The 116,579-nt window shown below is 40.2% G+C and overlaps 9 protein-coding genes across 12 annotated transcripts; 5 read left to right on the top strand and 4 right to left on the bottom strand.

Annotated features, from left to right (window-relative positions):
* Nucleotides 1–1,252: 1,252 nt before the first annotated feature.
* Nucleotides 1,253–8,270, bottom strand: malt2 (MALT paracaspase 2). Of its 3 annotated transcripts, none has more exons than XM_044043153.1 (17): nucleotides 8,188–8,270; nucleotides 7,725–8,038; nucleotides 6,741–6,907; nucleotides 6,460–6,587; nucleotides 6,149–6,305; nucleotides 5,870–6,057; nucleotides 5,360–5,456; nucleotides 5,130–5,180; nucleotides 4,705–4,806; nucleotides 4,361–4,564; nucleotides 3,932–4,109; nucleotides 3,750–3,824; nucleotides 3,480–3,607; nucleotides 2,619–2,768; nucleotides 2,341–2,498; nucleotides 2,020–2,157; nucleotides 1,253–1,838 (listed from the first exon to the last, which is right to left on the bottom strand). In XM_044043153.1, exons 2-17 carry the CDS (start codon nucleotides 7,859–7,861, stop codon nucleotides 1,440–1,442), a joined length of 2,457 nt encoding a protein of 818 aa, XP_043899088.1. In that variant the 5' UTR covers nucleotides 7,862–8,038; nucleotides 8,188–8,270; the 3' UTR covers nucleotides 1,253–1,439. The 3 variants fall into 3 exon arrangements, with proteins under 3 accessions (XP_043899088.1, XP_043899090.1, XP_043899089.1); XM_044043155.1 differs by having other exon boundaries at nucleotides 6,460–6,584; XM_044043154.1 differs by having other exon boundaries at nucleotides 7,725–8,034; nucleotides 8,188–8,265.
* Nucleotides 8,271–9,570: 1,300 nt separating this feature from the next.
* Nucleotides 9,571–12,310, bottom strand: mrpl54 (mitochondrial ribosomal protein L54). Its single transcript, XM_044043358.1, has 3 exons — nucleotides 12,122–12,310; nucleotides 10,838–10,994; nucleotides 9,571–9,848 (listed from the first exon to the last, which is right to left on the bottom strand). Exons 1-3 carry the CDS (start codon nucleotides 12,246–12,248, stop codon nucleotides 9,716–9,718), a joined length of 417 nt encoding a protein of 138 aa, XP_043899293.1. The 5' UTR covers nucleotides 12,249–12,310; the 3' UTR covers nucleotides 9,571–9,715.
* Nucleotides 12,311–12,476: 166 nt separating this feature from the next.
* On the top strand, nucleotides 12,477–14,635 carry fam32a (family with sequence similarity 32 member A). Its single transcript, XM_044044177.1, has 4 exons — nucleotides 12,477–12,608; nucleotides 13,115–13,262; nucleotides 13,650–13,703; nucleotides 13,798–14,635. The coding sequence occupies exons 1-4, from the start codon at nucleotides 12,535–12,537 to the stop codon at nucleotides 13,864–13,866; spliced, it is 345 nt and encodes a 114-aa protein (XP_043900112.1). The 5' UTR covers nucleotides 12,477–12,534; the 3' UTR covers nucleotides 13,867–14,635.
* LOC122780836 (fumarate hydratase, mitochondrial-like) lies at nucleotides 14,560–16,151 on the bottom strand. The gene has a single exon (XM_044044176.1). It carries the CDS (start codon nucleotides 16,149–16,151, stop codon nucleotides 14,652–14,654), a length of 1,500 nt encoding a protein of 499 aa, XP_043900111.1. The 3' UTR covers nucleotides 14,560–14,651.
* Nucleotides 16,152–16,586: 435 nt separating this feature from the next.
* LOC122780835 (fumarate hydratase, mitochondrial) lies at nucleotides 16,587–20,301 on the bottom strand. The gene has a single exon (XM_044044175.1). It carries the CDS (start codon nucleotides 20,234–20,236, stop codon nucleotides 18,737–18,739), a length of 1,500 nt encoding a protein of 499 aa, XP_043900110.1. The 5' UTR covers nucleotides 20,237–20,301; the 3' UTR covers nucleotides 16,587–18,736.
* Nucleotides 20,302–21,624: 1,323 nt separating this feature from the next.
* hdgfl2 (HDGF like 2) lies at nucleotides 21,625–28,685 on the top strand. The gene is made up of 16 exons (XM_044044174.1): nucleotides 21,625–21,871; nucleotides 23,034–23,110; nucleotides 23,524–23,665; nucleotides 23,770–23,952; nucleotides 24,345–24,467; nucleotides 24,542–24,610; nucleotides 24,719–24,899; nucleotides 25,028–25,112; nucleotides 25,235–25,526; nucleotides 25,632–25,765; nucleotides 25,853–25,920; nucleotides 26,030–26,100; nucleotides 26,185–26,286; nucleotides 26,482–26,635; nucleotides 26,737–26,887; nucleotides 27,579–28,685. The coding sequence occupies exons 1-16, from the start codon at nucleotides 21,800–21,802 to the stop codon at nucleotides 27,688–27,690; spliced, it is 2,016 nt and encodes a 671-aa protein (XP_043900109.1). The 5' UTR covers nucleotides 21,625–21,799; the 3' UTR covers nucleotides 27,691–28,685.
* A 659-nt stretch (nucleotides 28,686–29,344) lies between these two features.
* Nucleotides 29,345–52,951, top strand: ap3d1 (adaptor related protein complex 3 subunit delta 1). The gene is made up of 33 exons (XM_044044178.1): nucleotides 29,345–29,655; nucleotides 33,158–33,253; nucleotides 33,828–33,908; nucleotides 34,180–34,260; nucleotides 34,370–34,477; nucleotides 34,994–35,123; nucleotides 35,806–35,945; nucleotides 36,238–36,311; nucleotides 36,423–36,472; nucleotides 36,734–36,783; nucleotides 37,175–37,223; nucleotides 38,770–38,915; nucleotides 39,352–39,500; nucleotides 39,609–39,839; nucleotides 40,142–40,373; nucleotides 40,461–40,606; nucleotides 40,737–40,878; nucleotides 41,188–41,259; nucleotides 41,441–41,516; nucleotides 41,790–41,989; nucleotides 42,273–42,346; nucleotides 44,648–44,819; nucleotides 44,912–45,055; nucleotides 45,442–45,495; nucleotides 46,760–46,867; nucleotides 47,131–47,286; nucleotides 47,643–47,690; nucleotides 48,503–48,692; nucleotides 48,804–48,892; nucleotides 49,223–49,308; nucleotides 49,481–49,602; nucleotides 49,793–49,872; nucleotides 50,183–52,951. Exons 1-33 carry the CDS (start codon nucleotides 29,560–29,562, stop codon nucleotides 50,276–50,278), a joined length of 3,768 nt encoding a protein of 1,255 aa, XP_043900113.1. The 5' UTR covers nucleotides 29,345–29,559; the 3' UTR covers nucleotides 50,279–52,951.
* Nucleotides 52,952–54,936: 1,985 nt separating this feature from the next.
* LOC122780537 (ubiquitin-conjugating enzyme E2 R2-like) lies at nucleotides 54,937–68,393 on the top strand. The gene is made up of 5 exons (XM_044043556.1): nucleotides 54,937–55,413; nucleotides 63,653–63,739; nucleotides 64,019–64,116; nucleotides 65,006–65,140; nucleotides 65,256–68,393. The coding sequence occupies exons 1-5, from the start codon at nucleotides 55,231–55,233 to the stop codon at nucleotides 65,476–65,478; spliced, it is 726 nt and encodes a 241-aa protein (XP_043899491.1). The 5' UTR covers nucleotides 54,937–55,230; the 3' UTR covers nucleotides 65,479–68,393.
* Nucleotides 68,394–68,451: 58 nt separating this feature from the next.
* On the top strand, nucleotides 68,452–81,939 carry LOC122780536 (C2 calcium-dependent domain-containing protein 4C). 2 transcript variants are annotated; one of them, XM_044043554.1, is made up of 5 exons: nucleotides 68,452–68,532; nucleotides 68,783–68,813; nucleotides 69,765–72,494; nucleotides 76,280–76,316; nucleotides 77,039–81,939. In XM_044043554.1, the coding sequence occupies exon 5, from the start codon at nucleotides 77,073–77,075 to the stop codon at nucleotides 78,330–78,332; it is 1,260 nt and encodes a 419-aa protein (XP_043899489.1). In that variant the 5' UTR covers nucleotides 68,452–68,532; nucleotides 68,783–68,813; nucleotides 69,765–72,494; nucleotides 76,280–76,316; nucleotides 77,039–77,072; the 3' UTR covers nucleotides 78,333–81,939. The 2 variants fall into 2 exon arrangements, with proteins under 2 accessions (XP_043899489.1, XP_043899490.1); XM_044043555.1 differs by lacking the exons at nucleotides 68,452–68,532; nucleotides 68,783–68,813; nucleotides 69,765–72,494; nucleotides 76,280–76,316 and adding an exon at nucleotides 75,582–76,228.
* The last annotated feature ends 34,640 nt before the right edge of the window (nucleotides 81,940–116,579 follow it).

Below are 116,579 nucleotides of genomic sequence, written 5' to 3'. Positions count from 1 at the left end.
TCGCCAGTCCATCGCAGGGCCACATATAGAGACAAACAACTGCTGAACCATTCACCCTCACTGCACTGTGAATTTGTTTTGAGATATTATTTTAAGAAGACAGTATTTGTCATGACTTAGATCACATTATATTATATTTGTGTAGAAATTCTGGTAATTCCATATATGATAAATATATATTTATATATTTTTATAACAACCATCATTGGACTCATAACCAATAATAATGACACCCACTCAGTTACCTGGTGTATGGACAACAATATTCAACACAACACATCCAAATCAAAATCAATTTCCAAACAAACCACCACTATGCATTTCTGGAGATATCAATAACATGGCAGTTTCACATAAATAAACTCAACTGGTTCATGAACACAGATCTCATCTTCAAAAGAGCCAGTCAAAGAATGTTTTTTCTCAGCCAACTCAAGCAACGCAATATAAAATCGCATCTTCGACTTCATTTGTACCAAGCCATCAATGAAAGCATTTTCATGTCCTCCATAACCGCCTGGTACAACAAATACAAAAAAGACTTCAACGCATCATCAACAGATCCTCAAAATTCAATGGCACCCATCTTCCATCACTCTACATCAAACAAACAGTAAAAAGGACAAAGAAAATACTCTCCGATTCCACCCAACCTGCTCATCACATCTTTGAAATGCTGCCTTCAAGGGGAAGGTACAAAACTCACTCCACCAGAACATCCCGCTTCAAGAACAGAACAGCTTCTTTTTCCCCACTGCAATTAGGAGAATAAACTCCCTGTCCCCTTCAGTTTAGTTATCCTGCTCTTCAGCACATTTACAGGGTGCCTAACTAAGTTTACACTGTTGTTTTTTGTATGGTGTGTAACAAATTCCACAAGTTTCGGCTGTGTGGTCATTAAAATATCTGAACCTGAAACAATAAATATATTGTTAAGTGTGAAATTATCTGAGATTTAACACAAAGGGGAATAACTAATTTCTAGTCAGCTGTACACTGAGAGGTGTAATGCTGTCCTTCACAAATTGAAGCTCTCACTCACAGTTCGGAGATGTCCATCACAGCCTGAAGTGATGGACATCATACTGATAACCACGTCTGCATGCCTAAAGAGAGTTGTATGCAAGGTAATCTGCCATGCATATGATGTTGAGTCAATTGAAGCCTAAGTGCTAGGTGCTGCACTTACAGTGTCAGTGTCTAGATATCTTAAGACATTGTATTTTGAGGGTCAAAATAACATATCAAACAATCAAGAAACCAAAGATTATGTTTAATCTTTCCACTTTTTTTCCATACAAACAGGGTACATACTAAACTTGAATGATGATGAATGATGAATGTCTTACAATGTGTCTATTGTAAAATGTTTGTTTTCTACACCAAATGCTAGTTGATGTATCATAACGTTCAAAGAAGTTTATAATGCCTATGTACATTTATTGTAAATCTACCTGACTGTGGGAAAAGCTTTGGCTGACAACAGGAGGATTAAGCGTATCACCCAGCTCGTGGCAGTCAGTCTCCTCTGGCATATTGGGACTCGAGGATGAAGCTGCAGAGTCATTGGTGGAAGACCCTCTGGCACTTTGTGCATGATATGGCCATGTGTTTGAGTCAACAGAGGTGAAGTCCTTGGTGATGGAGGAGCACTCAGGAACATCGAAGGAGTCAAGGCTGAAAGATGAGGATGAAGAGCAGGCCCGAGGTGGTCGTGGTTTATGGAGGTTGAGTTTGGAGACCAGTGGTTTGCCAACTGTTACTGACTTTCTTTCCAGTATTTCTTCATCCATGTTGGAATAGGTATAATGAAGACAGACGGTGAATGTGAGCTCACTCTGTAAAGATAAAAGACAATTAAGCATCAACATATTGTATAACACTGAAATATAGTTAAACCATTTTGAATGCACTATTAAAGGTAGATTAAGTCATATTTCTGACTCAGCTAGTATTTGCAAATTCCTACATAGGTGATTTTGGACAGAAATAGTAGAAGTAAAGTAGCCAGTGTCTGACCCTAAGTCTCTGCAGGCCACGGATACGAGAGTAAAGACTGGGAACCTCTGGCAAAGGGAGGTTTTCCTTGATCAGTAATAAGCTGCCAGCTTCAAGTAGAGTTTCCTGGTTACTCTTCTTCAGATCAATTTCCACATCCTGCCAAAAAAAACAGGACAAAGTCAGCACAGTGCATACTTTCTACAATACCATCATTACATTATTTCCTGCTTAAATTAGAGTGCATTGTGAAACATTAGAAAAATATTCCCACACACATTGTTATGAGTAACAATATGTATCCTTAAAATCTCAAGTCTGCATAAGTAACAACAAACAAACCCCAGGGAAGTCAGAGAGCTGAGCACAGCACGAAACAATGTCTGCGGGCTTCTCGAGTATCCGAGTGTAAATGACCATGACGTTTGAGAACTCTGCAGCATACCCAAGCTGAACAGTCACCCCACAATCAAACGGCAGGTAGCGGCTCGTAGGTAGGACTATGAAGACAGACAGTCACACAGTAGGTTAGCTATACTTCAAAGAATAATTTGATTTAAAGTAGCCTACAATACATTTTAACACTTAGGTTAATCTGATAAACAAAAACAAAGGAGTACCATGAGCAACAGCCCACTGCAGGTTACGAGCAGAAAAGGATGCAGAACATTCAGAGGTCTGTATCTGGTCAGTGAGGCAGCGTCGTTCGGACAGATTACTGCGTAGCTCCAGAGCTTGCCTCCCTCGTGTGATTACACAACGGCCCATGTCTGGTCAGAAAAAGCAACTTTTAATACACAAAGTTAGTAATTAATGCACCACATGGAAGTCATAAATAACAACACCACAGTAGATGGTTGTAGATTCAGGTTTGATTTGGTCAGAAATTCTGGGCGATTGTTCCAATTCAACTCAACTCAACTAAATTAAGACTCTGTCACAGACTCAGAGTCCAATAAGATAAAAAGAGAAAAATCAAACCAATACATAGAAATACAATATAATACAAAAAAGATACCAAAGGCACAAATAAATCCATAATAATACACTACATAAAAAGGTATATAAATATAAATAACTACACTCTTAAAACTAGGGATGTGTGTCAATGTATTGAAACTCAGAACCAACAGTGCAAAATCTGACCAAATTGATTAAAGACAGGATTCCTTTAAACAGCTTGAAACGTATTAATAACTCGCAATAACACAAACAAAGCCCTGCAATGGACTGGTGACCTGTCCGCCTTATGTCAGCTGGGATTGGCACCAGCAGCCCTGCGACCCTCATGTGGAGGATAAAGCAGTAGACAATGAATGAATGAAACATACAATTTCCTGGCACCACACCATCTAGACCTCTTCACTAAGATCCTTAGAGCATCACAAAACATTTCCTGTAGTCTCTGCATGCTAGATTGATTTTGTAACTTGGTACAAATCTATATTAGGACAGAAATGTCATATGTTTGCTCTACATACCTTCAGCCACTCTGTCCAGCATGACTGTAACCTTCTCGTCCTCACAAACTCGCTGTTTGAGGAAGTTTATGAAGATCCCATTGGACACGTTTTGCCTCTTCACTTCATATGCCTCAGCATCTACACATCTAAACACCACCACATACACATTAGTGGTGTCTTAAGGGTGAAAGTAAGAGGAATATTACCTAATTCAAAGTTGTGATGCTAGTATCATGCCTAACTCCAACAGAGTTGAACAAATGACTGTGTCGGAGGTTTACAACTTACGTCGCATAACCAAATACTATATTTGCTGTGACCTTCAGAAGTCCAGGCTGAACAATGACATCATCATTTGGATTTCTATAAAAGAAAAAAGAAAAAATAACATACCATGAAACATTTGTTCGACTGAATGAAACTAAAAGAAACAAGGAGGTTAATTCATTCATTAAAAGAAACACTGATACCTTTTGCGACACATGTCCAGCAGAAACACGTTGAGACCAGTCTCTTTCTCCTGCATCCTTGTGAGTATATTCTGAACACACAGGCAGTGCTCTGATGTGTAGGAGGCCGGCGCATCGATGGGAACCATGAAACTGTTGCCGTAGTTCTCATAACCATGACCAGCAAAGTATAGCAATCCTGAATAAGGAAGGAAAATATTTTTAAAGTTTTCTTTAAAAGAATCCTTGTATTGTATTATAATAAAGCAATTTATTTAGCAATTTAATAACAAGAGAGAAAAAAAGCATGATTACATTCAAGTAAAGAAGTAAAGGACCTTCAGCCCTACTCTGCCTGGACTACTGTAAACAACAGCATTACTTTCATTTGTATCTGCGGAGTCACAAGCTGTGCAGCCTTTTAACGTGTAGAAAAACTTCAAAACAAACCATAGACTCCCTTGTCAAGCAGCAAGAGGAACTCTGTCACTGCACTGTGCATCTCCTGCCAGTTGAGGTCAAGCAAGGAAACCACCTTGAAGTCCATTTGTCTGAGGAGGTTGGTCAACTCATGGACATCAGCGATTGGAGCACACAGCTGAGTGTGGTAGAGGTAGTTCATGTTGCCAATCAGCAAAGCGACTTTGTCTGTTGCTGTGGGGACGAGACAGGACATCACTGAAAACCCTCTCACCAAATGTGTTACGTATTGCACACAATTAAATATTGCAAATACTAAACACTCTATTGTAACTAATGAGTGTTATTTAAGCATTTGTTTGGAGAAGGTTCACCATGGAAACGTTTGGCTGTTGGGGGCTGACTGACTCTCTGTTTTAGTGGATTCATTCCCGGTCCACAAGTTGACCTGTGGATTTCCTGCGAGCCCGGTGACACTTGAAACATGAAGAATAACTGCTATTACAACACAATCTTTGATCCTTTATTTGTATTGTCTTTCCTACAGCACTTCCACACAGTCTATGCTTAACAAACTTGAACACACACTCATACATGGAGCCCAGTATTAGATGAACTGCTTTAATGCACACAAAGTAAGGCTACCTAACACTATTTTATTTATGACCAGTGTGCTTTAAAACAGGAATCGTAAAGTGTTACAAAATGTTCCAACACATAGCACAGGAACTAAAACACAACTCTACTTCCTTTTTTCAACCCGTATATTTAAATTTTAATGTGAACTCCAACAACATACCTGGGCCACGATGGGCTTCTACCCAGGGTGCATCAGTGATAGAAGTGGGGCCTGCATTAAAATACAAAATGAGAAAATTTAGTTTAGTGCCGTAATGTTTCCAATGTCTGTGCTCATATTTGCATAATCATACAATCATCATAAGAATTTTAATATCGATATCTTTGATTTCTCCTCCATACATTTTCAATACAATAAATATAAATAAATATTATGTCCATGAGTCTCACCAACAGTGACTGTTGCTGTGTCACTCCACATCTCATGATAGAAATTGAACACCTTACACCTGTACTCTCCTCTGTGTGCTGTGGTCACACACGGGATCTGCAGGAAAGACAATGATACGCATCACCTGCAAACATTATGCCATTCGCACAGAGACCGAAAACACATGCACTCATTGTTAACATTTTAAACAAATATCTAGTCAAATTATTCACATACTGAACAAACTTAGCCAACAGGATGATGACATTCAAACAGTTTGCCCCACTTTCTATTGTGAAAGGCAAACTTGCGTCAACTCATTAAACTGGTGTTACTCAGTTAGTGATGTAAATGGCTCATTTTGTGGTAATGAAAATGATTGTACATTGAAAAAAAATGACTATGAGGTCTTCTCTATGACTATTACATATTCCACTAAATCTTACACTCTGGGCTTATAATACGAAAAGCATTTTCTAAAACAATTATTGTTATACGCCCTACGAGGCTGACTCTAAAAATATTCTTACTCTAAGTGAACTTGTCTTGTGTTCTGACAGGGGTTCTGCGTTACGGTACCACTCATACTGGGCAGGAGGATTGGACTTTGCTTTGCACTCCAGGAGAAGAGCGTCGCCCTCAGACAAAGTTTGGGGCTGAGGTTGGTGGATGATGCTCAGCCCACTCGCTGACCCAGGAAACAGAGTGCTGCTGCAGCCTGGAATGGTGAGATTTAACCAAGCATTATATGTCAGGAAACATGATAAAAGAAGTGAAACAGGGAGAAGAGAGGAAGAGAGGAGATATACCTGGACTAGAATCTGCAGAGTCAACCAAGCGAACATGGACCCACTGAGAGAAGATGCATTTTTCTCCATGGTTGACCCTACAGATATAGTGACCCTGGTGACCTGGGCCTAGAGGACAAAGAATCAACTCTGGTGTACACCCAGTCTCATCTGAAATCTAAAACAAGAAGATAAATCATGTATAATCATTTTATTTTATTTTTCCTTCCAAACTGACATCAGTAAAGTAAAGGTGGAAGATTTACACTACGAATAAAAGGCAAAAACACTCCACAAAGGTCAGAGTTTGACTAGAACTTTATTGGACTGACCTCCTCTTTGCCTCTGAACCACTGGTAGCTGAGGTCAGGGGGACCAGCGGCTCTGCAGCTCAATACCACCCTACTCCCTACTTTAGCCTGCTGAGACTGTGGCTGCACTGTGATCCGCATCATCTCTGCTATAAACACACAAGAACACACAGAGAGAAGGAGAGAGTCAAAATCATTCTGCATCATTTTTTGGAACCTCAAACCTGTGGAGTTTGTAAATCCCATACTTGATTCTACTGTGAGAAATAAATGCATATTCATCACATTTGCTTATTTTATACCTATGGTGGTGAGGTACTGCACAGCCTCCAGGTGGTCCAACTTCCTTAGACAGTGGCACAAGAAGTCCAGGGAGCAGGAGCGATCGGCCAGTCGAGCCAGGAGTGTGCGTCCAGGGCTGCCTGTGGCGCTCAGCACCTGGAGTGAGCAGCTGGTCAGCTCACTTTCACTGCAGAGGAAGGGAGTACAGTGACCACAGTCAGAAGAGGAAGTGACAGTCTGAGGTCCAAAATGACATACCTTTACACAAAGGTTTATTGTGGCTCATGGAGACAAGAGCCACAAGTCTTTTAAAGAGACGAGTAGATATGTTGTTGCTTTCATAAACCACTAAAACATTCATGTGGATCTTGTATCATATCATATCATATCATGAGGTGCCCTGTGATTCCCACCCCATGCTATGTAAATTACCCTGAGATCATGTATGTTGTGTTTTTGCACAGCTAATAAGATTTGATTTGTCTTTCTCTGCTGTGGTTTCTAGACTCGGTCTTGGTCACATCTTGATCTCTTGTACACTCTGATCTGAGTCATGATGGCTTGGTCTTGGATAGTGTGTGGACTTCAATACTACATCAGAGTTTTCAGGCCACCCTCTTGTGGATTTACTGTAAAATACTCAAAGATTGAGATTATGGACACAGATTGACAGACAGTGCACAATAAACACTACACTACACTACATTTTTGTTCTTGCACGACATACTTTTGTTCTAATTTATTGTTTTTTGTTCCATTTCTATTTGATTGTGTTGTATTTCTATTCTCTGTCATTTAACAGCTGCAACGTGTGCATTTCCCCAGTGTGAGATCAATAAAGTATAATCTAATCTAAACCTTTAACTTTTGCACCTGTTGTATTATTATTGAAGAGAATCCGTGTAATACAATAAGTAGTCAAATTAAATGTATTTAAAGAATAATTCACATAAATTGAGCTGTAACCCCCGATTGCTTTCAGCGTGGTGCCTTCAATGCCTCACCTGCAGCGGAGACTCGGTTGCTCGGACGCGGCGCTGGCCAGCTGCCTCCACCCGCAGGTGGCGTTATCCAACATCTTTGCCAGCCTGTTCAGGACGTCTTCACTTAGAGAGCCGACGCTTATTTTCCAACCCTCCATATGTACATACAGTTTGAGGCTCCCCGAGATTAAGTGGACATATAACGAGATTATTTCACTGACGCCAACAGTGAGTTTATTAGCGAATGAACGTCCCACTCGTGTTCCTGACACACGGTTGTATTCCCCTCAGAAAGCTGGGGGTTTCCCGTGGTGGTCAGATTGATGGAAATCTGCCTGAACACATAAACACAGCACATGACAATTCATCATATTCAGGAGACAAAAAAGCTTTAAAACGAAACTAACATAACCGAGGTGTGACGCGACACTTCCGTCGTGACTTTTCTCATTCTACAGCTTTATCTGAAAAAGTTTGGACTTACCGCTGACGGTTGTATGAGGAGACAACAACATGCTTCTGGTGCGTTCATCTCTCTCTCTTCCACTCTTACATGATTTAGTTCCCCAGATTTTTTCGGTTCCTCATTTTTAACACCCCTCATTTGCATGAAGCGTTGTCACAGCAACCACGAATATATCGTAGAAGGGATAAAACCTGTACCTGGACGTCAATCCAAAACTTGTGCATTAACCGTTAATTGCAGTTCACTGATAACAACTTATCAACAAGAACATTCGGCAACTTTTGTTTGACTTTTTATTTAACATTTTATAATAACTAAAATGCAGGGGGGGGGAAAAATGATTTGTGTAAATATCATTAGATCATTCCCAACATACTATGTGATAGGCCTGCATCAGTTACAGTTAACACTGCATTTCTGAATTCTCACAATATCCCTTTAATCACAGGAGCAACACAATTAACCTTTTGGTGCACGTTCAGTTTTTGTACAGTTTGTGACATTATGGAGGGTTTATTCACAGAAATTTAAACTACTGCCAATATGTATGTTAGTATAATTGCTTTCAAATAAAAACTGTAGCTTTATGGAGGATGGCATCTTAGGCTGCCATGTATTTACTAGTTTGAATGCAGAGGCTTTCTGCGGAAACTTTCCGGTACGAGAAGGCCACCATAGATCCTTGACGCACTTGAGAAAGATAGGGATGAGCAGAAGTCTTCTGTTTGTTACAATCTGCAGTATCACCATTACCAAGTCTTACACACTGGACCTTTGAGGCTAGGGTTATGTGACATATTCACCCTAACTGATTTCTGGTGGTGTCATATAAGCCGCATTCAAACCTGTTATTAACATACGTCCTGAGATCCTATCAGAAGTGGACAACACTAGCATGACAGTTCACAAATGGCATTAACATGTGTCCTGGATGCATCCACTTGTGATTGGATCTCTCATAGAGATATCATGTCTGTCCGCCAGGAAACAGCTTTAATGAGTCTGAAGGTACAGATGTGTCCACCCTCAAGAAAAAAGAAATGGTGTAGTTATAGCTATAAATAAATCAACATAGTGGTGCTGAGAGGTGTTAAAATAATATGAAACTGCAGTAGGTGGGAAGACATTAGCTCAAGCTTCACATGAATGTGTTTTTTGATGAGTGGACCTGGACCCTAGGATGAATTGGGGACTTTCTGACCTGTACATAGCACTGTCCACATGTGATCACATCACTCAGGATGGATGATAATACAGTGTCACAACACATTGAACTTAAAAGCCTAAATCAGCAACAGTTTCATGCTTTCAGCTTCCAAACACTGTTCCCAGAAGGCCAATGCAGGTAAAGGACTGTGTGCTGCATGTTTTCAGGCAACCTACTAGATGAATGGCACGTGGTAAAGGGTCTAATAATATTTAATTAAGGAACTAGACATGTGATGTGGACATGCCGATATCACATGCCACATAAATTCAGTTCATTAGAGTCCAAAGCACATGGCTGCCCAGGACAAGAGCTGCCCACTGGCAGTCCAGTGATGGTTCAAAACGTCTTCCCTTTTTGCAGTCTGTTGGAACGCCAAATGTTTTCCTTCCTCAGACGCTTCCAGTATTGCCAGGTGTCTTGCTCCAGCTCTGGCAGCTTCTTGGGCTCTCCCAGGTTCAGCTGGAACAACCTGATAAAAAAAAAAAAAATGTTTATATTGTATCCGACACAGTCAATGCTGACTTTGCTCTACACCTAGAATTCAGCAGGTTGCCTCAAAAAGTTCTCAAAAACATTGAAATCCACTCAAAAACAAAGAAAATCCACTGTTAGGTGCTGTCAAAAGCATGACAAATTAAAAGGTTAGCGAATGTCCATAACTGTAATGCCTTGTTGGTCATTTAGAAGACAGGAAATACATAACTGCTTGTTCTTGAAGGCAGTGGCACATTCCTGGAAAGGTGATAAAGTTGAGCTATTCCTCAACATCACACTTGAATACATATTTAACAAAACACATGAAAATATTCACTGGGAGTCTTTTCACTCCAACTACACCAACATCCTCCAACTTCTCCCTGTTATGTTCCACACTGGTATTTATTTTCTTCTAGGATTGAAAGAGGGTCTTGTGACATGATAAGTGAAGGTGACGTTGTGGCTGATAAGAACCATTCAGGAAGTGAATGCAGATAATTGTGTTAAATTGTTTCTGAAGGTCCATCTTTATTTAAAAAGCAGCCCTGAAATTTTCAAACAAACCAGTAGTGTTTTTACACTTGTCTATATTACCTGGATTGTATGCAGTTACAAACAAAAACAGAGTTGTGTGGATAAGCGTGTGTTCACTGCTTTATCTTTTAGTTTGTAGGAACAAAGGAGTTGCTGGTTGACTGAACCATCTATTCAACCTCCCTCCTTTCAATGTGTTTCTGTTAGGATTTTCTGTGTGTGATTCCCATACATGCTAGAGCTACAGTGTTTTTCCTCTGTGCAGGTAGGGAAAGCAACATAGTGAGAGGAAAGTGATGATATGAGAATATGTGTACATTTAAAAATAAATAGCATTGTTAGTATGAAATAGGCAAAACACACACAAAACATTCACTGAAGAGAGACACAACCGTAACTGTGTACTATGTACTAAATCATAATAAGGGCAGAAACATGTGCTCTTACCACTCTGGATATTCCTCAGGAGGCTTCAGTTTGGGGTCATCTCCTTGTTTAAAGATGTTGGCCCCTACTGCATGAGAAGTAAGTTTGACAGTGTCTTTACACACTTCTGGACCTTGCAGCTCCTCCTTGACCATACCTTTACCCTTTCCTTTGGCCACTGAAAGACAAGAGGAAAGATTCTATTGCCAGTAGAGCTGAAACAATTAATCGATTACTAAATTAATCGACAACTATTTTGATAATCGATTCATCGGTTCAAAGCTTTTTTCATGGTTCAAACAAGATTTCCGATTGTTTAAGCTCCTTAAATGTGAGTATTTTCTTAATTTCTTTGCTCTGGATAACAAATAAATCATTAAAAGTGAATCATTTTGGTTTGTGGACAAAACAAGACATTTGAAAACATCATCATTTCCAGGTTTGACTTAACATGATCAACATTTTTTAAGGTTTTCTGACATTTTATGAACCAAACGATTAATTGAGAAAATAATCGACAGATTAAGCAATTATGAAAATAATCTTTAGTTGCAGCTCCAATTGCCAGCATGTTATCATTGACACTACAATGTGTTCTGCAACTGGCACACAAAAATACATTATCATTTAGTGTGATTCACAGGTGATTTAGACAGGTATTTAATATTAAAGGAATAGTTTATAAATGGTGTATTATTGCAAAGGAGCTTTCATTTGCCATTTATTACAGATCCTTTTAAGCGTTTGTTGTTTTATTTTTAAGAGTACATATTAGCATGCACTAGTGAGGGCAGTGCGACACTGAAACTTCAATAAAAAGCTTTGTCCCCTATCCCACATAATCAGCCCCTGCCATAGTTACACATTTTCTCAGCACTCTCTCAATAACACAACACACATGTTCAGTCTTAGTGTGTGTGTGTGTGGATCAAATAATTTTCAATTTGCAACAATACTTTAAAATCCAAGGGTGATCAAAGCAAAGATGCTTCAGAACAAAATATATTTTATTCAAAAGTAAAGCAGTTTTTCCACCACTGATCACTGGGGTGTGTGTAATTAAAAAAAGGATCCTTTCCACCAACTAGCCTGCAGACCAGCACTTAGTGAGGAGAGGTCACTGTAACTGACGCTTCCGATTATCGTTTGGCTCAAGTGGTTCAGTGCATCACTAACGCTTAATTTGCCAATCATTATTGTACACAGTCGATACATTTGACACGTTTCACCCACCGTTACAATTTCAAACTGGCAGAGAAGAACACAGAGATTTTACAGATGAACACAGATGTATTCCTGACTCACCGACTTTCTTCGCATATCCACGTGTCTTTAGTCTATTTGACACGTTCACCCTGCAAAGCACCGTTGTAGGGTTGGTTGTGATGCATTTTGTCAGCGCTACTATTCTAAATAGACTGTAACTAGACATGTTTATGTTAGGTTACTCAAGACTCAACCATGCTATAGTTTGACATTCATAGCTTCTTACGACTTCCGTCTTCCGCTTAGTTGTGTGTGACTTTGTGAAAATAATATACTGCACCCCCTCTGGACGGGAAGATACACTGCAAAAATGGCTGACAAGGGGCTTTGCATTTCCTTTTAGGCCGGAAGGTGGCAGCACGCGTGTGACCGTTAGTGTTTGTGACGCCACAGTGGCAAAACAAAAGTAGAAGAAGAAGAACGGCTCTACCATAAAGAAAAACGTATCCAAAATGTCGGAGTACGCAACTGTCCAGAAAAGTTCCCTGAAATTAAAAGGCGTTGGAAGCGTTTCAGCTGGGAAAAAGTGAGTTTTGTTGTCTTTGGCAACGTATTTTTAAGTATGTTTTGAATACTCCGTCACAACTGACACAACCCTGCTGTGGTTATGCGAGGTTGATGCTGGTTTGCTTGCTATCACAAATAATTTAGTAATTTAGAGTCAGTTATTGTAATTAAAGCATGATTTGGTCGAATACATGTGTGAAAATGAACGCAGTAAAACAAAATATTACAGAGTACAGTCACTGTTTTAGATGTGGCCTCTGTGGTTACGTTTAGCTGGCATTAGCTAGATAGCATTAGCTAGATAGCATTAGCTACTTCAAAAATAAACCACACAAGGCCGAGGAATTGAACTATGTCTTAGATTTTGTCATACAGTCACCTTACAAAGCAACTGATTTTAATTTACAAACCCAAATAACACAAGTACATAAGATGTACATGAGATCAATAGGACAAAATCCCTAACGGCTCGAACACAGTGAGTGTGCATGACGTATCAGCTAACTATTACTACATGTCTTTTAGGAAGAAGAAGAAGGATAAAGAGAGTAAACATCGCTTGGAGCAGGTCAGCATGACCAATCAAAATGACGAGGAGGTGAAAACCAAGAAAGCCTATGTTGACAAAAGGACACCAGCACAAATGGCTTTTGACAAGATGCAAGAGAAGAGGGTAGGTTTTTTTCAGCTTTAACTGGGGGCTAATAACTGGTCGTAGGAATCAAATCAAGTATATTTTTCTCAACGTGGTGGTCATTTGTGACGTCAACCATCCAAAATCTAAGGCAAAGTCAACGTATGTTGTACATAAACATTCCTTATGTGTTCAGTATACATTGACATACAGGAAGTAGTTGGTATTTAAACTATTTACTATTATGATGTTAGTTTTATTTTGCAGTTTATCCAGGCCATATGTAACTATAGGACCACAATACACTTTTATAATTGAATATAGTTAGTTATTCAGTTCCATACTGATCAAGAGAGTGTAACTAAACTGACAGTGATGATGTTCAGCTTTCTACATGTGACGTTGTCTCTATCTCTTTCCCTACAGCAAATGGAGAGGATTTTAAACAAAGCTTCAAAGACGCACAAGCACAGAGTCGAGGTATGTTTCAAGTTGCACACAGAATGCTTTAATGTTTTACCAGAGAAATGTTGGCAAAACCTAATGTGTCTACTGTTGTTTCATTTGTCTACAGGATTTTAATCGCCATCTGGACACCCTGACGGAGCATTATGATATTCCCAAGGTCAGCTGGACCAAATAGAAGAGGACATGTTCACTTTTTTTTTTTCTTTTCTGTTTTTTTGGACAAAAATCTTGAAATGTATATCTGTTCTTTGCTAATCGTGTACAATTACAATTACAGTTTGGTTAGTGGCATTCATTTATTTATTTTTTGCCATTTCTGAAGAAGAATAAAGAAAATGAGGAAATATAGTTTGTATATGCTTTCTTTTATCTAATACACTGTGTAGTTTGTTCCTGGTGACATCATTTTATGACTTTGTGTATCTGTTGATGTTTTTTCTTAAAATGAAATACTAGGGTGTAAGTAATCTAAAGAAAACTGAAGATATGCTTTAGAATTCTTATATTGTCATCAGACCTGGAATACAGGACAAGGTACTGTAGTCCATTGAATTATGGGATTGGCACATGTGACACTTGACTTGGAAGTTCCAAAACTATAGCAACAAGTGATTCGACAAAGCACTGCATTGTTGATGAAACGGATTGACAAGCCCAAGTATCAAACACAATTATGTGAAGTTTAGTATAGCGTTTTATCTTTTGAAATACCTAATGCAAATCCAGTTAAAAAACACACATACTCTTAGCCCAGGTTTGTGCAGATGTGACAAAACTTTATATTTTTTCTTTCCCTATGTTTCTTTCTTTGGAGTAAACTTGGTAACACCTGTAACAGGCTGCATCAAACAACAACAAAAATATTATTACACCGTAAGAGAGGGTTTGCTCATATAATTGTACAGAACCTCTTGTTGAAATAAATGTCTCTGTTTTGTAGTGAACATTTTGTTGTGAGTGTTACTTTGGCCCCAGCATTTCACTTGGCTTCACCCACTGGTCGAACTGCTCCTCTGTCAGGTAGCCCAGCTCCACAGCTACAGCCTTCAGCGTAGACCCCCTCTTGTGAGCAGTCTTGGCGATGGTGGCAGCTTTGTCATAACCAATGTGTGGGTTAAGAGCTGTGACCAACATGAGAGACTCATTCATGTGCTTTTTGATCCTCTCTGTGTTGGCCAGGATGCCCAACACACAGTTGTTGGCAAAGGAGACGGAGGCATCACCCAGCAGCTGTGCAGAATTCAGCACATTCTTGATGATCATAGGTTTGAAGACATTGAGCTCAAAGTGTCCATTGCTGCCTCCGATGGTGACTGCGACATGGTTTCCCATCACCTGGGCTGCCACCATGGTCATGGCCTCACACTGGGTTGGGTTCACCTTACCTGGCATGATACTGCTTCCTGGCTCATTCTCTGGTAAGATGAGTTCCCCCAGGCCAGAGCGGGGCCCTGAACCCAGGAAACGAATGTCGTTGGCAATCTTCATCATGCTGACGGCCACTGTGTTCAGTGCTCCACTCAGCTCCACCAGAGCATCGTGGGCTGCCAGAGCTTCAAACTTGTTGGGGGCTGTCACAAAAGGCAGGCTTGTGAGTGAAGACACTTTGGAAGCTACTTTCTCAGCGAAGCCTATGCGGGTGTTGAGTCCAGTTCCTACTGCTGTGCCTCCTGCCGCCAGCTCGTACACTCTGGGCATGGCAGCATTCACTCTCTTAATGCTGTACTTCACCTGCTGGACATAACCGCCAAACTCTTGACTAAGTGAGAGTGGCACCGCATCCTGAGTGTGTGTGCGCCCGATCTTAATGATGTCTTTGAACTCTTCAGCTTTGGCGGCCAGAGCATCATGCAGCGTCTGCAGACCAGGCAGCAGCACCTGGTGGACTTCTATGGCTGCAGCTATGTGCATGGCAGTTGGGAAGGTGTCATTGGAGCTCTGACACTTGTTGACATGATCATTGGGATGGACAGGCTCTTTAGAGCCCAGTTTCCCCCCCAAGATCTCTATAGCCCTGTTGCTGATTACCTCATTGACGTTCATGTTGGTTTGAGTCCCAGATCCAGTCTGCCACACCACCAGAGGGAAATGATCATCCAGTTTACCAGCTGAAACCTCTTCTGCAGCCTGGATGATTGCGTCTGCTATGTTTGGGGGAAGGCCAAACTTTTTGTTCACCTCAGCTGCTGCTTTCTTCAAAATACCAAACGCCTTGATCACTTGGATTGGCATTCTCTCATTGGGTCCTCCTATCTTGAAGTTCTTGGTGGATCTGACAGTCTGGGCACCGTAGTACTTGTCAGCTGGGACCTTGAGCTCACCGAACGTGTCCTGCTCAATCCTGTACTCTGAATTGGCCATTCTGGAGGTGCAGAGAGGGGCTTTAGAGCTGACACTGAGGTTATGCATATTCAGGAGGTTGCAGTTAAACTGTTGAACACGTCTCAGAGATCGAAACATGGCTTCTTAAGACATGATAGCACTTTATCAACCAAAGACTTGCCTGAATTCTGCTCACAGAACATTGGGTTACAGAATGGCTTTGAATCCTTCACTTCAAAGTCCTGGAATGATGCATGTCTGATGCAGCCTCAAAGCAAGGAGAAGAAATAACAGATAATTTAATCCAGCAGAAGGCAGTAACACAACATTTCAGGTGCCGTAAAATACAAAATAATTTCCTTTCAACCTGACTGGGAGCAGTACTTGCATGACTAAGTTTGTGGCCTTACAGTAAAACAAAAGATGGAGAATGACTCTAAAATCTCAGAATATGCTATAGTCCAGAAGAATGCTCTGACATTAAATGGTGTTGGTAACGTTTTAGCTGGGAAAGGGGGAGTTTTGTGTTAATTCAGTAAAAGACAAGTTTAAATGTGCAGAAAAATACACAAATGATTAAAACTGCTTTATTTAGGCGAGGCTTATGTTATCCTGTTCGCTAAAATTGTACATCTTAAATGTATTTGAACAACAACAACTGCTGTGAAAACATTATTTTACACTGGAAAATATCTGCTCATTTGTGGCCGCAGTGCCAGTGCTAATTAACTGTTGTTACATATATTTTTTAGGAAGAAGGATAAAGGGAGCACACTATGCTTGAAGCAGGTTGTGACCAGTCAAAACGACGGGGAGACGAAAACTGAGAAGGCTGGCAAAAGAATACCGGCACAAATAGCCTTTGAAAAGATGCAAGCAAAGAGGGTGAGTTGTCAGCGGGGGAAAACCAGGTCAGTTTACTTGGTAAATGTTTGAATCGTTGAAATCTGCTGAAAAGTGGCAGACCTCAATCTTCCCAGCTTATTAGTCAAAAACAATCTGGTTGTTTGTGACAACAACATCAGTATGAAAGTCCACTTTTTAATGAATTAATAGGCTTACCACTGATTAACATGCAGACACAGGGGAGGTGATATTAGAACAAACTACACCGATTTAAAATAGTACACAACAGAAATAAAATAAAATACAGATACATTTTGGATAGAAAATGTCATAATCATATGGTAAACATACATTTCAGGCCTAACCACATAAACCTATACTATTGTAGTTTAACATTAACACTCGGGTTATCTTTATGAGGCAACAAGTTCATTTTTGTTCTTTGACTTTCCTACTGTACCAAAGTACAAGTTATACGGTAAACACCAGTGAGAAAAAGCCAACTATATTCACTTGTAAACATGTCTGCTGAACAGAACTGTGGGATAATGTTAAAAATCAACACATGTTGTACACAGTCTTCATGTTTGTTTTAAAGGTCCAGTATGTAAGGCTTAGTTTCATCTAATGGCGAGACTGTTGATAACAACATAGGGAGGAATTCTCTGCTCCTTCCTCCTGCTCTGGCCGGTTTTTCTGGGATCTGTGCAAATGTGGCGGCTCAAGATGGCAAGGCTGTTGCCTAAAGGACACATAAATAGCTTATTCTAATCCTACTATAATTAAAACAATGTTTTATTTTAAACACTTATTGAAGCATACTTATGGGTAGTATATTCAATTTCTTCCTAAATGTCACACACAGGATCATTGATTTATTTTTGATCTTCAAGACCAGACCCATATTTCTGAGTTTGGGTTGACTGTAGTCATTATTCAGTTGTATGTGAAGAGGGTTTTATTGTACTTTTAAGTCACAGCGATTGTGCACAATGTTGTAGACATTTATTTGTGTCTGTCTCTTTACTTACAGCAGGTGGATCATGAAAAAAGCTTCAAAGACACAAAGACCACATTAAGGTAAATATGGCATCAGACCTTGCAGAGAATCATTCAAACTAAACTGACTGTTTATTCAAACTCATAAAACAACACAATAATTTGAGTTAATATAGGAATTTGGGTGACTGACATACAGTCAATTTTTTCCCCCACGTTGCACACAGAACACTCAGAATAAACTAACATATCTCCTATTGTTTCATTTGTCTATAGGGTTTCAATTGTCGCCTGGACACCCTGACAGAGAGCACTATGATATTCCAAAGGTCAGCTGGACCAAATAGAAGAGGAGGAAATGTTCACCTTCTTTTACAACTTGTACTCAAAACTTGTACATAACATATTTTTTTCATTTATAAATGTGCCTTTTTTGTATACATTATTATAACAATACATATTTAAACCTTGACCAGCCTGCATGTGTTTATCTTATTATTTCTGGTTCTGTTTTAGCCTCTTTAAACTGGCTTTCAGTGTGTTTTCGGTTCTTCAAATTTAACTTGTGGTTTTATTTGTGAAACACTGTAATTTCATTTTGACAAGTGCTATATAAATACATATAGAGTATTATTATAAAGAAAACAGATTGTACATGCTTCTTTCTCTTTCATCCCTGATGATGGAATAAGAATGTTGGCTGATGCTTTACAAATTAGAAAACAAGTGTGTAAACTAATGTAAGAAAAATGTCAGAAAACCAGAGTTTTTTAAATTCTTGTGTATTTTCATTCGACTTGAACACAGGACAAACACACTGTAAACCAAGGGAGACAAGGTACAGTAGTCCAAGGTGAATTAGTTGGTGTTAAGAATGTTCATTTTGGCCCCAGCATTTCACTTGGCTTCACCCACTGGTCGAACTGCTCCTCTGTCAGGTAGCCCAGCTCCACAGCTATGGCCTTCAGTGTCGACCCCCTCTTGTGAGCAGTCTTGGCGATGGTGGCAGCTTTGTCATAACCAATGTGTGGGTTAAGAGCTGTGACCAACATGAGAGACTCATTCATGAGCTTGTTGATCCTCTCCGTGTTGGCCTGGATGCCCACCACACAGTTGTTGGTGAAGGAGACGGAGGCATCACCCAGCAGCTGTGCAGAGTTCAGCACATTCTTGATGATCATAGGTTTGAAGACATTGAGCTCAAAGTGTCCATTGCTGCCTCCGATGGTGACTGCGACATGGTTTCCCATCACCTGGGCTGCCACCATGGTCATGGCCTCACACTGGGTTGGGTTCACCTTACCTGGCATGATACTGCTTCCTGGCTCATTCTCCGGTAAGATGAGTTCCCCCAGGCCAGAGCGGGGCCCTGAACCCAGGAAACGAATGTCGTTGGCAATCTTCATCATGCTGACGGCCACTGTGTTCAGTGCTCCACTCAGCTCCACCAGAGCATCGTGGGCTGCCAGAGCTTCAAATTTGTTGGGGGCTGTCACAAAAGGCAGGCTTGTGAGTGAAGACACTTTGGAAGCTACTTTCTCAGCGAAGCCTATGCGGGTGTTGAGTCCAGTTCCTACTGCTGTGCCTCCTGCCGCCAGCTCGTACACTCTGGGCATGGCAGCATTCACTCTCTTAATGCTGTACTTCACCTGCTGGACATAACCACCAAACTCCTGGCCAAGCGAGAGTGGCACCGCATCCTGAGTGTGTGTGCGCCCGATCTTAATGATGTCTTTGAATTCTTCAGCTTTGGCAGCAAGAGCATCATGCAGCGTCTGCAGACCAGGCAGCAGCACCTGGTGGACTTCTGTGGCTGCAGCTATGTGCATGGCAGTTGGGAAGGTGTCATTGGAGCTCTGACTCTTGTTGACATGATCATTGGGATGGACAGGATCTTTAGAGCCCAGTTTCCCTCCCATGATCTCAATAGCCCTGTTGCTGATTACCTCATTGACGTTCATGTTGGTTTGAGTTCCAGATCCAGTCTGCCACACCACCAGAGGGAAATGATCATCCAGTTTACCAGCTGAAACCTCTTCTGCAGCCTGGATGATTGCGTCTGCTACGTTTGGGTTAAGGCCGTATTCTTTGTTTACCTCAGCTGCTGCTTTCTTCAAAATACCAAACGCCTTAATCACTTGGATTGGCATTCGCTCACTAGGTCCTCCTATCTTGAAGTTCATGGTGGATCTGACAGTCTGGGCACCGTAGTACTTGTCAGCTGGGACCTTGAGCTCCCCAAACGTGTCCTGCTCAATCCTGTACTCTGAACTGGCCATTCTGGAGGTGCAGAGAGGGGCTTTAGAGCTGACGCTGAGTCTTTGCAAAGTCAGGAGTTTGCAGTTAAACTGCTGAACGCGTCTCAGAGACCGAAACATGGCTCCGCGTTAGAGGTGAATACAGTGGGAGGTCAGCGCTGCCTTCCACATTGTCATCTGTCATTGGGTGAATCGGAAACCGATCGTGCATCAGCCAATAGGAGAGCAGAAAAGGCGGGACTTCCGCTCAAGTTGTCCTATCAGATAGAAACGATCAGGCTGCTTTATCCGGATCAGTAAAGTGTTCAATAACATTGCATGATACCATATCCGCCACGACAACGTTGCTTTGTAGAATAAAGGACCGTAACTTTAGATTATTTAGTCATTTTAAATGTATGTAATTACTGTATCTAACCTAAGTTAATATGCATAATTGTATTCAAACATTTCTTGAATATGGCAAATATGGCGTATATATTTCTGTTGATTTATTATTGGCAGTAAAATAAAGTATATTAGTTACGAAGTTATGAAATGTATCATTTTGTGAGACTTCCTGTGTGGAAATCATTTGCAGGGAAGAAATTTTAAGTCAATACTATTTTTAAATGTGTTTTTATGAACATTAATAGTCATAGAGAAACTTTACAACTTTACAAAGCATTTAAATAAAGTTATTAAAAAAAACATGAATACAACATGAGTGCCTTTACACTCATGAGGCTAAATAACAGAAACACTTTAAAGCATAATGCAAGTTATGTGTTTAGTTGACTTTTAAGTAAAGTCTCCTCTATCACCCAAACAACTGAAGGTTATTTTCATTGTAATATTGGACTATATTCGTTGTAGCTATGTGAACTCCCAGATTAATTTATATGTATATATTGACAGTAATATTAGTAATGATGATTAGTATTTTCTCTTGTTCATAACACTGTGGAAAGTTGCAGTATTGCAGCAACAAAGAGGAACACAAAACAAGAGGATGACTATCAACAAAGCAACAAAAAAGTAATATAAAAAATGTGTATATAAACATTAGGAGAACATAAATGATCACATTAACATAAAAAAGGCAGGATGAATAAAAACTGAGGACCATCATTACTTCATTTAACAGACAGACAGACAGACGACTTTATTGATCCCTTTGGGACGTTGAAATTAACAGCTCCAACATCAGCACACAGCACTGTTAAGATTAGAGTCACACTTTACAGGAGACTGGAAAGAGAAACACTGGAAAGAGAAACACCCCAGTTACCAAATAACTGGAGTACATTCCGAATGATCAATGACACGATTTCAAATAACTGCTTTCAGCCACAATAGTGAAAACAGTTGCGTGATTTGAGTCATGTTGAGACTGAAATCAGTTAATTATATCGAAATTTAATTTCAAATATGTTTATTTCTTCGTGGCTCTTTTTCGGAATAGGAGGACCTTTATTTTGAAGCACAAAGTAAGCCTTTACCGGAAGCACTTTGTGCGTTAGTATCTGTCTTCACGCCGCTGCATCTTCTCGCGGTAACGTTAGTTCACTCACTGTTAGCTTTGTAGCTAACCCCCATCGTTTCCAGGTTTCGTGTCGACCTGAAAACAGCCAACGCAGAGAGACACAGAAAGGCTGCTCAGCGGGACATTCTTACATCTGGGCTGCATAAAGGAGCAGGACAATGCCACACAACTTCCAGGCCGGAGACCTGGTCTTCGCTAAAATGAAGGGATACCCCCACTGGCCAGCCAGGGTAAGTGAACGAAGCTAGCAGAAGGCGGAGGGGGTGGGTTGCTGGAGAAGCTTCTCTGTGTATCTGTGCTTCTGTCTAACATGGACATCACATAGATACACAACTTAAATTCAGTGGGCTGACAAGCTGTCGTAAAGGGCCGAAGTTAGTGCACGAGTGGCGGCATCTGCAGGAGATGCTGTTTGCCTCATCTACAGCATATGGAGACAAACAGCTAACGATGTTTTTTTTCTTCTTCATGACGTTCCACATAACCGCGCATTTCTCTACGATACGAAGACGTTTCCGCCTTCAAATGTGCACATCCACTTAATAAATTTAAATCTAAATGAATTGAAATAACCACATTGAGTGCCAACACATTCACATTTTCATAACCATAACAGTTGTTCCTCCTACATTGTTTTAGGTCAAATTCCCTAAAAGACGAATAAATTGCAATAATAATAATGATAATACAAATATCGATAATATAACTTGATAAGTCATTGATAAAACCGTTAACTACATTTCGAAATACTATATGTGTTTATGGTAATGGCTATAAACAAAGTGCACATGCATAGAAGGATATAATAGCTTACCCTCATATATTTACATCTGTAAACACATTTGTGTATAGATGTAGTCTATTGACCTCTATACATTTGTACATACACATTTGTAGGCCAATACATATCCTAAATAAAGGAAAACAAGTACCAGATTAAATAATAATCAAAGTATTTATTTGCCAACATTTCATTAAAAGTCGTTATTATTATTATTATTATTGTTATTATTGTTGTTGTTATTAATAACAACAATAATAATAATAATTATAATAATAATACTAATGATGATGATGATTATGACGATAATAATAATAATACTGATTATCACTGTCGTTATAGGTTTACATTTACATGCTCTATTGTCTATTGTTTGCTTATTTTGCTTGAGTTTTCCCTCAATTTAATCACAAATGTCATTCATCCATAACCATTTTTAATCCTATCTTTGTGTTACTGTGTTTGTTAGTGCAGCAAAACACTAGAGCAAATTCCTTGTATGTTAAAACTGACTTGGCAATGAAACAGTGTATGGTATTATCATGTTAAATTTCACCGGTCCACACAGAAAATCTCCCTTCGTCATTTGGTCTTGTATTGCTTGTTTACAGATTGAGGATGTGGCTGATGGAGCAGTGAAACCTCCTCCCAATAAAATTCCGATATTTTTCTTTGGGACTCATGAGACGTGAGTAAAACACTTTATTGCTTTACTGTTTTTTGTTACATTTATCATTTCTGTCATACTCGGTTGAATTTGCTTTTTTTTATCATCAAACTGTGACTTCTTTGTTTTTGTTGCCTCACATCAGTACTTGTTAGGGTTTGTTTTTGCAGGTTTACCTATAAATATTGACTTGTGTCAGTTTGGGAGACCAATTGTTGAACGATGTTTTCATGTATTTGAAAAAGCGTAAGGCACCTATCAGTTTGACAAGGTGGCACCTGCTGTATATTTATCTACCACTAGGTGGCACAGTCCATTGTTCTAATGTCTCCAGTCAATGTGAAACTTCCTTACTGTCAACAACTTTTTATTTCAACAGGACATTGTTGTTTTGTAGAGTTGGTTAAGTTTTATTATCCCTCCCTTTTTAACAGAGCATTCCTGGCAGCAAAGGACCTTTTTTCCTATGAGAAGTACAAAGAGCGTTACGGAAAGCCCAACAAAAGGAAGGGATTCAATGAAGGTTTATGGGAGATCCAGAACAATCCACATGCCTCTTACAGTGCACCACCTGTAGTAAGTCAGATCTACTGTGGCACCCACAACTTGGCTTTACCCTATGCTCCAAAAAAATACTCAGGATGTTGTGTATTAATCTTTCTGTCATGGTTTGATTGTAGCCAGCCAGCTCATCTGACAGTGAGGGCAACAACGCTGGAAAAGGAAGTGACATGGATGAAGATGACGAAGAGGTTGCCGTTCCTCAGAAAGCAGATTCAGCAAGTGAGGTTGACTCAGATTCTGGGAGCGAAGACCATGGAAGGGGAGGAGGAGGCGTGAAGCGAAAGCCAGCAGCTCCCAAGGTAGTTGTTCACATATTGACCCTTCCTACCCTTTCTTAACACCCCACATAACCAGTGTTAATTATACGAGCCGCAAATAACTGAAGTAATTTTGACCTGTCACTTTGTTTGCCTTAAAACTATCATGTGTAACTTTTGAATATAATCATATGTTACAATATTTTATGTTCAAACCATTGTCAAGTGAGGTCACACAATGCTGATTAAGCCTATCGGCTCCACATAGCAGTGTATAGATATTGTGTTGCCTGGCAAAATTCTGTTATTGCACACAGGAAGTCATTTGATTTACACAGCAACAAATATCATGGCAGTGTATGCACTGCAGCTTTAAATAATTGAGTGTGTGTGAGTGAAAGGATATTTCTCTTTTGCTCGCGTTTTCTCTTCAGCGGCCTCCTCCTCCTAAAAAATCCAGAGGCTCATCCAGTGACCGAGATGAAGAGGAGAGTGGATCCCCCTCCGAGTCAGAACCCACACCCTCAGAGTCTGATACTGGAAAAAACAGTGACCAGGTAATAACACATACATAACATGGTATGATTCCAAAACTAAAGAACCTGTAAGTGTTAACACAATTTTCTGACAGGATTTTACGCCAGAGAAGAAAACCGGTGGACGAGGTGGAAAGAAAGCTGGAGGCAGGGGAAAGAAAAAGGTGAACCATTTGTCTCATTAATGAATACATTGTAAGTTGTTGCTTTGGAAGATTTTGATTGTTTTGGGCCATCTCCTTCTCATTTCCCTCCTCTCTGTCATGTTACAGAAGGCTACATCAGACTCGGATTCAGGTTCAGCATCAGGGTCAGAGAAGAAAGTAGTTGACAGTGATTCAGAGGATGAGAAACCTAGACCAGCTCTGTCTGGCTCAGAATCTCAGTCTGGCTCAAAGTCTGAATCAGAATCAGATCCACCGCCTCGGAAGGGCCCACAAGCACGCAAGAAAGGTACAGCAAACCAGTTAGAACTCTTGTGTATGTCCATAGGCATGTTGATCGTGTGTTATCAGAAGGTCTCATGACCTTTTTTCGATTTTATTAACATGCGCTCCATGATCGTCCCTTTTCTCCTTTAGAGAAGCCTGCACCAAAGCCTCGTGCACGGAAACCCAAACCGGCACCTGCAAAACGAGCACCGTCATCTTCCTCCGACAGTGACAGGTCTGTCTGCTCAAAGGCCTCTGTTAACCCACTCATGCACCACAGATTTATACACTATTATGAATTCTAGTTTGCACTTTACCAGTCTACAAGGCATCATAGGTTGCCCTGTTTTGTCACAGTGACAGTGAACCTGACCGCATCAGTGAATGGAAGAAACGCGATGAGGAACGAAGACGAGAGCTAGAGGAGCGCAGGAAAAAGGAGGAGGCAGAGGAGCTCCGTCGGCTACGTGAGAGGGAGAAGGAAGAGGACGACAAAAAGAAAAAAGACAAGAGTAAAAAAGCAAGTGACAGTGACAGCAGCAGTAGCTCAGACGAAGGTGTAGATGATCACCCACTGAAGAAGTCTAAGAAACCACCTCCACCTCCGATTCCTGCCCCTTCTGACTCTGATTCTTCACCGCCAGCTGAGGTAACAGTTGTTTCTGGAGGGAATATACCTGCTTACTGAGAGCATATTCGAGTAGTGCAATTGGTTTTTTTTAATCCTTTTTTTTATCCTTTTTCTCATGAAAAGGTGAAGAAACCATCAAAAAAGCCAGACAACCAGAAGAAAGCAAGGATAAAGAAGGAGAAGGAGAGAAAAGAAAGAAAGGAGAAAGAGCTAAAAGAGAAGAAAGCAAAACGATTAGAGGAAAAGTCCAGAGCCAGGTGAGTGCATAAAGTTGAACAGACTGAAATATAATTTCATTTACTAAATCTTAATATGCTAAGACCTGAGAATCGTCTTTCTTTTAGATCTAAGCCTGAAAAACCCAAACGTAAACCAGAGAGGCCGCCAGAAAAGAAAGTGGAAAAGAAAAAGGGTCAGTGTCTCATACACAGACACATACTGAAGCCCCAATAATATTGCTTTAGTGAAAAGGAAATTAATAATGAAATAAAGTGACCGTTGCTTTGTGTGTCCAAATGCAGAGCCATCACCAGAAGAGCGGCTACAGAAACTCCACACAGATATAAAGTTTGCGCTCAAAGTGGACAACCCAGTGAGCGACAAGTTGAATCGTTTTTTTTTCTGTTTTTAGTTTGAGCTTGAAAACTGAATGCTGGTGTATTTTTGTGATTTCTAGGACATAGATCGGTGTCTACAGGCCCTGGAAGAGCTTGAGGCTGTTCCAGTCACCAGCCAGATCCTCCATAAGAATGCTGAAGTTATTGCCACATTAAAGAAGGTGCATTAACTGCGGCATTGGTTTTAATTTTCTGGAAATTACTAGAAGAAACTAGTGGAGTGAATGTTTTTCTGTTGTACTCCACCAGTGTATATATATCGCTGTGTCTGATGCTGTAGTTTGCCACCTTACGTGTCATGTTAAAATCTTCTTACACATGTTAACGCTAATGGTTTTTTACTTCTGATAATTTAGATCCGGCGGTATAAAGCCAGCAATGCAGTCATGGAAAAAGCCAGTGATGTCTACAACAAGTTAAAACTTCGCTTTGTGGGAAAGGCAGAAGCAGCAGTTACACCTCCAAAAGACAAGGAACCGGAAGATAATGGGAAGGAGACACAAGATGCAGGTAAAACAAATGAATAAAAATCCTACCTTTTTAATTAAGTTTTATAAACTTATTTCGGTTTATCCTGCATTTTTATATGAATCTAAATTTGGCCCTTCTAGACTCTACTCCAATGAACGGGGAATCGGAGCAGAAAAAAGATGATATGGAGGTTGAGGAAAAACCTAAATCACCTGCCCAGGAGGAGGAGGATGAGGAGGAGGAGGAGGGAAAGAAGAATAATGACGATAATGATACTTCAAGTCCAAACAGGTGAACATCCAGTTGTCAAGTAAAATACAATGCTTTGCTTTAGTTACAGCTGTCAAGGCATACGCGCTGAAAGTGTATTAAAGGAATAGTTTAGATTTTTTGCACTTAATAACCAAGTGTTTGGATTTACCCAAGTGATGCAGCATTCCTTTTTTCATGCCAATTAAAAACACTGGTTTTCTCTATTGACTTTGGTGCGAGAGAGTGTGTGGTTTACTCATTTGAGTTTCCAGCGTGAAAGGACCATCTTTACGACACAATCAAGCAGCAAAACATCATGATATGGGTAAACCTATTCTTAGGATATTGTTGACTTAAACAGGCATCAATTCATTTTTTCTTTCTTTTTTTGACGAGTGGCTAAAATCATTTCCCCTGCGTCATTGCTGGCAGCCATGTTATTAACAACAGTGAGTGTCTGCTGGTCTCATGTACAAGCCAGGCACTACAGCTGCGCTCAAGCATGTCAGTACCTAGAATCACAAACCAAACCATAGAACCACAATTCAAAAACCTGAGATATCCATTTAATGTAGATGCTTGCACAGTAAAATACAGTTTGACAAAATCCCATATTTCTGTTTTAATGGAACCATTGAATATTTTTACCTGGTTAACCCTGGTTAACGTCCTGGTAATTATTGTGATTGAAGCACTGTTTGGTTTGTGACTGACTTTTGTTTATCTTTAGGCGGAGCCCAAGCAGTCCTGTTGAACAACAGACACACAGCTATGAAGAAGAAGAAGAAGAAGAAGAAAACTCCATCTCTGCAGAGGCGGAACCATCTACAGTTGAAAGCTGAAAGACTTTTAACCACCAGTGCAGTGAACCAAGCACAAAAAGACGGTGGCCTCTTTGTTTGACATCGTACAACACACACCCAGTATCCCCTACAGTACCTGTCACATCACTGTTGATGTTTTGGACATTTTGTACGATATGATATTCAGCCAGAAGGCCCTTTTGTTCACACCAGTTGTGTATTTATCCCAGCAAAAAGGAAAGCTTATTAGTGTGATAGTTTGTGGCACGGTGTGAATCAGTTTTGTTCTGGAAATTTCCTTATCCGTTTATAAGACACTTGGCCTGTCCTGGATCCTCAGCCTAAACCTCTGCTTCGTGGCTACTTTTGTTCGTTCTACCACATGAACTCTTACATTGGTTGTTCATACTGTATGTTGATTGAATGATGACAGTTTTAGCACCTGTAACAGGAATGTAGACAGGGCTAGTATGAGATCAAAATCAAAAGGATTCTTGTGGGGAGTTTGAATGGAATTGAGTGGAAAGATTTTGTGCAGCCTTTACATCTGTTGGCTTCATATTTTTTTTTATTTTTATAAAGCCTAAAGTGTCACAAACGCCTCTTGTCTGTGTGTATGGCATTGTGAGAGTGGTGATGTACTGTTTGTAAATCTTTTATGTTTAAGTATTTTATTATCTGTTATTATAATTATCCAGTCTGAAACTTTTTTTTGTTGTTCTTCCCCGACTGAAGTCCACCTACTTTTTATAGCCTGGCTTCCAGATATGTGCGTCCACACTTTTGTCTAAATCATTAATTGCTGTGGAATTACACACCTCCCACTCTTCTCGTAGTGTCTGCATTCAGTATGTTGCATAATAAATGGAATCAATTTACAGATCGAAAACTGCCCTTTTAAAAGCAATTGAAATCTCATCTAGCTGCAGCCTGCTTAACAATTCCTGTTACGTGCATACAACAGGTGTTTTTAGTGCTATATAAATTAAAGCATTTCTACTGCTTAGTTGAGATGAATAAAAATCTCAGCATGGCTTTGTTTCTATTTCATTCCTTGATGTGTAAAACCTGCTTTAATTTGCTTTCCTGGCAATAACCTTACTCTGCAGATGATTGTTTCTGTTTGTATACAAATAGCCTACCACTTTACTTGCTGGCTTTTGAATGACTGGGTACATTTCCATCTGATGCACTTGCCAAGACAGTTAACAATATATATATTTTAATATGCAGTTGAAAAGCCACTATAATCCCCTGTTGCTCTGGGGAAAGAGGAGGAATGAGTGGGGTAGTCATCTGGTTGTTACAGTCTCTCCACTAGATGTCACCAATTCTTACTCATTGGACCTGTAAGGGATTCTATCACTTATTTTTGATGTAGCACTTATTTGTGTTTAAAACCTGCTTCACTTTGCTTTTCCAACAACAGCTGAACTATTCAGATTATTATTTATATGTTTCTGGTTGTGTGGGAATAGTATGCTGCTCCACCTACCTAGATGATTTGTAATGACTTTGAAATTGTATCAAGTGCATGAGGTTTCCATTTATTTTTTTTTTTTAAATGTTCAGTTGCATACATCGGTTTAGTCATCTGAGTGAGGGGGGACTAGACCTTTAATTACCCTGATTCCCATATAAGATCTCGTATAATACTCAAGTCAGCTGACTTCAGACGCCATTTTGTCAGCCATTTCCTACAGTGATCCATTGCCAGACTCTCGGCACAGCACGGGACGCCCCATCTGGCCTCAACTTCATCTGCCTGGGCTTGGTAAACAACGACGGCTCCTGCACGCACGGTAGCCGGTTGGATGAGAGACAGTCTCGCGGGTCGTTCGGCACCCACTAGAACTCTGCAAGGCGCTTGGCCCCGCAGGACAGGAGCGGCATAAGTCACGGAGAGACATGGCTCTGAAGATTGTCAAAGGGAGCATCGATCGGATGTTCGATAAAAACCTCCAGGATTTAGTACGTGGCATTCGGAATCACAAGGAAGATGAGGTAAACCGATGACTGTCGCTGTCACTTGGAACATATTTAACGTCACATTCGGTAACGTTTGTATGTCAGAGCAAACGTCACCGTTATCATTTTTCATTCAGCTAACGCCGCTGCTTACGGCTGCTGCTCTGCTAACATTAGCGTCCGCTCTGTCATTTCGCCTGCTAGCTAGCAGCTACCCAAAATAGTCTTTTTAGCTGCTAGTTGAGCTCCGCAAATGACTAAATCACGAAATAACAGCTTATGACCATGGTTGTGACGTGTGTATGGTTGCCAACTTTATAGTAGAATTGCATGCCAGGTTTAAGAGGCAATGCTCTTGTAAGGTTTTTAATGACAACTAGTCTAGCTAGCTGAGAGCCAGTCAGAGGAAACAACTCGATAGTTTTATCACAGTCCTGCTTCACACCTGAGGGTTCTGCTGTCAACATCAATGCTGATAACCGTATCGATGTTTGATCTTGACATTTGTCTTTAATTTGAACTGAACGTGTCACCTGACCGCAGAATGGATGGGTAGATACACGATGTTATTTCGATGAGTAGCACTGGCAATAAGTTGCCAGTATGGGATGCATGATACTTTTTGCTTGGGCTGATACCGATATATACGTATTTCTTTTTGCCCAACTGCAGATGTCATTTAATCACTGCTTTTGGTGAAATAATCACAATCATTTTCATACTAATGTCGCGCTGGCATAGAAGTCAAGGAGGTAGTAGCTTTTTCAAACCTGCTATTTTAGGCATTAGTCATATCAGCGGATCTTGGCGTGTTTGCTGATTATACATTTTAAAGCCAATATCTGCTGATACTGATGTTGTGCCGATAATATCGTGCATCCCTATTGTGCTAAATTTTTGTTATCGAAATAATTGTGAATAGAGGAAATAGTTAATATTTTATGTCACTGACTTGACACCAGACCTGACACCAATATGTTTTCTTTTTATTTATGTTGAAGTGCTACAAGGGGGATCCTATATCTTTCCAGTCATTCTCGCACCTTAATGATTTATTCTGCTCTTATTTAAGATTCTTAATTTACAATGCTTTATTAAAGCATATTTTTTACAATTATGGCTGAATTGTGAAACACACATAAAGTAGTTGTGATTGTGATCTTATCTTATCATCCCTTACTTACTTTGGATGTTTGTGTTGAAATGCATCTTACCATGATATAGAGAATCATATAAAATGAACACAAAGATGAAGTCAGCCATGGTTCTGTTCAGACCTGGTGTTATTATACGTCTTCACTGCACAGCACAATATGTCCTTGATGCATTCCGTTGACTGCATATGATCACATCTGGGCTTCACCACCCTTTATTCAAATACACACTGATATCATGCATTTTCGAGAGAAGGAAATTGTTTTAAATGAGTCGGACTGTACAGATGTGTCCACTGATAAATCCAAGGCAGTAGTGTTTAATCAAACATTAATTAATGAATTAATTAAGTGTAGATATCATGGCAGTGCCTCCAAATAAATACTACTAGAGTACTGATTAGAGTGAAAAAACAAACCTATAACATGACTGGAGTAGGGTGGGATGTGCCATTACAGGGCACTGTTTGCATCTTTTTTTTTTTACCACCCTTTTTATAAGCAAAACCAGAAAAAAAACCTCTACACTGGCTTTGTCTTGTGTTCCTGTTCCTGAAAAAATGTGTTCTGTCTGGTAGTAACAAGCTGTTGCACAGAGCTGCAGAGCTGTGTGCACCTGGTTCAAGCTGTAGGTCAGGTGTGAAATGTAGGAGTAGCATGCCTAACCTGAGGGTAGCTTTTGGTTGAAGTTTTAATTCTGTGGCAGATTTGTCCTGCAGCTGCTTACCATGTTGGTAGGGAAGCAATTTACACACAGAGGATAATCTAGCAGACCCAACTAGTATTTCCCAAAATCATCGTAATGAGGACATTTGTGTTGGAGGAGATAATAGATTCCATACTATCATAGCTTGATCCCTTAATTCATTATATGGTATAAGTTGTTTGCCTGTGGTAACTCAAACTGGGCAGCCTAGATAAGGTGGCAGTTTCCCCTGTCAACACTGGCCAGTTTACTAAAATATTAATTTACTCTGTGTGTGTGTGTGTGTGTGTGTGTGTGTGTGTGTGTGTGTGTGTGTGTCTTCCAATGAATGGAAGTCCATGCAGAGTCCTTAAAAGGATAGCTGTGCAAACCTTTGTGTGTGTGTGTTTGTTGTACTGTATATTTCCACCTGAACATGTGTTGACATATTCCCAGTCTGCCCACCGTTTCTCATACACACTGTTTGATTTTCACGTGTGTGCGCTGCTGAGTCTTTGCACAATTCATTCATTCACTCGCTCTCCCACGTCTTTGAGACAGCAAGCATTTTGAAACAAGGTGTGAGGTGTGTGTGTGTGTGTGTCTTGTCTGTCGTTGCACAAGTTTTATTTCAAGTTTGCATCTGTTTGTAATTTCTGTTAGTTTAAAAAAGGTAAGTGTTAAAGCTAACTAGCCAGCTTGCCACACTGGTGAAAAGGTTGTCTGTACTGGAGCTGTGGCAACTATTTCAGATATTTCACTGGGTTCTGAATTGGTCATTGAAGAAGAGAGTGAGATGATCACGTGACCAGAGCTCTGCCCCCCCAATCACTGTGCTGTCTCATGACTCCACACACATGACCAGCACACACTCACAGCCATACATATGTGCATGTTTGTCAAACAAGGTGGTTCCTCTCAACAATGGTCAAGTGATTGCCTTGTCTAGAGGTTTCACTGAGCATCTCCTCTGCTGTTAAGATAACATGTACCTCCTACTTTCACTGTTGTTTATTATAGAGATTAAAGTCATGTTAAGCCAAAGTGTGTATATATAAAGAGAGATTCAACATTTTCTCCTCAGTCTAATTATATTTTTGTAAAATTGGATTGGAATAGGTTGTATATTTATTTTTTGCTTGTGAGCCAAAGTTGAAGAAATCATTTGGTTGTGGTTTTAAACTCCTTCTATGGGCAGAAAACAGAAGCATTTAATAAATCTGAGGAAGAAATGTCAAAGTCATTATGTGTGGTATCATTCAGAGTGCATTTGTAAAATGCATAAACATTAATGTATTTTGAACCTGTGACATTCTCCAGCTATCTATTAGGAAATTCATAATGTCAAACCGAGACAATGTTTAATGTTTTTCAATAATGGTTTTGAGATGAGGAAGTGTTTGTGGTCTACAAGCCAGAGCCACATGTCAAATATGACTTCATTCAGTGCTTTTAGCAGAACATGAATCATGAATTTAAGTCTTGGCATAATTTTAAATCCCATAACCAGAGGCTTGAGTTTCATGATAACTTGAAGTGCTGAAGACTATTTTCAGCTGATGTTAGAAGCATACTAAGAAATACTGCTGCATATATTTTTGCTTCATATAGCCAGAGACACAAATTAGGACAAATTAGGATTTCACTTCACCTAAACTGATTTTGGTGTCTGTTTGTCTTCTCATTTGTTTCCCTGCAGGCCAAATATATCTCCACATGCATCGATGAGATCAAACAGGAGCTCAAGCAGGACAACATCGCTGTCAAAGCCAATGCTGTGTGCAAGCTCACCTATGTAAGACCTCTCAACACCCTCTGTTGATTCACTGAGTCTTTCTGGCCGACATTTCTGCTTGATGTACAGACACTGGCGAATTTGCAGCCTGTCTGTTCATGGTTGTTCTCACTGCAAACCCATCCTTTCTTTTAATTAATAAACATTGCATATATCAGTGTAATACGTGGGAACCACATGAACCTTATTCAGTTCAAACTGCATTATGGTGAATCAAAGCCCATTGTCTGGGTATAAGCCGTCATTGAGGCCTAAAAAATTCACTGTTTAGAAACCACCTCACACATTTATAGAAATTACAGACCTTCTTGTGAATATTCTATTTTTGCAGCTGATGAGTAGTCACAACGGAGCCGCTTTTGCCAGCAGCATGCACTTAATAAGAACAGTGTTTAAATGAAAGTACCATTTCTATTTATAGCTTAGGCCTGCATTTAACATTGTTGCTCTGTTTGAGAGATTGCAGCTCAAATCGTTGGGTCTCTGTGCACCACAGGAACAGCTTACAGCCCATCTATTCTACTATTATTCACCCACATCCCTCTCCCTGTCTCCTCTGTTTTCTGTGTTACAGCTTCAGATGCTGGGCTATGATGTCAGCTGGGCCGCTTTCAACATCGTTGAAGTCATGAGCTCCTCCAAGTTTACGTACAAGGTACATCTGCAATATAATTAGGCAGACAATTGCTCAGAAGACACAATTAAGTGTAGATATGCAATAAGCATGTTGTCCAAGACTAAAGACATCCACAACATTGTAAATGCTTGACCTTAGCAATAGCCACAGAAAATACATTATTTGTTCTGTACAGGTAAATCTACATGGAACATGCAAGCTTACTTAAAATGCACACTATGTAGTTATACAATTTAAAATGCAACACAGCACTATATGTGATTCTCTGTGGTTGCTTTGTCTCCTGCAGAGGATCGGTTATCTGGCAGCTTCTCAGTGCTTTCATGAGAGCACTGATGTGATCATGCTGACAACCAATCAGATCCGAAAGGTCAGTTGCACTCTTGGTCTGTGTACGTGCATCTCTGGACTGTTAATAATCCCCCAAGCAACCCACCCTTTCTTTTGAACTTTCTGTTTTTATTGCTTCTCACGCACAGGACCTCAGCAGCCCCAACCAGTATGACACAGGTGTTGCCCTCACTGGCCTCTCCTGTTTTGTGACCCCCGACTTAGCTCGGGACCTGGCCAATGACATCATGACACTGGTGAGTCATGAGCTAGGTTCCCACTGAAATAAGGAAACGCACACTTCTGTGTGTTTCTATCTTCTGCCGTTCCGTCTTGGTGTAATATATGGTGGCGTTCCGATGCTGCTTCCATCTGCACAAAGAGGAGGAATGCTGTGTTTTCTTCATCAGTCAACACATTCCTCCTCTCGCCCACTGTGTCTGCCATTTCTGCTACTTTTCCAGTACTGCTAAATGTGGATGCGGGAGGGAGGGTTTGGCTCAAGTGATTTCTTGATGTCTGTCATTCATCTTCCCTTTTTATCAATACGTCAACCTCCCTCAAACCTAAAAAATGTAATTGTGTCTATTTCAAGACACAATTATCAATGTTTTCATTTAGGTGTTTTTATGTGCAAATCAAAATGTGTTTACAAACCGGCTGATGGAAACGCGTGTTTGTCAAGAAATTACTCTCAGAGCTTACTTTTGTTGGATTTCTTTCCAGCTACATATTGAACAAACTGTCTTTATGGTTTTTGCTGTTTTCTCTAGATGTCCCACACTAAACCCTACATCAGAAAGAAAGCAGTCTTGATCATGTACAAGGTGTTTCTCAAGTACCCAGAGTCCCTTCGCCCAGCTTTTCCCAGGCTTAAGGAGAAACTTGAGGATCCAGACCCAGGTAAATGGAAACACATCATATTCTCCATTAATAATCCCAACATTTTCCCCCACAGTTTACTGCTATGAAGAAAAACATTTAGTCAGTTGTTGGCAGTGGCGTCTGCTTTTGGTTTTATCATTTTTCTTTTCTTTTAGACTAGATTAAGCATAGACACTGCTGGTACTGTTGGCATTTGGCATTCTCTGTCACCTGAACCCTCTGAATTATTCAGCAACAAAGAATATGAGATTAAGGAAGGCATTTGTGATTCTGTCAGGGTTGTCTGGGAACACAACAGTTAACAGAACTATTTTTGTTTGCTACAAGTGTCTCTAGTGTCTAACATATCTACTGCTAATTTATTGAGTCATTTTTCTTTTTTTTTGTGTTTGATCTTTAAGAAAAAATAATCTCTTATTAGACCCACAGTGGGGAAATTTAGAGTGTCACAGCAGTAGACGGTAAAGGTAATAGTAAATATTGGCTAATAAGATTAGACGAATGTATTTAATGATATTTATGGTATTGGTGCAAGGGCAGTTTTATGAACGAATATGGAAATCTATAGTTTTTGCCACACTTGATCCAACCTAACACTATGCATTTTAACACTACAAAAAAAGTAACTATGTCTCCATAAATATTTATTTTCAGTTTAATTGGTTTCTGACTTTTGTGTCAATGTTTCCCTTCTCTCAAGGTGTCCAGTCAGCAGCAGTGAATGTCATCTGTGAGCTGGCACGCAGAAATCCCAAGAACTACCTGTCCCTCGCCCCTCTCTTCTTCAAGCTCATGACCTCTTCTACAAATAACTGGGTTCTCATCAAGATCATCAAGCTGGTTAGTCCACAGGACGTAGTGCCTTGGTGTTACTGACAATACTGCACCAAAGAAATAGGAATAAATCACATAAATAAAAGAGAAGGGGAATGTATTGTTTTTCTGGTCTCAGAGCAAATGACTGTTTTTACCATTTCCATGCATTTATTTGCATTTGTTGCCTTCTTTGAGTTTGATAAAGTGCAAAAATGGTATATAGTAATAGTAGTCCAAATTAGTTTGTTGATTATTTCTATTATTTAGTGTATATGTGCAATAACACACTGTTTTTTTTCTTCGTTTTTTTTAACAGTTTGGTGCGCTCACACCACTTGAGCCACGGTTAGGAAAGAAGCTGATAGAACCCCTGACAAACCTAATCCACAGGTGAGATTAAGTCCCTCAACTATACTATGTTTCCACAGATATCATAAAAATCTGATGTGATGAAAACAACAATAATAATAATCTGTACTCTCTTCATTTCTCAACTCACAGTACCTCTGCCATGTCTCTGCTGTATGAATGTGTCAACACTGTGATTGCAGGTCAGTACTGTCTATCAGCAGTGGTAAAGCACATAGACATTTAAATGCAAATTATTTATTTATTTACTTTGATGTACAAGAATAAGAAATAAATATATGATGACAACATCAGTCTTACTTAATGCCTTAAACAATTTAACTTGAGAATTCACGCTCGATAGATTTAGCAGGCTACTTCTAAGAAGAATTGTCCACCTTGAACGTTTGTTTTCCCTCGTACATGTTCCGAAGTAATTTGTTGTTTTTTCCCCCTCATTACAGTGTTGATTTCGTTGTCGTCTGGGATGCCTAACCACAGTGCTAGTATCCAGGTAAGCCTCTCAGGTCCACTCCCCTGTCTCCACTTTTTTTGTGGTTAAATGCTTATTTTAATCCTTTCCACTCCAGTTTAATCACTGCATGTTTTCATCCGTTTTTTTTTTCTTATTCTCATGTATGACTGTCCTAACATAGTATATAGTGAGTCTGTGTAGAAAGTAAATGTCAAACAGGCTAGCAGAGCTGTATGTATGTTTCCAATAAATGCTTAAAAACATATACTTGTACTATTGAATACTAAATCACATGCAATTCATTCAATACGAATTTTGCTTGTATGACATGACTGAAACTGGTGTGGAAAGGTTCACTGGTGTTAATGGCTCTGTTCCTCCCCCTCTCTTGTTTTTCTCCTGCTCCACCCCCTCCATTACTCTCCCTCAGCTCTGTGTGCAGAAACTACGAATCCTGATAGAAGACTCGGACCAGAACTGTGAGCCCTCTGTCAATGCCTGCAGTGTGTCATTTTCTCATTGTCTGTGTGTTTCTGACGATGGAACAGTCCACCCTTTTAGACGACAGTAACGTAGATGCCCTGACGTTGGATAACTCGAACATTAACCCTCAGTTAGATGGCCTGCTTGGGCTTCAGGTTAACTTAAGTTGTACTTATAGATAAGCCACTGGTGACAGGAAGTGAAGAGCTTGCGCCCAGTTTGTTGCCTCAATGCAATAGTGGTAATAGCTGCCACTATAGTATTATCAAACAACAAGTTTCTGGATACTTCCCCTTGCCCACTCCTAACTGGTGCTGGGATTCGAGTTATCTTTATCCCTTATAGACGTGTAGATTGTCTTATGTTTGAAATAGATTTTAGACCTCTGGTGTTAATAGAGCAGGCTGAGAACCAGTGTTTTTTTTTTTATGTCTTTATCCATTTTAACACTTTGCAAAACACTGGATTTGAACTGATAAAGTCAATAAGATGAATTAAAAACTTACTTATTTATAAATACTATATAAAATCTATTTGACATTAAGGTGGCTGAAATTCAGCTGATGCATTAGATGCATTATAGACTTAAATGATTAATTCAGTGTTTTGTTGCATTATGTTGCCGAAAACAACACATACTTAAATAATTATTTGCATTGATTGTGTGCACAGAAGTGCCCTTGTATTCAAAGTTTTTCAATCGACAACAAAAATCCTGGCAAGGAATGGAATGATGGTGGCAAGGTATTAAACAACGTTTCTCTTTCCCCCCCTTGCATTTCACCGAGCAATTGTGTTACTGATACAATGTTGCACACAGTGTAGTTGCTCGCATCAGTTTTTTCGTAGCCAAGGTAGATTCAGAGGCAATTCTAGTGCCACATCCCATGTAACATATTCAATATATTTACTGCAGTGACCAGCCTCACCACACCACAAGGTCAGTGCCAGACATACATTTATTGATCCAGCAATCTGAGAGGCATTTGTCTCTGCCAGACTAAACGATCAACAGATTGTTGTGATTCAGCAGCTTTCTGAATTTTTTAAAAATCTATTTGGTGAGGAGGAAATCTGCCAGGAATATGATAGAGGATAAAGCAAAGCAAAACAAAACTACTGTTTCCAGCATGTGTGTGTGTTGTCCCATGTGTATGTGTTTGTATGTCCTTTCCATTGCTTTGTGTTTTAAGATCCTGTCCATTTAATAATACATTTTTTTTATTTTACTAATGTAATTTGTTTAGATTATTTAAATAACACAACAGTGCAATATTTATGGTGTATTTACTTGTACTTTAGTGAGAGGCTAAAATGTCAACAAAGGTCTTTGACCTCTGGAAGATGAGATATTTAATTTGTTTTATAACTGCAGGGTAGATGGTTGAGGTCAGTATGTAATGTTTATAAATGGTAGGATCTTAAATAAAGGAATGTATTGACTCCGTTCTAATATTGTGTAGTGATAGAAGCTAGAAGTAGACATATTTGAACTTAGTCTCTAGAGAACTTGACTGTATGTGTGTGTGCATGCTTTTGCAGTGAAGTACTTGGGCCTGCTGGCCATGTCAAAGATCCTGAAGACCCATCCCAAGTCGGTGCAGTCTCATAAAGACCTCATCCTCCAGTGTCTGGACGACAAGGATGAATCCATTCGCCTCAGAGCTCTTGACCTGCTCTATGGGATGGTATGGAAACAGATTTTTTTTTTCATCACTAATTGTATGTTTAATTGTTGAGTAATATAAATTAATCAATTTCAAACTAGATTATTTTTGTTGGTTTAAGCAACCTAACAGTGCTTTGAGTAATTATCTTTATTCTAAGCAAGACTGGTAATGAGTTCTTTAACTGCTGCGTGATTTTCCAAGCTGCCTTAATGTGTAGAATGCAATGAACCAGGTTAATTAGGCAGTGACACAGATTCCAGCTCAAAGTAGTAAAAAACAAGTAGTTACTGTTCAACTATTCTACTTGTGGTGTTTCCTTAATTATCAATTGATGGTTGTTGTTGAGAATTGATTATTAGTATCTTTTTTGATTTTCAACTACAGGTGTCATTCTGTGTAAATATAATATCATAGTGAATATTGATTGGTCATTGTTGAACTGTTGTCTGTTCAGGTATCCAAAAAGAACTTGATGGAGATTGTGAAGAAGCTAATGCTTCATGTGGACAAAGCAGAGGGAACCACCTACAGAGACGAACTTCTCACCAAGATCATCGACATCTGCAGTCAAAGCAACTACCAATACATCACCAACTTTGAATGGTCAGTCTCTTACCAGCTTCGTCTTTTGTTGCTCCTCAACGTCTTGTCTGATGTCATTCTCCACTTTGGTACATTCAAGTGAACAGCACCTACTTATCTGCCTGACAGGTACATCAGTATCTTGGTGGAGCTGACCCGATTAGAGGGCACACGGCACGGTCATCTCATCGCCTCTCAGATGCTGGATGTTGCTATTCGGGTGAAAGCTATCCGAGCCTTTGCTGTTGCCCAGATGGCCACTCTGCTGGACAATGCCCACCTGCTGACTGGCAACATGCAGCGAAACGGCATCTGTGAAGTTTCGTATGCCGCAGCTTGGATCTGTGGGGAGTTCTCAGAGTATGTTTATTTCTCTTAGTGGGATTCATCCGTATTGACACTGGTTTACAAGCCACTCGACTGGCTTTTTTGATCAACTTCCCACACCAGTGTCTACTTCCATTGACAGCCAAAATGTACTCAAAAGTAAAGGGTTTTCTTTACTCTGATTGTAAAACCAACATGTGGTATCTTTTGATACTTGATAAAAGAAACAAACCAATTGAATTTTCAAAAGGGCTGGATTCATGGTATTTCATTGACTTTAGTCCAAATAAATAAATTGATGAAGTTGTGAGTAAAAGAACCTCTTCTCTTTTTAGACACCTAGAGAATCCAATGCAGACACTGGAGGCCATGCTACGGCCAAAGGTGGCCACACTACCAGGCCACATTCAGGCAGTGTATGTGCAGAATGCAGCCAAGCTCTTTGCCACTGTGCTGAAGAGCCAGGAGGGCAACACTGACAGCACGGCTGCACAGGAAACCAGCCAGCTGATGATTGAGAGGCTACCACTGTTTGTCCAGAGCGCCAACCTGGAGGTGCAAGAGAGGGTAAGCCACAGGTTTGAGAAGCATCTTGTGTTGTGATGCCCAAACCGTAATAGATATGTCAACTTAAATATGCTGTCATGTCCACAGGCATCATGCATTCTGCAGCTTGTCAAGTACATCCAGAAGTTGCAGCAGAAGGATGTGGAAGTAGCAGAGGAAGTGAGTGCGCTGTTTGCTGGAGAACTCAACCCTGTAGCCCCCAAGGCACAGAAGAAAGTGCCTGTTCCTGAAGGGTACGTTAGCGCTGTACGAGAGGATCATGTATTATGAAACTGCAATGTCACGAAGTCAAATATGACTGCATTTTAAATCTTGTTTACCTAATGTGAGGCTTTTGAAAGCATTGTGTAACTCTTTCTACAGTCTGGACCTGGACGCCTGGATCAACGAGCCTCCCTCTGAGAGCGAGTCTGAGGACGAGCAGCCCAAGGCTATTTTTACTAAGGAGGAGACCAAACACTCGCGTCCCCGTCACATAGAGGTGGACGAGAAGGAGCTGGCAAGGGTAAGCTGGTCGATGACTTCAATGAGGATGTTTGTTTTATTAATATTTCACAGTTTAATTACTGAAATTAAAATGAATTTACTGATTTTAAATATTCAAAAACTTTTTAAATTTAGTTGTTTCAACTGCTTGAATTATTCATTTGTAAATGTCAGTTTATCTGACCACACAAAATTATGGTAAATGCAGCTGTAATCTTTTAAATTTTAGCTTTAAAGCAAACAATACAAGCTTTATAAATCCTATTAAAGTAAATCAGATTTTCTTCACTGATTTAATTCTTGTTATACTTGTCCTTGCTACTCCTAGAGGAGAGAAGCCAGAAAGCAGGAGCAAGCCAACAACCCATTCTACATCAAGGCTTCCCCGTCCTCTCAGAAGGTTTGTTTACATCATCACAAGGCATTTTCATAGAGTCCACGTCATCATTTAATCCTGTTTCTGTTTCAAACCCTCTTCTGTAATTGTGATATATCGAAGAAAAAAGTGTTGTTAGACACTATAAAATGGATTGTAAACACTTTTAAATGGTGTGTTTTTAGCATTTGCTTTTTCTGTGCAGGTTTACCAGGACACTCCTGGAGTGGAGCACATCCCAGTTGTGCAGATTGACCTCAGTGTTCCTCTCAAGGTTCCAGGTGAGACTCAACATCAAGGTACTTATGTCACATTTATGGTTCTTTAGCTTATGTAGAATTGATTTGTTTGTCTGCAAGTGCTCTAGAATTTCTGCTGTAATAACATGCCGCTCCTGAATTCTTTGGGGCTTGTAATACTGTTTTCTTCCTTATGTGTTAATTCTGTGCAATTATACTTTTTTTAATTTGAATACTTAAAAAATAATAAATCACATATTTGTCATCAGTGTCTCTTTTTTGTAGTACACCTGTTCCTTTCTCGTGTCCCGCCAGGTCTGCCTATGTCCGACCAGTACGTCAAGCTGGAGGAGGAGCGCCGGCAGAAAGAGAGAGCAGAGAAGAAGAAGAAGGAAAAGAAGAAGAGGAAAGAAAAGCGCAGTGGACGAGGGAAGAAACATGACTCTGGCCCGGAGAGTGAGGAGGACATTACGCCTGCACACATGGTTGACATAGTTACTGAGGAGATGCCAGAGGTACACTGAACTGCAGCTGCATAACATAAGTTTATAGTTTATAAGGATTTTTATTAGAAAATGTCAAAATATATCAGTTTTCCTAAATTGATTTATAATCTTCTCTTAATGTTAATTTTCCTTTTACTCTTGGTAATCTCAGTTTGAGAAATTATGGAAAATTATCTTAGTCAGAGTTAAATATCATGTTTTTTTATTCATCACTTGGTTTCTCAGAGTATAAATCCGTTTCTCAGCCGTTTGCTTTGCATGTTGTGGTAATGGATAAACCTTCTTGCTTTAGAATGCCTTACCCAGTGACGATGACGACAAAGACCCCAACGACCCTCACAAAGCACTGGACATCGACTTGGACAAGTGAGTTATCACTATGTTCACGACACGAAGATCCTAAATCTACACATCTGTTGACCTTTGTTTACATTTGAAATTAGTGAATGCATTAACTCATCATTTACATGTCTATGCCAGTGAATCAGTCAGTCATCTAAACTTTGATTATCATTCCAAATCTTAGGAGCACTGACGCTTGTATGAATGTAGGTGTTTGAGCGTTTATGTGTTTGAGTATGTCTTGACTTTCCTGGTGAAAGCGTCACATCCACTGTGACTTGGTCCTTTCCCTCGTGCTGACTCCTCCTCATGGCATTCTGCTTTCTGCTTCCTCTTTTCTATGCCTACACACACACCCATTACTGCCTCTGTGTGGGCAGTCTGGGGGAAATGGCGGGGCGTAGGTGAGTAGTTCCCCAACCACAGGACCTGGACTCCAACATGTACCTGGCTTGCCTCTGTGTTTTTTTTCTCTCTCTCTTTCTTCAAATAGTTATCTTGCTAATATAGTTGTCATATATTCACTCTTTTGGAGTTTGCTGTACCTTCTTCCTCTTTTTGCACTTCTTCTACTTCTATTTCAAATACCTATTGTTAAATTCTAGCATTTGACATTGCATACTAACAGCATACTTTTATACAATAGTTTTACTTGTATAAACCTGACAATACCAGCAGTTGTTCCCTAGAAGCTTTTTAATCATTTATTTGCCTTCTAAAGGAGATCGTGTGATCTTAAAGTGAAAAGAAAATTTTGAATGACTGCTGCTGATCTTCTCAGGACATTATCTTTCACTATCTGCCCACATGGAATTGGCTCCTTTAAAGTATTTTATCATTTGTTTTTCTCGGTAAAGAAAATCAGTGTCAACATGCTTTTAGGAAGCCTTTCCTAATGGTTAAGCCTGATTTATACTTCATCGCACAACACTTCTTAATATGTGGCACACCAGAAATGTACATGTCGCGCTTCCATAGTGCTTTGTAGTGCACTGTGATTAGTACTCACATCTCCATTTATATTTAGTATATTAGTTTCATCTTCAACTATTGAACCAAAAAAATATAACTCTTTTGTTGCTCACATGATTGTTTCAACTGACCCACTGACCACATCATTTGCTCCCATTGCGTAAATTCACAGCTGGGTTTGGCTCCAGCGGCCCCTGTGACCCTCATTTCGAGGATAAAGCATTAGACAATGAATAAATGAACAGCCTTCGTCCGCAATTATAGCAACATCGTCAAATCCATCCATTATCAAAATGAAGAAAAAGTAGCACAGGCATGGAAACAAACTGGCTCCTGAAAGATGTAGACGTGTGTGGTTACATGGAGATGATTGAAACATTTCACGGAAGCATGAATTGAAAACATTGCACAATGCGTTTTTGTCAATGGAGTATAAATCAGGCTTTACGCTGTATGATTGTTTCCCTGATCTTCCTCCATTGAGTTTTTTTATATAAACCATACCTCCTAATTCTCACCAGCTGTTTAACCCTTAGGCTGCCCCTTGATAGAAATGTCACACACGTGCCCTGAAACCAATACTAAAATAGAAATAATTGAAAATAATTCTGATAGTATTCGGTTAAAAGTCAGTTTTAGACTTGGTGATGATGGATATTTGGAAACGACTGTTGGAGGCTGTCCCTCACTGAACAGTAAACTGTATGTACTGTACACTGTGTACTGTGCACCCTGAGTCTTTCATGGAAAATCAGCTTCAGTATTGATAACTCCAGGTGTTTTTGGTCTATTCCAAATATATGACTGTAAGCTTTTTATGTTGGGTACCTTTTTTAAATTGGTATTGTTTGTGCACAGACACACATACTAACACACTGAGAGAGTTTCTGTTTTGTTTACTGAAGGCTGTGTTTTCTGTGTGTGCAGTATATTACAGTATATTACAGCGTTAAACAGACAAAGCTAATGAGAGCACAGGGGTGTTTTACAGAGAATAGCCACTAGGGGGCTGTAGTGGATTTGGTCATTTCTTACAAGGGCCAGGCTTGGGTCAAAAAATGTTTAGTTTGCTTTCTAGCTGTGTGCGAATGTCTAATGCTTCCAGCTCCAACTCTCAAATGAATGGCTAAGCTCATCATTTTGTATAAAGCTGTTACTCAGAGCAGAATACATGCCTGTATTCAGTGGGTTGCTGCACCCTGCAAGTCCTTTTCACCTTTCCTAACAAGTTATTATTCAGGTTTAAGTATTTTCCAGATGATGCCACCAACTCCATAAAGCGCCTACTCTTTTCATCCAAGAGTACTCATCCTAGAAAGGTTCAAATGTACCTGTACTCTTCTGTTTGTCCAGGCCTCTCGCAGACAGCGAGAAACTGCCAGTCAGGTCACATCGTGCAGTAGAGGCAGCAAAGAGTCCTGGAGAAGATGGAGATGCAGAGACTGTGGCCACACAGCAGCCCAAGAAGAAGAGTGGCAAAGATAAGAGGGATGACAAGAAGAAGGATAAAGACAAGGAGAGGAAGGTGGGTTTGTCTTATTAAAACAACTTCATATTAAGGTTATTTCTCCACCATAGTGTGATACCGAGCTGAATTTATTCTCCTGATATTTTTAGAAGAGCAAAGATGAGAAGAAGAAGAAAAAACACAAACATGAGGAGAAGGAGGAAGATCTTCTCAGGGGTGAGGTTCATGAGCCTGTGGTCCAATCTGAAGGAATCAGTCAAGTGGCAGAGCTGCCCACATCCACCAGTGCTGAGGTATGCCCTTGTAAAAAAGTTGTTGCAACCCTGTGTTCTACCTGAATATTAGGAATTGAATATCCTAATATCCTAGTATCTCAGAAATGTTAAATCAAATGTTCTAGTGTTCTAAAATTCATACTTTTAGAATATCACAAAGTCCACGGTTTTTGGTGGAAGGTTACATTCAGACGTTGATCATTCTCATCTTACCAGTCTCTCGATCAGCTTCAATGATCAAGTATCAGTTGCCTCATAAGTGACTGCTGTGCTGGGTCTCTTGTAATCATGAAATAGAGCTGTGTAATCTTTGTATCCACTGTCGTTAGTTGTAGTAATAAGAACCTGTTTGGCCCTCACCCCTCTCACCTCTGCGCATTCCTCTCCTTCCCTTCCTCTTCTAGGTTTCGGATCTGGATTTCTGGCTCTCAAATGCTCCAGTGCCCTCTAACACCCAGGTGGAGTCCCCTCCCCTTCCCCTCCCCCTCATCTCCTCAGTTAACACACCCCTTATTCACTCCATGAATTATTGGTCTGTCATATGTTGCTTTTTTTCACGCAATCTCTCTCTCTATTGCCTCCCGATGTGGATCAGTGATTTATTTTTTTGTCTGGTCCTAATCTTCCTCACACTTGTTTTTTTTGACACTGCTTCCTCTCTCAAAGGTCACATAACACTTTCCTCTTCCATTCTCCAGCCTTCCTCTGTTTAACAGTGTGTGTGTCTGTGTGTTTGTGTTTGTGTGTTGGTCTCACAATGTCTGCGGTTCTCTTCCTCAGCCGTTGTTTTGCTCGCTGGATGTCGTTTCGGTCTTGAAGTCAAAGTGGTTGTTGTGTTGTTGATGGTGGTGATAAGTGAATGCAGGTTGCCTGAGCTTCACTGGAGCCTGACCTGGGGTCAGTTCCAATTGTTCCCGTCGCCACCATGTTACCCTGTGTGTGCCACTGCTTCGTCTGTAGCCGCACATTGGATTGTTCTTTGTTTTACTCACAGTTTGATTTGTCAAAACTGATGCGTATAAATAGAAACACTGGTCTAGGACATGACCCGATAAATTGGACATGAATTGACATTATGACATTATGTGAAATTACCCTTCAAATATAGTCTGTATGAAACACTGAATCTAGATTTTATTCCACACGCATGCAAACACACCCAGACAATACAGTATCTAGTCACGGAACTTTACCTTTTCCACTAATCAACAGTTTATTGTAGTAGTCTGCCATTAAATATAGTAGTGCACCCAGAAAGACTGTTAAGAATGCCACTAACTGGAAAAGAAATGGTCAGATCCATGATCTTAAACACATCACAACATGTCTTTGTGGAAGACTTGTTTCTACATGCTATAATAACATGAGTGTTTGACATAGACAGCTCACAGAAGCGCACTTGTAGGTCATCTCTAATGCACATCAGGCTCTTTTAATATGGCGGGTATCCGCTTGTATGTTGGTTAATGTAATCATACATGTAATAGTTAATAATAGTTAATTAATCAACTCATTTTGGTTTAATTTGTTTGCCTACATGCAACATTTCTGGTTAAACGATATCAATTTATGAACATGAATAGCTTTCATGGTTGAGAGAAGTCACTAACTTTACTCACCTCTATCAAAACAGAAGTGGCACATACTCCTGTTAGTATTGCATGCTATGGTTGCTCTTGCTTAGGCCTTGTTGTTTGCTTGTGTGTGTGTCTGTGTAAACAGGAAGCAGCAACAGTAGCAGCAGCAGAAGCCCCTGTGGCTGAGGTGGTCTCAGGAGCAGCACAGGACTCGGAGCCCGATGAGCCCAAAGACACTGAGATGGAGGAGACTGTGAGTCACCGCTGATGACATGACAAAGTAGAAACTTGGCTTTGGTGCTAGAGATCCCAGTTCATTGTGACCTGACAGGATGCAGCACACTGGCAGCCAGCTCTTGTTCTTTTCACAAGTCTGTGCAAATTATTTACAGAGGCCTGCCAGTTCTAGTGTGGTCTCTTGAGGAATAGTTGTACCAGTAACAAAGTCAATTTTCAATGTCCAAAATGTGTCATAAATCATCTCAATCTTTCTCCTTCTGTGCTTTCAATGTTAAGAAGTCCTCCAAGCATAAGAAGAAGAAGCAGAAAAAGGAGAAGGAAGAGAAGGAGAAGAAAAAGAAGAAGAGGCATCATCACCATCATCGCCACAGTGATGGAGGAGGAGAAGAGTCCGTGCAGAATGGCACTGTGGAGGAGGAGGAGCCTTTGCCGGTCAGTATTTTTCATCTGTGTTTAATTGGCCTCCTAAAACCAAGAAATTACAATGTTTTAAATTAATTTAGCAAGTAAAGTGCCATTCTGGGATCTCTCTCTACTCTTATCTTGATTTTAATTTTGCAGTTCAAAGAAAAATAAGGGCTTAACAAATTAAAGCTGCATGTAGCCTGTACAATTATTTCAGAATCTCTCTTGATGTCTTCTGGTGTACACACACATACACCTTAAAGACACACACACTCTGCCTTACTCATTATACATCAGCCATGTTGAAGCATGTTGCGTTGCTTAGTTGGCATACTGAGTGACAGAGAATTCCTGTTCTAACCTGAGCTCTTGTCTCCTTCCAGTCCATGTCCAATTACTGCCTGTTGGCTGAGAACTCCTACATCAAAATGGTGAGTGATGACTGGCCTCATTTTGCTCTAGGCATTAAAATGTTATTACTGTTATTATTAAAAATGGGATCAGAATGTTTAGTGTTTCCACCAGATACTCGTTCATTCTTCATCTGCCTGGTTTTGCTTGTATCTATCATTTACTTTACATTATTAAAGAATGATGAGGTTCACACTGGAAATGAGTTCACTTGCTAGATGTCAACAAACCCTTTCGTTTGGCTGAAGTAAAGGAGAAACCTTTGACCTGCTAGTTGTGATGTTTGTGTTCAGTGGACTTGCATATCCATATTTTTGCACTAAAAGTATAGTAAATGTATAAACAATAAATCAAAAATGTTGCAGTCAGTTAAAAATTATCTGAATCATCCATCAGCATCTGTCAATGCTGAGCAAATATTTGTGTATTAATTATGTATATGAATGTACAAGTTAGTCAGAAGAAGCTGTTAAAAACCGTGCAGATCTCTGATTTCTCTCCCTTTTTTTTCAAAGATGATGGAAGACGCTGATCAGGTATTGGTTTAAGTTCTGTCAGTGACAGAATATTATTAAAGCTCTTCCGTAGATGTGTTTCTCTGTATTCTTGTTGCTCTTTACAAACTTGCCTCTCAAGCGATCTCGTTATTAGTATTAAAAAAAAATACTGCCTCCTTGTTCTCAGACTTGTTTCTTGAGAACAGTGATGTGTGTCTTGGTGTTGGGTTGATAAGGTGTTGTGTTCTTCTCTAACAAAACAAGGAGGAAGAAATAGCCACCTGCAAATAAGTTATTAAATAAAGAACCTTTTCTGTTTTTCCCCACCCTTCAAGGTTTATGACATCCAGGGGAACCTGCAGGACGGCAGTCAGGTCGTGGTGTCTGTCATATTTGAAAACAAGTGTGATAGCTTCCTCAAATCAATGGAGTTCAATGTCCTGGACTCTCTCAACTCCAAGCTTCAGAGACCAGAGGGGTCAGGTCCACACGATGGCCTCACTGTTCCCTTCCAACTTCCACCTGGTCAGTGATTATCAGCAGACTGCATTTTTTTTTAAATACAGTGAGAGGATTTCCAAATCAGTTGTTTTAGTTTAGTTTGATTACCTAACTTTAGCTTTTATTATCTTCCAGGTGTCTCCAATGAGGCGCGATTTGTCTTCACCGTGCAGAGCATTGTGATGCCACAGAAACTGAAGGGCACATTAACCTTCATAGTAAAGGTTAGTATGGGAATTTTGGTATGTATTTTTCAACCACTCATAGCTTCCCTAATGTCTTTTTCAAACAATTTCCATTTCCACATAAGCTTTACTGTTTGCTGCCGTTTATGTCAAATATAAATCAGAAAGTTTGGACTTTGGACCTTGAATACAATTATTCCCATTTTGTAAGCTTAGCAGTATGGATGCAGCTCGAGATGTTTACTTTTGCCAGACTAGAAATCCTTTTCGGCTCCAGTGTCATTTTCACCCAGGTCTCTCTACGGAAGAGAATGCCAAAAGGGAAACATAATATTATAATAGTGAGTGTTTGTTGCTCTGTTCCTGCAGAACGAGGAATCTTCTACTCATGAGAAACTGGACTTTAAACTGCACTTTACCTGCACCTCCTACCTAATCACTACCCCTTGCTACAGGTTGGTGATTTTTCTTTTTTCAGCACTAGATCACTGATTGTTTGCTGATTATTTTTGTTTTCCTTAAAAAACATGATTTATCCTGTGGGGAACATGCCATATCACGGAATATAATGACAATCTGGTCAAGAAGAAATCAAATGCTGATTTGTACTTTTTCTCGTTTTGCTAGTGATGCGTATGCAAAGCTGTTGGAGTCCGGTGACCTGAAGGGAAGCTCTCTCAAACTGGAGGGGGTCAACATGCCCTTCCACCATCTTCTAGCCAGGATCTGCTTCCATCACCACTTCTCAGGTACATAATGCGCCAGGACACACACTGACTTAAATTGTGAAAAATCGATGCTTCATGCTTTTCTTTTCTGTAGGATCATGTTTGTGTTATTCTGGAAAGTCGCAGTGGAGAACAAAACAAAAACATGGTTGTGCATACAGTTGTTCTGAGCATTGCTAATAGTTGTTTTTCTGTTGTTTTCTTTGATCAGTTGTGGAGAGGATCGACTCCTGTTCCTCCATGTACAGCAGGTCTATCCAGGGTCATCATGTCTGTCTGCTGGTCAAAAGTGTAAGTGAGCCAGTGGAATATATCTCTACGAGACACCTAGAGAATCCTTACACCCTTAAAAATCAAAATGTCTTTTATAGTGGCTGCAAAAATGTGAAATACCTGTGCAGCGTTCCTCAACTTAAATGTGAATAATATTTTCATGGTTTACATGATGTGAGTTTTGTTACATCACAAAAGCAGTGAGAGTTTATGGGTGCTGATATTTATAATAAAATACTTTTTACTATAGTTGCAGTATTTGTTAGTATAAAATGTGAATTTTTCAACAGTGACCCTGACTTTGTCTTTCTGCCTCTCTCTCTCCCAGTCTGGTCAGACAGTTTCTATTGATGCTAAATGTGACGAGCCGACGATGCTTGGGAATGTGCTGGATGAGATCAAGCAGACCTTCTCTCAGTGCTGATTGTGTCCGACAGCCCCAGAAGCCCCTAACCCGGCCATATAAGCCCCACCTCCCCCCTTCGCTGAAACACAACATAATCATATTACAAACATACTGCTGCTGGCACTTCCATTGCTGTGTTATTAGTCCTGAAATTTCCAAGATTTATTTCCCTTGCCCTCTACTTCAGTGTCCCAAACGCTGTTGTTCCCGAGCACTCTGAGCTCTGTTGTTATTCTCCGACACTTGATGTTGTTTTGCAGAGTACATGTCCCCTTTTTTCTGCAGTGCACTTTGATTTTACTTCCTGGTTTTCAACTTCATATGGTTTCCCTTTTCCACCCAGACTCTGACCCTGTACCGTGCTCCTGGTCCTGGATGCCCTGCATTTTCTGCTCTATCCTGTGTACCTCTTTGCCCTCCACTCTAGTGGCAACTTGGTCTATGACAGTCGTGTTATGTAATGTTGACAACTGGACTTTTCTCTGTTGATGGTTGAATTGTGTTTTTACTGTTTTGAAGTTTTTGTCTTTTGTTTGTTGTTTTTGTCCTTTTTTTTGTTGAAAGCCTGTCTGCGCCTTTGCCTCACCCCCTTCTTCCTGCTCATTAAACAATTGTGACTGAATCTTTCTCAGACTGGTACTAGCTGGAGAAATTGGGATTCTGCTCTTTTCACCCACCTTTGCCAGCGAGCCTAGAGGAGACACTGGGTGACTGCAGTGAGGGTAGAGCAGCAATGAAACCAAAGCTACATGTAAGGCATAGGTCTTTGTCTAGTATCAGAGCTGTTGCCTTAATTTCCTTTTGGCAAGGCTCAGAACTGATCAGCGACTATGAGTGTAACAGATTCATTGGTACTACAGAAGATTTGTACAGCGGATCAGTGGTTTTGCTCTGTGCCTTAGTCATGCAGTCTGACCTACTCCAGCACTCTGTGAGTCTGATAAAGCCCCAGTTCCCTCACCAGTAAATTTGATCCCTGATCCAACTGTGCTAAGTTGCGCTTTATCCCCACCCTTCCCACCACCACATGAAGTTCCAACAAATCAATGATGAATTTGAAACTGGAAACAGATTAGTGTTGTAATGTGAAATATATGCTTTAGTACAGGACAGTTTGCTGTAAGGTCATTGCCTCCTCTTCATCTGAAATCTGGAGTTGTTAGTTAAATAGAAGATGTTATATTGTAATTGTAGAGAAGAACTATTGTATTATTATGAAGCCTCTATGGTGCTGACTGCCCTTTTTAGTGGCATCACATGGTCAGATTATTATTTGCCATGAAGAAAAGAGCTGCTTGCGTTGCATTTCTGTCCTCTCATTTCTCTGAAAAAGTCAAATAATGACTAACTAAATAATGGACTATTTACACTATGAACCTTTCTGCATTTTTAAAACCTGCTGCTCTGTATATCAGGTTGCTGCAGTTCTCTGTAAGCAGAGACTGTGAAGTGGTCAGTGGTTGTAGGTTCTTCTCAATTAGTCACTGTGGCTTCATTTGTCTGTCAACAGCAGTAGTTTTGTTTGTCTTCATTTGAAATCATGTGAAACGTTTGCAACTGTGCCACTGATGTTTGCTCACAGTTGCTACACACAGGTCGGTGTTATTCCCCAGTGATTCTTTTCCCTTCAACAACTGCCTTGACAATGTTTTGTGCATCGACTTGTTAAGATGGACATGTAAGGCCATTTCTTTAGAAAAGAAGTGGCTTCCTCTTAGAATTCACTCTCAGAGGCACTTGATTGTTTAGTTTGCATCATTTATGTCACTATCTAGTCCAGTTAACCTAGTAGTAGCAAGATCTAAACTGGCGTCTCTGTTTATATAAACTGTTAATACCCCTACACATCTGTCTGCTATTGTAGATAACAACACATGATAATGATGTCGGTGACCTGATGGTCAGATCAGCCATTCCACAAGATGCTCTGCCCAGTTGTAGAGTATGAATACAGAGGGAATCAGCTCTATCAGTAGTCGATGGGAAATGAGTATATGTATTTTCCTGTTCCTGAAAATGACCTTGGTGGAACTGAAGAAAGAAATGACACATCCCAAATCATACATTGTCCTATTTTGAGTATTTTCCTGTGCATAATATTTGATTAAAATTTGTATATTGCATGATTTGGAATGTACACTTTTTGTTTTCCTTTTTGTTCCATGGACATGCTTACACAAACAACAAAATGTGTCATTCCATCTTGTCCTTTTCTCTTCTTTTTTTTGTTTGTTTATGTTTTTTTTTAACTAAGTTTACTCGAGCTTTCTCTATTCCTGGTGGTGTTACATTATAATCTATTCTAAGATCAGACATTTTAAAAAAGTGATGTTCAATGTTTTAAATTATTAAACACAGTTGAGAAAGGGGGTTGCATTTGCCATCATAACACACAGGGCTGGGGCTCCGAATAATTTGAATATAAAAGGTCATGTGAAGCAGTGTACTGAGAGACAACCCATTCTGTCCTAATTCTCTTTTGGTTGAAGTGAGTTATTTTACCACGTTTGGCTTGTGAGAGTGAAATATACTCTTAAGACTTTTTTTTTAAGGTCCTCTTTTCATTTTCCCATTCTCAGTTCTCCAGCTGTATAATGTAGTATGTTTTAAGGGGGCAATATAATTTATCTACATTCCCTTTAAAGAAAGTCCACCCAAAATAAAAAACATAAATAAAAGCTGTAAGAAGCTGCTGTTGTCCTTCTTGTGTTAAAGTGAACACTTCTCATTGTATATGACTTAAAAAGCAACAACTGAACAGGACAATGCGTGTGTTGTGTATGTTATTTACATGTGACTTATACCAGTGTTTCCCAACCCTGGTCCTCAGGGAACACTGCCCTGCATGTTTTAGATGTTGCCTTGCTCCAACACACCTGATTCAGATGGTCAGCTCCTCAACAAGCTCTGAAGAAGCCTGGTAACGAGCAGTTCATCGGAATCAGGTGTGTTGGAGCAGGACAACATCTAAAACATGCAGGGCAGTGTTCCCTGAGGACCAGGATTGGGAAACACTGACCTATACAGCAAATTCAGTCGTATCGCTTAGGCCTTCATTTCCCAGAAAGCATTGCCTAACTCGGTAAAAGAGACCTCGTTTAGTGACGGAGAGTATCTGTGTTATATAGAGTTCAGCGGTCAAGAAACAGGGGTGTTTGTTTAGTTGTTTTATGTATAAGTACGTTGTTTTCAACAAAATGCCCCATTTTGATAAGGACGCACCCGAAAGAGAAGCCATACTAACTTCTCATAGCGTGATCACCGCTAAGCTAACTCTGTGATTAAGGTAAAGGTTCCTGTCTGAACTTTCAAAATAATTCCACTGGAAAGCATAAACTATATAAGCATATATATTCTTGCAAAGTCATGCTCCAGACACTAAGAGCCATGTCAACTAAGCTTAAAACTAACTAAGCTTTAAACTTAGTTTTTTTTTTAAATCTGTTTATCTTCAGGTAAATTTGTAAAAAATAGCTAATGATAAATACACTTATTAAAAGTGTGAAAGCTAAATGTATTTGAAATGGTGTGATTAGAACAACAAAAATAACTTGTTTTTTTACAGTACTATTATAAGGATGATTTAAAATCTAAGAAAACAACAGAAAAACAGTAAAAGCAGTAACTGGCTTTAATGAGTGGCAGCCATCTTGGATTCTTATGTTGGGGTAGGTGAGGGAAATGAGACACACACACTGTATATTAAAACTTTTTCTCCTCATGATTTCTGCTTTTAACTTCAGCAGGTGTTTCATGACCATGCCCACATGCCTAAATATATTGGCTGGCTGCCATTTGATTGAGTGATTAAATATTTGTGTAAACAGGTATTTGAACAGGTGTACCCTAATAAAGTGGCCTACAAGTGTACATTATTGAAGTGATTCATAAGATTACCAAGAAATTCACTCTGGATTGTAAGGGTCCAGCATGCAAGAAATGGTGACATCTAAATGATGAAACAGGAGATTCTAAAAAAAACTCCACTAATTTTCTGGCACTCTGTAAAGTAAGGCCATAACTAACCATCCATCTTCTACCCATTTAACCTCCACATGAGGGTCGCTGGTGCCAATCCCAGCTAGACAGGTCACCAGTCCATCACAGGATCACAGTGAAAAACAACCATTCATATTCACACTCACACACCAAATTAGCACGTTTTTGGACTGTTGGAGGAAACAGGAAAACCAGGAGGAAACCCACACACATACAGGGAGAACATGCAAACTCCATGTAGAAAGGCCCTTGTTCCAACCAGGCCCAGGCGGCCATTTCCTAAAATACAAATAAAAGATTCTGGGGTCACACTGCAGATTTTTCTTGTGGTGAGCCAGATTCACTTGGTCATCAATGAATGAAACACTTGTTATCTCTGTGTGTTCACCCCTGGAGCCTATTTGTTTGTTAAAAAATAAAAATAAAAGCTTGGAATAAAGACAGCTTGGAAGTCGGTGTGAATGCACATAAAAATAGCACACAGGTGACACAATAAAAATATCACAAATGTATACACTTATACAAACGAACGTATTAGTATATTAAATTCCCTCCACATCGGCTCTTTAATTAAATCCGCTGCAAAAGAACTACATTTTCATACAATTGACATATTGAAAGCTGCTACCGGAAACCGAGTCGATGTGTCAGTGTCGACTTCACGGCAGTGGACGGAGATGGTAGTGTTAACTGGAGCTACACTAGAGTGTTCACAACAACAGAGGCGAGCGCACCAGTCCTGACTAAATAAAGGTCCGTCGCAGTTGTTAGGTCGCGTTTCGGTGACACACAGTCGGAAACTAACGTTAGCGCGCTCTTGTGCTAGGGTTTTGCGATAGGGTTTCGTTGTTGCAGTTACGGCTTTTGTTTGTACCAAGCTATCTTTATCCCCCCCTTCGCAGGCACAGCGACGGCGGCTGTAGTGGTGGTGTAGCTGATAAAGATAGACATAAAACACATCGTTGTGGAATATGGCTCAGCATGGGCATCATGTAGCCAGTTCCCAAAAAGCACTAATGCTAGAGATGAAAAGTCTTCAAGACGAGCCGGTGGAAGGTTTCAAGATAACTTTGGTGGACGAGTCGGACATGTACAACTGGGAAGTGGCGATATTCGGACCCCCGAACACGCACTACGAGGGTGGTTATTTTAAGGTAAGTATAGCTAATGTTAGCTAGCAGTCGGTCTATTGTTCTTAAGCTGGTTGAATTAGCCTACATTCAAGTAATTTACTCATAAAGGACTTAGAAGTCGGTAACCTTGTAGCATTTTCCGTGAACGATAGGTAATAGCAAATAACATTAACGTGACAATTGTGTAGTTGTGTCCTTTTTACAGTGTCAAACAGCCTCCCCTTCTTTGTTCAACTTTAAATCGATTGAACTTAATCGTGAGTTTAAGATAGGACGATAAATGGTTTTATCGCGATAAAAATGGCAGTCTCAACCTTGGTGAATTTCCGTTGTCGGGATAATAATTTAAGGGGAAATTGTTCATATTCTATATTCAATATTATATATTCTACAGTGTCTTGTAAATGCTGTCTAACTGCTGCCATCTTTGCGGATATTTCACAAACTTGTGATGTTCAATTTCCTTGTTTTTTCACTTAAAAATGTAAACTGAAGCTTTTTTTAACATAACACTTTCAAATATTTTTTAATGTTATTCAAGTCAATTCATACCTTTCTCTCTGCTTCCTGAAATGTGGAAAAACATATGTACAATTACAGATATGTTTATTTGCTTAGAATGAGCATTAGTGCTTTCTGGCTAAATATGAATATGCATCTTTATCTATGTGCTTTTCCTCAATAAGCTTTTTAAAAATGCATATATGGAGAAACATATGGACATTCACCTGAATGTCTATGTATTTATGTTTTCTGAAAGCTCTCAAAGATTGACCAAATGAAGGTAGAATACTGGCATAAGTGTAAATGTATGTCGTTTTGGTGTCTAAAGCCTGCCCTACACTGGAGGATTTTCAAATCTGACTTGATTTTAAAAATGTGCGAGACCACAGACACAACAAACCGATTTTCAATGTTTTAATCCTGAGAGCGCACAGACTAGACGATCCAGTCAAGACACAGGACCACACACTTGGTGTTTCATCAAGCGATTTCAGAGAGGAGACTCCATGGATTTGGGATCTCACCAAAACCTGTGTGACTGTTTAATTTGACTTAAAAATATAAACAGACACGGAGGTGAACTGTCGACATTATTAGTTAATAGCTGTTGTGTGTGCAATGTTTTGTGCCGAGAAACTCAAAAAACTGTGGATGAAGTCATGGCCGAGAAGACGGAATCAACTTGGCTTGTACAAGTTATAGTTCTAAACAAATTACGCAACATCTGTTTCCCAGTCACCTTGGGGTGGGGTGGGGTTCGGCTCACGTCTCAATCTTTGTTCAGCCGTAAATATCAAACATGTTTAATGCTTACGATTTGATATCAGGAAGACTGATGCGTCCGATGAGGTTGAAATTGCATCTGTTCACCCCTCGCATTACACGATAATTTGGCCAATATCCTGTTTAAATCGGTCTAAAATCGTAAGGCACCCACAATTGTCAGAAGGGCCCGATCAGGAATGAACCCTAGCCGATTTATCCTCTCGTATGGGGCAAGCATAAGAGGTGTAAGTTCGTAGACACCAAAATCTTTTAGCCTATGGCTTATTTTCTACAAGTTGCGAGCAGTGTTTTATTGCAACAGTAAGTGTTTTACAGCTACTTGTGGTAATATGAAATCGAAGGTTGTTGGCACAACTGCCTCGAGCGTAATGTTACTCGAATTAGACAAGCTTATTATCTAACCAATTCAGCCATTTTCTTGAATGTTGATCAATGCAAATCAGCAGTAAGCAAAATCAAAGGAAACCATAGATACAGCAAAGGGACAGGTATACGATGAGTATCAAAAAGAGAACTGTTGACATAACAGTGATCTGTCTCATCTGTTGCCCTCATGGTTAGAACTACTCCCCTAGGAAGGTGTTCTAGACTTCCATGATCCACAAACAATGTCTACAAGTGCAATTACATTTTTACTGTCAAAACAACATTCCTTATTGTTGACACTAAAGTTTAATGTAACCTAACCTAAAAGTTTAGTTTGTATATTATTTATTCTGTAAAACTTCCTCCCTTGAAAGTAAAAATATGTTGTTGTCACAGATATCTGGTTTGCATTTTTGAATATTTGTGTAATTGTTAGTTTAGAAAGCCCCTACACTATTCATATATATTATTCTTCTTTGTGGACAAAATACTTTTTATAGTTACAGGCATTTTAGCTACTTATCTATTCAGGTCACTCATGTCTGTGACCCATGACCTGTTAACCACAAGATGTTTATGTTTTTAACAAAATGGCTGTAGGTGCAACGTAACGCTCTCGGAATTCCCTATTAGTGACACACCTACGCTGTAAATATGGAAAACACATACGTTTGTTGTTACCACAGTGAGCCCCCAGGTGATTGGTCTCCAACTTGAATGAGTTGCAACTTCAGATATTGCAAAACGTTGAGGTTTATAGTTCACCCAAACTTGGAGTGCTTTACTATTGTTCTGATTCATCATATAATCTGCTGTGGTTTATTAGATTTGTAGTAAAAAAAAAACAGTTAGTGGAAACTTAGTTCTGCTTCACACCTACCATATGTCAATATTTTACATCAAACAATTAATAATGAGCTGTAATTAAGGTGATGTAGAAGAAGAGGAAGACGCACTAATCCAGCAATCTAAATAGTGGAGCAGCCAACAAAAATTACAACATTTACAAAAATTACAGTTACACACTTTTTGTCATGGGCTGATAATGCGGAGCCCTGTGCCCCAGTGTTTGTTGCATCTGTTGTTTCAGTAATGGTGTTGTGTTCAGACTATCCAGTATCTCAGTTTAACTGTGCAGTGCTTTGTGCTTCCAGTGCTTGAGAAGCCTGCTCATTTTGCCGCTGGTCTTTTTTTGAGCCTGTGAAAACAGGCAGGCACAGAGCCATGGCCAGGCTACCGTTGACAGTGTTCTCTGTGGGTGCTGTGCACAGGATTCCTTTGTCGGGCCAGGAATGCACAACCTGGCTGTGAAATCCACCGCATGGTTGGGAGTCATTGTTTTGTGTTGGGTTTCCATCCAACCTGTTTGCCATGTGCCTTCTAACAAGTAAGACAAACATGCAGTTATGACCAGGTTACACAAACAACCAAACAGTTACAACAAGGTGCAGCTCACTGTTCATCAGACACAGGGCAGGTAATGATGTCACATAAAACCTGGCTGAGTCAGGTGTTAATATCGCATGGGTGTTGCTCTCAATCACACCATGATAAATACGCTATGACCGCAGACACATCGGGTACTGAAACATACTGAAATATCATTCATTTAACATTATATTACATAACATTGTTGCACTTCTGGTGAGATGCAAACCTCATTTTGTTACATGGAATTTGTAATTGAGTAATGACAATAAAGTTGAATCTCATCTCATCTCATTAGATAACTGTCCCAGATACACTGGTAAACATAGCCTAAAGTTTCTGATGCTGACATTCACTTGTTTGGTCCTGAGACATTTCCAAGAATGGGATCCACTGTGTGAAGGCTCTCTGCTTTGTCAAATGAGGTAATCCTCCAGTTTGTTTGCCTGAGCCATGGTCTGGGCCCCACCTACATGTTTCACTGACATGAGTGAACAGTGAACATGACATTAAGTATCCTTTTAATTTTTCTTTCATAGTTGTGCAAAACTAATAGTACAATCCTTTTTTAAAAAAAAACAAAAACTTTAAAATGCACATGTTGTATATTTAACACAGCAGCACATCTATGAGGTCATCTGCTTGTGCTTCACTGAGTTTCTTGTGGTGACGCACCACAGAAACTCCTCTGTGTTGTGACGTAGGTCTGAGGTGTATTGCTGTGAAAGTGCCTGGGGTCTAAGAAGCTGAAGTGTTGCTGTGCCACACCTGGATGTTTTACTTTAGATTGTAGTTGCTTCTACTCATTATTGGAATTGGTTCTCTTGCATATCAATGTCCAGGGTTTATTCTACCACTTCTTTGGAACAAACATGACAAAGGGAGGTGTTGCCCTTCAGTTCTGGCCTGGGTCTTGCTATCTTTTTTAGCCCTTGGCAGATCAGAGTTGTGTTGAGCAGCTGACTCTGGTTTGTACCTGCTTTCTTTCACCCTCACATGCAGGATACATAATTTCCACAGACTATGAAGTTAGCCTTGCAGTAATAGTGTAGGAGAGTATAGAGGTAAAAGGCCCAGGCTATAGAGGACTTGTCTGGGCTGGGTCTGGCTGAGCTGCTTGGAGTCAGGTTTCCCCCCTCTGGCTGTGACAGAGTAACAAGAGCAGGGTTGAGTGGAAAAAGAAAATGTGGAAATAGCCCGATCAAGAGCACTCGCAACCCTTCCTTACATGAAATGGAGGGGATCTTGTACTGAGCAGAGGTGAACAAGTCCTGGAGACCTAACCTTGGGTGTAGTAACATAGCTGCAAATGTTGGCTGATTGTCTTAATCATCCATGTATTACAGTTACACAGGAATCAGTTTGTAACTTAATACCGCTATGAAATTGATACATGAGAATGGAGAACAGAATGATTTTTCCCTGTCTTTTCAGGGTCTTTACACTGACCTGGTTTACTTTGCCTTGCTGTCGTTTTCCGCAGAGTAGACATGTTCGCTCTCATTCCCATTATCTTTCAAGGCAGCTTTGTAACGTCACAGAAAGTCGAAGAAAGATCCTGTATTCGCCGGATCACAGCATGGCAGATTGACTGCACTTCATTTATGAGTTCTTTCTCTGAATTTGTTCATTTTGTTCACAGTCTCATGATTATGAAGCATGACAGGAAAGAAAGTGGCAGCATTTCTCATCAAATGTTCTGATGATCATACTTTGTGACGATCTTGGTTGAGTCTGGTGAAGCATTTTTTCACCCACTATTTTTTGATCCTTGAGGGCTGTGAAAGCCTAGTGGGGAGAAAGTGAGCAATGGCCAATATACATTTGAATATATATATGGTAAATGGTCTGTGCTTTTCTAGTCTTGTCTTTCATACCCATTTGCACGCTGCTGGCACAGCACGTCGGGTTAAATGTCTTGTCCAAGGACACATTGGCATGTAGACTAGCCAAATTGAACCCATAACCTTCAAGTTGAAAGACGACTTGCTCTACCACAGACAGCCCAAACAGAAGCTTGTATAAAAAAGCAGATTTCTGGAAACTTGAAAGTGACTGAGCTGATTTTGGGCTCTTAAAACCATTCTCCAGTTTCGGCTTCCTCCTCCTCCTGCTCTCATTTCTTCACCCATGTCTGCTCACTTTTGATGAGACAAGCCACTCGCTGCTGCAAAGCAAATGAACTAACCAAGCAAGCAGTCGGTCTTTCTTTAGGCCAGCTCTGTTGCTCATCTCTAAAACCAACACATTCGCCCTCTCCATCCATCTGTCTATCCACCCTCCATTACTTCCCCACCATGGGGTTGTTGATTTTACGCTACTGTTTGTTATGATCTTTTCCTTTTTTGTTTTTATTTGATGTTGAATTTGATTACAGCATTGCATGCAAATCTATTTAGGCTTGCTGAGCTCAGGACCGATTTAACAGGACATTAAACTATCTACCTGTCTTTCATCTATAAAAACAATCAATGTCTAGATGAGCATTTTGGCTCCATTATAACATTAATCTGTGGCCGTGCTAACACACCTGAAATGCATATCACATGGTACACCGGTTAAGTGGATGCTGGTGAAAACAAGAAGCTGATTCTCTCCTTTGCAGTTGTTTGCTTACTTTCAGAAAATTACTAAAGACAAAAGTGTCAAGTAAGAAGGATTTCTTTTATGACACAAAAGACGAGGTGAAATTGAAACTGAAATTAAGTATCAACAGAGATTTTAGTTCACAGCTGATACATACGAACCAATCAGGAATAAAATGTGGCAAAGTCCAACATCGTTTTTCAGAGTTGTCATGTTCACCCTGGCTAGACTAAAACACTGCTTTTCAAATTCAAATGTTCATGGGTCTAAACACTTTGGTATTTTGGATAAAAGGCATGTTTGGAGTGATGTGACAAAAACGGAGTGATGTAGTTTGGACGTAGCCTCAGACCCACAGGATCACAATAAACAATTTCTTTTTATAGCAGGCATTAAATGCATTGATCTCCAAACATCAAAACAGCAGGCTACAGAATGAGATATGGGATCATGAAAATAGACGGTTCAAATATAATTAGAGGTTTGGAATGTTGGGATCATTTATATGTGCATCACCAAAGAGATGGGTGGCTCTAGTGGTTTGCTTTCCATTGTTGAATGGAGTATAGGTTTTCTTCCATTTATATTCATCTCTTTGTTTCTAAGATAGCTTACACACATTTGGATGAGAGTGGTGAGCTGATGTTTTGGGATTTTTTTCCCCTTTATTTTATAATGAAGACAACCACAAACCACTTTGTTTGTTGAAATATTGTAGTAAGAAATATTGTAAGTTTGTTCTTGTAAGTTCTTTCCTTGCACCACTTCCCTCCCATATTGAATCAAGTAGTTTCACAGGTTAATACTTAGGCACTGTAGCTCATTTAAAACATCCTCACTGGCACGTTACAGCTCCCAGCTCTTTTTATTGGGCTCAGCAGACATTTGACAGTCAGTTGGAGTTTTCCCATAATACAAGCTTCATTTTGTCTTTACCAAGTTGTCAGCTAGTAGACCAGTATGATGTAGAGAAGACAAACTCTCACTCTTGCAGCCTGCCCCTTCTCTCTGTCCTCCTCCTCCCTTTCTAGCTGTTGTACTGTTGCCAGCCTGTAATGTGTACAGTGTTGGCTTGAACCCTGCACTCCGAAGGGCCACCAGTTTTTGGCAAAGTCAGCCAGACCCTGGGATTTTGTTCTTTCCTACTGGCGACATTCTCTCAGGGCTGAGTCAGTGTTTCCTCCCCAGTCAGATTTTTACATGGTGAGAACATGTTTACTCTCTTGGTTGCAAATCAGGAATCCTCATCAAGGAATGCTTCCAGCACAACAAATGTTGATCTTGCTCTGGAGGTCAGAACATACTGACTCACTTTGAGGAGAATATCTCTATCAGCTCTAACAACCAAAATGGACAGCAGCACATTCAGTGATTAATAGGCATTAAATACTACAGAAAGGGTAAAAAGCTTATAGTATTATTTGTAGAGCAAACCCCCCCCCCAACACACACTACATGATGATTCACTGTGGCAAAGACCAGCTGACCATGCCAAATCAGCAAATGTTATCAAGAACAGGGGGGGGTCATGCTGTGAGTGACGTGCATCTGTGTAATCAGTGCATTTGGTGTCCTAACAGATAGTAGGCATGTGTGTGAGAGTGTTGGTGTGGTTTCAGGGTCATGGTGTATAATAGCAGACCATGGGAGTGAGTAGTGGATTGTTTTGGGTTGCAGTGACAGCTGGAGAGGACAAACCCCCATGATGTCCTTATCCCATCCCCTACACACACACACTCACACTCCACCTACCCTCACCCACTGACTGGTTTTTCTCTAAGCTCCACACACTTAGCAGCTGAATGCACCGCGAGCCTCCCTCCCTCTCTCCACACAATATTATGTTACACTATCATTAGCTCCTCCACGATCAGCTATACCTAAGTAGAGTTCACCATGACGATAAAGCTACTATTTTTAATTGTCTTTCGGGATCTATTGAATAAGGCTGCAATTGGCATAAATCTGATGATGTGATAAATATACTGATACAGGGGTGACTGCACTATGCATGGGATTGATAGACAGTGATAGATACTCCCCCTACAAAAAAGAAGAGATTTTTGCAATTGGCATACATCAATGGAAGGGTAATGAGGTGTTGTGGAAATGATGACAGATAAAAAACAATTGAGGATGGACTCTTGAGCATTTTTATATAATATCGCTTTTTTCTATTTTGTTTTATTCCTTTGGTTACTGAGTAGATGTGTATGTAATTGTCATTTTTTCTGTACATTGACATTTTGTTTGCTCCGACCTTAATGTATGATAAGGAAGATGTATGTTAATTTAAGTAAGATTTATATGAACTCTATTGAACAAATACAATTTGAAAATAAAATTCCAATGTTATTTAACAATATTGTTTTTTCTTTCCCTAGTGAGAGGAGTAAAGGGAGCCTCTACTGTGTTTAAATTATTTGCAGTAGTCTGTAGTTATAAAGTCACTCTTTACTTTTTTAGTAGATCCTTCCTTTTAGTAAGAGTTTAGAGGGAAGTAGCCATGACTCAACATGAATCCGCTGGCAAGGGAGAAGTAGTTAAACCACCTTCCTATTACATTGCTATTTCTCTTCTACACTCCCAGGCTCGGATCAAGTTCCCTGTCGACTACCCATACTCTCCACCTGCTTTCCGCTTCCTCACCAAAATGTGGCACCCCAACATCTATGAGGTAACTGACAAGTAGAAATACCCACAGACCTATTTCCTGATTCGTATTTTTTTTTGAAAATAAATAATAATATAAAAAATAAAATGTATGCATACATACATATTTGTGTGTGTGTGTGTGTGTGTGTGTGTGTGTGTATATACATACACACACATATATGTATGTATACATTTTTATTACATTTTATTTTTTATATTATTTATTTTCATCAATGTGTGTGTGTGTGTGTATATAAAATATTGCCTCAACTTGTTGGTGTCTTCTCTCCTGCTTTCCCAGAATGGGGATGTTTGTATTTCTATCTTGCACCCACCAGTGGACGACCCACAGAGCGGCGAGCTGCCTTCAGAGAGGTGGAACCCCACACAGAACGTCAGGTACAAAACAGAACACTACAGTATGTACATGTGTCAGTTTAGAATGATTCTGATGCACCAACCTGTAGAGTTTTGGCCTTATTTTCAATTAAAGTACCTAGCACTACTACTAGATACAACTGTGGAATATACCTGTGGGAGATTTAGCCTTTTTAATGTAGTCTGGGCTAAACCTCAAGCATTTAGTGTACTTAAACAAATTACATTTTTCTAACACATTAAAGAGGATTATAACACAGTCACAGTGTCTATGAGCAACAGTGACAAACTAAAAATCAAGTCAAGTTTTGGCTCCTGTTCATGGATGTAACATAAAAAGTAGCCAGACAAGCATCTGAAACTCTTAACTCGCCTGCCAACCAACATGCTGCAGTAGAAATGTGGCATGATGTATAATTCAAACACTTATTTCAGATAATTGACATACATTTCTTCAGCCTCAACAGATTCCCTGTTCTCTCTTTGTTGATGTACAGTCTGCCACAGTTGAACAGAGGTGTGCACCACAATCATGGGTTAATTTGTCGCCTAAGAGTGGAGCAAAAAAATAAAATAAAATCAAGTAGAGGAAAAAAAGACACTGTACAGTACATTGACTCGGTCAGCAGATGTTTGATTCAGGTTTAGTAATTTTTTTTTGTATTGTTTGTATTGATTGTATTCTCTGTTGACTTGAGCTCTTGTAGCTAAAATCAGATGGTGGCAGAGATGAATGGAAGTTGTGTAGGCTGACCCTAACCTCCCCACATGTCGCTCTTTTCCCATATGTCTTTCCTTTCTGCCTCTGTGCACGTCGTTGTCCTTCATTCTCAATCTTTCTTCTTCTTACCTACCCTGTTTCCCTTTCTCCCCATATAATTGTCTTCCATTTTGCGATGTCTCTTCTCAGGACCATTCTGCTCAGTGTCATCTCTCTGCTGAACGAGCCCAACACCTTCTCCCCGGCCAACGTAGACGCATCTGTCATGTATCGCAAATGGAGAGACAGTAAAGGAAAGGACAGAGAATACATCGAGATCATCAGGTGCTTGGATGAGGCACAGCACTCTTCGCACTTCAGTGGGATTTTCACTGTAACCAGTACAGAGAGTGCCAGCAATAATTTTTCTTCCCCTCTCCCCCCCCCTTCCTTCTCACAGGAAGCAAGTGCTAGCTACCAAAGCTGATGCAGAGCGGGACGGCGTCAAAGTTCCCATCACACTGGACGAGTACTGCGTCCGCACCCAAGTCCCACCCACAGATGACGGCTCCAACCTCTTATATGATGACTACTATGATGACGAGGAGCTGGATGGCGACGACGAGGACGACAACGAAGACTTTTGTTATGACGAGGACGACTCTGGCACTGAGGACTCCTGACCTCACGTCCCTGTGATGTCAACCCCCAAACCCCTGACCAATCCCTGTCCCCCCCTTCTTCTATGACGGACCGAACTTTAAGTCTGTCATCATCCTCACTTAGCACAGGCCCCACTGTCCTCTCTGTTTCATATGCAGTCACAGTATGCACACTAAAACTTGGTGCATCGAAGAAACGAAAGCTCCAGAGTTGCTTTGTTGGTTTCTGTCATGTTTTCTTTTAGTCTTTTATTTTGCTTTCCAGGTAGAGGTTAAACACAGGATAACAGCAGCAGGTAAACTTACAGAGTTCCACATCTGTTCTACCTTAGCAGAACTTGTAACTTGTTTAAATTCCCATAAAATTGTTTCCTTTCCTATTTTCTTCCTCTAGCTTTCAGAGAGTTGTGCATTATGTTTTGGCCATGGAATAGTCACTTCATCAACTGGTCAGATCAGATTATAGCTAAACATGTATAGAGCATTTGCAAAGGAATCTAATTTAGACAAATTATGCTGTGTGTGTGTTTGTGCGCGCGCGCGTGTGTCCACATGTTTTGAAAAGCTGAGTCATGTTCAACCTCTGAGCCATGTGTGCATGACCTCCAGTTACCAGGCTGTTGGAAGCCCTGCCATGCCTCACCTCTGACAGTGTTGGAGCCCAGAGGCTCGTGCTGCTCGTAAAAAAAGAAAGCTGTTCACTCTGCCTTGTGCCTTCCCTGATACCGCCTTTGTTTGTCTACCTACCTCCAGTAGCCAGACAAACAAAAGTGTGTGTGTGAGAGAGAGAGGAGATATTCAGGCTCACAAGGACTCAGGTGTTAACTTTGTAATCCCCTTCTGATGAAGTTATTACTCTGTCCAAGTAAGAAAGATGTGATTCATCAGGAAAAACTACAAAGTTTAATGTAGGTCATGTTCGCACAGACGTCATCTACCGACTGCCACACTGTCTTCATCACACAAGCACATGCTACTAGTGCCCTGGATGTGTTAACTAACAGACATCTGAGCTTGCTGCTGCTCATGAAATCGTATGTACTGTATTTAAAAGAAGAACTATGCAGTCATTGCCATAGACTGTGTATATATATATGTCAAATGGATGTAGTCTTTTAGTTACAACAATAACTCCCATTTTGAAGTCTTGAGATGCTTGATTTTCCTGCCATTATGGCAGTTTTTGCAACTGGAAGTTCACAGATCACCTGCAACCAGGCTCTAGCTGGATGATACTTGCGTTGGTGTCCACTTGAAGAGCTGAATCTAGTGTTTGAGACCATTAACTCCTCAGGAAAATGTTCACTAACATTATAAATCAAGTGAGAAGTAGACTTATTTTTCCATAAACTGATTTTCAAATGGGCTTCTTTTTTTGCGACCGTTGGAGTGGCCCCCTGGTGGCTAACTACTACTTCCATCATTCTTCATGGGCTTTTTAAACAGAAGACTATGTCCATTTGAATAAATGCAGTGTATGGTCAGTGCTTGAATTTACTCATTATGCAGTGCTTCATGTGTGTGGCAGAGAAGCTGAGCCTCAACTCCAGCTTGATTTTTACGAGCAAACGACATGCTGTATCTGTTACATGTTTGCCACTGGTGTCCTAAAACAGAGTAGTTCCAGTGTCCAGAGCAAGAAGAAGAAGAAATAACGCTGAGATTGTATGCTGGCCTTCATGGAGCGCCTCCCACCTAGTGGAGGCCCCTTGTACAGGCAGCACTTTCACTCCTGCTCTCAAATGTTTGAAAGTGCCCCACACCTGAATCACTATGAATGATTCAGAAGCATGAATATAGCCTGATGGGATCTCTGTATTGTCAGAAAGCTTCTTTGTAACAGCCTGGAGTGTTCTGTTGCACACTGAAACGACACATAAGTACCATCCAGCAGTATTTCAGACATCACTGGAACCATGTTTCTGATGTAGGTGTATATGTGTGCGCAAGTGTATGTGATTAAGTAAATATTTGGCGATTGTTTATAGGACATGCTGTGGAGAGATAAAACTGGGAAGGAATGGAGATATGGTTGATGTTTGAGCAGGAGAATGTGGTTCTTCACTAGCATGCTGTCAATGACAAGTTTGTGGTTTTAGATCTGCTATAAGAGTCGGGATTATGTCCAGGGACAGATGTTTGCAATTTTATCTAAAGCTGTTGCCTTGTGAATGGGCTGAAGGTCGTCGGTTTATTATGGGATTGTTTTAACTGTTTTTGATGTCATCTTTTTTTTTATTATCATTATTATTATTATTATCTCTAAATTTGTGGTGTGTGCTGCAATGCTTTGTCTTGGGTGTATTACATGCTAAGAATAATGACCTGATTGTTAAAAGCCCATGGAAGATCAAAAATAAATGTACTAACTTCAGAAATGTTCAACACAACCAAATTGCTGCAGCACTCTAATCAGTGAACGTTCCCAGCCTTCGTTTGCCCTAATTGCTCAGAAATGAGTTGTTAGTAGTCTGTGATGACTGATGTCTGTTCTACAGCCTGTGAATGACTCTCCCCACTCCGTTTTTGATGTTTTTGGGTGAACGGGATTTAAGTTTTTCCTCTTCAATTGTCGAACCACTGTTATTTTTTTTTTCTCACCTACTCCCAGTTCTCTGAGCTCTGATTGGTAGCAGCATCACTGAGGGGAAACAAACCTGCATTTCTATACAGAAAACAATAACAACCACCTCAGGAAAATATACAACCAACCAATCCACCAACAAACCAATCCTTTTTTTCCCAACTGAGCAAATCTGACCCCAGGGAGTCTCACTATTTGGCTTCTAAGGACTGTTTACAATCCCTTCATATGCACATGTGGACATTTTGACGATCACTTGATGAATTGTTTTCTTGTTTATATTTTCTTTTTTTTCTTATGGTTTGTAAATCTTTAAATATTTAAACTCTGAAATAAAGATCTTTATAAGATATGGATTGTTTTTTTATTGGCCAGTTGGCTGCTCTGTTTGAGAGATTTTGAGATCTCACCGCTCTTTGTTCTTTGTTCTCTTACAGACGCTGGAACAGTGAGTGAATGTACTGAGTGAAATTCAGGGTGAGCTCTGAGATGTAAGACTTGCATTCTGCCTTTTCACTTCTTGGTTTTTGAAAAAAACTAGAAGTAGTTCACTCCCTTGTGAGGGAAGTGAATGATGAGACATGTACCCAGTAGTCACCCTGCAAGAATCAGGGTGGTGGTGACTTTAAAGGATTTCCTGATACTTCCCAATTTTTTTCACCTATTTTTTTTAATCTGTTGAGTTTAAGAAATAACCTCTGAAAGCTCCTTTGTCTTGTCTCTTGCTTTTTCTCTTGACAGATCCTAATCACAAGACTTGGAAGAAACTAAGGTAAGATTTTGCTTGCTGTGTTCGCTGAGGTCTGTCATTAATTTCACTCTGCTTTTGTTTTCCACTTTGGTATCTGCATGGTGAATTTTCTTTTTATTGTTCTGCAATACATTTATGTCTCCCACACTTAATATGTGGAACCACTTTTTAAAGATGACCAACAAAATACAAAAAAGGTGATGGATCAAATGTGAGCATCTTCTGTGTCTTTTTATAACATCTTTTGATGTAAGGCAGATATCACCAAGAGATTAAAATGAGCCACTATATAACGTAATACAAGTGATTTTTTTTTAAAGTTTGAATATGTCAGTTTTTTTAACGTTTCTGCAGTTTTATTCTTTTCAGACAAAACAAGGACAATTGCAGCAGAAATATAAATAAAGATTAAAGATATCTTTAATCTATATGACACTTAAAGGAATGAGTGTAATTCTCCACACAGGACAGATTGATCTTAATTGAATAAATGCACAAACACCACAGAGCACAGTTTTTCTAAGCATGGACACATAAGCTCACATTTACTGCCTTCAATGAAACCTTGTCATACTTGAAGTTTTATTAACCCAACAAGATAAAAATCCTACATTTTTGTAAGACAGCACATGGATTAGAACCCTCGTTTGTTTTGCAAATAATTCCACTTATCACTCTAAGGGCCATTATTTGCATTATTTGTAGTCTAAGTAATGAAATCTGTTCCTGATGTTCCTTCTCATATAAATACTTTGACCCAACTGCAGGCTTTGTTTTTAAAGATAATCTGAGTTATGACCACTTCATGTCTGTAGGTGGCAGCAGCAGCTTGTCTCAGCTGTTTGTATTTGCCTGAGTAAAGATATAAAATAATAATACGTATATTATTATGTGTCTTTTTGTTGTGTTTTGTGGACTTTTTTCCAACTTGTCAGCCTTTTAAATTTGTTTTTTTTTAATTTTTTTTTCCAGCTCACACATCAATGATTCTGCAGTCAACATCACAACCTGAAGCCTGCAACGTTTCCTTGCCTTTACCCCCCAGCTGGGGGCGCTGCCATGCAAATAAGTAAGGTTAACATTTTCAAAGTGTGGTCATTTCTTAATCTATTGGACCTCTTCTCATCTACTGCTGCATTTCTGTTATTAAGTGCAACTCACTTACACGTACATGTTTTATTACATCCATTTTCGCATTTCTTCCTAGAAAGGTTGAGGCAGCCATGGCTGTCTGTAATTTGAAAATATAAAAATCATCAATCTGTGAGGCTGTGTTGAACTGTATGCTGGTGTTCTGGGATCTTCATTCTCCAGATATACCATCTCTTCAGTGGAGTCCATCAAATTTGGTTTCCTGTGGCAACAGGTACGACCTTTGGCCCTGCACGTGTCCAATTCAAATGCCAGTTCAGTGGACCAGAAAAGGCAAAACACCGAAATGGTCCTGGCATTTGCTGAATTGCTTCTCTCCTTTTGTGGCGTCTCTCATTCTCTGTAGTCAGAATTGTTTGTGGCTAGAAAGGAAAGCGACTGATGCATCTTAGACAGACCCGTGGCCTTCTATCGGCGGTTTCACACTGCAAACACACGTCACATGTTTCTCCATCCCTCTCCTCCAGCTGAAAGTTTGTCACTCATCTCCTGCAGCCTCTCAGCGACTCGAGGCCAAGTGAGTCAGAGCCGCGCTGACCTGAGGAAAGCTGCTCAACTCAACTAGGCAAAGTGGAGGAGCAGAACCGAGAGGTGAAGGAAGGATGTGAGTAGAGAGTCGGCTCATAATGGAGGGACATGGTTTGGGGGTTTGACCCACATGTCAGGAAACAAGACGTCTCCTAGGTGACAAAGTTATGCGGAAAGTGGCAGAGGGTTGACAGGAAGGAAGATGGATGGCAACAATATGAGGCTGTGGGTTAAAAATGGAACCTAATGACTTGTCAGGCCTCATGCTTGACCATAATGAGTGACCGCACAGTGTGTGCGCTGTGACAGACACTCACCGTGGCAGGAACAAGCGAGCGAATCTGGAGATGCACTCGACCCCCTGCCGAGCTCCTGTGCAGTTCCTGTTCTCTCTCTCTGACGTCGTGCCTCGTTTCTGCGTAGCAGCACCACTGACGCCTCCTCCCGGACCTTCCAGGAAGACAGATGGACATCAGCAGATTATAGATGTCGCGCCACAGTGATTAACACTCTCTGAATTGACTCCTGGAGCTACTTTATTTATATATAATTACCCGGCATCGTCACCTGTGTGTAGATACACCCGTCTGTCTGGATAACAAGACTTGGACAACCTCAGAAACACTGAAGCCCATCAGTATTTTCCAACATTGAAGTTCACTTGTGTACTTATGGGTACTTTTTGAAAAAGCTCGTGTTGCTCACACATTATGGGACGACAGAGATGTAAGGTCTGGCCCTTTAATGAGAGCAGAACAGACACATTAACCTTTTCAGAGGCTGTAGCCTGACTTGGTCTCAGCGCTGCTGAAGAGTCCCAGACTGCTGTATCGATCTCATTATTTTGTAAAAGGAAGTTGTTAACAGTGTGAGCCTTTGGAGTGTTATGACATTCAGATATTTCCCTGAAGATACTGTCTCCATTTTAATGATATTTCTTTTTTTTCCCCATTTATCTTTTTCTATTCAGGTAATTTGTTAATGGAAAGACCAATAATCAATAATTTTGAAGTTTACTGTAATTAGTTTGTGGAGACAAGTTGGTTATTACTTTCATTTATTTAATTTTCCTGTGTGTTTTTGTTATTTTTTAACAGGATTACACAAAAACTGCTGAATTACATGGAGCACTGATCTGGACAGAACCCATTACATTTTCTTCCCTCTAACAATGTAACATAAGACGGTTTTTAATGTTACACACAGTAATGGAAATGATTTTTGGGTGTTTTTATTTGTATAAACTACTGTGGATCCAAATAAAGATTTCAATCAGGCACATTTTAATGTCTGTCATTAAACTGGCAGATAAATGAATCTTGAGATTATTTGCTAAAAGCCAAATGCTAGATATTTACAGATCTCAGCTGAACCAAATGAATCTTTTAGATGATCAGATCAGTCTTCCTGTTTTTCTTTTATATTTTCTTACCATGAAAACTCACAAGTTACTCAGGAAGTAAATGTTAGTACATATTACTCCTAAATGTGGCGACTGAAAAGTAGTACTATCGCTTTACATTACTCGTTGTATTACTAGAACAAGTCATGTTTATTAATGATACATATTTGTAAAATAATCAAATCCAAAATGTAATTTTGGAACGTAATCCATCTTTGCTATTTCTAACCATTTCTGCGAGATTTAACGCGATTATAAAGCTTTGAAACATTAAAACACGTTTTGTGTGACAAATGTTGGTGGGTGCTGAGTGAGCGAGCGCTCAAATTTGTCCCTGCAGTCAATGTGATAAGTGGCTCTTTTCAATTGTTGATCGCATCAGACAATGACCTCTGGTCTGACCTCTGAAAGGAAGGTGTCTAATTATCTGCACTCAAAGCTCAAACAGCTGATGTGGTTTGCAGGTTGGGCTTATGCTGTCCTTGTGTCTCCATCCTTGTCTCTTTGTCCTTGTGTCTCTGCCCTTGTAGGTTGAACCGTTTTTACCACCTGGTGAAGATAGTGAAGCTCGCCTCTGTTTCATGTGTCTGCACATGAACAGTTTATGTGGAAACACATTGGTAAATGTTACATACGCCGTCAACGCAACTGAATGTCAACTTTATATACAGTATGTTTTTAACGTATTATGTGCTTCAGGTGGGAGGGGTTCATGTGGTAGAGCAGGTTTGGCAGAGGATGTGTGTGTGTATAAGTATAAAGTACACGCATACATTATACTATTTTGCTTGATTTAGTACATGTTGCTCCTGAGGTCTTCAAATCAATGGGTTTTAAACAGTATTACTTGTATTTACCTCATCTCACCTTTGACAGGGTTCCTTCTGCTCCAAGTCTGTTTCTTGTGTCGGCTTTGTGAGTGAGTGATGTTTGATTCTCATACAGTACATCAGTATTATTATTGTTGTTATTATTATTATTGTGAATCTTCAGTCAGTCATCATCTAACCGCTTTATCCTCCACCAGAGGGTCGCGGGGGGTGCTGTGCCAATCTCAGCTACATCGGGCGATAGGCGGGGTACACCCTGGACAGTTCGCCAGTCCATCGCAGGGCCACACACAGCTAGAGACAAACAACCATTCACTCTCACACCTATGGTCAATTTAGGATGTCCAATTTACCTAATCCCCACATTGCATGTTTTTGGACTGTGGGAGGAAGCCGGAGAACCCGGAGAGAACCCACGCACACACGGGGAGAACATGCAAACTCCATGCAGAAAGGCCCTTGTTCCAACCTGGGCTCGAACCCGGGTCTTCTCGCTGCAAGGCGAGAGTGCTAACCACTACACCACCGTGTGACCCTTATTGTGAATCTTATTTCACAAAAATAGGATTGCATAAGATAAAATAAAGCTTAAAAGAGAAGGCACGCAAACTGCAAAGCCATAACCGTATGAATGACGAAGCTGTTTTACTGAGGGCTTTTTTCCATTCAGTGTTTGTGAAGCTGTTGGTGCTGCCATCATTCACTAAGTCACCAAGTATGGACTCACAAAGTAGCTGAAACCTGTTGCTATATTCCTGAGTTCCTCCCTGCAGTCGGTGCAGTGCTTTTTAATGGCTCTGCTGATCTCTGATAAAGCAGTGCCGCCGTGCTCCTCTCACAGTCTGTGGGTTAGATGGCACGCCGCTTAAAACCAAAACAAACTTAAAACATATTCTACCACATCCATTCTTTCTTTTTTTGTTAAAGTTCAAGTGAGAGCAAATTGCCTGTGGATAAATAAAAGGCAAAGGAAGAGAGGATATGGATCTAAATGAAGTGGGGAGGCTATTGCAGTGCCGTGACGAAACAAAGTGTTTTTTTGTCCTGCAGATCAATGAAGTCAGTGGGACCCTTTTCTATTTCAGACGGACAAATGTGTTTGTTGCCATAGCAAAGTTTCCAGGGTCGGTTTAATTCTGAAGAAGGACAGACAAAAAAAAAGGAGGTGGAGGGGGAAAAAAAGGCTGTAAATTGAATTAGTGTACACAGGTGCATGTTCTCCACAGTTCATTGTCCGCTCAGCTGCATGTGCTTTTCCTGCTCACATAGGCACAGTCTTATTAGATATAATGGTTTGCACTGAGAGGCGCTGTGATGTGCTGTGTGTGTGTGTGTGTGCTACTGAGGGAAAAAAACAAACACATCTAGCAAGTGAGTGGAGGTCTGAAGTGACCAACAAAGACTCACTTCTCTTTGACTTTATATGACCTTCATATCGGGCATATCAGACTAAAAATAGGGACTGGTAAATGTAGACTTTAATCATGCATCACATTAAAAGAACACTCACAACTTGATCATAATGAATTTCTGTTGTTGGGATAATTATGAATGGGCTAAATTGTTATCTCGGAAATGCTGTCTACAGTCCTAGTCCTAGTCCTGGGAAACCTGCACATTTCTGTTCATTCCTGGAACTCAGTGATCTTGTTTAAAGCTGCAGTGCGTAACTCATGATGATGTTTTGTTGTTGTTGTTGTTGTTGTTGTTGTTGTTGTTGATGATGTGATTATTCTGTCTCTGTTTGGTGTTTCTGAACAAGAACAATGCTGTTTGCTTCATTTCAATATGGGCTCTGTCATGCAATACTATCAGATCTGACTGAGGGACAGCAACACAGGGGTGGGTGGGGACAGGAAGTATTTATCCAATCAAACTGCTGAATGACTGGGTTTTATTGAGCAGCAAAATTCACAACTTTCACCTCTGGAGAGGTTCCATGCGAGCTGAGCTGATACTAAAATGTGACTTCAACAGACTGCCGGAGAGTCGTCACTGGAAGAGGCATGAGTAGGGATGGGAATTGATAAGAATTTAAAGATTCCGATTCCATTATCGATATTGTTTACTGATCCGATTCTTTATCGATTCTCTTATGGCGCTCACGTTAACTAAGTAGACGGGGCCTGTCCTGCCTGGAGAGTTGAAAGTTACCTTCAGCATTAATAACAGATGGAATCCCGTTAGCTCCGCTGCTGCTTGACTCGTCGCTAAGTAGCAGTGTATCAAACACACGACAGTCCTGCAAATGAATTGCATGCTGTGTGGCCAACGAAATGAAAACTGTACAAGTGTTGCACGTGACCATCTTGTCGTCTTTTTGCGAGAAATATAACCACACTTCTCGCCTCGGCGCCATGTTTCTCAACCAAAACAACGCAACCCATGTGTGACGTCATGACGCATTTGCAACGAGCGGAACCGATAAGCGGAACCATTAGGCAGACACACTAGCGGTTCCGAGTGCGACGTCCAACACATGAATCAAACCGTCAGTGCCGAATGTGGATCGGTTAAAAAGACTTGAGCCAAATCACAACCTGCTCTGTCGTATTTCAGTTCAGTGCTCCAGTCATGCAGGAATTACTGAACTCATCTTTTTAATGATTCAGTACGTCGATAGTGACTTTTACTCGTCACTACTTTGTGTGTGTCGCATATCAAATGACGTCACAGCAGTTGTTGTGATGACTCCAACCGCATTGAGGAGATACTATAGTAATGGAAAACAGAGTCGAGCTGCGCCGTGCCGAGTCGTTCTGGAACTGTTTAGTGGAAAAGCAGCGTTAGTTGGAGCCAACCTGAGGCATATGTAAGTGAACTCAGCTGTGTGTGGGAAGAAAAACATTTGAACATCTTTAGATATATTCACATATCTAAATAGTGTTTGCAACGTCCACTGTTGCATTGTGTTATTTTTCAGTTCACGTTCAGTAAAAACAAAGGGTGACACCGGTTTGGAATAAATATACAGCTACAGCAAATTATAGTGTTACATTTGAATCAATAAGCACAGTCCACTCAGGTCCCAAAACAAATGCAGCACAGGGCCCCGTAAAAGCTTGGGCCGGCCCTGATCTTAGTTATTCTTTTCTGAACAATAAAGCTGTTCATGTGAATCTACTGCACTACATTTCTTGCTGCTGTGTTGACAACAACAACAATACTCTGATGAAAGACCAACATTTTTCTGCCGCAGAAATAACAGCAGGCAGGATGAACCTGTTACACCAACCTGTAAGATTCCTCTTCCTCTCATAGACTGTGTGTGTGTGTGTGTGTGTGTGTGTGCGCGCGCAAAGCGCAGGTTGATCTTATTGGTCAGCTGCTGACGCGTGCCGTCTATAAAGCGCGCGGCACTTGTTCCAGTAGCTGCTGAGACGGTCTGAAGGCGCATAGCGGCGCCGCGCAGCGCACCAACTCATCTAAGGAGAGAAAACACCTGTTACTGACGGAGCAGGCGGAGAGAAAGAAAGAAAGAAAGAAAGACAACAGTGTGTGTGTGTGTGTTTTTTCTCAACCCTGTAAGTAACTCACCTTTCAATTTCTCTTGCTTTGATTTGTTTTCCCCGCAGATTCAGCCTTTGAGAGGTTTTTGGGAAACTGACGCAGGTGCGTATATGCGTCCGAGCATCTTTGCTGCTGGACAGAATTTTTAGTCTTTGACTTCTGTGACTTTTTCCCCGCTGTTTAAGAAGCAGAAACATTTTGGATGAGGAACTGTTATATATTGATATATAATAAAAATGAAAAACAACTATCTTTTGACCAAACATCTTTCTCTGTCTTTAAATTGACAATATAGAATTCAATGCTGATATTATTAGTTATTAGTTTTTAGAATAAAACACATTTTTATGTCAAGGGAGGATGCATTTTTCTATTTTGAGTAAAAATAAAGATTTAATTAAATAAAAAAATAAAATTTATAAACAGTGATGATTCCCACTTGTTGTTCAGTCCCTGCACTGATACACTATTACGTGCACCGCTGCAGCCCTATAACATTACTGCACGTAAATGTTGTAATTCAAATCTGCTTGATATCTTGTGTGTCAGTTTAATGACTTCACATAAAATCTAATGAGCCTATTAATTCAACTTCCTTCCATCCTCATGAGAGCTTTTACTCTGAAGCGTCTGGAATCAGTAGATCAATAATTTAGTCCCAGATTCACTTTGCTGTTACTGTATTATTTCTTGTTGCTATCCCATAAACGCTTGGTTTGGGCTGTGTTTGCACATCAGAGCTAGAACACCTTGGTGCTATTTTTATCCCTCTCCTTCCTCCTCTTATCATTTACGTCTCCTCCCCTGTGTGTTATTAATTGCAGACACACTTGACCACACTTTGCTGCCAGTGGGACAATGTGGGTTCTGGATAAGATCCGTGGGTCGGTGGAGACTGGTATGCTGAGACAGGGAGAGAATGGAGACAAGAAAGTCATCGCCCCGGCCTACAGTAACGTCCTCACTCCGGACAAGATCCCAGACTTTTTCATTCCTCCCAAGCTCATCAGCTGCCCCCCAGAGCCCGAGGTTCCCAATGTGAAACCCAAGGAAGGGCTGCAGCCGTCCACTTCAGAGCACACCATCAGCAGTGGGAAGAAAAGCAGCAGCCAGAAAAGTCCTCGTCTGATGGCCAAGATTGCAGGAGACACAAAGAACTTGTTGAGAGCAGCAAACCGCCACATCATACAGATCGAGAGTGCTGATGATGTCGTAGCTGGTGACACCAACGCAGACCCCCAGTCACAGACGGCTATGTCCCTGCCGTATGTTCCCAAGACTCAGACGTCATACGGATTTGCGACCTTGAAAGAAAGCCCGCACACTCGCCGAAAAGAATCTCTGTTCCACTGTGAGCTGACCAGTCCCATCACCTCCCCAAACACACAGAGGAAGACCCAGGGGAAAGGCGGCGACGCAGGAAACCACCTGAATCCCGCCGACGTCAACACGTCTCACATGAATCCTTATCGTTACTTCAGCGGTGGAGAAAGTGACACGTGCTCCTCAGCGGAGTCCTCACCCTTCAGCTCCCCTCTGCTCTCCCGCTCCGCGTCTCTGCTCAAGATCTTCACCCATGAGACACAAGCGAAAGTCGTGAAAGCCAAGCGGACGTTCGCTCGCCACAGCTCCCTCTCCACAGACGAGTGCAGCTCAGCCGAGCCCAGTCCCAACATCCCGCGACGGCTCCACGTCCCTTCCTTTCACTATGGTGCTGGCGCTTCCGACCACGGCCTCCACCAAGAGCACACCATCAACCTGCACAAAGGCGGAGTGGTTAGGATCAATGCCAACTATGACTCCAGCACTTCCCGCCTCCTGATCCGCGTCCTGGCAACAGAGAGCCTATACGACAAGCACTTTGACGTGAAGACCATCAACTGCTGTGTGTCCGTCTACCTGAACCCGGGCAAGCAGCAGAAGCAAAGGAGCAACATCATCAAGAACAGCCGCAACCCGGTCTTCAACGAGGACTTCTTCTTTGACTCGATCAGCTCGGTTCAGGTGAAGAAACTGTCGGTGAAGTTCAAGGTGGTGAACAAAGGCACCAGCCTGAAGAGGGACACGCTGCTGGGAGAGCGAGAGGTGCCACTAACAAAGCTGATCCCCGGGCTTTAGATCCACATGACCTGGAGGTCAAAGCAACCAAAAACAAACGATTTGGACTGGATCATAAATTAGATGTTTGCACTGGTTTCTCTAGGTTCTTCTCTTTTCTTTTTTTATAATCGTAGCTTAAGGGCATAAAGGGAGACAAAGTGATCCAATGAAGACAGAGATTTCTAGAAAGAGAGTCTCGAGTGAGAGACGTGAAAAAGCACCAAGTTTAAGAAAACGCAACAGATGAAGGATTTCTCGTGGTTCCTTCAACTGAGCTCTTTTTTTCTAGACACGTCTCCCCAACCAACGTCCTCAGTCAAGGCTGCTTCAAGGGTTGGACAGCACCTGTGCATCAGCCTGTCCCGATGTGCTTGTGTCTCAGTCTTATTATTGAGTGTATGCATGTTTTTTTTTTATTATTATAATGTGATACAAATCCACAACAGCACAGGACGGGGAGTCTACATTAGCCGTGCTGTTGTGTGTTCAGCACAAAGATGCCTTTGTGTGCCCGTGTGAGCTTTGAAGTGGCACTACATCCTGATGTGCAAATGACCCTTTGATCCCAGTTACCATGGCCCACCTCGTGCAGGGGGAGGGAGGGCAAGGACAAACAGAGCAGTCACGATAATCACAATTACATGCTCGTGAAAGATATATAGATCATAATACAATTGATAATGCAAAGCCTATGGTTGCCATGGTTGGATCTTTACGTGTGTGTGTGTGTGTGCGGATCTTGAAGGTGGAGCGGATTAGTCTATTAAAGTTTGGTCTAAAAACATATAGAGAAGGAAATCTAAAGCTTATTTTGATAAGATTCTTTCCTGCCTGTCACAAAGACATATCAACAAAGTCTGAAGATTATGTCTTATAGTGGGGTAATGCCTTAACCTTTGAAAAACAGTAAAAATTAGAGATACGATACATGTAATTGAACATAGATCTTAGTGAGATTTTGTCATTAGCATGTGGTTAAAAGTGACATCGTAAATAGCATCATGGTAAAATTATACGCACAAAAAGATAATATTGTTTGGTTGAGGTAATGTGGGTGTGTGATATTTCTGTTATTCTAAAGTTATATCGACTTTTATTGAGTCAAACGCTGCATCTGGGATGTTTGTCTGTAAATTGCAGGTCCCCCATTGATTTTGTCTTACATATTGACGCTGTTTGTTTTCTCCTATCACAACTTTTGGTGATATTTTAAAATGTCCTTCATTGTTTGGATGGGTGTTCATTTGTTTGCCGACTGCCTGCGTTGCTGTGTTATCATCACCAGCTGTCCATTGGCAAAACAGCATGAAACCAACAGCAGGATGTGAGTAAAACCAACGCCAGATTATAAAAACTATACGAGTCAAGCGAAACCTTATGTAGAAACTAGCATGGATGTGGAGGAAGCAGGTCTTTTATATATATATATATATATGTTTATATATATATATATATATTGTTTTGTATTACATTTTTTCAGCGTTACTAAATGAAATCCGTCCATTCATGAAACCCATGTGACATTTGTGCATGTGACAACAGAACTTCATCCTCTATTTATGCAACTGGGCTGTTGCCTTAGTCACAATGTTGGCGATGGACAAATACAGTACTTGTGTGCATGTAAATGTAATAAACCTCTCACGAGGGAGGAACAGAGCATGGTAGTGGACGTGCAGAGTAGCACATGCATGGCATATGTCAATAACATGCTGGTGTTCGCCAGACAAAAGTTTAAATGAAACCCTAAAGCCTTACTGTGTACGTGTGTGTGTCTCAGAGAGACTCGTGTTTTGATTAGCATGACATTTTGTCCAGAGTTTGTGTAAAATACAATGAATTGTCTTGAAATAAGTATAAACGTGTGTTGGATTTGTAATGAAGGTAATTTACACATGTACTATAGTTTCTGTTATTGTCAGCGAAGTGCCAGTTATGCACTTGTGAGTGAGAAGTGCTGGTGAGAGGCATTTGAATGATGACTTTTCAACACTAATGAAGCCCAGGGGACCGAGCAAGAAACCATGTCAAGAAAGAAAAAAGGAAAAAAGGAAACAATTCTCTGCCAAGAAGAGTAGCCCTTTCCTCAGATAGTGTACTTTGTCCTCCTAAAGAATCAGAAGAAGTTTAGTCTGTGTTTTCACAAAGACAAAGACACAATTTCAAAAAATTAAATGTGTTTAAGGAAAGTGAAGGACACGCAGACATTTCTGGATCTATTCAAAGGATTGTGCGTGATTTCAGCCTCGTGTCTGAGTCTAAGAGTGATGCAAACGACAAACGGAGGTTTCGTACAAACTGCCCCAAAGCTTTGGCTTAATTCTGGCAGGATTATTTCCCCCTGGTGTTTGTAGCATACTGTACTTGTAGCACTGTTGTTGATTTGCTCTGTGTTACTTTTTATACATGCAGGAACACTCTGAGGCTTAGTGTGTCGTAATCCCTGCATACCCGTGTGCAAACGTACAGTGCCTGCACGTAAACTTATTGTGTTTTCTACCTGAACTTTCCTAAATAGTACTCAACGCTGTTATCGCCGAACCTTTTTGAGAGTTATTATAGCATGACTTCAGTAGCATCAGCACTAAATGTCAGTGGGTTCTTAATGTGCAGCGGTGGGACGCCTTGTTCTTTTTACACAAATTGTCAGAGTTCTAATTGTTTTGACAGTTTTCATGTGATTTATCATTTAGTGGAACTGAAATACAGGGTGGAAGAGGACAAGCGGCTATCTGTGCACACTGCAACTCCAGATAATTCAACAAATTGTGCATTTTGTTTATTTCATCCATGAAAAAACAAACACATTTTATTCTTGAATCAAGTGAACTCTCCAGGTCGTTTATCTTCCTCTGTCACTTTCTGCTTAACCCTCTCCGCCTTCACTCAGTTTCACTTGATCGTTTTGTTACAGTTTCTCAAACAAAATCAGGACACTGAAGAAATCCCAGCATCGGCTTTTCGCGATATCAGATCACGCAACCTGAAATACAAGAATTTGAGCTACTTGACTCACATTGCCTTGCATGACTGATGCAAAACCCGCATCTGCTCGAGTCCTCGCAAGTGGGAATTCATCAGAATTCCTCCTCTTAAGGATAATGAATGTGCCAAATGTGATGATGCAAACCAATCAGGGTTGTATTACCTTTATTTAAGTGACACAGGAAATACCGTGATTCATTTCTCCATTATTTTTATTGCAGTTGTTATATCCTGCACTCGGCTGTTTGATAAGACACAGGGTGGAGAAGTTTGAGTGAACTGTCGGTGTTTGTGTGTGAGCGAGACTTAGATTTTGCTTCTTTTTAAAAAAATGTAATAAATATACATGTATATATATATATACTGTATATAAATATTCTGTCTCAAGTCTTCCTGTCTCGACAGGTTCTCTCTGGAAACTGAAGCTGCAAATTGCCGGTCCGTTACTTGACACTGAAATCTTAGTATCTCTCCAGACATGTATGAACATTTCCATGTGCTGCGTGTTGTTCTTGTGTTTCTGGCGTATGTACGTAGGTGCATATTTTACTTCTGTGATGCTACAGCAGCCGACAGCTGCCCTGTGGTCACTGTGCTAATGAGTGTGAAGTCGTTTAATTAAAGGAAAAGTTCCACAGCATCTCTGTTTGTTTGTGTTGTTATTGATTTCAGGTCACGTGGTGATTTTTGTGTCACTTCATTGACATGACCTGCTATTACTGTCACATGACTAATATTTCATGATAAATCCAAATTAAATTTGAGTTCATTCAGGCAAATAATATTCAGAAAAATATTATAATAGTTGTAATTATGGAATTTTGGAAATCTGACCGAGAAACAAACAAACATATGACCACATTTCTTTGTAATATAAGAAACACTCATCCATGAAACTAATATTAGGCATAGTATATTAGCAATTATTGGTGATATTTGCTAATTATCACTAGTTTTCTTTTTACACACACATACATATATACAGTATATGTATATATATACATATATACACAGTATATAAATCCAAAGCTTTGTTTGCCTGTCTGTCTGTCCTTTAATATTCTCAACAACCGCTCGTCAAGTCAACATCAGTCTTGGCAGTCGTGTTGCCGTAGAGTCCACTGTGACCCCGACCTCCTGTGAAATTTAAAAATCTTCTAAATGACAGGTTGTCAAAAGAAAAAGGACATTAAGACAAAAGACACAGAGTGAGAAAGAGAGAATAGAAGCAGACACAAATACACAGACTCTCAAAACCATGAATATAGTTATACTAATAAAACAAATGTGTGAACTTAATAAATGAATACATAATTAAGTGACTCAAGCGACAATTATAGCCAGTGATTAAATACAGATTCTGTAAACACCTGCTTTAGAGTAAGAATATTAAGTAAAATGAGATTAAATGAAACACTGATGATTTCCCTCGACTTTAAATTCTCAACATTTTCTCCTCCTTCCCTCATCTCTGACTCACTGTCACTGTTCTGTTTTTATAATTACGTTCATTCACAATAATGTGACACTTTTGCTTCTTTGCACTAATCACTGGTCTTAATAACGCGCGCCCTATTCAGAGATTCCGTACCATTTTAATTCCTCTGCTGCCTCTCGTCTCCTTGTCCTTTGTCCCTCTTTCACAGCATAACACTGGACCACATCAAACGGCTTGTCTCTGCCGTGCAATCTTCATTTGGCAGGGGTAAAATATGACACCATCGTTATCAGCCTCAGGAGTCTGGGAATTGCTGTTTTTGGACAGGAAGTGTGTGACAGGAGCCTGGAGATGCTCCACAGCAGGAAAACACTGCTAATAACGGCCACTGTCATAGCTCTATTTCATTCTTTTTTTCCCCTACAGATAAATGTATCTGAAAAATATCTAGAATTGGAAAAAAAAAGAAAAAAGTTTCAGTTTAGTCCTGAATTCATTATCAGATATTGTGTTTCTGAGCGGCTGCTCATAAAAAAAAAAAAAAAACTGTTTAATTTGAGCTGCTCTAGTTGAGACTTAAATTAATTTAAGTCTCAAGTGGAGGTGAAATTTAGGACATTTAGGAAAGTTTATTGGTAGAAATTGAATATGCCACCCACTTGTATGCTTGTGATTGTGTCTAACTGCTTTAAAATGAGAAAAGTGTATTTTCTCAGCCATAGAATAAGCCAATATTTACCTGACAGCACAAACACATGTAAACATAATAATCAGACTGGAATTTTGAGAGCCAGATAATAAGTTGGAAGTGAAATAAATATTGCATGTATATCATAAACACACTGATGGAATGACCGACCGATTTCTACCTGTCTATCTTCAAGAAGCTCTTGAAGACCCAGCTCTTCAAAGAGCATCTTCTGTGCTAGCACTTACCTTAAGCCCCTCCCCCGCATGATCTCCTGCAGCACATGGATCCACCTCTGCACTGTTGCTATCTAGTGGATTTGTAGCTTATTCTCCTTAGCTTTGGATAAATGTGTTCACATTCTGAATAACTCTCACACTGGACATTTTCTGGTGTTTTCACTAATCCAATCCAACCCAACTTTATTCATAAAGCACTTTAAAAACAACAACAGCTGAAACAAAGTGCTGTAACACCAGAGAAGACCTAATAGACTTAAACAAGTCATAAAATAATAACAATTAAAAAAGTTAAAAAAAAAAAACCTTTTGGGTCAAGAGTCAATGAGTAAAAGAGAATCGAGGTTTGACTAATCCTTTGTTTGGCTGTATAATCTGTTTGGTTCAGAGATGAAATGCATCTGCAGCTACTGCTCACAGGAAACGTAACTGAAAACCAATACTCACTGGTGAAGGCTTTTAGTGGTCGTGAGCAAAGATAAACCCAAAATCAATCAGCTCAACAGAACCACAATGGATTCTCACTGACATCCACATATATTTACTCACGGCGACAGACGAGGGAAGACGAGGGACCGGCGGTTTATCAGAAATGTGAGCACTTTTTTCTTTAAATCACATCATTCAACAATTCAGTGACCCCATGACACAATGTTTCCACTATTTATTATTCAGGAATCCACACAACAAATTCTCTAACACGTGCAGGAAAAAAGAAAACCAAAAGAAACTACTGGGTTTCCTGCACCAGCTGCACATGAGGCGCTGTCTCTGCCGACATGCTGCTCTCTGTGGCAGCAAGCAAATCTTTTCCAATATTCTTCGTCTGCCATTGTTCATTTCCATCCTGCGCCCGCATCTCTCACAGTTTGTAAATTGATTTATAATGCTGTCTGCTCCCGAGAAGAGTGGAGGAATGGAGGACGCACAGTTGAGGCTGAGGGTCTGAGGATGGGTGCGGGGTCCAGGTGTGACGTCGCCTCGGCAATGAAAGCCTGATATTCTGAAGATCAAATTTGATTGGGGCCATTTTCAACCCTGGCTTTTCTTGACTGCAGGGAAGGAAAGGTTTAGGGCTGTTAAAGGCTTTGGAATTACTATGGCAACCACAGAGCAGAGTGCTTTCCAAGTGAAGGAATGACATGAGTGTGTGTGTGTGTGTGTGTGTGTGTGTGTGTGTGTGTGTGTGTGCTGGGGGTTTCACTGGTAACATTACAGGTCCTGTATATTTCAGCGCAGCGTTTCTTCCTCAGACATTTAGCCTCAAATGAAAGAGAACATTTTGTGAGTTTAGCAGTGTGTGTGTGTGTGTGTGTGTGTCCAGTTGCAAGTAATTATATTTCCTGTTTACTCTCAGCGGAACTGTAAACACCGTCAGAGACGAGATTCTAGAAGAAATCTAAGAGCTGATGGCTGATGGAGTTGTATCGACGGCTACTGAGAGAATGGCTTCTTCTATGAGTACACTCCATGAAATCTCATGTGTTCACTCTGTCCTGCAGAGACTGTGTAGTCTTGTGCTGCTGTCATGGTTTGACAGTTTATGAGGTCAGAGTTGTGCATACCTTGGATGTTACGAGTGGTTATTTGAGTTTCTGTCGTTTAGAACCAGCTTGGCCATTCTCTATCCAGAGAGCTGCTCTTCTCTGGATGTTTTCTCTTTTATGAACCACTCTCTAAAAACACCAGGAGGTGTTTTTGTGTGAAAATCCAAGTGGGTCAGGGCTTTCTGAAAATACACCAACAATCAAATACCGTTCAAAGTCACTTAAATCATCTTTTTTCCCGCCTGGAATGATCAGGTCGTCCTGATCATGTAAAATGCATCGAGTTGCTGTTTGGCTCATTAGATATTTTAGTTAACAAGCAGTTAAACAAATGTACCAATATTTATTGCATACAAATTGTTGGGTATACATTTATAACAATCCTGTGACTTACAATATTTTTACAACAGTTTTTTTTTTATAAATGATGTCATGATAAGCTGTTATAGAGAAAAGTGGTAAGAAGTTATATAATTCATTTTATAAGCATTAGCAAATACCAAAAATTGTAATTTTGATGACGATAATCATGTCATTCATTAAGAGCAGTTCTGATGCTGCTCCAGCTCAGTGAAGACGCGTCTTTTTTAAAATTAGCATACATGTAATCAAATATTCTTATGAGTGTATGTAATCCATTTAGGTGCGAACTTTTCTGGGCCCCGTAATAAAACAGTAGTAGCACTGATGATGTGAAGTGACATTCTCGACAGGCAGACAACTGAAACTGGGGGGTTTTCTAGGGCAATTTTTTCTCATTTTGTGTTCATTTTATCATTTAAATAAATGTGTAAGACCGGTGCTGATATTATATAATGTGTGCGACTGTGAAAGTGTATGATAAACACCTTTCCAGGGTTATGATTTGGTTTTTGAGACAAATGAAAATGACAAGCAAAGTTTGTTCAACTCCTGGAATAAATGTTCATCTGCAAAGAAAATGGAGTTCATGAAAATGGCTGCAGAATCTGTGGCTGACAAAAACACAAGCCTTTTTTTCTTTAATAAAATCAAAAGAACAGTTGTCGCTCCACACATGGTTTTGCATACATGTGCCAAAGCTCCACAAGCACAACGGGGACTGATTGAGGCGAGGCTTAGATAAGGTCATTTCCAATCACATTTTAATTCAGTCCTTTGTCACTTCAGTCACTGTGATAACAACACGACTGTATGACGTCCTCCTGACAAAGGCGGGTTCCTGATGAGGAGCCCTCGTGCTGTATATCACCAGGCAGCAGCAGCAGCAGCAGCGCCATTAAAGACCAACCGGCTGCCACTATGTTGGCCTGGCCTACAATGATGCTGTCGTCATCTGCTCCCTGTGGCCCTAACCAGTACGATGGCCGACCCCCCCAAACACCCAGTGCTGCGCTGTACAGCCAAACCCACAGTGTCAGTGTAACCATAGCAACCCAGGGGACATTTCCAACATGTTTCTGAAGAACATCAGGTGGCCAGTGTTGCAGAAAAGACATTTAATAAGCATTTGAAGTCAGGGGAAGCATGCAAGGAATGTGTGTAATTAGCTGCAAGAGGCCAACCCATGAATAACAGGTTTGTAAACAAAGCTGAAACTAAGCCTGGCCACAGTCTCTTATCAAGAAATCAGAAATATAAACTGGTTACATCTAAAACAACTGACGTTGACAAGTAAAAATAGTAGAAAATTAAAATGATTCGTCTAATTTTGTTGCTTATTGATTACTTGGATAATTGAAGCCGTAGAGTGACAGTGAGGAGTTTTCCACACAACACGAAACATGAATTTGCATCCTGATAAGATTTACTGATAAAAAATGATATTCATTATGATTTACAGTGGTTTTCTTTATTTACCAAACATGGTTTATATTTATCCCCCCGTATTTGCGGCTGTAAATAAAGGACAGGAGAAAACTCGCCTCTGCGACACAAATCGATTTTTATTAAAGAAGGAGAATTTTCACAAGTGAAAAAAGCAATAAACTAAATGAAAAGACATGGGAGTTACATCGTTAGCTAGACATACTAAGCCTGCAGTCGCACCAAAGTTTATTTAGCTCAGTCTCTTATTCATATTTAGACAGTATTGTGGCAAGTATCGTGTTGTTTACCCCTTGAAAAAAACAGCAATGTGTTCATCTTTTCCGACACAAGAGCATCCTACAAGAACGTCAAAGAAATGTGACACCGTGTTATCCCATAAGGCTTTGTGATTGACACTTTAACCAGGAGCTGCATATATTTTCCAACTGGCTGAGATAAAAGAGGCTTTTGGTGAGAATTTGTGTTCACAAAGTGTTCACTGTCAGACGAATGTTGCTGTGAAGCCCACATTCTGTCGCCTACCGAAAGGATCATTTCAAAATCTGTCTCTCTCACACTAGAATTAGTTACACTCTGTTGCTCTCAGTGATAATGTGACGATGCTTAGTGTTCTGCATCTTTGACTTTGGTTTCTCTGACGATGATGAGATCAGAGGTCAAACATGCGGCTCACCACTTAATATCATGTTCTAATGAAAACATGACCCGCGACCTCCTCTTCGTTTAAACACAGACACGTTATAATACTAAATATTTATCTGCGAGCAATATTTTTACAATAGTAATAATAATAAGACATTTGGTGGTAATTCAAACATTAAATTACATATAGTTTTAGTTACAGTATTTACTTAATTTCATATTTATTTCTCTATTTTTGACTTATTCTGCACCATAAATGTGTTTTTGTTGTGTAAACACACAACATTCCATTTAAAAATAAGCACTTTTACATTGGAATTCTGTGAAACATCTCCATGAATATCTTTATTGCTATGTTATGATGGAATGTGGTGTTTCGTCCCCCTCCTGATGAGACTCAGAAAATAAATAAATTATATTGAGCACTGTCGCACTGTTAAAAACATTGACACTAATGGATATACTAACATGTGGAAGATGTGTGATCGGTATCGCCTCTTTACAACAATGAATTTTTCTTTGTTTGTTTTGCTACTGCGCGGCTACGTCCACTTTTATATACAGGAACATCAAACTGCACCTCAAATGAAGAGCTATCTCACAGCTGGCCGTGGCTTTATATGTGCTCTGCAGACAATTCCTCAGAAACTCTCTGCGAGGAAGTGAATGAGTGTGTTTCTTAAAATGTCAAACTGTTTAAGCTGCAGTCGACAGGAGCTTGAGATCAAGGTCTTTGTCCTGAGCACAGACGCGCGCGTGCGTTAGACCCGAGCCCATCTCTCAATCTCTGAAACTCTCTGTTAACATTGACAGCTTTTATTATATTTATGGTCTGACTTTTTTTTGTTTTTTTGTTAAAGTTTCTTGCATTGGACATTTATGAGCACTTGTTCTCTTCCTGGTCTCCACAGATTTAGCTGAGAGGTTTGATTGACAGCTTGCTGAAAGGTTATTATAGATATATTGATCAATAATGCCACTTCTGTTCCTTTAGACAAATCAAACATTCCAGTTTTTAATTATCTATTCACTAGAACGGTTTTCTTGTTGCCGTTTAACACCGAGCGTATTGTTGCGTAAGTGTTTTTAAATTTTATTTCTAAGCGCCTTTCAAACTCTCTAGGTCGCTTTACATGTCAAATAGAAAAACAAACACCACACACACAGAAGTTAAAAAAATAAAACAGACAACTGGTCAGGACAGTATGTGGAGGTTAATAATGAATATGATAATGTAAAATGCATAATGCTGAAAAAGATGGTGATGGGGGGGCGTGGTCATGATGTGTATAGGGTAATTTGAAATAGCGTAATTACGCGACGGTTTGTGCTATCGGAAAAATCAAATGTTTTCTGAAAGCTGAGAAGTTGCACACCAATGCAACTTCTTTGGCCTGTTATGGATATTGAGACCAAAACTCAAACAAATGTTATTTTCAATATGTTTCAGTTTCAAACTTAACACGCAAAATCTGGTTTTCTTCATTTTAACTTGTTAATACACTATTTTAACATGTAATGAATTGTAAATAACTGCCAAATATTGAAGTGATTCTGGGAAAAATGGGCAAAAGCACAAACTCACAGGACCTTTTATGGTTAAAATAAGCAAAAAAAGACATTTTGAGGCTTAGGTGTTAACAGTCAATTATTATATTACTGCTCAGTGGTGTCCACTTCTCCCAAGTTGTAAGATAAATATATATAGAGTACTAGTTGCATCATTCATGACCTTTCTGTATAGAATAGAATTTAGTTTTTTCTGGAATTTAAAGAATTGAAAATGGTTAATGAAGACAACAAGAAATGGACGTGGACAGGTAATAAAACTCCTCAGAATTCCCAGTCATCTTATTGATTTGGACAGGTTTTGGAGTAATATAGCTGCCTGTCCTGAGGCTCAGGATTAACACTCACATTTACAGAGATTTGCTTCTCAAAGCCTGAATAAACAAGCGTTCAAAAAAAAGAGTTAAGCAGCTAATCTCTTTCACGAACAAACCTTTATGCACTTTAAGATGTGGTTTTTACGAGCCAACCTCAATTTCCTGTTCAGGGAAAATCAGCGTCAGGTTTGTCCACGAACTACAGCCAGCACTGTTTGTTGTTCGGATTAATCAGAGTTGATAGGAGCAGGAAAAATACACATGCGTGTGCGTGTACGTGTGCGTTACGGATGAGGTGGCATACCTTGCGGTTGCCATGGTGACTGGCAGGCGGCAGACACCTGTGAATTAACATTAGTGCTGCAGCAACAGGATCTTAATTAGAGACGTAGGGGGAGAGAGCAGGATGGGTGCAGGATGCGGCGCGTTACTCCAGCATCCAGCCCTTTAACAACATGTTACTTCCATAAAATGAAAGAGAATTAGCTTTCAAATGAGCAGGTGTGGGATAGAGAGACAATATGAGCAGAAAGGGGACAGGAATGGAGACATGGGGATCGCATTTATGCAACCTCATCCTTCATGCAGAATATTTTATGCAGAACGACAAGGAGAAGACACCAATGTCAGAGACAGCATGAGCCTCTGTGTCAAGATGTATCTAAAGAAGTTTTAATCTTGTCACTCACTCACTCAATGATTTAAACACGCTGCAGTTGAGGTTTTAACAATTGCAAGTCAAAATAGATAATACTGTAAATATACGGCCACCACCCAAAGCCACAGCTGCCCTGAATTCAAAATACTTTTTTTTTTTTACATTTCTGCAACATCCATCTGATCTTCGCTCATATCTTTGCTTAAATTTGGGTTTAAAAAAGGTGAATTCACTTTTTTATTTGCCAAATAAATAACTATCAGTACTATAAATACTATCTATCTATATCTAGATCTATCTAGATCTCTTCATCGAGGGAGTCGTGGTCAATATAGCGTCACAGATACTACAAAGAGTTATAGAGACAAAATTATTTCAGATATAAAACTCACAACAGGTGACCTCTGTCAATCGCACTGTAGCCACGCCCTAAACCACACCCTGCTTTATCATGTGGTTTACTCTGAGTGGGACTAAAGTGAATCATGATGAATGGAAGGAACTCCTACAATGATCGACTGATTTTATAAATCCATTGAATAAAACAACAAATAGGTTCAGTTTGTAAAAGATTTAACTGACTTACATTCAAAGTGTCACTTGTGTGCCCAGATGGAAACTATTGATTTGAAACACAGAGTGTCTCTGATGTGTCTTTCTTTTGGACTGCCGCTTATACTTAATAGACTTATATATAGACTTTCTTTCTTGAGAGGACAGTCAAATTATTGCTCCTATTCTCTACGACCTTTCTGTGTCAGTACAGTGACTCTTTTTTTTTATTACATACAAACTCACCTCTTTTTGCCAGAAACTGGAGTTTCCCCCCCGCTGGCCGTTCAAGAGAATAGATGTCACTGTCTCCAATTTCTGCACCCTGGGGCTAAGTGTGTTGTGGCCTAATATCATGAATGTTAGTTAGAGAATGTTTGCAGTTTGACATTGAATGGCATGACTCTAAATGCTAAACGGTCTGTATTTATATAGCGCTTTTCTAGCTGCTTCACACATTCACCTGAGGCAGCAAACAGTACACATGCAGTACACATCTATTTACCATCCAGTCAGCTGCATGGTGTGAATGCATATCGCTGTTATTGTAAAAAAAAAAAAACATCCACTGGTTGGAGCCAAATACAGCAAGTTATCTCAGTAGTTTCCAATGTCCACACACATTTCTGAGAAATGTTTCTATCAACTTGCCATGTGTGTCCTCACTGTTGTTGCTGTTGTGGATAGGTGTGGTGTGTAATGATGTTTGCAGAGCTCACACCGTGATAAGGATAAGAAAAACTAACCACTGAGAGCTGGAGAAATTCAAGGCACAGGAGTGAGTTTAGTTAAATTAAAAAGTGTTGATGTAGTGACACTAATTAGCGCTGACTTTGCCGTGCATGGTGCCAGCGCACCACCTTCACCAGGAACTTGAATTTAACTTGCACGGACACTGGAGCTAAAGTTGAATTTGAATTTGAAGAGTTCTTGCAGCAGTGACAAATCTCTCATTTTCCCAATGGACGGTGGTGTGGGGAACGCTCTTCACACTCTGTAACATCTTGAGTAGTCTTGTGTTCAGTTTCCTGTTTTATTTTGAAATAATAACCATCGCCTCTCGTTTCAGAGTCTGCTTCCTGTAAAGTGTTCCTCCTCTGTGATTAGCTGTGTTTCACCTGTTTATCATTATCCCTCCACCTGAGTATTTATCCTGCATGTTTCCTGCGTCTTGTCTGCCCACCAGTAAGTGTCATTATCTTAAAATTAGTTACTTCTAGCCTTTTGACCTCCTTTGTATTTTATATCTTTTGTTGCCTTGTGCTTTTTGAGTGCATCCATTTGAGTCCTCGTCCATTGTTTTGTCCGCCTGATACAAACTAAAGTGACTTGACTATCTGTCTCTGCTGTGGACTGAACAAAGAGAATTTCAGATTTAGCAAGCGTAGAGAGCCCAGCTCTGCAAATTAATCATCTTATTACCAGTCCAGGGAAAGAGCGAGTATGACAGTCATTAAATTAATCTCTCCACAATAAATAATCTCTTCATTAGATTGTTCAGTTTATGTTATGGGTGTAATGATTCTGAAACTGATACTGAAGCAGTTAAACACGTGTCCCACATAATATCACAGAACCACAACACTTTTTGGACATGGAGACAAAGAATCAAACAAATATTATTTTAAATATGTTTCATACTGTTGAAATTTCAAATTCAACATGCAAAATCTGTGCAGTTTTTTTTTTTTTTTTAATAAAACCTTTTGTTTTTCTTCATTTTAAATTGGTAATGTACTATTTTAACATGCCAGATAGTGAAAGTTAGTCTGGAAAAATTGCCCTTTTTATGGTTAAAATAAGCAAAAAGTTTAGGTGTCAAAGGGTTAAATTCTATTGTACACCATAGTTCACTATAGTTTCATCAGTGCACTGTAGGTTGCAGGTTGCTGGCAGAAATAGAATGAATTAGAATTAGAATTTCCGGGATGCATTTTCATAGTTCAGAACACAAACTCAACAAAAACTCAATCGAGTTCCCAAAATGTTATATATGGCGATCCATTATTTAACCAACTGGGAACAAATCACAATTTAAACTGTGACAAGTTTGTGCAAATTTGTTAATAATAATCTATGTAATACCTTATAGTGCCAGTGCCAAACCAACATAAATGGGAGGGTTGTGTCAGGAAGGGCATCCGGTGTAAAAATAATCTCAAATATGAAGCTCACAAGAGGGAGAACCTGCAAGGAAAAAATGATATTGCAAATGTCTATGGCAATCTGTGTGAGCGGTAATGGATCTACAGTGCGTATGTCTGCTGCAGGAGGCCCCGTTATTTCAGGCTAAGCAGCACATGAATCACAGCTGTGTGACAGAAACACAGCTGCGTGGAAGTTAAAGCAGCAGATGTGCAGCAAGAGCAAGGGTCGTAAAGAACACACGCAACACGACACACGACCTCCGGAGGTTGAGGACTGCTGTGCGTCTCACACCACATGACCACGTGCTGTCTTGTGATGTGAAGTCTGCAGGCATTGGCAGCTCCTGCTACATGAGTGCCCACACAAAGAGATAGTTGACTGTCTTCTTCCCGCTGAGCCAGTTTCATGTTTTTCAGCAGGAAAATGAGCAGCTGAGTACATTTATTTCATTCTTACATTCACTCTAGGGTGAAGGGCTTAAGTGTATTGATCGGTCAGAGAGCTGGGGGCGGTAGGTACTGATAGGAATCAGATCTTCAGCTGCACTTGGGGACCATACGTGATGATGCTGCTGATGATGATGATGATAGTCTCTGATTGCTGTCTAAATTCTCATTTTGATTGCAATGGCTGAAGATTGTGTTGCATTTATACCATTTTTGTTTCTTCAGTATGAGTGACCAGCTCTGTGTTCAGGCGCTTTTCTTGCCATCAGTCACAGGAATTAAAACATGTTTTTGTAGTATTAATTAATGACTACTGTGGAGTCCTGTGAAAATCAACACACTCTTCATTGCTGTGAACATGTATTTAAATATATATCAAAATCAAAGCAGCTGTGTTGTTTCCTTTTTCTTTTTTACTACCTGTGGCACCTCCATAATCACACAGATGCTAAAGATGGATACAATCATTGATAACTCCAGGCAGAAAATCTCTCATCATTTAAAAGGTTGAGATAGATTTAGATCTATCTGTCCATAAAAACAGCATTGGAGCAGCACTGTAATAATAGGAGTACACATATGAATATGAATATATATATAAAATATCATGTATTATTTCAGTACTTATCCCATGACCACCAGTGTGTGGGACATCAACTCAAATTGAAGCCTGTCACTTCCAGCGACACCCATACTACTATGTTTTCATACAAAATAAATGTAGCTAAATGTTTTCATAAATAAAAGCACGTGTGTCATGATCAAGAAAGCTGGTTGTGTTTAGTGGTTGTCTTAATGTCAATGTTGTCTTGTGGTTTCCTGTTTTATTTTGAAATTTCACTCTCGTTTCAGGTAACTTGTACTTTCCCCTTGTGTTTTTCCCACCAGTCTGATTGTTTCCACCTGTGACCATTACTGTGTGTGTGTATATATATGGTCTGTGTCTCTTTTTTGTCTGTTGCCGGTTCGTCTTGTCTTGTTTACCTGAGAACCAGCATAACCCTCGTCAGGCTTTGTACTTTTGTTTCATAATTTGTCAAGCCCTTGTTTTTGCTAGCAGCTTTTCCCTCATGAGTAGTTTTTTTCATTTATTAACTGAAGTAGTGTTTTTTCCCTCCTTTTTAAGTGCTTTTCGTTTGCACCGTCATAAGGAAAGATTGTTTATTTTTCACTTTGTCTCAGAGCAATTGGGTCCAAGCCCTTGTTCAGTTGTGACGACGTGTACCCGGCGCACAGACAGGAAGCTATTTCTTTCCCCTGCATTAGTCTGAGAAAGTGCCAACAACAAGAAACAACAACAGTGAAAAAAATCATTGAAATCATTGTTTTCATTCATCTCAGTTTCTGCTTGTCCAGAGTAAAATGCATCCTTGTATTTTTTAACCTTAAAAGTGGATTATTGTGGCTGTAGATACATTTCACCAAACGTCCTGTCTGGAGCAGCTGGAAAAGTATGAATGATAGAAAAAGTGCTGCACACGATTGCGTCGTGTGAATGGTTGAATGGCAGAAATGCAGTGTTAAGTGCTGTGAGTTGTCATCGGGACTAGAAAAGTGCTATCTAAATACAAACCACTCTATTCATCTTCAGGCAGCCACTGCACAAACCTCATTGAAGTGATGCCAAGTGCAACACAGGTGTCTTAGCAGGTCTGCCATCTTTAGTGTTTAAATATCAAATACACTTATCCCATGGGTGTACTTGCATTAGATGAAGGTGTGGTCAGACATTTTGTTAGCACATCATAAGGCATACACACAGAATGCAGAAAAGTTCCTTTGTGTCCTTGGATTGTGAAAACTGAGGCTAAAAGTAGATCATATTTTCATATTTGTGGTCCTCGTGCACATCACATTCAAGTTCCACCAGTTTGTGTTTGTGATTGACTGTCATCAATGTTAGATACGACAATGACAGGTCACACTTCTAAACAGTTTTTAATCTCCTCTTTGCTTGCAGTTTTGCAGCTCAACTCCTCTGTCAGGTCAGGTTACTTTTATTTATAACCGTATGAAGATTTGTTGTGCGGCGAGATGAGAAGTTATCCAGCAGAAGCAGACATAACACAGTGTACTAATAGACACAAACAAACAAGTTGTTGTTGTGCCACTTCCAGCTCTGTCTGCTGTCTCTTCTTTTCCTTAACACTGAGTCAGCTCAGAACTTCGAACAAGAACTTTGACATTTGAATTAAGTTCCTGAAATTTCTGGTGCAGTTAAAACCACAATTGAACATACTTATTGGTATGAATTTTGCATTTAAATTCTGGAGAAGTGCAGGAACTCGATCGTCCACCCTCGTCAGCCCAAAGGAAATGTTAGTGGGATGTGAGTGAAATTGTTTTATAAAAATAACGGTTTTATGTTTTATTGCCTGTAGTGTTCCTGCTGACTCTACGTAAAATATGTTGATAAATGGAGTAATGTCCTCACCTTGTTTAACATTAAAGTGTTTTGCTGGTTACTCTAACATCATTAAATGGATAATGGTGTCATAGCTCTTAAGGTGTTTTGGCATGTGCACATACAGCCTTTGATGCTGTATACTATATAGCACCCCATGGCAAAATGACTGCATGTTCCCGCGTGCTCATCCTTCTCCAGAGAATACTTACACATTGCAATAAAAACACTTCAAATATACAAGCTTTTGAAGTGAACTAGCATTGGATTGTGGACCTGATGATGTGATCACTTCACAAGCAGAATCCGTTACCTGTCACGTTCACATCTGTGCTCATTTCATGACAGTGATCCACCTCTGCAGTCTCTCGGGATCTTTTGGATTTGATAAGATTCTCCGTCCGTGCTTTTGCTCTTATCCACATTTTCAATTGTATGAACACTGCTGGCGAAGAGTTGCCTGACATATTGCTTGGTGTACAGTATATGCTACCAGTTATACAAGTGGTGGGAATCACAGGGCACGATATGTGTAATATCACGATATCTGTGATAACATCCATATAGCGATACGTCGCGATATCTGACAAAATGTCTGTGAAAAGTTAAAAGTGTAAAATTTCTCTTTATTCACAACATAGAGAACAAAGTGCATAAAGTCTACATATGTACTGAATGTGGATGAAGCATCACTTAACATACAGTAGCTTTCTCCGCCATTATCCCGCAGGTCGATGACACGAATCTGAACGTAGCCTAGTCTAAGTGGAGGTTGAAGAGGAATGCTAATTCTATTTTAGAAAACTGCAAATCAACTAATGTTTTGTTTAAGGCAGAGCATTATTCAATTCACTAAAATACAAACTGCCACTGCATTTATACACACAGTCAAACTGTAGTCCCACCTGCGTTTCAGAAACCTGAAATAACTTCACCTGCTTTGTCTGCACTTTTCTATTCAGTCACGTCCTTATTTGTCTTCCTTCTTTGTTCTCTCATCCAGCCTCATGTGGTCGCGTGGTCTCTGCCTGCAGGTTTAGGAGAGTGATGGGAGGATTATCTCTAGATTTGGTTTGCTTTTTCTCTGCTCCTAAATAGCAGACACAAAAGGGAGTGTAGTGGAGAGCTCGTAAAATCTGTCACATTTACACACACACACACACACACACACACACACACACACACACACACACACACACACACACACACACAAGATCAAGATGTTCCCTCTATCCAAAATAATAAGAGTTGTACTGATGAAGTGTCATTCGAGACAGCTCTTAGACACTCCTCATGGATAAACGCAAAGGTTTAACGGAATAAAAATAGATTGCAGGTGGGGCAACGCTAGGTCAAACTTTCACAGACACAGAGCTTGGTTGAGTATTTACAGTACGTTGGGAATCTTAGTCGTCTGTTTATTTGCTCACCTGTGGTGAGGTACGTCCTTATTTGTGCAGACGCAAAACAAAAAAAAAAGAGTACACAAAGTAAAACAACATGATCTGTATATCTTAGTAATAGCTTGTCAGTAATGTTTAAGTCTAGGGAAAAATGACGTATTTTCCTCATAGTATTACAACATAAAACCACACTGGAATGTTGAATGGAATTCACTAAGACACACATTTAGTTTAAGACCTCTTTAAGACAACAAATAACACAAGAAACCAATGCATAATAATATAGATGAACTAGATTTAGGAATACAGTTATCCTCTTTTCTTTTGGCATATACTGTAGCTATTGACTGCTTCCTTCCTCTCACTTTATGGGATAAAAATGAAGTCCTCATAACACTGCAACAAATCTCACAGTTTAGGATCCAGTGGGAAGTGTTGGTTTGTTACAACAGAATAGAGCTTTCTGATCTGGACAAGTTTAACACACTATCATGGCCTCAATAAAGCCATTGTGGGGACAACAGTGAAGCAATTTAGCTCAACCATCACAGTAATGCTGTTCAAGTGACCTGGTCAACCTTTTCCACACAACACAAGCACACTCACTGAACCACCGAACCTGTCTTCCCTTACGATGACGTCATTCTCACTCTTACTACTGCTGGATTTATTTCTTATCTTATGTCCACTCCAAGAGAGAAGGGTTTACAAGGGAATAATAAAACAATTAAAAAATTATTATGAACCTAAATGAAAGCTATTTATAGTATCTTATAGGTATAATCTACGTCATGATTCTCCACATACTGTGTTTTAGCAAGACAGGCAGGAGTGGAGACAGGCTGATGTGGTAAAGTGGCATCATGATGATGTTTTGGGTTGTTGTGGTGCAGTGGCCAGTATAGTTGCCTCAGAGCAAGAAGGTCACTGTTACAACTCTTCGTTCGAACAAGCGTCTGTCTGTTTAGAGTCTAAAAACATGCAAACTGGACAGTCTGACCATAGATTTGAGAGTGAGAGTGACCGGTGATTCATCTCTGTAAATTGGTCCTGCAATGGACTGGTGACCTGTCCAGGGTTACCCCATCTTTCACTCTATGTCAGCTGGGACTGTCTCCCAAGTCGTCTCCCAAGTCCCAACTACATAACAAGACTATGTCCACTTATGTATGTAAACAGCTAATCCAGGATAAAAGCAGCACAATGGCAGCTCCCATATTATTCCCCATCTTCTATATGCACATTTGACATTGCTGCAGGCAAAAGGAGAAAAAATAAAATGAAATGAGAAAGAACGGACGGGGCTCTCGTTCACTGGAGTATACTCCTGCTGAGGAACTGTCACTCTGCAATAATGATGCTTGCTCTTTATTGGATAGGAGGGGATTTTTCAACCAATCGTGGTGGTAGCTCTGGAGACCATTCTGACCACATTTGTACAGGGTACACATCAATATTAAAGTACTGCGATGCTGGAGTACTATTAAACATAATTACATCATATGATTATTATAGAGTAAGTGAACGTCTCATCAGGGGAAATTGACTAGAAGTAAAAAAGACGTTCACCAGTCTCTGAGTACTCATAAGAGACTGAGCTCCACTTGATCATTAATGAATCAGTGAGTCGTCATTTGTTTTTACACATGTTGACGTGTAATCTTTTTTCATTTTTAACTCTGAAAACCGTTACTCTGACATTACCTAACCACAAATCCTGCTCCGTAATACAAGCTTCAGGAGCGAGTGACATTACTGTGGTAAAACTAGTTCTTTCTGAAGAGAATTTAAGCTCTATTATGAAATGTTCCGCATTTTCATCAACAAAACAACAAAAAAAATCTGTGATCTGTGAGGGTTCATGCTGCTCCTACACTCTGAGCCATGGTGTCCAGCTGACAGGATCACTGCAGTGTGGCAGGATTTTATTACTGCGCAATGATCAAAACACCTACTTTCACTCTCATGAGAAAAAGGGATTCAAATGTGTGCGGGACTAATCAGACAGTCATCTCTGGTGACGTGGTTGACTTCAAAGGAGCATCAGGTACTATCCCTAATGGAAAAGCAAAAAAAAAAAGTAGAGTCATATGCCATTTGATGAGCAACTAAGAAACAACATCAGCAATAACAATGAGTGTTTTAAGGGCATGTTCATACATGTGAATGCAGGTATAAGATCATCTCCTGCTGAGGCAAATTAAGCATCATTGCATGCAGAATGCGATGCACACAGAAATCAGTGGTGTATAGTTTGTAGTCTTTGTTTTTGTAGATGTTGGTGGGTTGCAATGTTTCACTGTACCAGCTGGTTCTATAAAGCTTAAATCCAGTTCTCCAGCCTCAACTAATGATCACAGCGCTGTTGTTGCTAATGGCTGAGTCAAAGTTCACAGGAAGTGACAGTTTCATTCATCTCGCACAGGATAATTGTGATGAGAGGCAAAGGTTTGACACTGTCACATTTGTGTACGCGTGACTAGGTCACAGTCCTATTATTTCTATTAGCATTAGAATAAAAAAACAACAACATCAAACCGAATCAAAAGTATAGGCATTAAAATTCATAACACATAAGACCAGACTGAGATGGGATATTTGCAAATGAATATCAAATCAAAAATTAGCTCAGCCACTCCTTGCAAGAATCTAATAAAACACAAGTTTCTCTTCATATAATGTCAATACTGAAATAGCCTTAAGCCAAATTATCACTTGCTTTAAAGCAACAGGTGGCAAATGTGTTAAAAACATATTCCCTGAACGCATCAGTGCTCCACTGTCACTGGTGAAATGATAAGTCTGCAGATATATGACGAATACCTGCAGGCAGATTTTTCATTAGTATTTAATACTTGTCTCTCACTTGGTCGTCATTCTGACTTTCGCAGTCATCCTTACCCTGCCACTTCTCCCAGGAGAGAGCATTATCTCTCTGCTTTCTCAACCTTATCCCTCCATTTTTACTCCATATCCCTCAATCTTCTCCCACAATCCCCTTCATAATTTCACCCCCACACACACACAGGCTCACTGTTGATAGTTGCCATGGTAATGCTGTGTTTAAGCTTATAGCTGCTCGTGTTGAACCAGTTCAGCTCTCATTATCAGTTAACGTATTAGCACTGGGGTTTGAAATGATTTAAAGTAATCTGCATGGGCTGGAAACGTCAGCTGTCACTGTTAGATTTTGAAATAAAACAAACAAACCAAAACAAATCTTTCAATACATTCATAAAATAAAACAAAATAAAAAAATGTTTGTATTTTATTTTATTTTTATGGTTTTCAGTTTTGTCTGTTTCCTGTTTTATTTTGTAGCACTAATGCACTCGGCTCAGGTAGCTTCACTTCCTGTTCTCTTCTGTTTCCCGCCTTTAATCAGCGTCTGCCCCGCCCTCATGTTTTACACCTGTGCTCAGTTGTCAGTTTCTTTGTGCCCAGCGGTTCATACCTGTTTTTGACTTCTGTGTGCTGACTTTAGACTGATTTGGAGTCACGTGAACAGAATTTTTAATGAAACAAAACAGATTAACAAGCCACATAATGAGGGGATAACACAACACAACACATCAAGGTGATAGTTCAGGTTCAGGTTAAGTGCGGAGTTGTATGAGGTAAACATAGAACAAGGGTTATCCTCTGTGAGTCCAACACAGAAGCAACAAACTGATTTCAAAAAGTTGGTCTGTTGGAGAATGAGCTTCTAATTCTCACTTGATTTACAAAGTCCGTAAACATTTTCCTGAACAGCGAACAATGAAATATCTCCATTTAGAGTAGAATAGATGATAAAGCTTCGCACATATGAGTGACAGACAGCAGTGTGATTGACAGCAAGTATCATCCAATAGAAGCCTGGTTGCAGGTGAAGTGTGATGGGTTGCCAAGTATAATTATTGCTTCTTCAATTTTACCTTAATTCTACACACTGGACCTTAAAGTTGAGTTTATTCATTCACATTGGCTTTATCGTTCGTTACCACTGTCACTCCTGTGGCACTCCCAGCTTGTGTAAGATCGCCGCTTCAAGTCCCCACCAGGTCGAAGGGCTGGGGTGCCCCTGAGCAAGGTACCCAACCCCCATTGCTACTCAGTGGCTGCCCACTACTCCCAATTATAGGATGGGTTAAATGCAGAGAAATAATTTCCCTAAGGGGATTAATAAAGTATAAGATTTAGATTTAGATTTAATGTCCACCTTTTGAATCAATATATTCTCCTTTTTATTACACTCCAAAGCCCTTAATTCAACCACTCAGTCTCTGTTGCTTGCATTTCACCGCCCTGCCCTCCCCTGCTGTTGTCTTCACCACAGACAGCTTCCACATGCTTCACTGCCTGTTTGATAGACGGTGAGAGTCAGACTGACAAAGATGGGGGTTAGACAGAAAGCGAGAGTGAGAGATTGCAGGTGAGAAGAAAATGAAAGAGGAAAACGAAGAGAAGTTAAGACACTGAAAGAGCAGAGAGTGTGTGCCATTTTGTGAGAGAAATGGAAGGCGTGGGTGGATGTGGCTTTGAAGAAGGTGCAGCAGCAGGGTGGGAGGTGGAGGGGAGTGAAGCCAAAAATCGCTCCTTCGTTCCAAATGTTATTACCCATTTTATTCATCCAAGCAAACTCACGGCTCCCTCCTGTGAACTAAGAAGTGCATGTCATTATCAGGCTGTCTGTGCTGTGGTGTCTCTTCCATGTGTTAAATGTTAAACATTAGATCAGTGTTTTAAACGTCTGAGTCAATGAAGAGTCAGTATTTGCATTGCTATGACTCTTTCGATTAAGAAGGATGGGCCTGGGGATGCTCCTCTCTCCATTACCTGTCTAATTACACCACAGATGATGAAGGAGAGCAGGGGGAAACCTTGTTATCTCTAAAAGCCTAATGTCATTCTGGTTTGGAGCCACAGCGGCAGCAGCAGGAGCAGACTGTCAGGATTAGACCAGGAAAGTGTCAGTTTTGGCGAGAAAGTATAAAAAGAGAAAACGGTTTAGGGCAAAATATGGACCATTATAACCTAAAGTGCACATATGAAAGTGTGAGAACAAAACTATTCTTACCAGACAAATACTTTATATTGCTATGGGCACAAAAACAGCTCATGTTATCTGACATTAGATCGTTTCTTCATGTGAACACTGCTGTTTGTGTCTCAACGTTGTCCCCTTCCTGCTGCAGCTGTGTGTGAAAATGTGTCACAAAGCAACCAGCAACCTCATCCTCAACACTAGGGAGAGCAACGAAATTTTGATGGAATTCAAAAAGAAAGAACAACTCTTGGACCGGACACACCTTTACTCTCATTGGTAAGACACAGCAATGGCTCTACTTTCTGAGAGAGCTAAAAACAAAGTGTCTCCCACGGAGGCTCCTCCTCAACTTCTACCATTGCACAGTAGAGCGTGCACTGACCTTAAACACAGTTGAGTAGCTGCACAAACAGGAACAGAGGGCTTTGCAGAATGCTGTGAAGATAGCACAAAAGCTCAATGGGCGCACAACTGCCTGCAGTGGAGGCCAGACGTCATAGCAGAGCCTCCAAGATCATTGGTGACCCCTCTCGTCCTGCACTCCCCTGTAGCAAACGGTACAAGACCACACAATCTAATAATCTAATAATCTAATGTAAATTTTAGGTTGAGGTTGTGTTTCCATTATATAGTATAGTACCTCCTAAATGTGGGTGGAGTCATCACTGCACGGCTGCATGAATCTGCCGTGACTTTGTTTTATACGCGACACACAAACTAGCGACTAGTAACTTGTAAAGCAGTTGTTTTCAGTGTAACTGAACCATTAGAATCAGTTAATTAAAACAGATTAGTTCAGTACTTCCTGCATGACCGGAGCACAGACTCCGCCTGACACAGTCACTGAACTGAAATACAGTACAGCGGCAGGGGTTGTGATGCGGCACGTCGCTCGCGATGGCAGGCTTTCAGCCGTGCTGTCACTAAATACACCAGACTCCTCTGTTAAATATTGAGATTTTAGACATTTCCTTGCTAAATGGTTTCAGGATTGTTAAGTCTTTTTAACTGTGTGGAAAAACGCCATAATACCACTAGGATGATTAAAGTGAAACAACTGAACAGTGTGTGACCATCCTCCATTATTATATTTTGCCAGCACTGACAGTTTTACTACATCAATGCAGCAATAATATTAACATTTTTATATTTTCTTCCTCTTTATATTACCATGTTTGGCTTATCTTATTTGTTTTGGGTTCTCTACTGTTGTACAACTCAGGGATTTCAACCTGTTATGTTGTTTCTGCACTGCAGCACAGTGACAATGAAGCTTCTTGTCTCATTGTTTTTGATTTACTGTAAAACAGCTCTCGTGTTTCACCATAGATACAACTGACAATACATCTGATGTATACACATGATGTAGTAAATGAAAGGATGAACATGAAAGGTGTGTCACTCCCTGACATTGTTTTCAACATTTTAAATCAATCTTCTCTTTGGCCTGAATTGTCAACCCGGACATTTCTAGCTAGATTTGACCTTCTTACTATTTTAATATGTTACTATTTTTACTGTTTTATTTTTGTTTTTTTTTATTGATTTTATGTTTTATACCTTTTAATGTTGCTGTACCTGGGTCAACATTTGTTGTTTTTAAAATGTGCTCTAGAAAACTTGACTTGTGTCTGTGTATAATCCAAAGTGTTACTAGTTACACTAGTTAACTAATTAGTAACTAATTAGTTTTGTTCTTGACAGATTCTCCCCAAACATGTGACGTATTTAAGGTACTGGCACATTTTTCCTGCCTCTCTCATAAAAAAATAAAGCTTTCTTTTCGATATCAAGAAAGGAAGTACTCTTAGTTTAAAATGATGTATATATACATGTATATATATTAAGAAGACACAGTGATTACTTGTGTGCTGTTTCTGAGAATTCCTCTCAGCTGATTTCACTCTTTTACAACTGCAGTAATTGTAGTAATTGTCTTGATGATCATGAAACTCATCAGCTGTTCTGGCAAACTCACCCGTTTCATCAACAGAGAGGAGAGAGGAACTCTGTGAAAAACAAATTCAGCCCTTGAGGACAGAGGAGGGTAATTGTGTTTTTTTTTTGAAAGACAACAACAAAACAGTTTAACATTTTAGGATTCAAATAGCTGCTTCCACCAAACAAACCAGCCCTTCCAGCCCTATAATAACATGTTTTCAGAGGACAAGACATTGTTTAGAGTTTGTGGTGTTGTGCCATAAAGGCTCACAACTTTGACTGCCAGTCAGTGCTATTCCTCGACTGTTTACATCGACAGCAATGTTCTGATGTTAACCACGTTAAGACATTGCCATGGAAATCACACTTTACTCAAACCAGAATGAGTTCACTCTTAGAATAAACAGTAATGACATTAGGATGTGGAGTATTCTGATTTTAGTCGCCTTCTGTGGATCATCCTATTGGATTTTGTGTCACAGTGAATGTAATGTTGACAGTCGAAATAATGTAAATTGGAATAATACGTGTAAGCATCATGTTAATTTCATTCACTTATTCATTTCTTCATATTTAGGTGAATAGTTGGATTATTGGTGTCCATAAACATTAGTTATTAGTCTATGACGTCTGTAGTGGGTGTGATGGACCGTTGTTTGTTGGTTAGGTATCTGGTCTTCCTGTCATATTCCTTACCACAGTGGCACATTCAGCTAAAATCACCTGAATGGTGGATTCATCTCTGTGTTTGCTCATTCAGTGACAGGTGAAGTATCTACTGTGTCACAATCTACCGCCTAAGAACCATGGTTGTGAGCCATCAGTAGTTTGGAGAGAAGGTGTTAGAGCTTTTAAATTTTTTATATTTGTTTAACATTCTGTTCTTAATTGTACATTTTCTAATTTCACGATTCTTATTTTTTCCTTACGCGTTTGTTGTGTATTTTACTCCTGAGTCTTTTTTATTCTTTCTTTTTATGTGAAGAACTTTGAGTATGTTGCAGGTATTGTAAAGTGCTCTGTTAATAAACACTGATTGATTGATTGATTGATTGATTGACAAGAAAGGCAAGGATGTGGACACAGCTGTGACTGTTTAATGAATATCACAATGAGATAGATTTGATTGATTTCACAACAGCAGGTAATTGGTAAAGGACCAAATGCCATGTTGAATATGAAGTTGTTGTTGTCTGGAGGAGCCGTTCTAGGCCGTCAAAAGCTTGGTTTAAGTGTAGCTTTTTAGCCTATGTTATGCTGTGCATTGGATGTTTCATTCCTTTCAGTGTGCAAAACGGTTTTATTGTCTCTGACAGTTCATGTTGTCAGAGCATTTGGTCTCAAGGGCACAGTTTACAAACCTCATGTAAGAGTCAGAGAGCACACTTAATAAATGGTGCATACACATTTAAACATAGATTGTTTTGTTTTTTTATTCCGCCTGCTGCCCCAGGGGAGCTCTGTAACTTGGTCGATCCGGTTTATTTCTGTTATGGTATGTTTTGCGTGCCAACACAGAGCAATCAGCCCATTCATATTTTGAATGGGCTTATTGCTCTGGTGTTGTAAAATGCATGAACATTCTTTAATCAAATGCATAAGGCAATGGTCACATCCATGCAGTTCACCCATGGCTGCCTGGGAAATGTTATTACAGTGTTGTTTTGCACAGGTAAGTGCCTCATAATGTCTTGTTTTGAAAGGTTGAGAGTACATTTAACTCAATCCTGAAATCTCACAGTGTTATTCTCGGCATCCACCGCTCCTTTCTCTGTCCCTGCTCTTAAAAGCATGTCTCTTAATGCCTCTCTGTGCTGGTTTAAGCTGGAATCAGCATGTCCATCCGACAGGGAAGTGGCACTCCTCCTACTTTTCTCCTCCAGATAATCTCAGCGTAAATTAGTAATGCTTCCTCAAGATCACAAATCACATTAACCAAACATGTTCCATCATTTACTGAATGTAAATGTGAAGGCTTATGCAACATTATGTCAATTATGTCAATAGGCTGCCTGTCTGTCTATTGCCTGCCTGTTCCCTGATGTGTGTCAGTGTGCAGTCTTCAGTGTGGCAGACGAACACAACAAAATTAAAACAGGCAAGAGGGTGGAAAAGAAAGATGCCAGACAAATGCCTCTGCTGCAATCTCCTTTTCATTACTCTCAAATGAAAAACCACTTTAGGTCTATATGAATCAGAAATGAATGACAGCACTTGAGCTTACCACCTTGAACATGGCATCAGAGGAAACTAAACCATCATGTGAACATGATCGACAACAGGATGAATGGCTGGTTTGCTGTGAGGTAAAGGATATACATGAAAAGCATTTCTTGGAACATTGAGTACCCCAGTCACGTGTTGTATATACTGCAGACAATGCTGCATTTTAATACTGTAATACTACATTTGATTTGTTTATACCATATCAAAAGACGTTGGTGAGCACATAAGTACTCACTGCACTCTATTCCATTCCCGGGTCATGCTGGTTGTTGTAAAGCCGAAAATGTCCACCACTACTCTCCATCGTAGTGTCCTGTGTCAACCCTACTGCATCATCCAGGGTGATGATAACCTTCTGGAGGTCTTCCATAATCACCATCCATCGATATGATGCGGGGCCTGCTGTAGGGCCTCCAGGCCACTGCTGCGTCAAATGTGAGGAAGGCCTGGGTGGGAAATTCTGGTGGAAGGCGGAGGTGCCTGAGGACCAAGATTGGGATCACAATAGCAACATAGCACTACTAAAGCAAGATGGCTGCAAAGAAGCTGCAATTAAAAGGTGCATTATAGTGCTAAAAAAAAGGACATTCTACATTTGAATGATATAAATGCTTATTGCAACTGGATAACAGAGGGGTGGGGTTGGTACAACTAGGTATGAGTCATGTAGAGGTGCTGGCAGTGTTTTGGTATGACAGAAGTTCCACACCGGAGCTTTAATTGCAAAAGTTGGCAGTGGCACTGTCAAAAAGACAGGAGGCGAGGCGGAGCTGGAGGTGGCAGAGCTGAAGATGCTGAGATTTTTGTTGGGGGTGACCAGGAAGGACGGATTATAAATTAGCATATCAGAGGGACAGCTCAGGTTAAACAGTTTGGAAATAAGGAAAGAGAGGCAAGGTTGAGATGGTTTGGTCGCATCGCAGAAGACCGATTGTGATTATATTGGACAAAGGTTGAAGGATGGACAAAAGATGGAGCTGCCAGGAGGGAGGACATAAGGAAGACCACAGAGAAGGTTCATGGATGTTGTGAAGGAGGACATGAGGCCAGAAGAAGAAGCAGAATGATAAAGCAATTCCTAGCACATTCTAAAATATTTTTCATTGAATATACCTATGGTTATGTTTGTCTCTGTGTTTAATAGTATATGTTACTCTTGTTTTTACATACCTCATACCTCATCAAGCTGACGTTAGCCTCAGAAACAGTGTGTGTGTGTGTTTATGTGACTTTCAGACATGATAAATGTCTGAGTTTGTCACAAGCCTCTCAACAGTGTGGCAGCAGCCTCATCAGATCTGTCGTACAAAAAGGAAAGGTCAGGCTCATCAGCTTCATCTAATCAAACATCCATTAGTGTACAAAATGTAAATCAACCACTTAGTTCTGCACCTACACTGATGCATACATGTCACAACCCCTTCATTCATCCTTCATTCATCCATATATTCAAATGCTAAGACGGGGCTCAGATGCTGTACAGATTATGCATGTACTGTAAATACACATCAGTGTATGTCTATGTAGATTACAGGCTAAGCAGACTGCACACTTGCCTTGTGCATGACATTACACTCTCTTCATTTCCACCAAAGAGCATGGGCTTTTCTTTTATGGGAAAAAAGACTTCTTGAATTGCAACAGAAACAATGTCATTTGATTGAAGTATAACAACACATCATAGATTTATTTCAATGATATGGCCCTACACAGTGTGGATTCATGTGATCAACAAACATTACTTTTGTTTCCCACTTTTTATCAGTTTGAAGCCGTTGTCGTCTTTATTGTTCTCTGTTTAACTGGATTCTGCAGCAGTCTCAGCAGTGAGGCCCTTCAATCAGCTGTCCCAGTGGGACGCAAGAGAAATTATCTCTCCAGCACGTCCTAGGTCTGCTCTGAGGCCTCCTTCCTTTTGGACATGCCCAAAACACCTCTCCAGGGAGACGTCCAGCAGGTGCCCTGACTAGATTCCCGTAGCCCCTTAGCTGGTTCCTCTCAATGCAGAGGAACATCAGCTCAACCCTGAGCCTCTTCTGGAAGTCCACGCTCCTCACCGAGTCTCTAAGGCTGAGTCCAGACACCCTGCGGAGGAAACTCTGAAACATGCAAAAGATTGACTGAGTGATAAGAGGCATTTGTGTAATCCAGCGCTTCTTTCTTGTCTTTGACTCACCTCAGAGTGTGTATGCATCATCACACTGTGTAGGTGGCCAGAAGTGAAGCTTTGTGATTGTCACTGTGCACAGCCTCTCCAGCTTTCCTGGCATTGCCAGTTCAGTAAATGTCATTACCTGCACAATGGCTCATTTGAGAGCCATTAGGCCTTTTTTCATTGGTGTTCATGTATCACCCTCATCTGTCAGTTCCTCATTCGTCATGACACAGTGAAGGAGGCTGAGAAGATGGCAGGCACGGAGGCGGAGGTTAAAACAGAGATGTGGACAGATGGAAAGATGCTGATAAACAGGTGCTGAAGGAGTGAAAGAGAGAAGAGAGACAGGAGAAAGAGAGAGAGAGACAATTGATTGACATAAAGTGCTGCCGTCATGCCGTCTGCGCCAATTACAAAGCCATTATTGAATCTCTCTAATGACACATCATTTTGCACACTGTACTCCTGCTCTGACTGCCACACCACACCAGAGCACAATTATTTCATGACGCCTTCCCCTCTTGCTCCTGCAGCTGTGGACAAGGAGAAAAACTAAAGGGATGTGTGGGTGCAAGTTATTATTCTAAAGGCTGCCATGTACCTATGATTAGAAGTCTGTCCTCTGGAAAGCCCAGATGGCGCCATATTTTTTTATAATAGTTTATAATTTCATTTATGCTTTCCTGAACTATTATGTAGGGAGTGCTATACAAATAATATAACCTGTGCTTTCCTGTTTTATTGAATTATTGGTTTATTATCAAAAATAATTGGTTATCTAAAGCAGCAATTTGTAACTTTTGGGGATTTTGTATGCCGCGTCCTTCATCTGAAAACAGGCTCTGTCAAGCAAAACTATCAGACCTGACATAAGACCACCATATTTAGAAATACAGAGAGAGTGAACTCCTTTGATAATGGTATAACTGACATGTGTTTGTGTTCACGTCAAACGTGACAATTCAATAGAAATATGCACTGAAAAAGTTCTCCGTCAACATGAAATATTTTAACCTGAGTGAGAAGTATATCTGATGCAATGCTGCAAAAGCCAGTCAGGGATAACTTTATTTAAACTTCCTGTGCAAAAAAAGATCCTGGATGTGAGCACACCAAGCAAGCGAGACAGTGAACGAGACCGAAGAGGGAGAGGGTTTGGCCAAGATTGAGTGAGGAAGGCACTACCATGAACCTGGCTCCAGGCACCTCATGACTAAACACACATGAACCAGTAAAAATCACTTCATGTTCAGTGTGAAAGCACCAAAAGCGCTCAACCTGTGATGAGGGCTTACAATCGGACATTGAGGAAGGTTAGAAACCTTTGTTGAATTGTTTTCAGTGGTTTTTAGCATGACTTGTTTTCTCAATTTGAAATGATTACTAAAACAGGATAATCAGTTGGGCACGGATCCAAGATGGCGGCATGTCCATTTGTTTGTCAGTGTTTGTCTGTTTTTAAATGATTTTGAACAGTTTTTTAGTGCTTTTGGTGCTCTTAGATTCTTTTATGCTGCAGATAAACAACCCATTTAAGTGATTTTATATGTTTTTAATAGGACTGTGGGTTTTTATTCACCAACTTCTGAGAGCTGCCCCATGTGCTCTGGCCTACTCCATGTGCAGCTGCACTGAGGCCTGTGCTAATCTTAAGGATCGGGGACCTGCTGCAGTGTGGCTTGACTTTAGCCTAGATCTGCAGCAGCTTCATGGGATCAAGACAGCAGGTCAGCAATACTGTGCTTATCTTGCTGCCATGTGGCTTGACTTTAGCCTGGATATGCAGCCAAACTCAGCCACCCTGTCTGACCAGAATTGAGCTGTCTGCTGGAGCTTTCTTTTTTCACCACACTGGTGCCTGCACTACTCGCTGAAGCTTGACCACAATTAGAGACCTGAGTAGTGCTGAGCACTGCGGGCAGTGGCATTTCTTTGGATTTTGCTTTGCTTTTTTTTGATGGTCTGGAACTTGAGGGCAAACAAACATTCTTGGGTGAGTACATCTAACAATGTATTTATCAAATCTTTCAGTGCTGCATGGCCAAAAGTTGTAAAGCTCTTGTGGGGATCAAGTAAAGGAGTTTTTATAGCTTTTTCTCAATGCAGACAAAACTAATCTAATGTTTTTTTCCAACTCTAAGAGGCCACATGTTATCCCGTCAGTGACCACTCTATAGGGTAATGAGATAGAGGTGGTTAACATGTATAAATATCTGGGTATCTTAATTAATGATGCTCATGCTGAGTGCCTTGTGAAAAAGCTGAAACTGAAATTGGGTTTTTGTATTAAAGTAAAAAAGTGATGTGATGTGATGGTAGTCTCTTGTATATGAATGCTCCTGCTCAGTGTCTTGGTATGGTGGTCTCTGCTTACCATGCTTCACTGAAATTCATTTATTCTTTGACCACCCGAAGCCTCAGCCACCCACAATTCTGGGTCTACTGCCTAGGTGTGATCTGATTGCACTGCAAAGTACTGGCCATTACTGCTTTACTGCTTTTGTTCCAGGATTATCAGCAGAGTATTTGAGGCTGATTCCATCACATGTACTTGTTTTTAGTAAACCACCTATAATTTTTATGTATGTATCTATGTTTATTTATTTGTCATTGTTTTCATTCTGTGTTTTAAATGTCTCACTTTGTTATTTATGTTTTTATGTGATTCTACCTATCTTGGAAAAGAGGGTTTTAATGTCAATGGGATTTACCTGGTTAAAGGTTAAAGGTTAAAGGTTAATACATAAGTAAAATACAATAAAATAAGCTCAGTGATGGCTCTAGTGTGTGTGCTTTGCAAAATCAAGAACTACACAGTTATGTTACATTGTGTTTCATTTACATTTACAGGCTCTGAGCTGTTGTGCACGTGTGGCTGGCAAGAACACGTTAGGATGAGCAATAGAAATGACAAAATGAAGTTAAGGTATGATATTAACTGACTACACCATCTCTCCCATTAAGTTCCAGCATGCATACATCAATATAGATGATTTGAATCATCTTTCATTTCTGCTGTATGAAGAGCCCAGTGTTGCGTCTTGGCACAGTGCAATAACGTGATGCTCAGGAACATTGTTACCCAGGGATCCAAGTTTGTGACTTACAACCTCAAACTCTGTCTCAGAAAACACTGTTAGAGATATCACACACACACACACACACACACACTCATATTACACCACCTACACGGTCTAATTATCTGTCTAAATATCATTATTTTCTTTATTTGTTTCTCTTAATTTCTTTAAAACCGTTTTTTATTTTGTAGTTTTTACCACTGCATCACCTGCATTTTCCCACGGGTGCGTACAGTAAGGATTTTAATCTAATCTAATCTAATTATTACTTGATATTTCAATCAGGAGAGGCAAGTGGATGAATGAATTAATTACAGATTGGACAAAATAATGTGCTAATGAAACAGAATCATTTGTTGGCAGTCTTAAATGAATCTTTGGTGCTTGGGTAACAGGGGGGAGATATCTGGGCTGAGGATATATATATATATATATATACATATATATATATATACATACATATATAATTATCTGTTCTGTTTTTGGTAAATACAGTAAGTGCCAAGGTACAGTATGTCTCTAAACAACTAGAGTTGCCCACTCATGAGCCACAGTCTCCTCAGCATATAATTGTCCAGGACAGTTGTCTCACCCTTTATGCATTTTCCTCATACACTCCTAAATGCCATAATTGTGTCTATCACATGTCAGGAGCCTGTGCAACAGCGCTCACAGGAAGTGGTCACCTCAACAGTGATGCTGCACTATCTCTCATTCTCACACACACACACATAAGCGAACATAGAATTCTAAATGAACATTATGAGAAGACATGCATACACATTTTGTAATGTGCAAGAGAAAAGTCAGTCCTCTGCTATGCATCTTTGCCCAAATATTCATCCCATCTTTTGTTTTTTTTTGTGAGTTCATGACCAGTCTCTCACACGCGGTGGATCATGTCAGACAGCCGCTGTTTTCATGTCAATCCAATAAGGTGTGAAAAATTAATGAGCAGAAGCAGTTTGAAACTGATAACCCAAGTATCCTTGGGCAGCTGAAACCCGAGCTTGCTGCACGGGAACACAAGCTAAAATTGCATTTGCAACAAGTTATTTGACTATTGGCAAAACATCTGCTGAACAGGAGTTTGTGAGTAGTAGCTTAGCAACTGCAGCTGCAGGCACAGCGAGCAAAGCTTGGGATTTCACCACACGGAATTTGTGTAGAAAGAATGGATTTAACACGGTGACCCCATTTAGACCTGGTATTAACATTCATCCTTAGTAATTCGAGCCACAAGTGGACAGGTTCAAGTTCAGGGGTGAATTTGAATCTCTAAAATAACAGATTCTGCATGTGAATATGCAGAATAACAAAACAGTGGCCAGTGGCTTTGGGAGTTTTGCAAGAAGGCCAAACCTACCCTCAGGAAAAATCTGCACTTACTTGTATTACTTGTCTTATTCAAAATTGTTGTTGAGGCTAAGCCACCATAGCCTAGACTGCGCAGCCCTGAACATGGAGGCATAGGTCTGAGATTACCAGTATTTATTCTAGTGCAGCTATGTGCCCTGTCTCCTCTGGCTTCTGCAATAAGTAGCAGGTATGTTAGAGTATATGTCATCTCCAGCCATGAAATTTGGCTTTGCAGCCCGAGGCGAGATGGTGAAAAATCGTGATCCTCCTGATCTTCATCATCACCAGCCCCTGCTGCTCCATTACAATCAGTACATTTACATGCACAGTTTAATCGAGCTAAGACCATAGTCGGACTAAGACAGGCAATCAGACAACTTGCTGAGTCTGAGTATACATGCAGAGGAGAAATTATTGGCAGGGTTCATCTGACTCCGCCTCCATAGGTGGCACTGTATCTCTCTATAAGCTAGTCCGTATCGTTTCCTGTTGACATTTCCTTGTGGTTGTTGTGTTGTCCGAACCAGAACTGGGGTTTATTAAAGATCGGCAAGGACATTTTGGTGCATGTGCAGAGTGTAATTGGACTCTGAATGGCATCATTTAGGTACGTTAGTCCGACTAAGACTAGCTTTATTTCAGCTGGACGAATGTGTTTACATGACATTAAATAAAAACAAATTATTGACTTAGTCAGACTAAAATCGGACTTTTAATATCTATATCTATATCTACACTCTTGAAGATACCAGTAACCGGATGAGAACCTTCGTGGACATGTAATGAGATTAGTGCTTCTGAGGTCACAAGGAGGCAACTGTAGCTCTAGCTTCAAGCTTTCAGCATGATAACATGTATGCATCTGCCAAGGGCATATTTAAGTCCACTTATCATGACAGAAAACAGGTATAGAAGCATGCGTTTTCGAATAACCCCATTTTGCACATCTCACACAGTCTCTTTCACCCACACTGCAGAATAACCAGGTTACTCCCCTTAAATTGCAACAATTAGGAGCTTTTAAAGCATTGTACAGACTGAGCTGCTGCTGCTGCTCTAGACCAGACCAGACCAGTTATTCTATTCCCTCAGGGAGAGGATCAGGCCACTGAGACAGAACCACTACAGTTAGAAAAGTGCCACAGCTCCTGACCTGTTGTGAATCTCATATCTTGTCAGTGTCTCCCCTGGCTACACTATATATAAGTGTGTACTTTTCCATTTGACTTGGTGTCAGGGGTCAGGGATGATAATGGGGTAAACGACATGTAATTCACAGAGTGTCTGGACCGCTGGAGGAAAAAAACGAAATGTTTTGTAAACTTTACTTGTGGAGGAGGTGAGGGAGGGAGACTATATATACTGAATAATATAGAATTGTTGTCTCCGAGTGATCTGAGTGGCAATTTAAATCTAGATGTCAGAAAATCTACTAACATCCAGCTGTAGTCTTAATTCTTCTATTCTCAAATTGTTGGATCAGCCTGTTTAAATCCAGCTCACATCCTCCTTAGTCCATATATTTTAGCATTTTGTGTGCTGAGATCACTGCAGATTATCTAGTTTACATTAAAAACAGTCAACTTGAAATGAACCATACTAAATATTTTATTTATACCAAATTAGACAGGCTATCAAGGAAACTTCTTGGAGTTTAGTGTGGAATTATGTAGCATTAATAACTCCAAAATTCCAATATTTGGTGATTTGATGACCTGATTTAATAGAATGTAAAAAAGAAAACCCTCTGCATTTGGTCTAAAAACAGCCCTGGAAGAGTGCTGGGGGACACAAGATTAAAGAGTGCAGCATGTCTTTACGACACGTCCACAAATTCATTTATAAATTAGTAGTTAGTGATAAATTGGAAGTAATTTCAGAACATCAAAATCCAGCCGCCCTTCTCCTCCTCCTTTGTGGATGTGTTGTACTGGAGCACAGACCATGTGGGACCAAAGCAGCCTCTGGTGCGTAATGACTTGTCGCTGTGGCACAGATTTAGAGACCCTTACAAGTAGAACCACAATGGGCAGACCCACTGCTGTGATTCATCTTCATTGTAATTGGGACCATTTTTGTGTTGCTCACATTAATAAACCAAAGCCCTACAGTGATTTTTCTCCAAAACTCATTAATGCACAAGATGCAGTCCTGGCCGCCACGGCGCTCACCGAGGAAAAGAGAAAGTACTTTTCTTCCTCCTCTTCATCACCCATTTGTCCTCATCCTCATACATCATTACTCTCTCATCAATGGAATCATTTTTCCCATCCTTCCACTGTTGTCTGCAGCTGCATAATCAGATGTGATTCTATATCTCTACCAACGCCGGAATGGTGTAAAACTATTAAAGTTAATGTTGAGGTAATGGTGATTAGGCCTGCAACATAAAATACATTAGTAATTGACTACTACATTATTTTCATAATTGTTTCATCAATTTGAGTCTCATTTCAGCATCTTAAGTTTTTGGTTTTCATCAAAACAAAAAGATTCAGCATTATCAGAGCAGACAGAAGTGCTGCATTCAGGCTCATACTGTGTTATGAAGTGTGGATATTATGGAAGTTGTCACTGCAGAGTGTTCAGAAAGACTCTTGACTCCTCTCAGTTGTGTGACGGGTTTGAAACAGCGAGAGGCAGATGAAACACGGTGACGGGCTGCAACCTGTGGTCACCTGCTGCTACAAACGCTGGAGCTGCTTTGGGACAGCGAGTGGTGATTCATGCTGGCAAACTGATTCATTTTGTTTCTGTGTCCATATGCTGCTGTGTGGCTTTGAAAAGACTTGGAACGCGTCTCCCTCAGGAAACGGGAAGGGCACACAATAACAGCAGCGTCTTACACTTATTCAACATCACAAACAACAGCCATACTCTTAAAATACTCACCTGTGAGAATAATACAAGCTTCACTTTGCTGCAGGGCTTTGTGTTTGGGTTCTATTTTTTCACCCTAATCTTGACAGGCTATTGCTGTGATTGCAGCTGCTCGACAATCTGTGTGTGTATCTGTATGTACGTGTATGTTTGATAAGTGCCCTGCAGGTGCATATCTGGCTTTAAGAATACTGAAAATGGAGAGGGGAGGAAAAAGCTTTGAGTGGTTCTTATCAGCAACAGGCAGTCCATAGCAACACAGCAGGAAACCAGACCAAAAGAGAAACAGGTTAATTTGTGCTATACATCTCAGATCTGCTCCGTGCTGCCTTTGATCACGCAAGCTGCCGGACCTGTAACCCATTACTCAGCACCCGGGGCAATTGGACACATGCGCTCTGAGATTTGGGTATAGTCCCTCATTATCACAGCCCGGCTTCTTACCAGTTCTCTTCCACAGCACAGCCAGTTTAAGGGGAGACTCACTCACAGTGGAAGAAATCATTTTCAACGTCAGCCATTGCAAAACTGGATCGGTCCCAAACTGGAGCTCATTCTGAGAATTTCAGAGGATTTAGTTACAGTGGAATTGTCAAGAAACAAAGATGATTCCAAACTTGGTGAAGCAATTAACAAACTGCACACAACAAAAGGAGACCCAACACAAAAGAACTAGACTAAAGCAAACCCCTGATTTAGACTATTTTTCTGTGCTTCCCACAGCTGCTGAGAGCACTTATCTCGCTTGTG

This window comes from Solea senegalensis, linkage group LG14 (genome assembly GCF_019176455.1).
Source record: "Solea senegalensis isolate Sse05_10M linkage group LG14, IFAPA_SoseM_1, whole genome shotgun sequence".
In the NCBI taxonomy this organism is placed as follows: Eukaryota; Metazoa; Chordata; class Actinopteri; order Pleuronectiformes; family Soleidae; genus Solea; species Solea senegalensis.
Note: the sequence above shows the minus strand (reverse complement) of the source record. Positions and strands in the feature narration are given on the sequence as shown.

Coding starts and splice junctions, on each gene's coding strand:
- LOC122780836 (XM_044044176.1), bottom strand. CDS start 16,151: ATGTTTCGATCTCTGAGACGTGTTCAACAGTTTAACTGCAACCTCCTG.
- LOC122780536 (XM_044043554.1), top strand. CDS start 77,073: ATGTGGGTTCTGGATAAGATCCGTGGGTCGGTGGAGACTGGTATGCTG.
- fam32a (XM_044044177.1), top strand. CDS start 12,535: ATGTCGGAGTACGCAACTGTCCAGAAAAGTTCCCTGAAATTAAAAGGC. Junction 12,609..13,114: donor AGCGTTTCAGCTGGGAAAAA/GTGAGTTTTGTT, acceptor CATGTCTTTTAG/GAAGAAGAAGAAGGATAAAG. Junction 13,263..13,649: donor ACAAGATGCAAGAGAAGAGG/GTAGGTTTTTTT, acceptor CTTTCCCTACAG/CAAATGGAGAGGATTTTAAA.
- ap3d1 (XM_044044178.1), top strand. CDS start 29,560: ATGGCTCTGAAGATTGTCAAAGGGAGCATCGATCGGATGTTCGATAAA. Junction 36,784..37,174: donor ACCACAGTGCTAGTATCCAG/GTAAGCCTCTCA, acceptor ACTCTCCCTCAG/CTCTGTGTGCAGAAACTACG. Junction 38,916..39,351: donor TTGACCTGCTCTATGGGATG/GTATGGAAACAG, acceptor TTGTCTGTTCAG/GTATCCAAAAAGAACTTGAT.
- malt2 (XM_044043153.1), bottom strand. CDS start 7,861: ATGGAGGGTTGGAAAATAAGCGTCGGCTCTCTAAGTGAAGACGTCCTG. Junction 6,588..6,740: donor GCAGTACCTCACCACCATAG/GTATAAAATAAG, acceptor GTGTGTTTATAG/CAGAGATGATGCGGATCACA. Junction 1,839..2,019: donor GTGGCCTGCAGAGACTTAGG/GTCAGACACTGG, acceptor TTATCTTTACAG/AGTGAGCTCACATTCACCGT.
- LOC122780835 (XM_044044175.1), bottom strand. CDS start 20,236: ATGTTTCGGTCTCTGAGACGCGTTCAGCAGTTTAACTGCAAACTCCTG.
- hdgfl2 (XM_044044174.1), top strand. CDS start 21,800: ATGCCACACAACTTCCAGGCCGGAGACCTGGTCTTCGCTAAAATGAAG. Junction 23,666..23,769: donor CTTACAGTGCACCACCTGTA/GTAAGTCAGATC, acceptor GTTTGATTGTAG/CCAGCCAGCTCATCTGACAG. Junction 23,953..24,344: donor GAAAGCCAGCAGCTCCCAAG/GTAGTTGTTCAC, acceptor TTTTCTCTTCAG/CGGCCTCCTCCTCCTAAAAA.
- LOC122780537 (XM_044043556.1), top strand. CDS start 55,231: ATGGCTCAGCATGGGCATCATGTAGCCAGTTCCCAAAAAGCACTAATG. Junction 64,117..65,005: donor AACCCCACACAGAACGTCAG/GTACAAAACAGA, acceptor GTCTCTTCTCAG/GACCATTCTGCTCAGTGTCA. Junction 65,141..65,255: donor GAATACATCGAGATCATCAG/GTGCTTGGATGA, acceptor TCCTTCTCACAG/GAAGCAAGTGCTAGCTACCA.
- mrpl54 (XM_044043358.1), bottom strand. CDS start 12,248: ATGTCTAGTTACAGTCTATTTAGAATAGTAGCGCTGACAAAATGCATC. Junction 10,995..12,121: donor TGGATATGCGAAGAAAGTCG/GTGAGTCAGGAA, acceptor CTTGTCTTTCAG/TGGCCAAAGGAAAGGGTAAA. Junction 9,849..10,837: donor CCTGAGGAATATCCAGAGTG/GTAAGAGCACAT, acceptor TTTTTTTATCAG/GTTGTTCCAGCTGAACCTGG.